Genomic DNA, 144,179 nt, shown 5'->3' with positions numbered 1-144,179 from the left:
AAGCAAAGAATTTGATGATATGTAAAATAAAGAACTGTGGTAATATCTAACATTTGATCTCAAGCTTGGGACATGCCAGTAGCTTTGGGGAGATGTAGCAGACATTTGGGTTTACTCGTTATCCATTGTCTTTTTCTCTTAGCATACTCTAATTCCTTTTGAGTATCCTTTCTTCCCAATATAGCCTGTTTAGTGATGGAGAGCCAATTTATCTCCAACACCAGAGATGTATCCAGACTGGCAAAAATAGTCAGCAAATCCATTCTCAGACATAATGACCAGAGCCCACTGAGGGTCAGTGAAACATGAGGAGATCTTTGCTGAGAGTTCCTGAAAAAAATGTTTGTACCCTCTTCTCTAAGAGCTGCCAGAGGAAATCTTCTCTTACTGCTCAATGTGAATTAAGAAGCATTTGGTTCTTCAAAGCTAAGTCTTTCTTGGATGAAGCAGATACTTTGCAGGCAGAGAGGAGAGTCAGAAGAAAAGTAGAATTTTGATAATATAGTTTAATTTCTTTTAAAAATTTTCATTGGAGTATAAATGACATGTAACATTATATTAGCTTTAAGTGTACAGCATAATAATTCCATATTTGTATATAGTACAAAATGATCACTACAATAAATCTAATGAACATTAGTTACCATACACATTTGCAAAATTTTTTCTCTTGTAATGGGAACTTTTAAGATCTATTATCGTAGCAACTTTCAAATATACTATACAGCCTTACTAGCCATAGTCACCATGCTGCACATTACAACTCCAGGACTAATGTACTTTGTCTTTCTCTGACTTACTTAATTTAGCATAATGCCCTCAATGTCCATTCCTGTTTTTGCAAATAGCAAGATTTCCTTTTTTATGGTTGATTAATATTCCATTGTATAGATATGCCACATTTTCTTTATCTGTTCATCCATGACAGACACTTAGGTGTCTTAGCCAATATCTTGGCTATTGTAAATAATGCTGTGATGAATGTGGGAGGGTATATATTCTTTGAGTTAGTGTTCACATTTTCTTCAGAGAAATATTCAGAAGTAGGATTGCTGGACCATACGGTAGCTCTACTTTAATTTTTTGAGGAACCTCCAAACTCTATCCTTGATTAATTTCTGAATCAAACCTTGCTTGAGCTCTGACCTACCTTTGACTCACCAGCTAGTTAACAAGTTACTATTTGGGTTGTTTTTTTCTGTATCATACAGATGAGGTTGTAACATCTACAAATTTAGAAATACTACTGACAAGGCATATAATTAAACACATCTGCAAGTTTTGTCTCCAAATACTATCACTAATCACTTTTTTAATAATATGGAATGAGAAATATTTTTAAAGGTAATAATGAAATCTCAGAAATTTTTCCTAGATTCAAGAGATGAATGTCATTTATTGAATGATAATAATGAAAGCAATATTAATTGACTATACACTATGTTCACAATAATAAGCAAAAGATATTTTCTTTATGAGGAAACTGAGGCTTAGTTTAAGTAACTTGTCAAGAGTCACCAAATAAGTGGCAGAGCCAGGACCTGAATCTGTGTCTGTCAGACAACAAAGATTCTGCTCTGAACCCACCATGTATTCAAACTTCAACAGACTAAACATAATTATTGCTGAAAAGCAGTTGGCATTCTCATGGAAGTACATGCCTTACTCACAAGAACAATAATCAAAAAGTTAAGTGATACCAAAGCACAACAAAATGATGGACCAATAGAATCTCAGAGAATTTTCACAACCCCATACTCTCAAGTGAGTGGCAGAGTGGTACCAGGAAGAGATGTGGTCTACTTGCAGGAAGTTAAATAATTGAGCTACCTGGGTTTTAGGCTCCTCATCTTGCAAATGGCCTGGTGAACTGAAAAAAATTTAAATTCCTTTCCAGCTCATAGAGTCTTGTAAGATTTGTCAGAGGAAGATTTCAGAGCAAACTCATGTGAAGTTTCAGTTCCAGTTTTTACTTAAAAATTTTTAAAAGTTTACTTCTTTTTGAGAGATAGATAGAGAGAGAGAGAGAGACAGACAGAGTGTGAGTGGGGGAGACACAGAATCTGAAGACACAGAATCTCCAGGTTCTGAGCTGTCAGCACAGCGTTGGGCTCGAACTCACCAACCACGAGATCATGATCCGAGCCGAAGTCGGATGCTTAAGCAACTGAGTCACCCATGTGCCCCTCACTTTAGTCTTTAAATATGGAACTAAATTTGTCTTTTGGGTGATAATAGATATTCCTCATTAAAAGGATTCTGAATCGTGGCTACATAATTTCAACCCCTGGATAAGTTAGTCCGTGAAATAACACAACCAGGAAAAATAAGATTTTTTTTCAAAGAAATATGGCTGATGTTCTTCCAGGCATTTAACACACTTTGGTCTAACTTGGATTTTTCTGATCAATTGTTGGCTGATTCTGTTATATTACATTACATAGATCTTCAAAATATGTTACTTATAACATTGGGAGTTTTCCTGCCAATAACTTCATGGTTTTAAATTTCCAATAGGAAAATTAGAAGGAAGATGAATATTTGTTGTTGAGTCTTGTGATTTTCATCTTAACCCGCTGTTTTACAAATTGGCTCAAGAGCTCTAGGTTGAATTCAGATGTCAAAGGAAAACTCTACCTTGACTGATTGCTTTCCAAGGATCAGAGTTGGATAAATGTGTCATAGTGTTCCTTTGACAATGATATTTTAAATGAAAAGCTAGTATCAAAGTCACTGAATTAAGATCTTATTTCATGTTTTCAATGACCACACTCCATCTTCCTCAGACATCTACCAGTTTGCATATAAACCAGTAAACCTGTCTACACCTTCCATCCCCAGAGGTCTAGCCCACACCCCATCACTTCTTAAAATTACTAATGCAGGTGTATTACATAGAAGCTCTTAAGAGGAACACAGTCTTTCATAAGAGAAAAAATGTCAGAAATATTTTGCAACATTACATAGAATGACCCAGTCTGACAAATTGACATATAGTGCATCAATATAATATTGCCATAGAGCAATAAATAAGCACAGGAAGTCTGTGGATGACTGGAAGCCACATGAACATTTTCAGGTCTCCTGGGTCCTATCTAGTGCACAGAAGAAGTAATTTATTAAATGGAACTCCAGCCATGTAAAATCTTATATGTGGCTTTGAAGGGTAAGTTACATCCTGAGAAAGTTAGGCTAATTGAACTCCTTTATAGCCCCATTCTTGTCAATGAACTTTGTGGAATTTGAAAATAACCCAGGACCTGTGAGTTCACTAGTAATTTATAAATTTAGTATAATTCTTCCCTAAATTTTCCCCAGTGTACCACATAATAGAGACTTATTAAAATGGTTAATAGTGAAAATTGGGTTCACATGAGCAGCATTCAAATATTTATTAAAATAACATCCAAGAGGCCCACAACCCTCAGCACTCATTATTAATACATTAAATGGCAGGTGCACACAGCAAATGATTGATCTTCTAAAGGCCTGAAAGAGTTAATGCAATTGCCTCATTCACACCAACTTAATAGTGGAAACTATGAGAATCTGATTCTTTAGCATTCATTCATTGAAAGAGCCAGTTGTCATTATTTCTAAAAGAACCAGATACAGTAGTCCTTATTTCCTCCCACTTTCCAGGAACATATTTGTCGAATAAAGTGCACATTGAGTAATATTTTTGTGTTGACTTGCACCATTCTCCCATAAAAATATTCTTTCCTAGACAGGTTGTTCCTCTCTGTCTGCCAAACACATTTTACCTTTTTCCCATCACTAACCATATTGCCTAGTATTCCTTCACCTGGAACTATATCTCTTCAACCTTGCTACATTCTACCAAGCCTTCTGATCCAGTTCCAATGTTGCTACCAACCCCACCCTTCCCCCCCACCCCCCGCAACTGAAGTCATCTTTCTATACATGTGGTCCTCTCCACAATGAGTTCCTAGGCAGCTTGGAGATAGAAAACATGCCTTGCCTCTCTTGGCATCCCCCACTGTATATAAGACAATTTCATTCTTATAATCTAGGCTCACAATGTAGATCCCAGAAGGTTGACTTAGAGAGGGAGCATCTTCTTTTTCTTATTAACACTCAATTTGCAATTGGTCCTGGAGCTGCTGGACACACTGCTATATCTTTGTATTAATTCCGCTGTGCTGATTGTGGTTTTTCAAACTATATGCCATCAAGGAGATGGCTCTTTTAAAAAAACCCGGCAATGAAGGAAAGAATAAGCCTAATTCAATTGCATAAAGAGAAGGTCGGATCAGGAAAGGTATTGCTTTATGGACAGGGGCTTGGAGGGAGGCTGAGAATGTCCATAGGTTGCAGCAAAGAGGATGGTGGAACAAGAGAGCCTGAAGTGATGGTCGATGGCATGTCTGCTCAGAAATAGAGAGGATGGGATCAGGTCAAAGAGTTTCATATACTTTTTAAATAATGTTTATTTATTTATTTTTGAGAGAGGAGAGAGAGAAAGAGTGCACAAAGTGGGGGAGGAGCAGAGAGAGAGTGGGTACAGAGGATCTGGAGGATCTCTGTGCCGACAGCAGACAGCCCGAGGTGGGGCTCAAACTCACGAACCATGAGATAATGACCTGAGCTGAAGTAGGAGGCTCAACGCCCTGAGCCACCCAAGCACCCCATACATACTTAAAAAAAATACACATTGATGTGCTGGGAGATAATGGAGAACACATCCAAGTTTTCAAACAAATGGATGCCCATTTGAAACCCAATATGTCATGTGAACATGGTCAACAGCCAGCATCCCTGCTGGCTATTTAGCATGTATTGAGTATTCCTCACCTACCAGACACTGCACCAAAACACTCGCATACACTATTCCATTTAGTTACCACCTTGGCAATTTAGCATGCTAACACCATGAAATTATTAAATGCATTAAAAACTTCTACCAGGAAAGCTTATCAAAAGGGTCATTTTGGTTTTTTAACTGAGTTGTAGCAGAAGGTCTTGGTGCCATTTACAGGAAGTGAAGGAATGTATTTACATACTGAGTGCCTCCAGAATAACTCCCTCCAAGAAAGTTCCCATGAGGCAGTTACAGTGCTGTTCTGGAGTTGTAATAAAGCAAATGATTCAGTAAGTTGAATCCTTCCATTGTGTGATTAACAAAGACACAGAACATTACACGTATCACCAAACTGCAGTGTGCTCACACTGAGCTTCAGTCTGAGAGCCTTGAGGACTGGCCATACACCAGTGTAAACCGTTGTCAGGAGGAAAACCAGCCTTACCCGTAAAAATGTTTAGCTTAGTTAGAGCAGAGTCCAAAAACAGGCTTTTCTTATTGTTTCTGTTTCATTTTGTTCATTTACTATTTTCCTATTGCACAGGTAAACCAGGCATCATTGTAAGACAATTAAAAAAAAAAACCAAGGTGCACATTTTTCAGGCAACCCTTTCATATTTTTCAACAATATTACCGAGAAATACTCGCCACAAAAATATGAACCACCTGGACATCATTCACCGATGAGTCTCAGTCACCAGATTTATGTTTTGAAATCATAGGTTAAAAAAAAAATTCCCCAATCATTGAGATGAGTTAATACGTAGAAATACAGCACAACAGAAAATGTTACTACCACTACTGGTAAAGCTATGGAATATTTCAGAACATACAGAAAGAAGTAGAAACAAATTAAATTAAATTTTAAAAGATAGCCTAAAGCCAAGAAAGCAGGCTTAAGAGGCACAGTGTCTCATCAAGATTGCTTCACTCATGACATCAATGTCCATGCAAACTGCCCTAGATTGCCCTAGATTGCCCTACATTCTCCCAGAGAGCCTGGAATTATAAAGAACTAAACTTAAACTCAAGAGGACAGTCTCACCTCACAGCTCAGACCCCACTTCTCTAATCAGTGCACAGGGATTCTTGAAACATAATCAAAACAGAGAGACTGAGACATTAAAACACAGAGAATGAAATATGAGTCTCAACAATACCTATAGCCTTCCAAAATTCAGAAGAAAAAAAAGATTACATTGTGATGGGACTGACAAAAAAAGAATATATATATTTATTTGCTGCTTTAAGTCATACAGTAGAAAGATTATATTACAGCCAGATTTTATTATTCTATTCAACACTCATAGGTTTTTGAGGTACTCTATCTACCTCATATCAATAAATAACATTAAATGAAGTAGGACTGATTCATGGCTGGCATAAATTTTTTTCTGTATTACTATTTCTGTGGACATTGCTGCTTTAGTGTTTGCTCTCTGATACCAACACACACACACACACACACACACACACACACCGCAATCATAACCATAAACTAAATGACTGCATACTCAGAATAGATGGCCGTTAGAAAATACTCACACTAATTGATAATGACATCATGCTGGTGTGCACATTACAATGTAAATGAGGCTTCCAGACTCATTTATGGCTCTTTTATTCAAAGTTTAGTACTTAGTACTCTTTTTTCATGGTTTAGAAGGTTCTTCTTAAGGCTGTGGGATTACTTATTCCTGCTGATTTTGCCCTTGGAATTGGACCAAGAGTACCAATTTTTAACTGTATTTTAAAACAGATGCTTCCCAGCAATGAAACAGAATTGAAATGTCTAATGGAAACCACATTACTGAAAGAAAACAAGCAAAGAGAAAAACTGATTAACAGATTTATCCAGGCAGCCATTTGACTTTATTAAATATTTGAATTATTCTTTGCATCAAAACATAACGGTTTCCATGCTTCTGAGTGTGTGAAGAAAAAGCACCTAAATGAACACCCTTTCTACTGATATATTTTGAAAGGTGGTTTAGAATCTAGCTCAAACACATCTGTATGCTTAAGTGACTTCTCAGGGTCATATGAAAGATCGAGGAATAAGAGGCAGAACTCTAAACTTGCCGTGAAGTGTTTATAAAACTTCGCCAGATTTAGCAAAACCTGGAAAGAAGACTATGCAGCTATAATGCCCAACTTGCCTCTGGCTCTTATTTGTGGTGATTCAGAGTGAGACCACATGCTTTCCCTACATCGTAACTCCTTTTTCTAAGAAGTCATATTTCTAGAAGCCTCCATCATTCTCCTCAACTCTAAGAAATATAAAGGAATATTGGGGGAATTCAGAGTTGGGGTCCTGATGGAGATGTACAGAATATTTTTCTTTTTCAAGTTGTGGAAGGCGAATGAATCACGTTATTTGGTAGTAAATTCGTGAGTGCAAGTAGGTTTATGTTTAATCCACTTATAAGAACACCCCTCTATGTTTAAAATATTTACACTTAACATGTGTAAATCATAGCATGTAACTCATTGCCTAGATATTGTTTACCTGTTACATCTTCATAACAAAGGTGGGAGAAAACTTCCTGTGTTCAAAGACCTGAATAAGTTTTTAAAAAAACTAATATAAGGTCTACCAAAGTGAGGGGGGATAAAACACTTCATTACGAAAAATAAATTACTGAGATGTAAAATTGGGATCAGAAATGAAGGAAACATTAAGAGAAGTAGACTGTGATGATCTCACCAAGTGATATCACCGGAGTCATTCTTCAGTGCAGTAGTAATTTGGCAGAGGGATGGTCTGACAGTAGCTCTACGTTTTGCTTAGCTGAGAGCTTCCCTTGTAGCATAATACATCATGGAATTGAAAGCATTCAGCTTTGTTTTGCAATTCACAATTCAGCCCAGGTGGGCCACTATTACACAATAACCGTGCAGCTGTTAGTATCATTGCCTAAATTGCCCTTCCTTTTTAAAATTTACAGTATAATCTGCTCAACCAATAGATACTAATGTCCAAAAACTCAGCTCTTATTTACCATTTACTCCCTATAAAGGTCCAAAATAACTAACAAATCATTCTCAAAGGAATTCCAATTATGCTGCTTGTTCCCTCAAAGAGTATAAAGGAGTAAAATGTCAGCATTGTGTGTAAGAAATAAAGTACTCACAACACCTGCTAACAATACATACTGTATAAAGCACTTAGCCTGTAATGCGTTTCTGGAAATCATTTCAGAAATTTACAAACATAATTTTTGGCCTATCTTCCCACCATTGTAAAGACTCGACCATATGCTACAATTTTCATCTGAATTGCCTGGTTCTCTATTCCTGATGTTAGCATGGAGGGAGTGTTTTACAGATACAGAGGTTATGTCAAATACATAGATTTTTGTCAGTTAATGCTCATAAAAATTAATAGCTTTTGCTGAAACTTTCTGATCCCAGGAAAGTTCATTTTTTAACTGATCGTGTTTGTCTTCATCCAAGAGCTGTTGACCACATCCAAAGAGCTTTGTTCAGTCTGACAAAATGATAAGTAGAGCATGTGTTTACTCATTTGTTTTCAAGGCTTTAAAAACATGTGTTTTTTTGATGTTCTAAGGGCCTTCAGAATGGATAATAAATTAAACAAATTAGCAGGCTGAGGACTGAAAAGTCAAGTCCAGGTATAGTCCGTAACTTGTTAATAGACGGTAACTGACATAACACAGTCTCCATATTTTACAGGTGAGATTGACTACAGGCTAACGAAGCTTCTGGCCAATTTTGGCAATCTTTGTGGGATTTGTCAGAAGGGGAACATTTTTTTCATAAAATTTCTGCAACATCGTGTTGCAGAATGAACATGAAATGAGTACATATGCAAACAAATTTATTCAGCCTCTTGCCCCATACCAGCATATTATTTCTTTATTGTTCACACTATCCATGTGGGCTTAGTATCTATTTTCTGAAGTAATGGTTCCCTCTGACCTGGGTATTTCTACTCCAAAGTATTTTACTAGCAAGCATATGAATGAATACACCTGACAGTTTATGACCATAATCTCTGTGAGCAATTTCCGAGTTTGTGCTGTTAAAAAGTTACCGGATCCTTATCTTGTTGTTTTCTGCTCCTCCAAAATAGCTTTAGTCATTAATTATTTATTTTATATGTATGAAAAGTGTTTGCTGCCCAAGGACTTCTGGGCTTGTGCATAAAATTTAAACTAAATCCAGCAGCTAAAATCCCTCTTAAACTATAATGAAATTACCAAGTTAATGGAGCGGTATAATCAAACCAGAGTTAATAAATATGGTATGGCCTTAATAGATGCCATAAGAACAAATGTCAATAGATATTGACAATTTGCCACATGAAAACATGACATTTATTATGTTTACACTCATGTTATGACACATTTATTATTTTTATGGTCCAGTTATACTAAGTGCATTGGAACCACACTATTGGACCTTATGGAAATAAAAGAAACAATTTTCCAATTTCCAAAAGGAAGTTACCCAGAATTTTTAAAAACAGCGCACATTAAAGTTTGCCAAAGGGGTTAGTCCATCAAGATGCACACATTCCCACTAACACACAGTTGAAAATGTGCCTTTAACGCTTGGTACAAAATCAAGAGTCTGGAGGAAAGGTTTTTAGTTGTAAACATACTTGATGGTGATTGTTGTACCTCTTTGTGTCTTTTATTCATTTTTCAGTGGGGAAAATATTTAAACTCGTGACAGTCTGTTTTTAGCATATAAGCACATAATCCTGTGGAGAAAATGTGGCTCTTCACTTCTAGAAAACCTTGTAAACATCTGCTTGCAGACCACGTTCTGCATTTCAGCTTCCGAATTCAAGAATGAAGGCATGCTCAACACTGATTGCAGAGTATCTAGACCCTTTCACTTAAACTTGCTTTACCAAATCTTGCCTCAATTCTAACCTAGACCACACACAATGGGCCATATCACCTTTGGGATCTCATTGTACACAAGCTTCTGGTTTATATCTTCAAAGCAACAATGGTAAACTGCCAGAAAATGGAGATGTGTTTTTTACTTTGTTAAAAAAAAAAAGAAATCACATTATTGATTTACTATTTTCATTAACAACACTGAAATGCTTTTAGCTTTCCTTTACAAAAATGTTGGTGACTAAGCCGATGTTTTGGAAACAGGATTTGGACTGTGGAAACAAATTATTTTTCAGGGGAAGATATGAGAAATTCTTTATGAAGAATCATAATTAATAAGTAGCTCCAGGAAGTTTGAGCACAATGGTTTGTGGGTATAAAGTTAAAAAAAATTTTGTTTTAAAAGAACCTCAGTTGATAGTGTTGAAAAGGAGTGGCTAGATACATGTAGGTTCATTATACTATTCTCTCTACTTTTGTGTGTAAGTTTGAAGTGTTCCACTAAAATATAGAAAATGACATGGCCTATTTATTATAGAAGATTTACAAAGTACAAATAAATAAAAATCACCATAAGACACTAAATATTTTAGTATTTCTCCAGTTCTTTTACTAAATACATATGTACATATATTTATTTATAAATATATATTTATTTATATATAATTTATTTATTATATTTATTTTATATATAAATATAAATTTATATTTATTTATAAATAATTTATTTATTTATAAATATATAATAATATTTATAATAAATAATTATAAATATATATTTATATATGATTATCACCCTGTATTTCTTATTTTGTACTATACTCCTTTTTAATTTATCATGAACAATTTCTCAAACATGACACTTCATGACCATATAAAATTTCATTTTATGAATCTAAACGGATTTATTTTATCTTTCCCCCATTATTAGACATTGCATTATTTCTCTCCCTGATTATAAACAATGTTACATCACAAACTACAGATGATATTTGTAGACATTTATGTTTATGTCCTTAGAATACATTAATAGAGATGTAATATCCAAGTTAGGGAGTAAGCAAACCCTTATGTTTTTATCTGTATTTTCACACAAACTTCCAGAAATTGTATTAATTCACATGTCCATAAGAAATACAGTATTTCACTGCCTTACCCATGGGGGGATACATTCTAAGACCACCAGTGGATGCCTGAGACAGGGAATAGTACTAAACCCTATATATACGATGTTTTTCCTATATAGACATACCTATAATAAAGTTTAACTTATAAATTAGGCACAGTAAGAGATTAATAACTAATAATAAAATAGAACAACTGTAACCATACACTGTAATAAAAGTTATGTGAAGTGATCTTTCAAAAAAAACTTGTACTGTACTCACCCTTCTTGTGATGATGTGAGATGATATAATCCCTGTGTGATAAGACAAAGCAGGTGGATGACGTAGGCATGTGACATAGCATCAGGCTACTAATGACCTTCTGACAGTATGTCAGAAGGAGAATCATCTGCTGTGATGGAGGGTAATTGAAGCCACAGAAAGTGAAACGACAAGTAAGAGAAGACCCCTGTACCTGACTGAGAGTGTTTCCTGCCCCACGCATTTGTGAATCTTGATAAGCAAGGCCTGCTACAATTGCTTTAATTGATATTTCTTTCATCATTAGGGAGGTTGAACCTCTTTCATGTGTTTCTCTTCATTAATATTTCTTCTTTTGAGATGTACCCATGTGTACTTTTATCTAGTTTCCTGCTGGGGGCAGGGGGGTAAAATTTTCTTTTTCTTACTATCTCACATCCATTTCAATAAATCCACTAGTTCAAAACAAAATAAGGTTTTTTTTAAACAACATAAGTTTTGGTTACATATTTTGTGTCTTGATTTTTCCACATTAAGGCATGGTTTCCACATAAATGAAACCATTTTAAACTTATTAATCAACCACTGTAGACAATTCATTCTAGTGACCAAAGTAATAATTATGGAAATGATATTATGAATGCCCACTTCTCATGTTACTGGCAATAACCAACTTATATTCCACCGAGATAAGAAGGTAAACTTTAGATGAAAGTCTGCTAGTGAGTTGAGGTATGATGGGGTAACATTATAGAGGTTTGTTGACATAACAGTGGCCATCTTAAATTCAAATGAATTGTTTCTTTGCCCCCAACATCCCAACAATAATGTTCACTCCAAGTTCACTCACCTAACATCAATGACTGAGTAATGAAATTATGAAAGTTTTTGCACTATTCTACTTCCTTAATGGTATAATTATATAGATTAACATAGGTAAGAGGGGATAAAAACTATTTTGATCACTGGACTATTTATATTCACAAAAGGAGTAATATTTTCTAGTTTCATTTGGGCAGCTATGGGCACAATATAGGTTATGTCCTAATTTCCTAGGTAGTTGCCATCTTTTAATCACTAACATGTTTACATCAATGAATTTCAAACTCTACCCTTCCCCCTGATATTTTTAAAATTAAGGCTCAATATGTAAATAGATGAAAATGTTATACAATTTACATATATATACTGCCTATAGTCTATATTAACATGGCATTATTATAACTATAAACATTTATTTGCTGATTATAGCATATATTCATTTATAAGTATAAAAATTAGCATAATAAGACTGTTCCAGCCATGTCAGTCTCAATATTAAATTTATTCCAATATTCTGGCTTGGTTTCATAGTGTTAAAACAAAAACAAAACCTTGATCTACATAAATAATTGCAAATGGTAGGATAAAAAAGCAAACAAACAAAAAACAGAGCTTCCCCGTAGTCTCAAGATATTCTCCAATTAAGCAATTCAGAACTTACGATAAAATCTAGGTTTAGTCACTAATTATATCTCAGCTTTTCTCAAATATAAGTCAGGCAAAAAGCATCTAAACCTAACAAACAGTAAATTACCTTTCATACCACATTATGTAAACATGTTATGGGTTCTCTTGTTAATGAATTGTCAACAATTCCGTAATGGTGAGAACATGTACCCAGCAGACATTCCTGATCCGACCCTGTGCTACACATGAGCTATTTCATCGTTTTATGTTGAACAGACATGCCAAGACCTGATTTTTTTTTAAATCATGCAAATTTACACATGCCTAACCAATGAAACATTTATACAGTGTTCAAATGTATGCTCAGAGGAAAAAAGTGTGCATGCATGCATGCAAAAAGTTCCTAGCCCAATTTTAAGAAAGAGGTCAAGGTCCTCCAATCGGTAAGCATGTGGATTTTTGTATATGGGAACACATGTTTTTACACATAGTTTTAAAGAGATGGCTAATAATAGGTGCTTTGAAAAATTAACGTCACATCAAATTTCAGTGCAACCTCTAAACCACTGTCCTGAGACACAACACAATATAGTATAATTTAGGCTCTTAATCAGATAGTCCTGAGTTTAACTTCTATCATTTTTACTAAATAGCAGTGTAATCCTGAGTAAATAATTAATTTCTTTAAGCTTCAGTGACCACATCTGTTGTGAGATTTAAATGAGGTAATGTGCAGAAAGCAGTTAGAATGCTAGTTATGATAATGGTGATGATAAACTTTGCTCAGTTAAAACTGCAATGTGCCCAGATTCTCCGAACCCCACCCTTCAGATCCCCTTTCCCTCTGCTGTATTTTTTTCCATAGCACTTACTACTTTCTAACAACCCATGAACTAACAGCCAGTAGGATATGATTTCCAGAGAAAGAAGCATCACATATATCAGACTCTTTAAAGATCTTAACTTCTCAGACTCACATAGACAAAAAGCCTTCCAAAATGCTAATTAATGGGTTCTTATATTTGAAATAGAATCTAGGTTTATTAACTCACTAGAGTGGAATTTCTGATAGGAAATAAGGCTTTCACTAAATGCTTACAATAGTGCCTGCCGCCTAGTCAGTAGTCAATAAAATTTTGTGGAACAAATGGATGAATGAATGATAAGAAAATGCCTCAGGCCACATTATCAACAGTTTTAAACTGTCATAAATTGTAGAGAAAATTTCTTTTACTGCATTTTCAGTTCTTAACACTCAATATAATCATATAATTAAGCACTACTTACTGGAGGTGGAGTTAGAAGCAGGAGTGAGTTCCTCGTAGTGAGTTTGTCTTTCCATGAATGGATACAACTCAAGCCAGTTTCATGGGCACCCCCACCTAGGTTTCAGTAGGGAAGAGAAGCCTCCCTAGGCAAAGAGGAGAGTTAAAGTCTACAGTGGCTTGCCACTCCAAGTAGAGCCTAGTACCTGCTGCTGCTGGAGAAGAGTAGAAAGAATTTTTCCAGGAGTCCATGGAAAAACAGGCCCTTTTCTATCCATCCCAGAGAGAACAGTAATGTACCACCTTATACCCAAGCTATGTCTACTGGGATACTCGTGACTATGAGGTGGTACCATAATGGGCATGTGGTGATACTTTTATCACAGTAACAAGATAGAAGTCAACCATAAGTTTCAAATTGGCTATGGTATAGAGTTTGGGAACTACCACATATCATCTTCTCATACTCTTTACACGACTAGCTTCCCAGCACATATAGACAATCAGCTCTTTCAAAAAAAGCTAATGACTTCTATTATTATAAAATAAAATATAAAATGGCCTAGTAAATTCTGTGATTCTTTAGTGTACTCCTCCAAAAGCTGCATGATGGCATCATGAATGCCTGTAGTGGAAATGTTTAGTCCAGCTTGGAGGCACACAAAAATGTGTTTCATCTGAAAGGACACACTTGAGCCCTTTGGTGAAATAGAAAATTAATGTTTAAAATTATACCATCAGGGCACCTGGGTGGCTCAGTCGGTTAAGTGTCCGACTTCGGCTCAGGTCATGATCTCACGGTTTGTGAGTTCCAGCCCTGCGTCGGGCTCTGTGCTGACAGCTCAGAGCCTGGAGCCTGTTTCAGATTCTGTGCCTCCCTCTCTCTCTCTTACCCTCCCCCATTCATGCTCTGTCTCTCTCTGTCTCAAAAATAAATAAACGTTAAAAAAGTTAAAATTATACCATCTATTGTATTAGAATCAAGCATCACCATAGCTACATTGATTCATTTATTTTTTCATCAACCTGCTCTAACTGTTAATTGAATGCTTACCAGAGCATTGCAGCAGCTGCTGTGGAGTAGAGAAGAAATCACAACATCTTATGACACCAATAAGTGGAATTAAGCTGTCTCTAAGGTGAGGTCTAAGAAGACACCAGAAGAGACCTTCTGTTTCCAAAATATAAACCCCATAATTTGGCAATCCTCTATTAAAACTGCATGCTTTTGAGCTACAAAAGAATTTTCCATCTTTAAGAGTCTCCTAGTATGGGGCGCCTGGGTGGCACAGTCGGTTAAGCGTCCGACTTCAGCCAGGTCACGATCTCGCCCAGGTTCGAGCCCCACGTCAGGCTCTGGGCTGATGGCTCAGAGCCTGGAGCCTGTTTCCGATTCTGTGTCTCCCTGTCTCTCTGCCCCTCCCCCATTCATGCTCTGTCTCTCTCTGTCCCAAAAATAAATAAACGTTGAAAAAAAAATTTTAAAAGAGTCTCCTAGTAAAATACAAAGATACCTTAGTAGATGCTGTCATAACACCTCATACTTTAGTTATCACTATAGATAGGCCTTGGCTGATAACCTACTAAGAGTAAAACACTAAATGAATTAGCAATTATTGTGAAGGCACTGAGGAAGCAGGGTGGGGATGAGAGGAAGACATTGAGGGGAAGGTGGAAAGTTTCCAGTGGAAAACCTCACCAACCTACCCCGGCTCTGGAGTACACAGAACAGCTGAGGTAATGTGATGCAGTGGAGCAGAGCAAGTGAGCTGTGCAGTCACAGCACCTCGCTCATACTTGGGCCTGCCTGCTACATACTTAGCCACAAGACACAGGGTCAGTTGGCTTTCTGAGATTCTGTGTCCGCATCTATAAAACAAAATAATACCACTGTATTAGGGTTCTCCAGAGAAACAGAATTAATGGGATATATACATATACATACAGAGAGAGAGATGTATCATAAGGAATCACCTCACATGGCTATGGACACTGAGATGTCCACAAGCTGCTGGAGGCCTAGGAAAGCCAGAGGTGGAGTCCAAGTCCAAAAGCCTCACAACCAGGGAGGCCAATAGTGTCACTCCTCCTCTGAGTCTGAGGGCAAACAAAGACCGTTTCAGCTCAACAGCCAGGAAGAGAAAGCAAATTCTTTTCTTCCTCCACCTTTTGGTTCTATTCAGGCCCTCTTGGGATTGGATGATGCCACCACATTAGAAAAGACAATCTACCTTTTTCAGTCTACTGATTCAAATGTAATCCCATTCAGAAATACCCTCACAGACACACTCAGAAATAATGTTGAGCCAAATATCTGGGCACTCTGTGGCCTAGTCAAGTAGTCCATAAAATTAGCCATGGTAAGTTCACACCTTGTCAGCTGGCACGTGTATGCATCTCCTTAAACCATACTTAACCTCCAAATAAAGAAAATAACATGGTCATAATTCTGTTTAACATGATACAACTATCCTGCATTGGTGAAGATGCACCAACCCCTTCTCCAGAAAATAAGGTAAAGCCCTGGAGTGATGTTTAGTCTTCTCCTTGATTTCCTGTCACTTCAATGCCCTGAGGTAAAATTAATAATACATAAATACTATGATGTATTAAAGTGAACACATCTTATGTTACATAAGAGAGCAAGAGAGGAAAGAAAACACACATACACAAACACATTCATAACAAAGTAAGGAGAAAATACTCATGACAGTTACAGTCTTTATTTCTGAAACTAACCCTTGGTCATAGTTGGCATTTATAACCACCTTCTTCCACTAACTCAGTATGTATTCCCTTTGCCTTCAGCAAGTAACTTAGCTGGGTCATGGTTCTTTACCTGATGTGGTAACCTGACCCTTCATTCCTGAAGAGACTGAGCCATTAGTAGCCCTGCCTGGGTAGGCTCGTTGTAGTTTTCCATTGACCTTAATCACAGGGCATGATAATACTAAGAGAGGACTTAGGGGTCTCCTGTATACTTGACATACTTTTCTTTACCTCTATGGTACAGAAGAAACCCCATTTCCCATTGGTGTTAAGTATCAGAGACTCCAGCCAACACTGTAACTCCTCTTTTGCCTGTTGATTTAGGGCCATGAGAAGCCCACAGTGGTCAGGTGGCAGTTTGAACTTTCAGTTTAATGGGATCATTGTTTTGTCTCCTGGTAGAAGCATTCCCCCCTCTGGAACTAAGACCCGGGGGGCCAGCAGAGCAGAAGGTCATGGGAACAGGAAGTGAAAATGTTGCCAGTGGGTTATTACGGCAGTAATAGTGAATGTTCTCACTACCATTTCCACTCTTGGATTCCTGTTCACATGAATCCTAGCTATGGAAGGAATAACACAATGTACTGGATGCTCATTCAGAGCGTATATATCCTTCTGGAGGATACCTTAGCCCTGCCAGGTACTGACACCTAGTTGGTATCTTCAAACTCAGTAACTGAGTTCCACTGTTCCATCAAACCCTCTACTTGAGGAGGAGGAGGAACATTGTTAAAACCAATGAGTGTGGGCCCACTGCCATGCTTCTTTTCCTGTGAAATAATTTCCTTTATCAAAAGCAATGCTGTGTAGAATACTGTCATAGTAGATCCTGATGATTAAATGAGATCATGCATGTTATTTTACTGTCTTAAAATCATAAATATGAATATATATCAAAAGTGTTTGATGACAGTAATATTGTCTATTTGCCAAAATGAACATTTTAGACAAAGAATGCTTTAGGAACTTATATTGTAATAGAATTTTCAGAGATGAAGATTCCTTAGAGATTACCTAGTGGCTTTCAAACTTTTTCAGGCCTGCAATCCTTCCTTCAAACAAAATTTATAAGACAGCTATTATGTAAAACAGGTAAAATTAGACTTGCTATATTTAAAAGTAGGATGGGGTGGGAGGTAGTGCAGAGAAGGAGGCAATGCTTGCCTGCCCAGTCAAGGCACTTCCCAGAATCCCCCAGGATAAGTCTTCTCAAAAATGCATTGAACGAGTAATGGAACCCCCTGCCACTAATTAAGTGGCACCCAGTCACCTTTCAGCAGTTTTAGAAGGGAAAAACATCAATGCAACTATTTGGATCATACAGATTTCACAAATGTAAAATAGGGGATGAATCTTGATTTTTAAAAAAATTCTTTATGGCTAACTCAAATCATGTGTTTAGAGATTCTGTTTGTACTTTATGAATTTGGGTCAGGCTGCCTTGGCCAACATTCTGGAAACAGGGTACAGTTTCTGTCAGCTAAAGCATGGGCATTTCGCTTACTATGTCTGTCATTGTCTAGGTTTAACTTGATTTTTTTGCATTAGATTACCAGTCCACCATTACGGATTGATGCTTCAAAAATAGTTCACTGAAGCATAAAAGGAATGATGAAACTACTAACATAAATACTACCATAAAAAAACAATTTGTAAATGAAAATAATTAATAGGATTTGTGTGCAAGTACAGATTATAAGTCTAAATGTGCTGCAATGAGTGAATCTGTGAACCACATGCATTCTCACAAGCACACTCCCCTGCCTGGTGTGCCTCTCCTGGATTCCAGATGAATGCCATAGCACATGGCATGGGAGGTTTTATTGGGAAAGGTCAAACCTCCAATGCCAGGATCAGCATGAAGAGAAGAAGAAGGTACTACTCCTCCCCCACACTTCCTATCATTCGTGGAGAGAGCAGGACACGAGGAGTTTACATGCTGCTGAGACGGACAGCTGCTTAGGACATAGATGACATAGGTCCACGGGTAGTTACAATTCTCCCCTGCTTGTCATCAATCCTGAGGGTAGTTGAACTTGGGTGTAGCTCCTTCAGGCAGAGAATGGGTGAGGGTGGGTTGCAGTCCTACCTAAATAATTGTTTGAGATTTCTTATAGACGACACTGCTCACTTCGAAACAACTAAGTGGTGGACAACAATGGTGTTGAGCAAGCCAGGCTTTAGTCTTCTGTGTTAAATGTTCTGGAGTTAATTTTTGCTGATATCAGTGAAGATACCAGCGGGAAACAGATGGCAAAAGGTGGGAACTGAGGAAAGTTTAGTAAAGGAGCTATTTATAAACATGTGGGCAGAAGACATAAGGGAAGCAAGCAAGGGATGGGGAAGAATCCTGAGGCTGGCAGCAGGATGGAGGCATCACTTCTCCTAGGCCTGAGGGGCAAGGGGAGCTCATTACTAAAACCCAGAGAGAGCTGTAGCTCTGGAGAAGCTAAGGGATGGGCTGTGGTCTTGACGTCCTTTCATGTAGGAACGTACTACCTCCAACCTACAATCCAGCAGGGAAAAAATAGGGGATAATAAATGACCCTCACCTCACTCTTCCCCCCTCTAACCTCCTGCTGGTGTTTCCACTGGCCAAATTGAACCACAAGTCAGAGGACAGAGGATGTAGTAAATCCAGCTATTGCAATCCATAGTAGTCAGACTTCCAGGGCACAAGACCAACTGGGGAAAGAAAAGAGTATATACAAAGGGCAAACAGAATACCCACACACCAAGGAAGACAGAGCCCAATGGTAGCCCTTGAGGGGACAGCTTGAGGAGAGTAAGGGAAGTAAGGGCATGGAGTTGTTTAAAGAGAGGTAAGAGTAAGATCCTACTCTTTCAATAAATTGATCAGGGAGAAAAAGAACAAGTTTTAAAACTATCTTAAAGAGGTCTCTGGATTAGGAAAAGAGAGTATTTTCTGATTTGGAAAAGAGGCTTGGTGTTTTCATTTGAAGAGCATAAGGGTCCACTATGAAGGGAATAATTGAAGAGAGGATAACAGATATACCCAGGCCTGGAGCATAGAGTATATGGAGAGTATAGAGTCTTGAAGACAAGTTGCAGGTAGTGAACAATGTCAAAATTGTACCAACTGTTTATTGGAAACCATTACCCCTCCATAGTTAGTCCTAGAATGCATACTACTATGGTAGGTTTACTATGCCATCTCCTAAACGTGTTTTATTAGGCTTTAAAATGTTCTCACGTATGATTTGAACAGATTAAGGCCCTTGATTGAAATGAGGAGACCAGATTTGAGGATTAGGTAAAGGTTAAGAAAATTAAACATATTTCAAAATTGATTAGCTATTGGAATACTTTCTAGGCTAAAACTAAATATGTAACAGAGAATGAAGGCAATTACAAATTAAAATGCATTTTATACTTTTTCTACATCTAACAATTTTAATGTATTCAAGGCTAAGATACGATGTGTTATCTAAATTCCATCTGCAGAACTTTGTGGTGTCTCAGAACCATTTAAAGGACAAATTGGAATTTTTCCAGCCTGATCTACTTAAGACTATCACAGGTGTTAACAGATTGAAGACCTCAGGAATCACATTGTTTGAACTACTAACATGTCATTAATAACATTAGTGATATTTCATTTCCTATTAAAGAACTTCATTCATACCTAAAATGAGCCAATAACACAGGCACCATGAAAAGCGGAGTAGGCATGTTTCCCCACCGTAAGAAGACAGCAGACATTTCACTGTCAGTGCTTACTGCCATATATTACCACACTAGACCATCAACATCCATCAGAGCATTATTTAGTCCTTTCCTAAATGTTTATCAGGTATTATTTTTTATTTTTTAATTTATTTTATTTTTTTAATGTTTCTTTATTTTTGAGACAGAGAGAGAGCATGAGAGGAGGAAGGGTAAAGAGAGAGGGAGACACAGAATCTGAAGCAGGCTCCAGGCTCTGAGCTGTCAGCACAGAGTCCGATGCAGGGCTCAAACCCACCAGTCATGAGATTATGACCTGAGCCCAAGTCGGATGCTTAACCGACTGAGCCACTCAGGTGCCCCTATTCATTTATTTATTTTGAGAGAGACAGAGAGAGACAGAGAGAGAGAGAGAGAGAGAGAGAGAGAGAGAGAGAGAGAGAGAATCCAAAGCAGGCTCCAGGCTCTGAGCTGTCAGCACAGAGCCTGACATGGGGCTCGAACCCACAAACCATGAGATCATGACCTGAGCTGAAGTTGGAGGCTTAACTGACTGAGCTACCCAGGTGCCCCTGAGCTACCCAGGTGCCCCTGTTTCTCAGGTATTTAAAAGTATGGTGTCTTTTAAACATTCAAAACTTGAATTGGCAAAATTATGAAAATGCCTCTCTTTAAAAAAACTGATTCTATTTGTAACATGTGCTCCACTCAGGTTTACAGGTATATGGATGGTAATACTTTTATGAGAACAGGGGCCGATCCAACTGATCAAAATAACGGTATCAAGCTATCCCACATTTCGCTGTGATGTGGTAAAAGTTAAAGGTCTTTTCAAACAATAATTGTAAACTATAAGACCCATAGGTTTCCTTTTCTCTTCCATCCTATAACAATAAGATAAAAAATGGAATTTTGCAGCCTTTGGTTAGAAGCCTTTATCTTCAAAAGAGACCTGAGAAGGAAGACTTAACTGACCTTTCCATGTAAGAAAACGCATCACCTACTGAGATTTGTCTTCCTTGTGGGCACCTCCCTACAAAAGAAGTAGGAGGCTAAAATCAGCTTCAACTTGTGCAGATTAAAAGTAACCTTCAGGCTAATGGGTTTTCAACACCACTCCTTACCGGGCAAAAAATTTTGTGTCCCATAAAATTAAATTACCTCCTCGGAAATGACTTCTCCAATAAATTACACCATTAAATATAGTAAAAAATGGAATTCCTAGAAAACAATCTTCCCCTCTCTGAGGGAACTCTCCCATCTCTGTGAAAATTGATTCCATCTTTAATGGAGTATCCATCTAGTCCAAAAAAAGGGGCACAGAAAACCTAAAAACTGTCAAAGAAATAGCAAGACAATTAAAGGCCAGAAAAATAAATCAGGTCTTTGAGGAAACTAGAACTGCAGTTTAGAGAAATCAATGCTTTAGCACTCTACCAAATGCTAAATTTAAAGAACATGGAGTGCTCTCACCTAGCAGAAGGTGACTTTTTATTTTCAGTTTCTTTGAAGTAGCTATCATAAGGAAACAATCAGATAATTAAGCATTGTAATGAGTTTGCGAGGTGGTAGTTCTTGTATTAACTCTGGCAATCACTATAAATTGACTATATTTTCACTAATTGCGGAAGTTCTAATGTAGTCCTTTTTAAATGGGGTTGGAAGTCATAAACACATTGTTGAATGACTACTCTGTATTAAGAACTAAACCAGTTTCTTTAGGGATGAAAATATCAAGACACTACAATCCACTTGAAACATTGGCCGAACATACACAAAACAAGAGAATTCATGAACATGGACTGATAGTACAAATTTTGTGCATAATTTGAACTGTGAGGCAATTGGGCACAATGCTCACGAGCCTATGCTCGTGTTCAGTTTGACCTGAAAGGCAATGGGCAAATATAAGAGGCCCATAATGAAATATTATCCTGGCAGCTATGCACAGTGTGGACTAAAGTCAAGAAAAATATAATACAAACTAATGGTAATCCTAATAATATCTAGCAGTTACAGGTGCCAGACATTGTTCTAAACATTCTCGTATATTAACGTGTTAAATCCTCACAGTAAGGCTAGGAGGCAGGCACTGTTATTATCTCATTTTACAGATGGGAAAACCAAAACATTTTTTTTTTTAAATGTCTGATTCTGGGGCGCCTGGGTGGCTCAGTTGGTTGAGCTTCCGACATTAGCTCAGGTCATGATCTTACAGTTAGTGGTTTGGAGCCCCATATCCGGCTCTGTGCTTACAGATCAGAGCCTGGAGCCTGCTTCAGATTTTGTGTCTCCCTCTCTCTCTACCCCTCATGCTCTGTCTCTGTCTCTAAAAAATGAATAAACCTTAAAAAAATTGTTTAAAAATGTCTGATTTTTACAGGAAACTTTCTGCATAGCAATTTCCACGCAGGTAAATACAAGGTAGATTTTCAAAGCAGGTATTGTCATTCAGAGAAGAATACGAATACTACCATTAATATATTATTTTTTAAATACTTTTATCATTGAAAACTTCAAATGTATCCAAAATAGAAAAAGTAGTGTAATGAGCACCCTCCTCCACGTGCCCAGTCTTGATTCATCTACTCTGCTTTCACTCAATGACCCAAACCCCTCCTCCCTCATTATTTTGGAGTAAATGCATACATTCTATCATCCCATCAACACTAAATCTTTCAATATGTATCTCTAATACGACACTTCTTTCTCCTTCTAAACGTGACAATAACACCTTAAAATTACAGTAATTTCTCAATACCAATACAGTAAAATCTCAATACCAATCAATGATCAAGTTCCAATAATATGTCTCATTTCAGTATTTATTGAGAACTGGCTATGTTAGCATTAGATACTGCCATTTAAATTGCCTTCCCCCCCCCCCCCCTTGCTTTCACTCTTACTAAAAGGAAGGAGCCTGTCTCTCTACCCGGTGATTCAAAGCTCTGCTGTGAGGGGACTTCGCAGAGCTGCCCGCAGCAGCCGGACCCGGGTCTCCGGCCGCCCCGGCCCCGCCCCCGCCCCTGCCTTTTCCCAGAGGGGCCCTCTTGCCGACCCGGAAGCCGCTTCGCAGATGAATCTGTTCCCCAGACCTAGACCCCGGCCCCGCCCCGGTTGCCTAGGCGACGAAAGGCCGCAACTCCGCGGCGAGTTATTGACGATGTCTGTGGGGACTACTCCCGGGGGAACGACCCCCGCGGCGACGACCCCGGCGGGAACCACACCGGAGTTAGAGGTACGCCGCTCCTTCCCCGCACCCGCGACCCCCCGAGTGCACGCCCCGGGCCCGCAGGGTCCGCGGCTGAGGTCGGCCCCCAGCGCCCGGGTTGGGAGTGCGGCACGGGATGAGGTCGGGTTGAGAGCGGGCCTAGGGCGGCGTCGGGGTCCCAGAGACAGGCGGGGATCACGGAGGCACCGCCCCGCGCCCCCGAGCCCTGCCGCAGACCGCGCGAAGTGCCCTCGGGTAGAAACTGTAGAAATAACTCCCTTGGACGTTTTCGGGTCCCCGCGACCTCACGACGGCGCGCTTCTCTTCGCTTCTCTGCACTTGAAAGGGGATCTTGGAATCTAAAATGGGCCGGTCCGTTTTTGGAAAGTGCTACTGATTTTTTTGCAGTGATCACTGTTCTTACTGTTCAAAGGTCATGGAATAATAACTCTTCATTGTTGGTAGATTAATATTTGAAGGCCAGGGCTTGGTGTCTCCCTGGCTATTTTATCACTTCTCTAAATAAAGAAACACATGATAGGACAAAGGAGGGGCGCTGGAAACTCGACCTTGTGCTTATGGCTTAGTTGCACAGCATCAGCTTGTCGTTAGGAAAGTTATTTAACTTCCTTGGGTCCCAGTGGTTTCCTGTGTTAAAAGAAAAAAAAAATTAAAAAAAGAAAAGGTTTATCTTTAGACCCCTCCCAACACCAGCTCTCAATAATAAATGGATTTTAGGTAACTTTAATTACTCATAAGCTTAGTATGCTATGATTTTAATTAAGGACATATCTGCTTTGCCAGATATTGCTAAAAAAAAAAAAAGTTTAAATCTTCATGCACTGAGTCCATCATGTTGTTCTATGAAGTTTGTCTTCAGTTGTTTTTTTTTTAAGACTGAAGGTGCATAATAATGTTATAATTAACATTGCTATGCTCAACTCTCTTATTAGTCTAAATAACATTTTTTTGTGTTCAGAAGATAAGTATTAGCTGCTATTTTATAAATGAGGAAACACGGAGTCAATAATTTAGTGCCTGGCTTCAGAGATATATACAAGCTGTTCCCAATCAAGATTCTTCTGAATACTGTATGCAGACCGCTAAAGCATGCTGGCTCTCCTATGAGCCTTTTGAAATTAGCATATATTAAAAACACATTTTAATGTGATAAACTGGTTACTAAGCTAGTTACTCCCTTGTGACCTCTAATGTAAGTAATACAGTTTCAAAAGTGGCAGAGGAAATTTCCCAATTAAATTGTGTTACTTAAATATATACAAAAACTTACTTAAGAAAATGCTCATTTGGCATTGTACACTGCATATACTTGTTTATCCATGTAGATATGTCCTTTCCAAGAAGACTGATAAATTTGGGGCTAATGAATCTGCACTTAAAAAAAAAATCGTTTTTAAAGATGCAAAGAAGTGCAATACTCCATGAAAAAAAAAAAATCACCTTTTTTTTTTTTTTTTTTTTGGTTGGGTCAGATGAATGAGTTAGTTATAGACCTTAGATGATTATCTGCCATGTTAGCACCTGTCAGTGGGCCCATTTGTTAATTTCCTGGAGGAGCAGGTATTCCCTGTAATAAGCAATTCAGAAAATGCTCACTCTTTTAGTTAGTAACAAACTGAAGAAATCTAGATGGAATTTGGACTCACTTAGCTGTACTCACTTAGCCTGTACTGAAAGGAACAGGCATATGATATGCTGCTTGGTAGGAATGCCATTTTCCATTCTAATGAAAGCAGAGTTCCTGTAGGTCACAGAGAAGCCAGCTGATCCATCCAGCTAGCATTCATTAGAGTGACAAGGCCTGCCTGCAGTCCACTGGTGCCCACAATGTGTTTTAGGGGGCAGATGGAAAAGATGGCAAAGACCTCTCTGAGTCTCTTCCCAAGGCTACTGCTTTTCAGTTAGATACTGAAAAGCAGCTCAGCTCAGATTCTTTCCAGAGTTGATCCCCCAAGACCTAGTCCCTTATGGTGTCATTTCTAATATATTCTGTATCCAAATTGACTTAGCCAGTAGACCATCTAAGTCATCTGAGCCAAACAGTAGTGAAATATTTCCTTTTTCGCCAAGTCGATCAAAAATAAAGCATAAGCTTCCAGTAGTTTGAGGTTTCCAGATTTATGTGTTGTCAGTACCTAGAATAAAAACAATCAATTATCCTGATCACATAGTAGGCACTCAGTAAAACATAATAACTAATTAAAATCACAGGTGGTCTCACATACTCCAAGGAAGGTACTTATCATAAACCAAAATCTATTGAGATACTGTGAACAAGCAGGCATGAGATGCAGGTCCAGGATTTTTTTTTTTTTTTCTGTAAACACTGCATAAACTATTTTTGCCAACTTTTTGAATTCGACATTCCAGTTTCTTTAGTAACATGGGGAGTAAATGCCTCCCTCTAGAAGATAAGACTAAATGTTTTGGAAATGCCTGTGTAAATTCATAAGACTAGACAAAAATGACAAAAATCTGAAAATGTTTGCTATGTATAGATCTGAAAATGAAAGGTGTTTATAAATATTTATAAATTAAATCATAAATGAGTTTACAAATGAATACTTAGACTGTAATCATTAGTCTTTTATCAGTAGCTTGTTCATACATAAACTGACTTTCTTAGTATCTTAAAAATAATACTGTTTAGGAAATATAATCATTTAAGTAGTATATACATAAAAGGACTATACTTCAACTCACATTGGAGACCTAAAAGAAAACATAAATGATTATTGCCCAATTGCTTCTTCTGAATTATGTCTCTAAGTGTTACCCCATTCCTAATGTATGACATTTACTCAGTGCCTTCGAGACTTTATCTTACTTACTGAAGTAAGGGCACTTACATAATCTTGGGTGGAAAGGTAGTGTTTCTTGTCTTGGAGATCTTCAACATGTCCAGGAGGAGGCCATAGACAATTCTCTCTGCATTAGGTGATCTCCCTACAGACCTTGAAAGCAGCCTTCACTGCATCATCAACAGGTTAGAGAAAAACTCTTGGGGCTCAACTTGAGCAGCAAGATGATCAGGGTCTTGCAATTTCTGTATCACTCAAGAGATATTTATTGAAACCATTTTTAGCACATACCGTGGGAAAACCTGAGCAGAACCATGGGGAGGATGCCAAAAATATTACTTTTTAAAATATTGTTGAGAAGATAGTACTAATGTTCTTCAAAATGTTAATATGCAGTAGTATTATTTATAAAACATTTAGAACCTCTGGGAATAGTGGCTGTGGGTTTGGAGATATTGACAGACATTTGGGCTTGTCTTTCTTTTTACTAGTGGTCTTTGAGTTTCCTCTCTTATTTTAAAAGTCCTGCTTCTCCTCTCTTCAGCTCTTTAAGGTTATGCAAGTAAACTTTAATATTTTTCTAACATATAAAGTTTTATTTTACGGGGTGCCTGGGTGGCTCAGTCGGTTAAGCGTCCGGCTTCGGCCCAGGTCATGATCTCACGGTCCGTGAGTTCGAGCCGCGCGTCGGGCTCTGTGCTGACAGCTCAGAGCCTGGAGCCCGTTTCAGATTCTGTGTCTCCCTCTCTCTCTGCCCCTCCCCTGTTCATGCTCTGTCTCTCTCTGTCTCAAAAGTAAACAAACGTTAAAAAAATAAATTAAAAAAAAGTTTTATTTTACTACAGTTATGTCTTTAACATCGCTACAATGAATTTTTGATAGATATATTTGGTATATTTGAAATGAGGATCTAATTTTATCTTCTTCTAGACATGAACCATCAGTTATGCCAACTTCATTTACTAAATAAACTGTCCTCTCTTTCCATCGAAAATGGACTGTCACTATCACATGTGTATATACACATGAATAAATGCAAGGATGGCCAGAATAGTAGAACAGAATAGAGAATCCAAACTTATATATGTATACATGTATGTGTATAAATGTATATGTATGTATATATGTGTGTGTGTATATATATATATATATGTATGTATTTTTGAATTTCCGAAAACTTATATATATTGTACATTATTATATTTTTAATATCCTTTCTTTTCCAGTGACCTAATTTGGAAAGGTTTCACTCACTATTTTTCTTCTTGAAGATGTATGTATTCTTGCATAATTTTAAAAAATTATTTTGTAAGTTTCCAGAATGATACAATTGAGATTCAAAATTGTCATCACATTACATTTATGATGTGGGAAGGATTTAATTTTTTAATTTGAAACTTTCCAGTGAATCTCCTTTATTAAGCCTTTTTATTAAACTTTTGATAAAGTTTATAACTTCTTTAGGTCTATATCTTTCTTATTATATTTATAACCAAGTATAGTTTAATCAAGTTTCTACCATTTCCATTTCTGATTAGTTTCTAATATAGAGAAAAGCCATTGGCCTTTATATATTTATGTTATGTAACCATCTTATCAAATTTCTTATTAACTCAAACCATGTTAGTACAATGTCAGGTTTCTTAGGTATGCAACCCTGTAATCTTCAAATAACGATTTTTTATTTCTTCATTTTCAATATTTAAGACACATATTTAGTTTCTTATTATATTAGTTAGGTTCTCTGTAGAGTGTTGAATTACAATAATGTTACTGACCAACATCCCTTTTTAGTTTCTGGTTTCGTAAGAATGACTTCAGTTTTTCACCATTCAATCTGATGTTTTGGCAAACAATTATTTTTGTGTTTAAGTTTTTTTTTTTCTATTTATGTTTTACTAAGAGTTTTGCTGCTGAATTCCAGCAAATGCTTGCTCATTATTTACTTATATAATTATACCATTTTAATCATTTAATTTGACATAAAAAATATGCTGCAGTTGTTAATGATGATCCATCCTTGCATCTCTGAAATTAACCTTATTTGGTCACAGCTTATTTTTCTTTGAGTACACTGTTGGACACAACTTTCTAAGACAATATTTTAATTAAAATATTTGCATCTGAATTCATTAATGATTTTGGTTTATAATTTCCATTTTGCTCTAGTTTAGGTTTTTCTGTGTGGACTATGCTGACTGCTTACAAATAAATTGTCTACAGTCTGTAATTATTAGACTAACAGAATTTATGTCTTCCTGATTGTTAGGTAGAACTTCAAGTGTACAACTGTGCGAGCATGGTGACTTTTTAAAAAGTAGACTTCCAGTTTAATTTGGTCAGTTCCATTGCCTTTTTCACCTCTGCTCAAATTTGACAACTTCTATATTCTAGGAAATCACCCATTGTCTTATAATTTCCAAATGTATTTCCATATAATGTGACATATAGTTATTTTTTCTTTTAATCACATTTGCCAAAGGTTTTTGCCTATTGTATTCATTATTTTAAAGATCTAGTTCTTGTTTTGACTTATCCTTCTTTCATCTATTATTTAAAAAAATATATATTTTTCTTTTTCTTACATTGGCTCCTTAGGATGGCCTGGACTGTAGTGAGGTGAGTGAGGCAGTCTCCTTGGGCACAAAATTTAGGGATGCCAAAATTTAGTAGTCAAGATGAACTTTAGTTGAAGGCATTTTTTAAAAATTGAAAGTTAATACAAAAAGCCCATAATGGATCAAAATTTTACATAGAGACAGCATCAGAACTACTGAGTTTTCCTTTTGCCTTAGGCTCTGACATCATTCAACACAGCGCTGCTTCTTAGTACATTTATTTTCATGCTTGAAGAGAGCCTTTCAGAGTGTGGAAATTGCAGACTAGTCTATGTTCTCTAGGACTGTGAAACCCCTCTTTAGTCATGTTTGATGAATTGTGTTGTCCTTCTTTTAATGAACATTTATTAAGAATCTTTTGAGATACTACCGGTGATGTGTAGAAAGATGCCCCGAAAGCTTAATTCTAGAAGAAAGACATATATACAATGTGGAAATTTTAGGTGAGTTAGAGAAAAAATTCAGAGACAAGATTATCTGGCAAATAATATTAAGCTTACAATTTTATTGCTTCTGGAATAATTGCTAAAATCCACCAGGTGGTGGAGTAAAATGAGTTACAGTGAAGTTTAGCTTACATATTTTTCTAGTCAGAGATGTAATTTTACAGAGAAAACCAAATTATATATCCACATTTTTATTAGGCTATTCATGAATTTTCTATTGTATCTTTAATTTTTGTAAGTCAGAATATATGTGTTGAAAGATTAAAGATTTTTTTACCACCTTATATTCTTTCAAGTGCAAGGCAGCATATAAACAAACAAAAAAAGAGTTATAGTTTAAAATAGGTTCAGGAATTCAATTTAAAACAAAAGAAAACAACAACAAAACCAGCCCTCCTACAAGATGATTATCGTAAGCTGTCGAGTTTTAGCAAAAAGAGAGACACTAATATTGAGCATCTTAGCTAGAGTTATTATTGTAAAAAAGGTTTAAGATTGTTGTAGTCTCTTTCAGACAGCTCTTGTGTGACCTATTTTCTTCTAATGTCTGTGTGAACATTTTCACATCTAATAAAATTTATTGAATGTACAATGTACTTTTCATGCATATTTTTATTTGTTAATAATGACAGCAATCTTTGTTAAAATATCATAATGATATTTAACATGAACTCAAACCTAGGTTCAAATGACTTGCTGTAAGTCACAAAATTAGTCGGTAGTCAAAGCCTCATGAGCCCTCCAGGTCCAAGTCCTACTGTTCATCTTGCTCCTTCACCTATAATGGCATCAGATGATAGAGATGAATTCAGGCAGTTGATTAACAACCTATGTTGACATGACTAGGATCTGCAGAATTCTAAAAAGAAGTAAAAGATTGAATGACTGTCCCTGATAAAATTACAGTCTAATGGAGTTGACAGTACAAGAATAATTATACTTTACTGCCAATAATAAAAAACATAACCAACAAACATTTAACAAATATATAGTCATATGTTACAGACTAAAATGCTGTCCTATCCAAAAACTGAGTGCATATAACTCAATTTACAAGTATCTGAGGGCCTACTAGCTGCAAGATAATATATTAGGTAATAAAAGTATTTTTTTCTTATTGAGTATATAATCTAATAGAATGACCTAGTTTAATTTGCTAACCCTGGGTTACAAAAAGATAGGTAATAAAGTACATTATTGTATGTCTGAATTAGATTTTTAAAAATAAAAATACAATAATTTAATATTAAATTACAAACATTAAGATTATTACCATTCCCAATAAGTGTTAGCTTTGGGATTTCTCTACTCTTGAAAAGAAATAAGGAAAATGTGGGATGTTATCTTGTTAACTATAGCAAAGCATTTTGTTGCTGTTCTTATTTATTGGAACCCATTCACACAGAAGGATAATTAACCATTTGTTGCGTTGAAAACATTTGCTCCCTCCCCCACCCCTCCAAATCTCACATTTCTTGATTTTTGTGGAGCTGCTGCTTCCTATTTCTACTTCTCCATCACCTCTTCCATCCCCCATTCACAGCTCTTGTCCTCATGCTCTGGCTCTAGGCAGTTTGATCCATCCTCACACTTGGAGTGACTCCTAAAGCAACATTTTAAAACTTGACCTTTCTGAGTCTACCATTTCTAATTACCTTCTAAGCATTTCTTCCTTGATATGCATATTCCACTTTAAACTCAACCATTGAAATCAAACTCATCACGTTGCCTTCTTAAAACCAGCATCATCTTCTGATGCTTCCATTTTTATTGGTGTAATGAGAGTGCCACGTATGGTTCTTACAGACATTGTTCAACTCTGAACAACAGGACATGGCTGAGGGTTGAACAGGAGGTAAAACTACTGTATTCACAAGTAGTGCACTTAGAGGCAGGGCTGTATCAGCCTTAAACCTTTTAACACATCCTCTACTCACAGAGGTTGCCTGGTCACACAAAGGTGGCATAGGTGCTATTGGAGGCCCTAAGAATCACCGCCTTTCTCTTTCAGTCATCTATTTCAAAAACTCATATCCTCTATTCATTCTGGCCTCTTGTAGTCCCCCATATATAATATGTTGCATTCACCCCTTTCTTTTCATGCACACTGCTAGGAACCCAGTGCAGTCTGGTGCCTCATTCCTGAAAAGTTCAAAAACATTTTCATCGAACTCTCCTCTAAGTCCTTTCTCTGCTCCTGTCTGTCCTTCACCCTCCTACAAAATGCCTTTCCTTAAAGCACAATTTTATCTTGTCACTTGACTGCTAAAAAATTTCATGGGTTCCTTATTCCCTATATTAGTAAAAACAAACTCTTCAGCCTATCACTCTTTGACCAGCCAAAGTCTAAAATATTTGTGATCTCTTGTGCAGTATCTTGCATGTTGTAATCAGCAAATATTTATTTAATTATTAAATTTGAGGTCTCCCACAATATGTTTCCAATGCCCACTTCCCACTTAGATCCAACTAGTCCCTGACTTGTATCCATGGCACCATTGTGTGAATTAGTTGATATTTATAGAACCAGTCCCCAAGTATCCTGTTGCCGATTCATCCACCTGGGGCATCATTCTTGCCCAATCTCACCAACGTCCATTTCTGGACCTCCTGTCTATAGGCTTTCCTTGGCCTGTCTCTGTTCTTGTTCCTTTATTATGGCTCACTTTTCATTTTATTTTCTTGTCTTAAAGTCACCCTTGGTTTGTTCCTTCCACTAGACGTTAAGATAGTGAGGCTAACAAGTTGTTTCGTTTTGTTTTGTTTTACTTTTCTTTGCCTCCTCTTGAAGCCCAAGCACAATGAGGAAGATGTAGATATTTTTTAAAGTTTGTAAATTGACTCATTCTTGTTTTATCGATTCCTGGATGCCTAAGAAGATACATATTCTAGACCATTGTCCTCCATAAAAAATCCAGAATACTCAAGCAAAGATAGGACTCATGCTCCTTTCCTTTCTGAGTTTTTCAGATCCTCTGTCTGTATCTGTTCTCTCTGTGTCTCTCTGTTTATATGTTCTCTCTATGTCTCTCTGTCTAAACTCTGTTCTTCCTCTTGGTTCATGTTTGATTTCCATCCTGTGGGAAGCCAATGACCCACTTGAATGGTCCACTTCTGGGTTCCTTGGACCTGGGCTGCCTGAATCATCTTGGTGATTATGAGGGGACCCTCAGAGGAACAGTTGTACCCCCAAATTAAGTCTGCACAGCACCGCTTATTTGACCTTTTAGGATCAGTAAGTTCCTCCTCTGGGAAACAGAGTTGGTTTAATGCCAATGTAATTTTTGCCTCTGTGCTTCTCTGAATAACTGGTCTATTCACTGGAGAAAAGAAATCCTGGGAGAACTGATATGGGGACCTGTTCTCACTTCCTATTCTCTTTGTGCTCTAAATTTCTTTAGCTGGCCCTGAACCTAGTCTCATTTTAATCATAAGACTCTGGTTCAGCTCTTGGACAGTTTTTCTTAAGCCTGTTAGCTAGAATAAGAGACTGATTCACTTAGCTCCAAAGACAAAGGACACTTGCTCCTTCCCACCAGAAGGTGTTCTTAGATGACTCAGAACTGAGGGAAGTGTCAGTCCCATAGAGGAGATCTCCCCCATGATAATTCATTTTTGGCTTGTCTGGGATGCACACGTAAAACTGATCATCCAGTGCTCCGAGCCCCACAGTGGTTTTAGACTGTCACTGGGAGAAACCAAGACACATATGAGGGGAAGATCAGCCCTTTGGTGACTCTCTGGGAAGTTCTCGCCATAAGCAGCACATTCGATCCACCAAATGCTTTCCCTACAATAGAGTTCCAGCTTCTAACCCTTTTTCTTTCTTTTCCAGTGCTGGGTAGATGTGTCCTTATGGCAGTTCTGGAATGTTGGTATTGTGTTGAGGATTGGTGTCCAATCCTGTTGACCAAAACTCTTAGAATAAAGAAGTGGCCCTGCTACCCCTGGTTGCACTGGGTTTTCAGCTTATCTGGGTGAGGCATGTGGCAGGCTGGTCACTGCTGGGTGATTATCTCCTTGTTGGATTGCCTAGAAACATGTAACCTGCCATAGGAAAAAATAGAAAATTTGAACAGACCAATTACCAGCAATAAAATTGAATCAGTAATCAGTAAACAGTAGTCCAGGACCAGATAGATGGCTTCACAGGCAAATTTTACCAAACATTTAAAGAAGTGTTAACACCTATTTTTCTCAAACTGTACCAAAAGAATACAAGAGGAAGGAAAACTTCCAAATTCATCCTCTGAGGCCCGAATCACTCTGATACCAAAACCAGATAAAGGCACCACCAAAAAAAAAAAAAAAAAGAGAACTGCAGACCACTATCGCTCATGAATAAAGATGCAAAGATCCTTAACAAAATATTAGCAGACCGAATCCAATAATACATTAAAAAATCATACACCACAATCAAGTGGGATTTATTCCCAGGATGCAAGTGTGGTTCAATATTCATAAAACAATCAACGTGATACATCACATCAATAAGAGAAAGGATAAAAACCATATGATCATTTCAATAGATGCAGAAAAAGTATTTGACAAAGTACAATATCTATTCCTACTTCAACAAAGTAAGTCTAGAGGAAACATACCTCAACATAATAAAGGCCTTATATGAAAAACCCGCAGCCAATATCATAGTCAATGGTGAAAACTGAGAGCTTTTCCCCTAAGGTCAGGAACAAGACAAGGATGTTCACTCACCACTTGTATTCAACATAGTATTGGAAGTCCTAGTCACAGCAATTAGACAACATAAAGAAATAAAACACATCCAAATTAGTAAGGAAGAAGTAAAACCCACTATTTGCAGATGATGTGATACTATATATATAGAAAATCTGAAAGACACCACCAAAAAGTTATAAGAACTGATAAATGAATTCAGTCAAGTCACAGGATACAAAATCAATGTGCAGAAATCTGTTGCATTCCTGTGCATTAATAATAAAGCAGTGGGAAGTGAAATTAAGAAAGCAATCCCATATACAATTTCACCAAAAACAATAAAATATCTAGGAATAAACTTAACCAAAGAGGTGAAAGACCTATACTCCGAATGTTATAACACACTAATGAAAGATGACACAAAAAAATGGAAAGACATTCCATACTCATGGATTGGAAGAATAACAATGTTAAAATGTATGTAATACCCAAAAAATCTACAGATTTAATGCAATCCCTATCAAAATACCAACAGCATTTTTTATAGAACTAGAATAAACTATCTTAAAATTTGTATGGAACCACAAAAGATTTCAAATAAAGCAATCTTGAAAGAGATAAAACTGGAGGTATCACAATTGCAGGTTTCAAGTTATATTACAAAGCAGTAGTACTTAAAAACAGTATAGTACTGGCATACCATAGACACATAGATCAATGGAATAGAACAGAAAACCCAGAAACAAACCCACAATTGTATGGCCAATTAATCTTCAACAAAGGAGGAATGAATGTACAATGGGAAAAAGATGGTCTCTTCAACAAATGGTGTTGGAAAACTGGACAGCCACATGCAAGAGAGTGAAACTGGACCACTTTCACCATACCCAAAAATAAACTGAAAATAGATTAAAGATCTAAATATGACACCTGAAACCATAAGAATCCTTGAAGAGAGCACAGGAAGTCATCTCTCTGACATTGGCCATACCAACATTTTTCTAAATATATGTCCTGAGGCAAGAAAAATAAAAGCAAAAATGAACTATTAGGACTACGTCAAAATAAAGTTTCTGCACAACAAATGAAACAATCAACAAAACTAACTGAAACTAAAAGGCAAAATACTAATGGGAGAAGATGTTTGCAAATGACATCTGATGAAAGGTTAGTATCTAAAATATATAAAGAACTGATACAACTCAATACCCCCAAAGCAAATAATCCCATTAAAAACAGGCAGAAGACATGAACAGACATTTCTCCAAAGAAAACATCCAGATGGCCAACTGACACATGAAAGGATGCTCAACATCACTCATCATCAGGGAAATGCAAATCAAAACTACAATGAGATATCACCTCAAAATGGCTAAAATCAAAAATATAAGAAATAGCAAGTGGTGAGAATGTAGAGAAAAAGGAACCCTCATGCACTATCTGGAGGAATGTAAACTGGTGCAGCCACTGGAACACAGTATGGAGGTCCCTGAAAAAATTAAAAATATATCTACCCTATGATCCAGTAATTGCACTGCAGGGTATTTATCCAAAAAATACAAAAACACTAATTCACAGGGATACGTGCACCCCTATGTTTATTGCAGCATTACTTATGATAGCCATAAATATCATATTTATGATAGCCAAACTATCATAAAGAAGTTTGTTAACTGAAAGCCATCACCCAGTTTTAAATATGTGTAAAAGACAAATTAACTAGAAATTCAACTTTTCAGAAGAGAGGTACCATTACTTGAAAACAGAGGAGAAAAATGATTACCTGGAAGACTGTCATATTTAAATTTTATTTCTTATTGCAACTAGAACACAGAACAAATTTTCATATCATTGGATTAATATGTAGAACATGTGATTGAAATAACTCATTCCACCTTTTTTTGTTGTTGTTGTTGGTAGAGAGATGCTGAATTCCAGGAGCATGAAAAGATTCTGTCTCCAGATTTTCTTTCAGCTGCTCAAATCACTGAAATGCTAACAGAAGACATAAATGGAGTTCAACAGTAAGCACTTCAATATTACAACCAAATCTAGAACAGTTCTAGTTCTGCATCTATAAATGGCCATGAAATGCTATTAGAAATTTTAAACTTTTTAAAAAAGAGTTATTGTATCAGGCAAATATATATACTCTGGAGATTATGTGTATATATAATTATATATATCTCCATCCAGAGTCTGGAACATGAAAATTCTCAAACAACTGACTTTTTACACTGCTCAGCTATCTTCTTTGTGGGAGAAATGTGTTTCAGATCAATGTGTTAATGTTAAGAGAGAGTAAGGATTTATTGTTAAAAGCAGCCTTTAACATATGCTGTCTTCTGCTTCTTTTCTTTTTCATTCATAAAACTTTCAATATGCACAATAACCTTTAGGTCTTCTGTCTCATTGTGACAAGGATAAGTTGTACTTTTTGTAATATTAATAATCAATACATTTTAATATTTTGGAAATCCTGAGTATTAAGCCATCTACCTGGGATTTTTATCAGATATGAAGCTATACTAAATACTCTGATTTCATATATTTTGCCTAAAAATGTGAGTAAAACTGAATTTATGGGCAACAATTCTAGTATATGTACATCTCATTCTTAAGGCCATTGATTTCTACAGCAAATTATTTACTTAGAATTCTAGTTAGATATATCTGACACACAAGTTCCTAAAACGTGTTTTGAATAATCAGTCATTTCAAAAGTTATGTTGCTCTAATAATGGAAACCTCATTGACTATAATGTGTAGAGAGTGGGAATGATGTGATGTTCTGGATTATACTGTCTCATAAGATTTCTGTAGGCCTGTCGTCCGGATGTTAGGGTATTGTGGACCATAATGGACAAACAGAAAATGATCCTGTCAGTGTCTGTCATTTGCAGATCTTACAAATATTGTGAAATAGAGGTGATTTACTACTGAGAAGAAAATATGACAGATGTACTGGCTGGAAGAGAAATCTGAGAAGAGAAGGCATATTAAGAGCAGGCAAATGACACTGACAGGCCTTTTCCCACGATGCTCTTTACCTTCAGGGCCTGCAAATCCTGCTAGAAATCCTGGTGACCTGTGATTTGGCCATACTGCTTACTATCTATATCTTTATAAGTATTACTCAGTCAATTAAAAAATTTCACAGATATTTAAACAAGTATCTCATGATGATTTTACCATTTTTAAAGAAATGAATACCCATTGGGAATTTTGGTTTTTAGTGTGAGAATTGATTAGTAAACTGCATTCATTGTAATGGTATCCCTGATTATTTGTGCTTAGTAAATAAAATATTATTTTCCATTTCTAGGTAATCTCAAATGTTGGTCATTGAAATGCAGAACATAGGTTATTTAATACTGGGCAAAATAATATGATGCAAATGACAGATATTTAATATATTTTACAATTTATTTGTATTAAATATTAAAGATGTTATATTAAATGCAATTAATATTAAATAAAAGGTATTGCAAACAAATTGTTTTTAGACTCATTTCTTACCAAATTTTAAGTTTTACTGCATCCCATACCTTGTGTGACAATCTTTTTCTTTTCCACTTATTGGCTCTGTTTGTTGTTAAATATTTAAATTTTAAAAGTATTTTCAGTCTTTAAGAGGTGACTTCTAGGATAAAAGAAATGATACAGAGGGTGATACAGAAGTTAGCAGTATAGAAGCAACGAGGTTCAATGCAGGTTGACCTTTTAGACTTTCTCATTAATAGAATTCACCTGAAGTAATCTCATATTTTAGGATATCAATTTTGGATAAATGACAGTGTTATGTCAGGAGCCATTTCTTCGCAAAGTAATTTTCTTGAGGTTCTTTATGTGATTTTTAGAACAGTAATCCTGAAATATTTGCAATCAATCATTCATTTCTATTTAAAATAGCATTATTATAAATGGGGATTACATACCTTTCAAAATGACAGAAATATAATTTAGGTATCCTGTCACCAAGTGACAGAAGTATGCCAAAATCATACAGTCTACAAAGCTATAAACCTATTTAAATAAATTACAGGAAATCAGCACATTTCCTTAGCTTTTAAAATTAAAAATTGTGTTTCATGAAAGCAGCCAACCAAATGAAACATTATAGTATCATTAAAACATATTTCTAGAGTACACTTCAAGTGAAGTTAAATGTCTGCATACATTTCTCATGATCTCCTATTATCAATCATTCATGCTTTTAATGTAACCCTGATTTTTTACAGATCCGCCCAAATCCTTTTTGAAAAAAAGGATAAGGACTAAATTGAAAATAACTATTTGAACACAGAAATAACCCTGAAAGATCTTTTAATAACCTTTCCATAACTGGGCCTTCATGCGCTGTGCAGCTCCTGCCTTAAGGCTTATTTCTGCATGTCATCATATTTAAAAAATAAGATGCACTCCAATTTCAAGAGCATGTAGGAATAATGTAATGCTTTCACTGGAATTCTTGGTGAGACAAAGTTGATAGTTACATCACCTATCACTATAGCACAATTTCCTAGATCCCTGTGAAGCATCTTTCTCTTTTCCTGTAGTCTCTAATGCCACAACAATAGCCATCTCTCCCCTCTCCCATGTCCCATCTCTTCTTATCCCCAGAGGAAAAACTTACAAGTTTGCCAGTAAAATGCGTGGAAGCTTTGCATTCAGACTGTGGCAGCATCTTGCTCCAAGTGCTTCCCTGCATAATCTCCTTTGGGGTGAAATGACTGAACAAAGAATAGAAATGGTTAATATTCGGCCCTGCAATTCAAGTTGAAGGTTAAGATTCAAAGGTACTAGGGGAAGTGGTGGCAGGGGGATGAGGGAGAGCAAAGATACAGGGATGCCAAAGAAGTTTCACTAAGATATTCTTAGACAAGTAGTTGCCTTCATTTACATACAGTAAAACACTGAAAAAATGAAAATGAAAGGCAAGGAGCACATGTAACTATTTAGGTCAAATATTTAATATTTAAAAAATGTATGGAGATGGCAGATGAAGAGTGCAGTTAGAAGGAAGACTAACTGTTGGAAACAGAAGACAATGTTATGTATATGTAAAATATACATAACAGCACTTTCAGAGATAGATTGAGTCCAGAGTTGATTGATGCAAGGCCTCAGTGGTATCATCAAGAAATGAGTATAATTTGGGGACTGATTTTTCTTATGATTATAAGATGGGTACCAGTAGTGGTCAAATGTATTTATTTACTTTTTTTGTATTTCTGTTCCACAGAAGAAAGTAAACCTCATCCTTAGTTATGAATTCAAACACTTTTAGGAGAGTGTTCACCATACACCAATAGTTACTATAGGGAATACATATACGGAATGCCATTTTATGGCATGATGGGATGGGGGTGAGAGTATCACAATTGGTTTAGAAGAGTCAGAACTCATTTTTGGCATTGAGGTCTACTTTGATACCACTATAGATGAGATGGATGTTAGAGAGTTAAACACAACACCAGCCTCATTTGTTCCCAAACTTGTTTAATCCTGCTGTATTTATCATTCTGATCATAAAATCTATTTCAATATTATTAATAATAAAGACTTCCTGTTTGTGAAAATGGCAGTATAAAGTTGTCACATACCCACATATGCTCCCTCAGAAATCTATTAAGCAATGAGGAAATACCAATCACTTCTTTGTCCAAACAAGGGGAATGCTGTAAATCCAAACTACAAAATGTGAGGATGATTGCCAGAAGCATTATAGATCAAGCAGGAGTGGAGGAGAAAGAGCAAGAAGGATATACATAGTTAAAGATCTTAGAATGAGCTTAAAAAAAGATAAGTATTCTCCTAGATCAGAAGAAAAACCTGAAGTGCCATTTCAAGAACGCTTGTATGCAACATCAGGATGAGGAGGCACAGGCTTGGAACAGATAATTGCCATATTTACAAGAAATAGATTGTTTATGTGATGGTAATGAATATCTATCCTACTTTTTTCTTTTCTTTTAACCCACTAATTGAAAAAAGAGTAATAACCTGGAATAATTGGAACAAACTTATTTTGTAGCTTGTCACTTGGCCAGGTTTGAGTACAAAACAAAGAATATGCAAACAAAGACATTTAAAAAATAATTGAAGAGGGGCGCCTGGGTGGCTCAGTCGGTTGAGCATCGGACTTCAGCTCAGGTCACGATCTCACAGTCTGTGAGTTCGAGCTCTGCATCACGCTCTGTGCTGACAGCTCAGAGCCTGGAGCCTGCTTCAGATTCTGTGTCTTCCTCTCTCTGCCCCTCCCCCATTCATGCTCTGTGTCTCTCTCTGTCAAACATAAATATTTAAAAAAAATTTTTAAATAATTGAAGAGTAAGGGGTAAAAAACCTGGCAGACAAAGAAAATACAACCAAATGAACATAGCCATGAGTACATAAAATATACTGTCAAATATTTATCACGAACTAAAAAGAAACTTATGAAACAATCACAACAAGAGCATAAAACAGAGATACAAAAACTCAAGGAAGAAATAACAAGAGATAAAAGGTGATAAAACATGTAAAACAGCAAAGAATAGAAAACAAAGTTCTTATAGAGGTGAGATCTATAAGCAGCCCAAGGGTTTGAAACTGCTGAAAACACTAAGGAACTGTATTGAGAAAGATACATAAATGAAAAGGCAATGATTTGAAAAAATTTTTGAAGGTTAACAGAAATTATAGCTATAGGCAAAATGAGTAAAATAGACATAATTGGAATTCTTTAAAAAAGAAAACAGAACAGGGGCGCCTGGGTGGCTAGTCAGTTAAGTGTCTGATTCTTGGTTTCAGCTCAGGTCATGATCTCAAGGTTCCTGAGTTCAAGACCCACTTCAGGCTCCTGCCCTGACAGCTGCGGAGACTGCTTGGGATTCTGTGCCTCCCTCTCTCTTTGCCCTTCCCCCACGTGCTCATGCTCTCTCTCTCCCAAAATGAAGTAAATATTAAAAAAAGAAAGAAAACAGAACAAATATTTCACAATACAGTTCCAGAACATTGTCAGAAATAAATTTGATCAGATAAATGGAAAAGGAATTGAATTTTGGAGAAAAAAAATGCTAGCAAAGGTACTATACTTGGAAGATGGAAGGGGAAGAAGAGGAAGAAGGTGAAGAGAACAATGAGAAGAATAGAAGAAGTGGAGGAAGAAGCCCAAAAAGAGTGCTCATGCTTGTGCTCTTCATCTCTTTCTTTTCTTACCTCTCTTGTTTCCTTTTTTGTTGTTGTTGTTTTTTCTGTTTCCCTTTTGAATGTCATTTTAGACTTAGGATTTTGACGTAACTTAGGGATATTTTTAGATTCAGGGCGTTATATAATTTTAATTCAAGAAAAATATCTGCGTTTTTAAAACGTAGAAGAGGAAATGTTCACTAATCTGATTTTAATGTCTGGATTTTTCTTTTCGTTACAGAAAACTGAAAAAGTTTTTGAATTTCAAAAACCTTCAAACCTGTTTAAAGGAAGCCATTCTACTAGATTATTATGTATCTGGATTTTTGTGGGCTAGAGGAATGGACTTTTCTGTTACTCAATATTCAAAATTTATGACTTTACTAGATATGTTACTTCATAATCTTAGAAGTAAGTACATTGTTTTTTCTTTTAAGAAAACATTTAGTCCACTGTCTAAATGAATGTTCTTACACAAAAGTTCCTAATTTTATTGTAATTCCTTTAATGAAAATTATGTTTTTTTTTTCCCCAGGTAGATCAAAGATCTGGTTCATACCTTCATTAAGTTGTAAAATTTCAAGTAGTGTTAAATAATGCTAAAGTTCTCTTAACTTGCCAAAGATATGTTAACTTCATTTAAAAATCGTGTCAATGCCATCTATCCCCAAAATGTCAAGTAGTTCACATTTATTTAGGTATTTTTTAATTATTTGAGATGTTTCATTTCATCTAACCTACAAGTATTACTAGATATCTCAGAATGATTAATGAGAGGAGGTAACTTTAGTCAATATCTAAACCCCATTAAATGGACATTACTCACATTCACTTAGATTTTGTGACTTTTTTCTTATATAACTTATATATAAGTTTTTTCTTATATATTTCTATATTTTCTATAGAATGAGTTACTATAGGAAATTCGGATCTTCCTTAGAGCCCTTTTAAATGTGATAACTTTTATTTCAGAATAAATAGGATTGCTTCTTGGAAGGAAGAAAAGAAGGAAATCTATCACTGATATATTGCCAACTCTGTGTGCTAGGCACTATGTTTGGTTCTAATCTTTAACATGCATTATTGAATCTCAGAGCAACTCCCACATGGGAGGTATTATAACCACTATCTCAGAGCTGAGCAAGTAGTCCACAGAGCAGGGTTGCAAGCTGTGAAGTGGCAGAACTAGAACTTGAATCTCCCAGTATATAATGAAAAGGCCATGAGCACTATAAACATAAAGGTATTTGTGTCTCAACTGAAAGACGTGCTAATGTCAGTTGATAGCTCCTTCCTTCCTCCCTTCCTTCCTTCTTTCCTTCCTTCCTTCCTTCCTTCCTTCCTTCCTTCCTTCCTTCCTTCCTTTTTTAAAACTTTTCTTTTCTTTTTGGTCGTTTGCTTGTTTTTAGTTCTTTTTTTTTTTAGTTCGGCAGGTAGAAGACCTTGCTCCTCCTAAAGAATTGTCACCATCACTGTGGCAAAATATATAGATGCCTTATTGTGGTCACATTTTGTGTATCAGTTTCTAGGAGGAGAAATTGTTTTTTTTTAATTTTTTTTTCAACGTTTTTTATTTATTTTTGGGACAGAGAGAGACAGAGCATGAACGGGGGAGGGGCAGAGAGAGAGGGAGACACAGAATCGGAAACAGGCTCCAGACTCCGAGCCATCAGCCCAGAGCCTGACGCGGGGCTCGAACTCACGGACCGCGAGATCATGACCTGGCTGATGTCGGACGCTTAACTGACTGCGCCACCCAGGCGCCCCTAGGAGGAGAAATTTTAAGTGAATTAGCAAAACTAATAGAGAAGCCACTCATGCCTTATGCACGCTTCCTGCTTTTAGTCAACCTTACAAGGGAAGAGTTAGTAGTTCTTGTATGTGAGAAAAGGAAAACACTATTTTTCTTCTCTGCAAGTGGGGGAATTTTATCTTTGCTTATACATAAGTATATAGTGCTACATTACAGATAAATAATAGTACCAACAGGAGAAAAAATAATTATACTTGATAATGAAAAAAATTGTATGATATTAACTGATCAGACTAAGGCTGTTTTTTTTTTCCCTCTCATGAACAAAGATCAAATATTTATAGAATCTTTGAGTACTATATATCTCTAAACAATAATTTTTCAATACCATTGCCAGAATCGCTTGGCAAACAAGGAACTGTGTAAATCTCAACTTGCATGGAATATAAGAAATAGGTGCCGACAATAAGATGAAATGGATATTGAGATTATATGTTTAAGACTTCAAAATAGGTATTATAAAAGTGCTTAAGTGAACAATCATGAACATCCTTGAAATAAGTGTTAAAAAGAATCATGAAAGAAATAGAAGGTATAAAGAAGAAACAAATGGAAATTTTAGAATGAAATTATATAATAACCAAAATCAAAATCTCATTAGGTAGAAAGAATATAATGGAGAGAAGACAAAGGAAAAATTAGTGAACTTGAATATGAAGTGATAACAATTATCCAGTCTGAATAATACAGAGGAAAAACGATTGGCAAACAAATGAACAAAACCTCAGAGACTTGTGGGACAACCAAAGTTCTAATATCCATATTGTTAGAGTCCCAAAAGGACCAGAGAAAGAGGATGTTGCTAAACAAACATTTGAAGAAATAATGGCTGAAAACTTCCCAAATTTGGCAAAAGGCATAAGCTCACAAATTCAAGAGACTGACTGGACTACAAACAGGCTAACCCAAAAGAAAAACACCATCAACCAACTGGGTCTAATTGACATTTATAGAACAGTCTACCCCCAAACAGCAGAATAGTCATTGTTTTCAAATGCACATAGAATATTCACCAAGGCAGACCATATCCTGGGCCATACAACAACTTTGCATTTAAAATAATTGAAATTATACAAATATGTTCTCTGATCATAATGGTATTAAACAAGAAATTATTAACAGAAATATATCAGGAAAGCTTCAAACATATCAAACAATGCAATTCTAAATAGTATGCAGGTCATATATCTTGACAGATGTTAGAAAAGACTTTTAAGTAAGTAAAAATAAAATGTATGAAAATTTATGTGGCAGAGCTGAGTCCATGAGAAGAGGGAAGTTTGTATTATATATTTATAATATAATGCTTATATTATAAAACAAGTCTAAAATTAACAATCTAAACTTAGAACTTAAAAGGCAGTTTTAAAAAATAAGCAGAAATCAAGCAGAAAAGAAAGACATAATAAAGAACAGAAATCAATGAAATTGTAAAAAAAAAAAAAAATAGACAAAAATCAATGAAACCAAAATCTGGATATTTGAAAACATCAATAAAATTGCTAAACATGAAGAAAAACTTGTCTCAGAAACAAAAAAAAAGAGATAGAAGGCACAGATCATTACCAGGTATTAAAAAAGGGGGATATCACTACAGACTCTGCCGACATTAACAGGATATTAGGAGAATACTACTTATATACATAAATTAGAAAACAAAGAGGAAATGAACCAAGTCCCCCAAAACCGCAAGCCAGCAAAACTTGTGCAAGATGAAACTTATGACATGATAGTCTTAGAACTATTTAAGAAATTGAATTATTTGTTGCTCAAAACTTCTAGTAAAAAATCTGCAGGCCCAGGTATTTTCACTGGAAAGTTCTATCAAGCATTTAATGAATAAATGCCACCAATTGTACATAATCTCTTCTAGAAATAATAGAGAAAGAGTTCTTCCTAACTCATTTTATGGGGCTAGAGTTATCTTCACACCAAAACCTGACAAAGATAGTATGAAAAAAAAGAGAGGGAAAAAAGGAGGCAACAACAGCAAGAGGAGGAGGAGGAGGAGGAGGAGGAGGAAGGGGAGGAGAAATTACAGACCAATATCCTTCATGAACATGCACAAAACATTTTTTCAACAAAATATCATCAAAATGAATCAAGCAACATATAAAAAAAAATAACACAACCCATTGGGGTTTATCCCAGAAATTCACTGGTGGTTCAATATTTGAAAATTTCATCAATGTAAATGATCAAAAGAGGCCGAGCTACATGGGATGATATAAATAGATACAGAGAAAACATTTGGCTAAACACAACATCCATCCATTATTTTACAAATGTCAGAGAACTAAGACAAGAAATGATACTTTTCAACGTCATAAATGACATCTACAAAATACCTAAACCTATCATTATAGTTAGTGGTAAAAGACCAAGTTCTTTCCCCATAAAATCAGGATCAAGACAAGAATGTCTACTCTTAGCACTCCTATTCAACATAGGACGGAATTCTTAGCAATAAGTGCAATAGAGTAGAAAAATAAAATACATGAAGATTGGGAAGGAAGAAATAAAACAGTCCCTATTCTCAGATGAAAGGATTGTCTATATAAAAAATACACAGAATAAAAAAAAATCCTAGAACTAATAAGTTAAGCAAGTTTGCAGGAATAAGGTCAAAATACAAAAAGTCAATTGTATTTCAGTGTATTAGCCATATACATTGTATATCAAAATTTTAATAAATAGTATTCACAATAGCTCAAAAAATAAAAGAAATACTTAAGTATAAATCTAACAAAAATGTACAAGATCTGTATGCTATAAACTACAAAATGATGATCAAAGAAAAGAAAACCCAAATAAATGGAAAACATTCAGTGTCGTTGGATTAGAAGTTTCTACATGGTAATGATGTCACTTCTTCCCAAATTGATCTGTACATTTAATGCAGTATCAATCCAAATCCCAGCAGGATTTTTTTTCTAGATATACCAAGCTGATTTTTAAATTTACATGGAATGGCTAAGGACTCAGAATAGCTAAAGCACCTTTGAAAAATAAGCATAAAGCTGCATAAATCATACTACCCAATTTTAAGACTTATTGTAAAGTTAAAAAAATAAAGTCAATGTTGAATTAGTGAAGACAACACACAGAAGGAACAGAAGACAGAATGCCGAAATACAGACACAAAAAAGGTCATCTGATTTTTTTGATAAATATGCAAAAGCAATTCAACTGAACAGGGCAATCTTTTCAACAAATATTGGAACACCTATGCTAAAAAAAAAAATACACATCAGCCTAAACCCTTTACTTGATACACTTAGCTCTAATTGGATTTTTTGGAAAAAAATTCGAAGAAAATATTCATGGCCTGGTGTTTTACAGAGTTCTTACCCATGACCCCCAAAACATGACCCATACAGGAAAAAACTGATAAATTAGATTTCACCAAATTTTAAATCTTTTCTTTTATTAAAGTCACTCTTAAAGGAAGGAAAAGCTACAGAGAAAAAAAAAATCTGCAAATCAGGTATTTGACAAAAGACTTGTTTCTATAACATGTAAAGAACTCTCAAAACAACAATAAGAAAACAATCCTATTAAAAATAGGCAAAGCTGTCAAAACCCATAAGTCCTGTCAACCATGAGGAAAACACTAGACAAACCCAAACTGAGGAACATTGTACAAACTATCTGACCAGTACTCCTCAAACTAATAAGGCTATTGAAAAAAAAAAAAAAGATTGAGAAATTATCACTCTAGGGAAACCTCAGGAGACATGACTCCAAAATGTAATGTGGTATCCTAGATGGGCTCTTCAAACAGAAAAAGAACACTAAGTAAAAGTTAAGGAAATCTAATAATAATTTTAAAAATATATACTTATGTATAAAAACAAAGATTTAATGGAAGAAAAAAATATATGCTCTAACAAAAAAGACAAACTTTTTAAGAATAAACTTTAAAAAGAAATGTACAAGTTCTATATGAAAAAAACTTCAGAGAACTTTTAAAGGTCACAAGGAAGATTTCAACATTTGGAAGAACTTGACAATATTCATGGAAATACTCCACATCAAAAAAAAATGCTAAATCTCACTAAGTTAATGTATAATAATAGTATCGCAATAAAATTACCAAGTTTTTTGTTGATGTTTTTGCCTAGAGGTGGCTTACTAGGCAAGGTAATTCTAACAAAAATATAGAAAATAAGCAAATACAAATTGTCCTTAAAAAGTGTAGGGGTTCCTGGGTGGCTCAGTTGGTTAAGTGTCCGACTCTTGATTTTGGCTCAGGTCATGATCTCACATGAGTTCAAGCCCAGCATCGGGCTCTGCACTGGCAGTGTGGAGCCTGCTTGGGTTTCTCTCTCCTCCCTCTCTGCCTCTTTCTCTTCTCTCCCCTCCTCTTCTTGTGCACATGCACTATCTCTTTCTCTCAAAATAAATAAACTTAAAAAAATAAAAAGTATAATAAACTATAGCCTATCTTGGGATTAGAATAGTAGTGTAGTGTTATAATATCTCAAATATTTGAACACAGTGGTTAATGACTAAAGAGACAGACCAATAGAACACAATGGAAAGTTTAGAAATAGACCCAAGCATTGAAATTCAGTATTTTATAAAATGACATCTGAAATATCCATGGTGAAAAGATGTACTATTTAGTAAATAATACTGTGTCCATCTAGAAAAAATAGAATTGGATCCAACCCTCTGTATTTCCATAAACCATGGTATATTACAAGTGGATCACTTTTTTTACTTAATGTAAATGTAAAATAAATGGAACTGTAAAAATGTTGGAGGAAAACATGGATAAATTCCTTATAACCTTGGATGGGGAAGACCTTTAAAACTATGCCTCAAAATTCCAAAGCCATAAAGACAAAGATAATTAAAGTTGATATATAAAAACCAAAAGTCTACAAAGAAAAAATACCAAGAGAAAAATCAAAAAAAGAATAAGAAACTGGGGAGATTATTGTATCTCAGACACCAGCAAACAATTAAGTTCTATAATATAAAAAAAAAAAAAGCATGAAAAAACAAGGAGAAAAAGACCAATACTTCAATAGAAGAGTAAGCCAAGGATATGACTAAATAAGTACAAGTGATTCTTAAATGAAAAGTTTAGCATTAAAGATAATAAGGAAAATGCTAATTAAAACTACACAGAAATGTCATATGTCAGATTGACAAAACTTTAAAATTTTGGTAGCATTTTCAGCTGTCAAAGCTATAAGAAAATAGGTACTATCCTATATTGCTAATGGAAATATGTATTTAAAACCCTCCTGAGGAGTTTAGGTTAGCAGCTGTCTATCAAATTCACTAATGTATTGTCCCCTTTGACCTAGCAATTCCACTTTTGTGAATTTATCCTACATATTTACTTACATACATGTAAGTAAAGTCGTTAGTTTCAGTCATGTTTGTAAAAGCAAAAAATGAGAAATATCACCTGGAGATAAATCAGCATGAACTCACTTAACTTAATGTAGATACACATATATTTGTAGAGTTAAGTGTATGTACATATACTTCTTAGCTCTGTCTGCAGAGAAGGCCTAGAAGCGACAGCATCCCAGTAGTAATGAGTATACCCAGGAACCAGGTCTTGGTTTATAATTTAATTCTCCAAGAAAAGGAGAGAAGGCTTACTGTAGACCTGGAGCAGAGAACATAAAAGATGAGCCTGGGGGCATATTGTAGTGGCCAAGAGTAAATGCTCAAAAATCAAAATGATGATTGGTGTGTCAATGAAATAGAGAAGCCAACTGAAAAGTTTCCAATGTCCAAAGTTGGAACAATATGAACAAAATAGCATGATAGTATTGAATTATAATCCAAAGTACAAAATTAACATCCACCAATCTATACTGATAGAAATTAATGATTTATATAAATAATCAGCAGTATGAAGTTTCCTCAAAACATTAAAAATAGAACAACTATATGATCTGGCAACCCCACTTCCGGGAATATATCCAAGTGAAACAAAAACATTAACTCAAGAAGATATCTGCACCCCCATGTTCATAGCAGTATTATTTACAATCGCTAAGATATGGAAACAACCTAAGTGTCCATCTATGGGCGAATGGATAAAGAAGTTGTAGTATATATACATAACCATGGAACATTGTTATTCACCCTAAAGAAACAAATCTCACCATTTGTGACAACATGGATGAAACTTGAAGGCGTTATGCTAAATGAAATAAATCAGACAGAGAAAGACTAATACTGTACAATTGCACTTACATGTGGAATTTAAAACAAAAACAAAGAAACAAAACACCAAACCCATAGAAATTGTGGATACCAGAATGTGGAAGGTGGTCAAGCTACAGACTTCCACGTACAAGATAAATAAGTACTAGGGATGTAATGAACAACATGATGACAGTTACCAGGTGTGATATACAAGAAAGTTGTTAAGAGAGTAAATCCTAAGAGTTCTCATCACAAGAATTTTTTTCCTTTGTCTTCTTTTCTCTCTATTGTGTCTATATGAGAAGATGGATGTTACCTAAATCTATTGCAGTAACCACTGGACAATAAATCAAACCATCTTGCTGTGTGCCCTAAACTTACACAGTGATATATGTCAATTATTTCTCAATAGCACTGGGGAATTTTTTCTGTAGGGAAGGATGTGGGAAGTGGACGTGTGGGCAACAAAGGTGAGGAAGCCTTTTCACAATATACATTCACCTGTTTTTTGAACCATGTGAATATGTCACCTATGCAAAAATTGAAATAAGTCAGACAGACTTATGGTAAAAAAAAAAAAGAATATATGACGTGAACGGTCCTATGGTTTGCAACCTCTTAGCTTAAAGTTCACAATCTAGAAACAGAATAAAGGAAAGTAAAACATTTTCACGACGAAAGAAAAAAAAAACATTTTCACGAATCTTCACATTCCAAATTTGACAAGATATTTCCATTTTATTTTTTTCTGTAACTTACAAATGACTCAAAAATATTTCTTTTATGTGAAATTTTATATTGTTGATATCAGTTCAAAAATGAGTTTTAAAAACTTGAGCAAGACCCATGCAACTACTCATAAAGTAGGAGAGCGTGAAAGTACATATGTAAAATCTAACCAGAAAAAAAGCAAGGGATCTAGTTTTCCCTTTGGGCAGGAAAAAAAAATTCCCTCAAACCTTTAAATTTTTTTTTCAACATTTTTTATTTATTTTTGGGACAGAGAGAGACAGAGCATGAACGGGGGAGGGGCAGAGAGAGAGGGAGACGCAGAATCGGAAACAGGCTCCAGGCTCCGAGCCATCAGCCCAGAGCCTGACGCGGGGCTCGAACTCACAGACCGCGAGATCGTGACCTGGCTGAAGTCGGACACTTAACCGACTGCACCACCCAGGCACCCCTCCCTCAAACCTTTAAACGTAAGGTTATAGTTATCATATGAAAGAATATAATCATAGGTAAGTGTGTCAGAGAAAGAGGTAGTCTGTTTATACTTGGACTCAGAGGAGGCAGAGTCCTGAGCACACAGTGAACATTTGCATCCAGCAACATCTTAACAGAAAAAGCACCGTAGAACATGTCTAGGCTGTTGGCTGCAGCGTGGTTGACCGTTAATAAAATTCTAGCGTAGGAACTTCATTTTCTACTGACTCAGTTTCTGATCTGTTCCTTGTCTCAAGTTTGTGCTGCATTATCCACAAGGCATTCTGCAGACAACTCACCTGGAATCACATTGGATCAAAACTAAAAGATAATGCAACATAGGATTGTCTTAACAATATACATTTTGGGCTCTAGTTTTTCCAGGGTCTGACCAAGGGACAAGCTGTTGAGTATTAGACTGGATATTTGACCCCTGTCCAGGTTGATGGGCCTAGATTGATTCTCCTCTATATAACATGAATATTAGCAAATAGCCACAGAATACTTTTTTTGTTCCATGAAGTTTAATTATTTCCCCCTAAATAGGAATGATAATAATAGGTAACATTTGTGTAGGATTATCTTGTGCCAGTCAGTGCATTTGCTTTCCAAATACTGTCTAATTAATTCACACACAACCTTGAAATAGTTCTATTATTCTCCCCATTTTAAAAATGAGAAAAATAAATGAGATTTAGAAAGATTAAATAACTCCTTAAGGTCACAAGCATCAACCCCAGTGACTGAGAATTCATCCTTCCTACTGCTACATCAAATGTGCCAGCTTTGAGCTGACTCTAGAAAGCTCTATATACATGTAATATAGTAGTGTACATATTTCAGTTTACCAAGAGTTTAACATGCATGCCTTATTTGAGCCTCACAACAGCACCATCATTTTGAAAGTTAGTCTTATGTTCGTTTACAGATTTAGGAAATGAAACTTAGATCACCTAGCTAGTAAGTGGCAGTTATAAGGTACCATCTTACGTCTTCCAACAAATTATTCTAGCATGTTCGTTCATTATCCTAAATTTTCAAAGAATAACTTTGATTTCTAATAGCCCTTACTATTTAAATGGTTTAAACTTTCATATTTTAATCATATCACTAAATATGATTTTTAAAAGCAAATATTTCAGTTAGATAAGTGAAGTGATAACTTTCCTAATTTTTAAAGCCATTATCTATAGAAAGACATTAGACATAGAAAACAGTTTTAAAGTGTCAATTATATTTCAACATAAGAAAATAGTCATATAAATGCATTTTTGTGCTTGATACACGTAATTACATCTAGAATTATAATCATCTAAGAATTACTTTTTCCTCCAGCATCTCTAATTAATACCATTTTAGTAATTAAATGATTCAGATTTTTAATCCATTCATTTTTGAATTGCTTTTATCCAACAAATTTTTCATTTCTGAAGTTATCCCCAAACAGTTTCAAGTTTATCATAGGAAAAGAAATGTACAATAATAACTGAGCTTCCCTTAGAATGATACAGTAAAGCCCAGTTATCCAGCAATAACTTGTGTGTCTAACATATATAAAAGAAAATCTGGAGGGGCGCTATGAGAAATGGACCAATTGTCATTCATCAAACCAGATTTTAATTGTTACACAGTTTTTTGCTTCATTCTCATTCCCACAGATATAAAAGAGTCTAGACTAAACAAATTGCAAGTTAGTGTTCATCATGTCTTCCTAAGATTTTTAATCATTTTACTGTTATTTGATCAGTAATTTGAGGGCATAACACATCCCACAGTGAAAGAGTAGCTGTGTTACCAGAAGTGGCTGGGTCCAACAATCTGCTTATGTTCTCATAAATCCTCTGCATTACCCACTCCGACCTCCCTGAAAGATGCACTCCATTAGCAAGAAGTAGAAAGTTTACTGCTGGTTTCCTAAGAGAGATAGAGGTTGGGTCCGGGAGGGTGGGGGCTCACATTGAGCAGCACAGTGCTCCCCAGAGCCTTCATCCAGGCCCCCAGCTAACACCTCCCCCAACCCAAGCAGCTGCTCCAATCTCATCTTTGCCAGAGATTTTCAACTCTCCACCTCAGTCTCTTCAGTCTCATGTCCATACACTCATCACTTGTCAGTGTGTGTGTGTGTGTGTGTGTGTGTGTGTGTGTGAGATGGAAATAATATTTTGCCTGCCACAAATAAAAATGAGCATAATTAAACAGGAAAAGAAGATGGAAGTTCATATTTGTGTTACAGACACTGTAAATGTTGAGTCTAAGGCTTTTGACATTTATCTACTTCTTTTTCAACTTGACACATGCCATAAAAGATACTATTCCTTTCTTGTTTGTTTTTAGTTGCAGGAGAATAGACCATAACCATTGACTTGTTTATTTTTGGTGATGGTGGCAAAGTGGTGTCAGCCTCGCTCTGTGCTGTCATCTGGCTCTCACCACCACCACCAGGCATGCATTTGAGAAACAGCTTACATAAGTTATAAGTCTGTATCTTGGAGAAGAAAAAAAATATCTTGATGTTTTCCGTAAAAATACATATTTCTGGCATCTAATGAAAATCTTCAGTCCCAAATTGCCACGTGGTAACAATCAGCCAAAGCCAAGTGTCGGTTGACTCTGTTAATCTACATTTTCAGCTCTGAGTTCAGCTCTCCTGTCTACAGTAACTGAATCCACCACGTAGGTGTTCCTTAGCAGCTAATTCAAACCACCATTGTGTCATTTCCATATTTTCCTTTATTCTAAGATCATTTAAAAAGTATATTTTCCATTGTAAAGTTATCTTTAGGTAGATTTTAAATTATTTGTGCATCTTAAAATGGAAACAAAATCTTTAGACAATTGTGTAGCATGACAGTAATTTATTATTGTTGGATGTGTCAGTTGCTGTTCTTTTACAAAAATGTAATTACTAACATATCATTAAAAAACAACATTGCTATTAGTATTGGCCTTACCAATATTGGAAAAGTAAATATTTGGACGTTAAGGACATCTTGAATTATTTTGTTCCCAAAACATCTATCAAAATAATGCTTAAGATTCTCTGGGTTTTATTTCAGCCCTGCATATGTCCTTAGAAGACAGCATAAAATGGCTTGGAGAAGTTATGGCTGAAATAGGACCACCCCATTCACAGAAAAATGAAGAATGGAGTTGTTTTAATATAAAACAAGCCAATGCTATCATTGATTACTTAAAAATCAGGTATGGATTTTCTTTCAGTAGCATTTATTTTTCATTTCATTTTATTTTATAAAATGTCTACTAAATAGAAACCAATTCAATTTTTAGACATTCACAGTATTTATGCTATAATAAGCCCAGCCAATAATGAGATAATATTAAAATCTTTAATCCAATAAATAAAATTCAGAACATTGAATTTTTGGCTAATCTTGCATTCTTAAAAAAAGGTTTGTGTTTAAAAGGTATAAGTTCATGTAGAATTATTTTTTTTCATGTAGAATTATAATAAATGATACAAAAATTTATTTTTTCTCTTAATCTCTAATTAATAACATTTTATTAATAAATTTATTCTTTCACATTAATCCAACTTGATTACAATGGACTTTATATTTTAGGTAGTGGGCCTTGACATCAAAATTTCACATTTTAGAACAACATTAATTTCCATTTAAACATTTATTTGAAATTCTTTGTGCTAGAAGTTAGAGAGGTATATATCCATGCTTCCTCAAATTTATTATGTGCCTTGAAATACTTTGTAGTATTAACCAATTAAACTCATTAAGTTTTTCTCTGTGCTTAGGAAATTATGGTGAATTGAGGGGAAATATTTTTATTACAGTGATTCTTCAGTGGTGAACTAAGAAATTGGCCTTTTATACAATCTGTCACAAGGTCTGCATTAGAGGCATGCATCTTTCCCAAAGGACATTTTGAGAGTTTGCAAATATTTAAACAAGAGTTGGTAAAAAATCTGTCTTTTGCCTAACTAAAAGCTTCTGCAGAATATCTTTTTTCCTCCAACACTATACACTGCAGTGTTTTCCAATTTTAAATTTTAAAATTCCAAAATAAAGGGTGCTGCATGATGTCCTAGACATGCTCATGATTTGCTTGGCAAGGATCCTGGCTGTAGTCTGGAAGCTTTTTAAATATTAATGTGTTTAATATGATAACGTTTATATGATGGTTTCTGGCATGAATTAATAATAGAATATGATATAAAATGTTTTTATATAATAGCATTGGATATAATTTGATTTCTTAATGTAAAATATATACCTCCTAATGTGTGCCTCTCGCTGAGAGCTGCAGTACCCTTCATATCAATTAGAGTAAAGCAAGGTCCCTGTGTTGGAGGCAGGAAGGGAATGGAAATCCAGAACTGGAAACCTTGCTCCCCAAGGTCTTTTTGCCCATCAGAGTTTGGTAATCCCTAGGTGAGGGGAATTTTCTGCACATTTGTATAGCAACCTTCTTTCTCTTCTCTATTTGAAACTGCCAGGTTTCTCTTTGAAGAACACATTTTTACATCTGAGCTCTAAGCCCAGGGGGTTTATGATGGGCACCAGGACTGATAGCTAACCATAGCAGCACAACTCTATGCAGGTGCCCTACTGACATCTTCTAGATGGTGCAAGATTGCACCTCTTTTCTCTTTAATCGAAGGATGCTCATGAGTCTATTACTTGACATTTCATTTCAGAAAATTAAGTTAGGAAGGGATGTCAGTGTTAGTCATCATTAAATGCTAACCAGAGTAACTTTACTTACCAAAAATTTCTATTCTTATTTCTAAAAACAACAACAACAACCATAAAATGTTTGAGAGATTGGTCACATGAAGCAAATCAGAACTATTTTTGATGACATTAAATCTTCATATTGTGATTTCAAATAAATTATACACTTTTAAATTTTTTATTCAAATTTTGGTTAACATACAGTGCAATATTGGTTTCAGGAGTGATTCCAGTAATTCATCACTTACATACAATACCCAGTGCTCATTCCAGTAAATGCCCTCCTTAATACCCATCACCCATTTAGCTCATCTTCCACCCACTTTCCTCCATCAACCCTCAGTTTGTTCTCAGTGTTTAAGAGTTTCTTGTGGTTTGTTTTCCTCCCTCCTCTTTTTCCCCTCTATCCATATGTTCATCTGTTTTGTTTCTTAAATTCCACATATGAGTGAAATCGTATGGTATCTGTCTTCTCTGACTGACTTATTTTGCTTACATAATACACTTAGGTCCATCCGTATCACTGCAAATGGCAAGATTTCATTCTTTTTGATGGCTGGGTAATATTCCATTGTACATATATACATCTTCTTTATCCAATCAGCAGTTGATGGACATTTGGGCTCTCTCAATAGTTTGGTTCTTGTTGTTAAAGCTGCTATAAACACTGGGGTACACTACCTCTTCAAATCTTTATTTTTGTATCCTTTGAGTAAATGCCTAGTGGTGCAACTCCTGGATTGTAGAGTAGTTCTATTTTTAGTTTTTTGGGGAACCTCCATACTGTTCTCCAGAGTGGCTATACCAATTTGCATTTCCACCAACAGTACAAGAGGGTTCCCCTTTCTCTGCATCCTCGCCAACACCTGTTGTTTCTTGTGTTGTTAATTTTAGCCATTCTGACAGGTGTGAGGTGGTATCTCATCATGGTTTTGATTTGTATTTCCCTGATGACAAGTGATGTTGAGCATCTTTTTTGTATCTATTAGCCATCTGCGTGTCTTCTTTGGAAAAGTGTCTATTCATGTCTTCTGCCCAAGGAACTTATACATTTTAAATGCTCCTTTTCCAGAAAATAAAATATCAGTTAGTAGGATATCTAGAATTGGTACTGAAGTTGTATAAAAAGAAATGTGCTTTTCTACAATACCTATTTAGAATGCCTCATAGGTCCACATATATACATTTAATGGCAATTAAACCATATAATATTTTTCATTTTAATGACTACAAAGAAGTTTTATAAATATGAAGCTAACTCATATTATAAGTTTTATATAGTGTAAGCATGTTTCAATTTAATCTGATATTAAATTTACTCAACCAATGTAAGCCCTCGTCAATTCAGGAAGAGTAGTTTTTAGAACATGACCCATACCACGTGAAACTTAACTAGCAATAAAATTGGAATTTTGTTTGATACTGTTAATAGAATATAAATTGTATATTCCATCATATACATATGATATACATATACATATGCATATGCATGTACATATACATATAAATGCTACTGCAACTTTTTAATATAAGACATCACTTAGATATATCTGGTCCCACTACACTTCTGTCGTTGTGTATTCTACCTATTCCTTGGAAATTAGGTGAAGGTAATGTGCATAGGCATTTACTCAATATAAGAAAATCAACACTGCCCCTCTGTGCACAACAGGGTATACTTCCTGGCAGTGAGCCCAGATGTCTTGACCCATTTTATTTCTTAGGATTCTCCCTTTGATTTAGAACTATGACAAGGTATTTGACAAAATAGTCTAGGGGCTTGAGTCAGCTGGAAGTCTTCCTTCCAAAGGAAGAGGGAGGAAATGTATTCCCATAACAGAGGTGTCACTTCACTCCCAGAGGAAGTTACCTAATAGTTCCCTGGTAAAGTTACAGACCCCAACCAAGATGGAGACCAGAGCGAAGCAATGGAGGCAACTTGACCCACCCCTGAAAAGTGCCTCGTTAGGTGCCTTCCTCCTCTCATCTATCTTACCCTAGTCCTGGTCTTGCCCCAGCTCGCTTCTTTGACCACTGCATCCAAGTCATGCATTTTATTTTCATTGTGAGAAGTGAATTTCCCCTTTGGCATGAGACAATCTAATTCCTATATGCAATGAGGAGAGTGAGGCTGAAAGATTATAAAATTGCAGGAAGGAAGATTTATGAATTAACTTCTTTGTGTAACATAAGATGGAAGAAAAATTTTACACTAATTCACAGAGAAGAAGCCAAGTTGTTTCCAAATACTCTACAGTCTTTATTTTTTCTACTCAATCAGTTATTGCCAGTGTAATATTTTTAACCTTAAAGCTTTCTCTAGGTAAGCAATGTAAGGAAAGGAGAATTTGAATTTATTTTGCTTCATTGAATCATCAAACTTCACTAATCTTGATGTATTTTCTAGCCAACAAATCAAACTAATGTCAAAAGCTAAGTTAGTTTTCTGAGTGTTGAGGAATAATTTGAATGTACGAGGTCCCCCCACCCCGCCTCAAAAAAAAAAAAGAATAATAATACCATGACTGAGTCTGCATACCCATCACTTTTTAATGGATTGTGTTAGTAGTGAAATCAACTGCTGATATAACTCAGAGAGACCCAGCTGCCTGAGGATTTCTTCATTGATTTCAAATGAATTGAAACTTTGATCCATTACAGCATTCAGGAGAAGCCATTATTATACATGCTCTGTAGCTACATTTTGCAAATGTTAATTTCTAAGTTATATTAAAATCAATTTTCTTGAATAGCAAAAGGCACCAGACTGAAAGAGAAACCAGTAAGACAATTTTTTTGTTCTTGGGCATTTTGCTGTATTATGAGTCTATTAATTTTCCCAACCAGCAGGAAAAGAATTAGAAAAATTCAAATATTATCACAAACAGGATATTAGAAATCAGCCCGTCAGTAAATTTTTAACTCTCAATAACACATTGCTGAGATCTTTAAACTTACCAGAAATACTTGTTTTAAGAGGCTCCTATTCTTTAGCTCTTCATGGTTTTTAGACACTGACCACCTGCTCTTTAGGGTAAAAATTGAAGAAATTACCTTTCTTATATTAATTCCTCTCTTTGACGTGTGAACAAATATTCTACAGGAAAATCAGACAACTCCTAAATGGATTTCAGTACATGCTGCATCATTTTCAGGTGTTATCAGAGATTAATTTAATCTTGAATCATTTGAGAATGTGAGAAGTAAATAATACAGATGTAGATTATAGATTTCAGTCCGTTCATTCCAGAGGAAACTGACTCCAGTTTAAAGCAAAACATGAAAAATAATGTGAAGTTTGGTGTTATTTAGGGACACTGCATTATTTGATTGACAGCCAAGAAAAGCCCAGATGCAATCTAATTGCTCCCTTATTCCAAACCTATCCATTCATCACAGATTAATTGACTGATCTTATATTCGGTACTGTGTTATACTGTCAACGTCTCAAAAAAGTAAATCTTTAGTTTTTTACCATTTCTGGACAATTCATTTGGAATAAAACAGGTAGCTCACTCCATGTTAGTATTTAATGTCTTGCTCAATATGAACAATTTCCCTTTCATAAATACTCTTACATATTTGCTTTCTTTCCTAAAATAAATTTATCAGAGTTGCACATTTATTTTGTATTTCAGCTTATTTCAACACTACAAGCTATATGAGTTTCTATTCTACTCTACCAGGGAAGAAATTGTGATAGGAACTGAGGTAAGTAATTTATCTAGATGGAACCAATTAAGCTGAATCACTTAATGCATGCTGATCGGCATCTGGATCTTTAACTGCTTAAAGCAACTTCTTGTCAAGATTACTCGAGTGTTAATATAACCAACTAGTAGTTTGCAAAAAGAATAATTACATAAAGCGAGCATTGGATTAAGAAAATAAGCTGTCTTTTCGCATTAAAGGCATTGTTAATCACATATACTTTATGTATTTATGGATTATTTGACAAAGAAAAGCTGAACGGGTTATGTATGTCTTCATACAAAGAAAATTGGGAAAAGTGAGATAAATTAATTCAGTTAAATCTCTTCTAATATCGCATTTTTTCAATCTAATCATTTTTAAGGTCTAATTCAAATCCCACTTCCTCAATGAAGCAAACCTTCCTTAATTGCATCACATCTCAAAGGAAAGGTTTAGACAAACTCTTTAATCACATTCTATTATTTTATTCTGGTTGATCTCTTTCTGCTGAATATTGGCTACTCTTTTTACACGTATAAGCACATAAATATGCACTGTGCTATATGGTTTTCTAATTATTTTTTGTGGATTGATATAGTCAGCACAACTCAACTGTAATTTCCTTGAAGGCAAGGATGAGGTGATGCCTTTCTACCAAAGCATAGTGTAGAATGAACCATAGTGGCCCCTCAATTAATACTACATAAGTGATTCAGTGACATTGAATACAATAGCATTTCTACAATAAATGGTCTACCTTAAGATATTTTGGAACAGCTTTATGTATAATTACATGTTCATAATTGCTACAAATTAATCCGAGGTAAGAAAACATCTTAAGGAGGCTAAAGATGCCATAAAAAGTGCTCCTTAGGTTCCCAACTACTTGAGAAGTCTATGTTGCCTAGAAGTATCAGACATAGGAGTGGCCATGGTCACAAATAAACAATGAATAGGGGTTCCTGGGTGGCTCAGTAGGTTGGGCGTTGGATTTGGGCTCAGGTCATGATCTCGTGGTCCATGGGTTCGAGCCCCTCCTTGGACTCAGTGCTGACAGCTCAGAGCCTGGAGCCTGCTTTGGATTCTGTGTCCCTCTCTCCCTGTCCCTCCCCCACTCACGCTCTGCCTCCCTCTCTCTTTCTCTTAAAAAATAATAAGTATTAAAAAAAATTAAATCACATAAATGGTGAATAAAGGGATATTTATGTTATCTTTTTAATTTCTTGATACTAAGCACCAGGTGGAATGTGCCAACTATTATATCTGCCAGGGTGCTGTTGTTCTGGATTTAATAAAATGCCTACTTCATAAACACCTCAGTCACTGTTACTCATCTTCCATTTGGGTACTTGTTCTCATGTGGGCCTTTTAAGTTAATTGAAGGAAAACAAGGAGCCCTTTGTGCCTTTGACTTCTCTAAAATTTCTTCTTTGTGGTCTCCTCATACGAGCTTAAATTAGGTGTCACTTGACAAAGTTTCACTGACAACATTTCCATGAGAGAATTACATCATATAGTGCAACAGGTGCAAAAATTATCAGTTTAGAATACAATGCTATATCATTTATTCAGCAAAACTTTGGGAAAATGATAATGGCTTTGCCAGTAGCATAAGCAGATACTTAGAATCATCAAGAAAAAGTTTCATAAAGGAATTTGAACTCCCTTTTCTCTTTGTTAGTTGCACAATCGTGCCTTTCTTCTTTGTTGTAAGGATATATTTAGGTGACATTTATGCTTATGGAAAGATAAAATGGAGAAAGTAGACTGGGATTGGCGCTTTTATTTTCCTTTGTCATTTACGTTTTCTCCAAGCTGACCAGAGTTATAAAAAATAATCTTTAATGAAGGGATTTTGGGTCTTCAGGAATTAGGCCACTCTTGGAATTTTAAAGGATTAACCAAAGCAGGTATTATACTATAATATTTAATGACATTGTTGAAGTGTCTGATAACCCTTGGTGCTAATATCTGTTTTTTAATTAACAACCTTTCATACAGGATGCAGAGGCCTGCCCTGTTAATGTGATTATTCATGCTGACCTCAGTGCTCTGAGAGCAAACAAGGTCCGCACAACAACTGCATAAATGTTCCAAGTTTAACTCTCAGGCTGGTGTTCAAGTTAAAGAACACTGACAAAATTTAGTTTCTCTCTTAATTGTGGATAGGCAATTATAACAAAACATATAAATCCCCTCTATGAATAATTGTTAAATATTAATTTTAGTTGTTAATAGGACATAAATAAGTCATACTCATACGTTTCTTGGGTTTTAGTTTAAAGGAATTGGTTTTTGCATTTAGCAATTGTTTCTGGCTAATCTCTACTCACCTTTTTCAAAAAATTTCATGTTGTGCTTAGATCATAGAGGCACATTTTCAGTAAATTATTATTCTTGACCTGAGATGCTGCATAATGTAGGAATATTTCTGATAGATAGAGTTCTATAAATGACATGTTTTGTAGTTCATTCAGTGGTTCACAGATCATATACGTTGAAAAGGTAGTAAGCAACCAGAACGAACCAGGATAATGACAGAATGGAGGCAGCAAATACCTGTGGCTGTAGCCACCTGAGAGGATGAAGTGTATGAGTTTCACTCACTTTAAAGAGATGAGGACTGCCTTTCAGTCGTTTAAGCCAGCTCACCAAGACTTTTTTTTTTTTTTTTTTTTTTTCAACGTTTATTTATTTTTGGGACAGAGAGAGACAGAGCATGAACGGGGGAGGGGCAGAGAGAGAGGGAGACACAGAATCGGAAACAGGCTCCAGGCTCTGAGCCATCAGCCCAGAGCCTGACGCGGGGCTCGAACTCCCGGACCGCGAGATCGTGACCTGGCTGAAGTCGGACGCTTAACCGACTGCGCCACCCAGGCGCCCCACCAAGACTTTTTTGACAATGCAATTAGCTCACAGATCCTCTGACATAAGAATTGTAAGGGAAACAGATTCTCCTTAGGGGATATGATCTATATCCTTCCTTGGCCTAAGGCCCCATCCAGAGAGAAATCTGGAAATTGCTATGTTCTTTCTTTTGTTACCTGAAAACCACAAATAACATTTAATAATTGCACACAAAAAGAATACTTTCAGGTATTAGCAATGGTGATGATCAAAAACTCATAGCAGATACCCAAAGTCATGGTTCTACTCAGGTATTTAGCACAAGGCATCTACTAAATGATACAACTATAAGTTATTTATTTATTCATTCAACATGTGACCCAGTTCCTATGACATTGTGGGTTTTGTGCCAACTTCCAGAGATACACAGTGATAAGCAACAATTCTTGTCCTCAAGGGGTTGACTGTCTAATGAGAGGAGAGAGGTGATTAAATAATTCATTATAGTATAGGGCCCCAAATATTATGATCCTCTGGGAACAAATAGAAGACAAAGAGGAACACCTAACTTGTATATTTAAGTTTATAGGGCTTTCTAGGAACAAGTGAAATCTAAGAGGAAATCTGAAGGTTGTGAATGAGATAGTCAGTGTACTGTAAGTTTTTTGGTGCAGTGAAAGAAATTCCACTCAAAATAGTTCAACCAGGGGCGCCTGGGTGGCGCAGTCGGTTAAGCGTCCGACTTCAGCCAGGTCACGATCTCGCGGTCTGTGAGTTCGAGCCCCGCGTCAGGCTCTGGGCTGATGGCTCAGAGCCTGGAGCCTGTTTCCGATTCTGTGTCTCCCTCTCTCTCTGCCCCTCCCCCGTTCATGCTCTGTCTCTCTCTGTCTTAAAAATAAAAATAAACGTTGGAAAAAAAATAGTTCAACCAATTAAAAAAAGGAAAGGTGTATTACGTGATCACTAACTGGTAAATACAGGGGTGAGCTGGACAGAGGTTAACTGTAGTCAAACAATGTAGTTAAGAGTGTATGTGTATACACGCATATATCTCAATCTTTCATCTCTCTTAGATGTTTTTCATCTCTTTTCTCTGATTCTTTTTGCTTTGGTCTCATTCCCCTCTACTGCAGACAGTCTTCCTCCCAACTGGTGGGAGACCTGATAGAAAGAAGCAGCTCTGGTTTAGCACATCTAGGAAAAAGGGGAAATATTCCTCACAGTGTTAATATTATTGGCTATGTTTATGCCACGTGTCCACCCTTGATTAACTACTGTGGCCAGAGGAGTGGAGTAATGCTACCCGAAGACTAAAGTAGAACTTATTGAGTGGATGACAGAGGATAAAGGAATCCCCAAAAGAAACAGAGAGAGTCTTTGCAAGAGGGATGAGTGATTTTATTAAAAGAGTGAATTAAGCCGACATGTACAACTCTTCCATCCAAAATCCCATGCGAGGCCAAAAATTTCAAAATCCACAATGCTATGGATAAAAGATTTTATGACATGTAAAATTATAGATTTCTGGTTAGATGAAACCACAGCCCTGTATGCACAAAGAAGATGCTACAGAGTTAGTGAAGTTTCCTTAGGCATGCTCAATTGATACAGAAATAGGAAAAGCTTTAGAGGGAAAAAAGCCAAAAGCATGTAGGGAACTGCTTTCAGAGCAACTGCGCCATTCAGCTCCTTCACTTCTGCTGCCTGTGCAGAGCACAGGGACTCCATAGCATTTTCCCCAAAACTGAAGAAACCACTGTGGACATTGACACCGAAGAGGAGAGCAGTTCTGAGGTTTCCAGGAGAGATCATGAATATACCCTAAATATAACCTACTGGTGCATCTAGCTACCATTATTATTTGCCCCTCTCCTACAGTCTCTAGTGGCAAGCTATGACACACAAACATCGCCAGGCAAGTGAACAAGGATTATCTAATGTAAAGATTTTAAATGGCAGCCCCAAATCATCAAGCAGTTGAGGAAAGCAAAATCATAGATAGACATGAAACTCTATGAACAAATCAAAGAATAGCTAAGGAACAGAGTTGATAGAGCAAGTGGTAGAAGACTTGAAGTCCGATTAATAGTCTTAAGAGAGTTTTAAAGGTTGCTGTATTCTTGAAAAATTAACTAATAGAGATCTTGGAGATTTAAAATAAGATTTGAAAACTCTTATTAAGATATCAGGTACAATTTCATGTTGATAGGTTTGAAAATCTACAAAAAAACAATACTCAGAACTATACCAATATTTACTTAAAAGAATATTGATGATCTTAGTAGAATGATAATTATGTAACATATTGAAAAATCCAAATGTAAAAGTGGCATCAGACCTAGACAATTTTACAGGCTAGTTTCACCAAAATTTCTAAAGTAGATCATTCCCTTTTATGTAAATTGTGATAGAGGATAGAAGGAGATGGAGAACTTTCAACTCATTCTTTGAAGTTAGTATAATTCTGAGAATGTTTCAACTTATTCCATGAATTGGTAATGAATTATAACCAAAAGTAAAAAAGAATAAAAGTTATGGGCAATCTCAGGTATGAAAATAAATGCAACAATCTTAAATAAAATATTAGGAAGTGAAATATAGCAGAGGATTGGGTCTTCAAATAGGATATATTCCACATATTTAAGGATTATTTAACACTGAGATATCTGTTAATGTAATTCTGTACATTATCAGATTAAGGGAAGAAAAACCAAGTGACCATCTCCATAGATATGGTAAAGTATTTGATAAAATTAGACACTCATTTTTCACTTTAACTAGACTTCAATTAATCAGTAATATAGAATTACACTCTTTGAAAAAAAATAATTACACTCTTAACTCAGAATATACCAACACAAAAAACTGTCTACAAATATCTTAATGAAAACGTTAAAATACCCATCAGGAACAAGACAAGGCTAATTATTATTACCAACATTGCTTTTTAGTTCCTAGCCAATGTAGTAAAACAAAAAAGAAGTCAGAAATAGAAGAAAAGATAAGTATTGACAACAAGACACAAAGCTTTCATTGTTTGCAGATGGTATGATATAAAACCATCATTAAGAAAATATTTTCTTATTATATTAGTAATAACCCAATAGAAAAGGATCACATTGATAAAAATAAAAACCATAACATTTTTATAAATGAACCTAACAAAAATTTTAAAGAATTATACAAAAAAAAATTGAGTAGTTTTAGTAAAGATAGTTTTTTTTTTCATTCTGAGTAAATGGAACGTAAAACATGTTTCCAGTTTAGAAGACTCAGTTTTATGAAGATATCATGTCATTTCAAATTAACCTATAAACTCAGAGTAATCACAGTCATAGTGCTATGATTATGGTGGCTCTTTACCAAGTAATTCTTTAAATTTTTTTTTTGTTGTTGTGGAACATTTCAATCATATATAAAATAGAAGGAATTAGATATTAACTCTCATACGTGAGCTTATGCCCATAATAGTTAAGTATTTTAATATGTGACTCTAAAATATAATGAATTTAAAGTAACTCTTCAATATCATCGGTTGTGCAGCCAATGTTCAAAAGCCCCTGATTATCTTATAACTGGTGTGTATTTGTGTTTTATTTATGTATCACTTTGTTTGTTTGTATGTTTGTTTGTTTGAAATAGCACCCAAATAAAATACCTATGTTGCAATTAGATTCTTAAGTCATTTTAAGTTTATAGCCTCACTATTTGCATTTTTTAATTTCTTTGTAATTTGTTTGTTGAAGTATCCACATCTTCTATCCTATAGAATTTTCCACAGCTACTTTCACAATTGCATTCCTGTGGTATTCTTAACATTTCTCTACCTTCCATGTTTCTAGCAAATGGGTAGTTAAATGTCAGAAGACTGGCTAGACTTCAGTTCAGATGTTTAGCAAGAAGAATTTATAGGTGGTTTTGTATATTTATATTAGGAAGCAAATAATGTCTGGTTTTCTCTTTTTTTGTGATGTTAGCAACCACTGACCATTATTACCTAGATCTATTATTTCATTAAGGGTTAAAAAATGGTGATATTCTATGTCATCATGCTTTTTTTCATTTATGGGCTGGATATTTCCATGAATAGAAACTTCCACTCTTCAATTATTTGATTCAACTGAGATACAGTTCATATAGAAAAGACAGGATGAGTGCTAGATTCTTCTCCTTTCTTTAATAGTTTTCAGAATAATAAATTGGATTTTTAATATCCTCTAAAAGTACTTGTTGTAGACTGACTGATGCCCCCACCACCTCAAGATGCTTGCATGCTAATTCAATAAATTCAGGACCTCTGAATTTATAACCTTACATGGCAAAAGGGACATTGCAGATTGACTAAATTAAAGGATTTGAGAGGGGGAGATGATCCTGGATTATCTAAGTGGGCTCAGTGTAATCATAAACTTTCTTATAAGAGAGAAAGGGAAAAAGGGAAGTCAGAGTCAGAGACAAAGGAGAGAAGTTTAAAGGTGCTACTGATGGCCTTAAAAATGGAAGAAAAGACCAGGAACCAAGGAATTAAGGTGGCCTCTAGGGGATGGATAAGGCAAGGAAACATTCTCCTCTAGAGCCTCTAGAATGAATGCAGCCCTGTCAATATGCTAAGTTGAGAACTTCTCATATCCATAACTGTAAAATAAATAAATCTGCATTGTTTTAAGCCATCAAGTTTGTGGTAATTTGCTATAGCAGGAATAGGAAACTAATATAGACTTTGACTTAATAGCACACATTTTTATTTGCATTTTGATCCATTTTAATTACTATTCTTATTAATCCTCAAGTTGTCTCATCTTTGACCAGTGTTCTCATTGTTCTGTTTGCCAGTCCCTGTCTTAATACCATATTATTTTAACTACCATAACTTTATAGACTGTTTTAGAATATGATACGGCAATGCCTTCTCCTTTTCCTCCTTCTCCTTCTTGTCCTTTCTTCCTCCTTTTTCTTCTCCTCCTCCCCATCCTTCACCTCCTCCTTCATTATCATCATCATCACCATTAGCATTTGGTTGATTATATAGTTTATATATGATAGTTTAGTTTTCCTTCAATGTGAAATTTATCATTAAACCCATGCATATGTGTATTTCTAGTATACAACATATACAAGTATTTAGAAAGGTGGCATTTAAAACCAGTCAGGATAATTGACTATGTGTTTCATTTAAAAAGCTAGATTTCTACCTCACCCCAAACTGGAAAATGAGTCTAACCTATTAACAAATCTATTTCCTATAACAGTAGACATATCCTATAATGACAAATTATAATTTGCCCCAATACTTCCACTGAGAACAACTAGAAAAGCTGGACAAGTTTTTTTTTAAGACTTAAAATGTTTGAAGGTATTGGAGCTAGCAAAACTCAAAACAATTGGAGCTCAACAAGTGAGCCAGAAATGGTTTGGTGTGAGAACAAAAACTGGAGGAGAAGGGAAATATAGCAAATCCCACAAGTTGCATGTTGGGACTCCAAAGGACCATACTTTAAAAAATCAGCCTTCACATAAACTGAACCTCAGCTTCAAGTTATCTCAGTTTTTGGTAAATTTAAGATTATCCATGTATAGTGCTGTTAACCTCATCTGTAAGTAAAACAAACTCATGCTACACTTCAAATAATACCAACTGTTTTTGTAACCAGTGTCTATCACTCAGTAAAAGTATGAGGCACACAAAAATAGAAACAGACCCATAAGTGTTTCAGATAATGGAGTTATTAGCCATATACTGTAAAATAATTATGCTTAAGAAATAAGAAATATTCTGGAAAATAAAATACAAGACAGTGAATTTCAGCAGAATATTAGAAAATATTAAGTATACTAAATGGGGGCACCTGGGTGGCTCAGTCAGTTAAGCATCTGATTTCCACTCAAGTCATGATCAGGTTTGTGAGTTCGAGCCCGACGCCCCCCACCGCCCACCCCCCCCATCAGGCTCTGTGCTGACAGCTCAGAGCCTGGAGCCTGCTTCGGATTCTGTGTCTCCCTGTCTGCCCCTCATGTTCATGCTCTGTCTCTCTCTGTCTCTTTCTGTCTCTCAATAATAAATACAAGTTTAAAAAAATTTTTTTAAGAAAACTAAATGGAAATTCTGGAATTAGAAGATATAATAATTGAAATTAATAACCAAATAGATGTGTTTAACAACAGGTTAGTCATGAATGAAGAGAAAATTGGTAAATTGGAAGATAAGTCAAAATAAAATACTAAGATGAAGCATGGGTATGCAAAAGCTATCATGATAAACACAGTAAAAGGTGTAGAAGAATATTGATAGAGTGAAAAAGGTCTGACATAGAGATAAACAAGTCAATTCCAGAATGAGGAGATAGACACAACATTCAAAGAGTTCATTTTCTGGAAATAACAAACTTTAAACCACTTTAGATTTGATTCACTGTGAACTCCAAATACAAATGTCCACATCTAAACATTCCATAGTAAAATTTCTAAAAACCATAGGTGGGAGTACTGGTTTCCACATCTGCATGTAAGGAGTTTGAATTCTCCACTCTATCCTAATGACAAGTAAAAAACTGAACAGACTGAAAGTCAACAACTCTTGGATCCATATGAGAAGGAAGGACACAGAGCAAATGGTTACCCCCAAGATTAGAGAGATAGGCAAATACAGACCATTGTGGCTTATTGTAACAGACTTATGAGTGGAAACTGCCACAGGACCCAGTGCCAAGTTAGGAAAACCTGAACTATAATTGATGAACTACTCAGTGGAGGCTCAGTGCCAATAACTCTGAGAGTTAAAAACTCCAAATGGACCCAGTCCTGAGGGGCCCCACTCTATTGTGAGATTTACCTCACAGAGCCTGATCAGAAGTCCATAGTAAATATTAATCCTTCCCATTGTGCTTCTGGCAGGGTGAGAGGAAAAAGAACCATATCAAAATATGCCAGATCACTTATTTATTCTTAACAAGTCCTGTACTTAAGGGAATGGGGTTAACCAGAGTCTAACCTGCTGAGGTGTTATCATAGTCTGACCAACCCGGGCAAATGCAAACACCCAACTTCAACCCACTCTAGCCATCCTGTCCCATCTAAAGAGGAAGAAAAAAGCAAAAACTCTTGTGAAATTTGCAGTCCAGAGGCACAGGCTTCCTAAAAGACTGAGATGTAATCATAGAACTATAGAACATGTTCGATGTAATCATAGAACCATAGAACATGTTCTCTAACCTCATACCTCACCACCACATTACTAAAGGCCTATCTTCAGTAGTTCTTTTTGCCACTTTACCATTTACATTAGGTCCAAAAAAATAAAATACTTAGGTATAAATTTAGAAAAAATAAGTACAAGGTCTATATGAGTGGAACTGCAAAACTCTGATAAATGAAATAAAGAACTAAATAAATGGAGAAGGATGGTCTATGATCATGGATAGGAAGACTCATTACTGTTATGATGTCCGTCCTTCCCAATTTGATGTATAGATTAAATGCAATCACAATAAAAGTCTCAAAAAGTTATTTTATGAATATCAAACAACTCATTTTAAAGTTTATATGGAGATGCAAAAGGCTCAGAATAGCCAATACAATGTTGAAGAAGAAGAAAGTTGGAGAACTGACACTATCCAACATCAAGACTTACAATAAAGCTAAAGTAATCAAGACAGTGTGGCAATGGTAAAGAATGGGCAAATAGATTAATAGAACAGAATACAGAATCCAGAAATAGACCCTTTTAAATATGCTCAATTGATCTTTGACAAAGGAGAAAAGTAACGCAATGGAACAAAGTAGCATTTTTAACAAATGGTGCTGGAACAAGAAACGAATCTAGACACAAAACTTACACTGCATAAAAAATTAGCTTGAAGTGGACCATGGATCTAAATGTAAAACACAAAACTATAAAACTCCTAGATCATGACAGGGAAAAACCTAGATGATCTTGGGTATGGCAATGACTTTAAGATACAACATTAAGGCACAGTTCATGAAAGAAACAGTTGATTAGCTGGACTTCATTAAAATCAAAAATTTCTGTTCTGGGAAAGTTAATATCATGAGAAAGTAAAGATAAGCCACAGGCTGGGAGTAAATATTTGCAAGAAATACACTTGATCCAGAATATACAAAGAACTCTTAGAACTCAACAGTAAGACAACAGTCTGATTACAAAATGGTCCAAAGACCTTAACACACACCACTCCCAAGAAGATATACAGATGGCAAATAAGCATATGAAAAGATGTTCCACATCATATTTCATCAGGGAAATGCAAATTAAAACAATAGGATAGCACTACACACCTATTAGAATGGCCAGCTGGAGCACTGACAACACCAAATGCTAATAAGGAGGTAGAGCTCCCTAGAACATTCCCAAGAAGTATTGGGCACATTTTGTAAATTAAGTGCAGGCATATATAAACATGTTCCCATACTAATAAATTGACAGAGAGAGATCATCTGGGTGTTGACAAACTAAAAGACTGAATAGAAAAAATAGGTGAACTCTCAATCCATAAAATTAAATACTTTGCAAGTGTGTTGCTGCCACATTTTAAGTATAAACTAGGTTTAGCTGAAAAGTCATTTATAGAGTAAAAATCTGGCGTTGTGCTATAGCATCCCAAATTTTTCCTAAGAAAATAAAATTGATATCATGAATTATGTATACATAGTACATTTTAAAAATATTTATTCATTTTAATTTTACCAAAGTGACAACACATCAAATCTTGGATCATTTGTACTTTCAAAGGTTATATATATATATATATATATATATATATATATATATATCCCCCACACGAACATATTTGTGTTTGAATATAAAAACCTCATAAGACTGCTTTGATAGTTCCCTAATTTACAAAATATAATAGAGAGATATAGTTTGATTTTTTTGCCGTTTAAGCCAGCATACTTAATATGTTTCAGGATTTTGCTTTATCATGCAGACATCTTCACACAAGCCCCCTTTGCACTACTCCAGGAGGCACCATTCACACTCTAGTCTGTGTGATCAGTGGGGTTGTGCATTGTGCCGACAGTGCAGCTGCTGGTGGAGGCCCTGTTTGCACAAGGGGTACTCCAGCAGAATCATAGTATTATAAATATGGTATACTTAGAAAGATATTTAAAGAGAATGATAAATATACCTAAGTGGTTACCTTGCCTGGAGCCATGTTTTGGCAGCGTTTCATAACCCAAAATAATACAACTTAACGTCAGCAACTGTAGAAAATTCAGACCTCCCTAAAATCAGTGAATGTCAGTTGTATATAATTTCATGTTCTGAGCACTTATTCCTAAAGAAAAACAAAATAAAGAAAACACTTTTTTCTTCCTTATTTCAAAACCCACACAGATTATGGGTGTTAATGACACTATACTTAAAAACTGTTAGCTTTGTGTGGGGAGTGGTGGCAATAACCAGATAGGAACAGAAATTTTATTTTTTTAAACTCCAAAGTTACGGTGTCCTAAATAAACAAAATATGAGACTTATGTAAACACTCACCCCTTTAAGGGAAAAAAAGGGAGCAAAAACAACATTGCATGTCTGATCATATTTTGAAAAGGAGAAAGGCAGCTGAAGCATAGCTATAAAGATATCTTTTTTCTATTCAGTTTACCCTTGAGATGTACCTATCAAAATAATCTAAATTTATCCAGATGATATTTTTAATCTTGAGAAAGGCTTTTTTTTTTTCTTGTTGGATGATCCTATTAGCAAACTGCTGGAAGGGAAAATCATACAGGACATAATTTGTAGTTTGACCTACTCACATTGGGTGTTGCTAAAGAAAATCAATCAGAAATCGTTGTGTTAAAATAACTCTATCTGCTCTACCTGGCATGTGTGACTGACTTTAGAATCTATCATTTAAAGAAAATGGTTGATGCTTGGGTATACAATTTATCAAACTTCACTCTAGTCCTTTTTCTCCAAAGCACAGAAAAATAATCATCCCTCCCTAAATATAAATCTTTTAAGAGAAATTCAGGGCTCTGTCTCCAGTAAAATAATTGATAAATGGCAGAGCATAATTTAAAGATGGTTTCCATCACAGATCACATGGCACCTAAACTCTTGAACCTGTCACTCAAGTCTCTTCATCAGTTTGCCCACTGGCATTAATTGCAGCTCCTCTGTGACCAGTTCTCTGATTGGCCTTTTCGTAATTGCAGGTTTCCTACTTATTGCTGCCTTGAAGTAAGCTCTTCCTACTGCCTGAAATGCTCCCCAACCTCTTTTCTGCCAATCGAAACCTATTATTCCCTTACAGCTCTGCCTGAGGGACACTTCTCTGAAGGAATCAAAGATAGAAAAAGAAAGGAAGAAAAGAAGAAAAGAGAAAGGGAGGGGGGAGGGTAGACTGGACAGAAAGGAAGGGAGGGAAGGAAGAATACTTTCTTTGACATTACTTTTTACGTTTTATTTCATCAGTATTAAATGCCTTCTAAATATAGAGCTACATCTTGGGAACTAATTACATAGTTCTGTGAGATCAGGGTAACTGGCATTATTTTTTTCTATTGTTTTTCTCCAGTGTTTGATAATTGTTTACCGAATCAGTTAATGTGAAAGAAGAAAAATCTTATTTCATTAACTAAATCCAAAACATTATTTGGAAAATGTTATTTTGGTGTGTGAAGTAAAAAATCTGAATCAACCTTTTTAAATCTCAGTCATTAAACCCATTACTAGGAAATTAAAACCTGATATAGAAGAAATATGCTTACATTAGTCATTTTTAATTATGAAGAATCTGCTTTATATGCACCACCTTGGGAATGTTTATTGTATAATGGGAATGGTCATTATAAATTGAGACTCTAAGACAAAATTTTGTCTTAGACAATATCAAAATTTATAACTTCTATTTTAGGGGAGGGGAACACTACAAACAAAAATCAAACAAATTCTAAAAAAAAATTTGCAGTACAAATGACAGAAAGTCAAAACTAGTGTTAATATTCTATGTAATTTCTTATAAATCAATGAGAAAAAGGTGACCATGCTAATGGAAAAACTCACAAAGCATTTTTAGAAGAGAAATATGTAAAAAGCCAATAAATTTATATGAAGACATTCACACTAGTACTCAAAGAAATGCAAATTGAACTAAAATTATCAGATTCTCAAAAATCACAATGATAACACATTGTGTTGTCAGAGGGTGGTGAACTGACACTCTCATATACTGATGGGAAGAGTGTAAATTGGTAAACTTTTCAGAGAGCAGTTTGGCAAGATATATCAAATTTTGAAATGTGTTCACCTTTTGAGCCAACAATTGTACTTTGAGTCTATCCTAAGGAGGTAATCAGACAATAAGCAGAAAGAACTATGGCTGCATATATTTGTTTACAGTGGGAAAAAAAAAATAGAACCCAAACTGTGAAATACCTAAATGTCTATCATTAGAAAGAAGTTTTTAAAAATTTGCGGTACCTCTAATATAATTCTGTCATTTTATTAAGAGTACTCATATAACGGGGCACTTGGGTGGCTCAGCCCATTAAGCCTCTGACTCTTGGTTTTGGCTCAGTGATCTCACAGATTGATCCCTGCATCATCAGACTCTGTGCAGGTAGTGCAGAGCCTGCTTGGGATTCTCTCTCTCTCTCTCTCTCTCTCTCTCTCTCAAAATAAATAAATAAACTTTAAAAAAGAATCTCGTTTCTAAAAAACAAAGTACTCATATAGCATTGTGCTTATGATGGAAAATTATTCATACTATTTAAAGTGAAAAAAACAGACTCCTAAATGTGTTTATTGTGGTTGCAGTTTAAAACTTTATATCCATATCTATCTATCTATCTATCTATCTATCTATCTATCTATCATCATCATCTGTCTACACATAGAGAATAGGCTCTGAAGGACATACACCAAATTGTTAGCTATAGTCATTTGATGTTCATAATGTACCAGGTAATCTCTGCTTTCCCTTTACACTTGTCTGTATGTCCTGATTTTTTTTTTTGCAATTATCATGTATTTATAGCATATAGCTTTTTTTTCAGAGTAAAGACTTAAACTATCTTTTATCTTATTTCTTTTTATTTTCCTTATTCAGCATTATTTCTCTTTTCTTTCTTATTTAACTTTAAAAGATTGCATAACATTATGAAAATGTCTGTTTTATTTTGAAGAGCTGCATTTCATGTTTATGTGATTAGGCAGTGTTCTTTTTCTTTAAAGCAAAAGGTTCTATTGCAAATGAAAATTTAATTATTACTCAAGGATGAGCATCTTATTATTCATGAGTTATATAATCACCAAAATATCCACAGTGATCACAGCAAGACCTAGAAAACAAGGACTCTAGCTACAGGGATTTACTCTGTTAAGATACTATCTGGCCAGTAGATAGTCAGAAGTGGCAGGATGAACAGAGTCTAAGAAAAATCAATATGTCTCTGTACTGTGATTACATACTCAGCAGAATCCATTAATAACCCAAGCTCCTGGTTTAAAGAAAAAGTGATCTTTTCGTTCTTTTCTAAGATGTCCAGACATGTCTAAAATAGATTATGTAATGTTCAGCAGCCCACATTTGAAAAGGAGCATATTCAAATCACACTGTGTTCAGAGAAAAATAACCTGGATTTTCCAGGACCAGAGGACTGATTCTGAAGAAGAAAAAGTTCAGAGAAGATATAATAACTGTCTCCAGATCTAAAGTTCTGGCAAGATAAAAAAGAGATTTGTCTTGTCTGTATAACTCCCAGATGGTACACCAAAGACCAGTAACTGGCTATTTTGGGGGAAGATTTTGACTTAGGTATATGCAATCACTTTTGAAATGATAGATTATCCAGAAATGGAGAGGATAAGATGTGCAAAGGCAGGAGCTTATGCCTTCCACACTTTGATACTAGTGATTCTTAGCACAGGTCCTTGCAAACAAAAAGCAAATATTAAATTTTATTGAATAAATTGAGAGGTAATAAATTATGTCTTCATTGAGTATATTCTGATTCAGCTGCATGATTTTTGTGGAAAGATTTTTTTTAATTGTTTAAAGCATTAGATGGGTGATTGAGTCAGTTATCTATAAGTGTGTGGCCATCTATCCTAGATTTTTCTAGGATTTTCTAGTATAATTCCAATTTAAGCTATTTTGTCTTATTCTTGCCTTGAGTATATTTCTAAATGTTGTTCTTGTTAGAAAAGTCCAAAATTTATGATGAGCTGGTCTTACTCTAAGCAGCATAACTAATAAAATGACAAAGTAGATTCTTTTCTACAGCCTCAAAATTACGTTGGACTGCTACAGTTGGTGCAGATAGAAAATTACAGTTGTTTAGGAAGTCATTTGCTATATATGTATAGCTAGCTCTATCTTGGTAAATGTAGGCTTAAATGTTATAAATTTCTGTAATCAAACGAAATCAACCAAGATTGTATGTAGAGTAACATTTTTTATTGATTACTTTCTTTAAGAAGAAGATTTTGGTCACAGCTCTATACTATTGGGCCATACATTTACCAATGTTTCCATAGCATTCAAGTTTGATTACGAGGCCAGACTTAAATCTTGGTAAGTGTTTGACAGATGGCTGAGAATATGCAAGTAAGTGTGCATTGTGCAAAAAAGCATGCAAGTGAAGAGTCAATCAAGAGAGAATAAACATGCTTAGAAAGAGGCCACCTTATTGGTATTCTGACTACAGAATCAAGCAACTTTCTATGCAAATTATGCAGCTGCATCAGCACCATTGACACTATAGGAGTAAAGAGGATAAAAACCCCAAAGTTTTCTGTGGCAAACTAGCTCTGTGCTAGATCAAGGAAATAATATAAGGGTAGGTGAGGTAAAGTTTTGTTTGTTTGTTTGTTGGTTAGTTGGGTGTTTTTTAATTGCTTATTTCTTTTGTTTTCTTGAAGCACTAATGACCATAGCAAACGTGGCAAGTTTAACTGATGAATATAGAGTTTCATAGCTCCCAGAGCATGGCTTTTGGACTAATAAGAATTTAGATGGGAACAGCAACCTACTTTCCCTTATTTCAGGATTTGCATGCCTGCTGGTACACACAGAATCATGCCAATGATTATGGGTGGAGACTCTCTCTCTCTCTCTGTCTCTCTCTCTCTCTCTCTCTCTTTCTCTCTCTCTCTCAAGAAGAACCAAATAGGTGCAACTATCCATTATTCAGAGAATGTTTTTCAGTCCTTATTCAGCACTCAGTAATTTAAAGAATTAGGGCCTTTTAACTAAAGAGATACAAAATTTTAGACAGGAAAAGACACATACAACTAACAAATGAACACAGATATTTTTGCTCCGTTTAAACACCAAAAATCTAACATGAATTATCTTTTCTTCATAAAAAGCAAAATATATTAACATATATCACATATTAATATTTACAATTTGAAGCAACTTGTGTGTCTTCTATGAAGCAATTCCTGACTTCCATAAACCATGCTGAATCCTCCCTTCCTACTGACCACTGTTGGGATTTGACATTAAAACGTTGTGCCTTACAGTGTTAATTTGTGTGTTATCTGACTATAGGAGGGTTCCCTTCAGTCTTTCCCTGCCTTTTGAAACATACACACACACACACACACACACACACACACACACACACACAGTTGATTCCTAGGAACTGGAGGGAAATAGTTAATCTTACTTTGTATTGTAAGCTTTCATTAAAAAGTCAGCACAGACATTAGGCATAAGGTACCACACAGAGATCTGGATATTTCCCTCTCCCTTCATGTTTCCTCTATCACTCTTAAATGTATGTGCACAAGTTCCTTAACACTTCTCCATTTGAGAGGTGGACCTTAATTTCCCTTTCCTTGAATGCAGGATGCATTTAATGACTCTTTTTTAGAGAATAGAATATGGCAGAACTGATGGGATGTCACTTCTAAAATTAGGCTATACAAACTATGGAAAGAGCCTAAATGTCCATCAACTGATGAATGGATAAAGAAATTGTGGTTTATATACACAATGGAATACTACTTGGCAATGAGAAAGAATGAAATATGGCCTTTTGTAGCAACGTGGATGTGGATGGAACTGGAGAGTGTTTTGCTAAGTGAGATAAGTCATACAGAGAAAGAGAGATACCATATGTTTTCACTCTTATGTGGATCCTGAGAAACTTAACAGAAGACTGTGGGGGAGGGGAAGGAAAAAAGAAAAAGAAAAAAAAGAGGTTAGAGTGGGAGAGAGAGCCAAAGCATAAGAGAGTCTTAAAAACTGAGAATAAACTGAGAGTTGATGGGGAGTGGAAGGGAAGGGAGGGTGAGTGATGGGCATTGAGGAGGGCACCTGTTGGGATGAGCACTGGGTGTTGTACAGAAACCAATTTGACAATAAATTTCATAATAAAAAAATAATAAAATAAAATAAAATAAAATAAAATAAAATAAGGCTATAAAAAACAATGGCTTCCATCTTGTGATTACCATGAGGCTTGCTTTCACTCTCTTGCTATCTGTCTCTTGAATCATTTGCACTGGAGTAAGCAAACTTAACTGCTGTTTCATAAGGATGCTCAGGAAGCTTCTGGAGAGGTTAACTTGGCAAGGACCTGAAACCTGTCAACAGCCACATGAATAATGTAGGAAGAGGATTCTCCCCAAGGTGAAATGGTTAAGGTGAGATGATTACAGCCTTGACCAACAGCCTAACTGGTGATAACCCCTGAGCCAGAACTACCCAGCCTAGGCAGCCCCAGATCCTGACCCAGAGAATGGCTGATTCTAAATGTTTGTGGTTTTTAGCTGCCAATTTGGGATAATTTACATAGCAACAGATAAGTCATATATTTTCCATCTACAGCAATTGCTGATATCTCCCTCTCTTACCTCATGTTTCAGTCCCCCTCCAATGATCATTTCTTCTTCATCTTTCATTTTTCTCCTCCCTTGTGTCAAGCTGCTGTTACACAGCCCACTCAGCCTGTTCTGATGGCTCTTCACTCTGAGGAAGCCTGCTGTAATTGTAGTAAAAACAACCAAATTCTCCACCATGAAAGGCTTATATAGCAATCTGGATTGTTCATAATAGGTGCTTAATAAATATCTCTTCATAATATAACCAATTTCAATTTCTTCTGCCTTATGAAAACAAAAATCATTCATTTGAAAAAAGTATTTTTTTATTAGTTCAGACTGGAGTTATAGAGAGAAGCATTTTAAGTGTTTGAAGCTAAGCCTTTTGTAAGCAAGGCTTACTACTGGTAACTGTACAACTTTACCTGGTACCTGTGCCAAGCAGATATTGGACTCAGTGCACTCTTTGGCTTCAGGAACCAAGGTTAGGTATGCATTTAAGTTACACATGGGCAATGCTCAACAAGCACTTTATCCTGAGGAACAATTACAGGTTCAAGATCACTGTCTTATAAATGTATTTCCAATTTTAGGTCTTGTCAGTAATTTTCAGATTGGTGTCTATTGCCACCTTTCGTAAGACCATTATTAAACAATTGGGATGTTGCACTCAGTTCTCCAAGTCAGTTTGTTTACAAATATTTTTTCTGCTATCATTTTGTGACATGGGTTAGCAAAACAAACACAGTTACTCATAATGCTAAATAGGCAAGAGAAATGGACAGTGATTTAATCAACCCACAGGCATGTAATTACAAGCCAAGTACTGTACAGGAAAAATACAGATTACGGTAAAGACCTGTATTAGAAAGCTTTCTCTAATCTGAGGAATAGTGAATCACAGAAAGCTCTGAGCTAATTATCTTTGGGTGGAGATCTAGGATAATAAGAGGTAACTAGGCAAGAGTTTAGGGGGAAGGGGAGCTAAATTATTTGAGCATTTACAATATGCCAGGAACTATCCAAGCACTTTAGGTATCAACATATGTAATATTCACCATAGGAGGTAGGCCCCAATGTAACCACATTTTAAGATAAACCTGAGGAATATTGTCCACATGCTTACTGCTGTCCCAGAATTCCTCTGTGGAGACTTTGATTTCATCTCTACAGTCACCAAAGACAACTCTGAATGCAAGACATTATTTAGACCACTTTTAAGCTAAGTAGCATGCCATGATATTGGTTACCCACATAAGTTTCAATAATTAAAACACAAATAGAACATAGTTTAATTTTATGACCTTCCAAATATGTAGTCTAAAAAAATAAGATGATATAAATGTTATTATAAAAAATTTAAGTTATTAATTACTTTTACATTTTTTTAAAAATTTCTTTATGCTTTCTACACAAAACCCCATGTTATTTTTTTTTACAATAAATACTGCTAACCAAATATATATACTCTGCTTACACATGGTTTCTGAAAATGGTCACTGTTACTACATATTAAATTACTGCCAAAACTGAGAAAACAGAAAGGAAAGTACTTTATTATTCTTTGTCAAGTAATGAATGTTTGGAGTCATGTGATAATTAAATGCACATAAGCATAACTCTGATACAAATATAAATTTTTTAAAACTTAAAATGTACCTTAAGATAAACTCTTTGACTGAAATTCTGAATATTTAATTGCTCCATTTTCACAAATGAATGCAGTCACCTATTCAATGTAATTAGCTATCTAGGTAAAAGCTATTATAATTGAACATAGCTGTTTCCTAAATACATTTGTAATACCGTAGACAATGCTACATTAAATATTTGGCCTAATTATTTGGATAGCTTTTGTTTGCCCCCTAAGATCCATTCTACCCTTTTCTATCCTACTTGTGCCTTAGAAGGCCAACATTTCTGGAAATTATCAGTAGACTCCTTTATGGTTTGACTTCTGGCTGGGACAGTGGAGGGGCATGAGTGGGAGGGGAGAGGCTGAACTGGCTTTCCTCCAGCTCCCTCTCTGTTGGGTCAACGCATGTTGGGTATGTCCTCCACAGAACGATAGGATTCCTATCCTATCTGCGCAGCCATTCTGTCTAAATTCTGGAAACTGCTCCAACCTCTTCCCTCATTAGGTGCAGGGACAAGAACGGATAGGGTGCTGAACCATCCTTGTAACTTCTTCCCAAAACAGCTGGCATCTTTGTAAATAGCCCCTTTCTTAAGCCATCATCAATTACCCAGGGCTAGTGACCTATTTTCTTAAAGAACCTGACTATAGAGTAATTGATAATAGGAATGGCCTCAGAAACTAGCCTTCGTGGAATTCTGAACTGGGTTGATCAGATACATATGTGGTGTCCAGATAACTTATTGGGCAAGAGTAGAGGGAAGCGAGGATGCAATACTGAGGAACATGATATTAGACAGGAAGATAAAGCAAAAGATGAGACAATAGAACTTGAGGAGGATGAATGTATTGATGTAGGTGCACTTACTCAGGATTCAGGGCTTGACAATGTGGCTTGAGTACCCAGAAGTGGCTTTATTAGTCTGCTAGACTGGCTAACTATAAGGTTAACTATAAGGTGAACTCAATGGTGGCCTACAGTCAATTAGAACAATGTGTCAGAATTTCCCTCCTATAATGCAAAGAAAGGATTCAGATGTTCCAGAGGAGGAAATGATGTATAACCTATTTAACCACTTTCTAACCATTACTCCTGAGTGTGTCCTTTGGATTGTTGGCATTAAGGCATTAAGAAATATATTGGTGAGGGAATCAGTACCATCGCTGGTGATGACTGGTGATGATAGTCACTGTGGTGACTGTTCTCTGTGGGCTAACTCTGAGCTGGAGAGTGAGGCTGAGAACTGTGTTTGGGATGTGGATCACATTTGCCTTTCCTATGACACGTTTATACTTTTTTAACCATTAAATGAATTTTTAATAATATCAGTTAGAAAAGAGCGCTGCAATGAAATCCTCTTTTAAAAATATCTCCAATAGAATCTACACTGGTCACTAATGCCTTAATGAATGTACTCTGGATAACCAATACAAAAAATTACTGAGTCCTATTTCAAGTTTGGCTCAAAGTGAAAACAGAAGCTAATACATGAGCTTGGTCCAAAAGTCAGCCACTTACTATTTGGGCTATCATTTGCAATTCTCTTAATCTCTATGAAGCTCAATTTCTTCATCCACAAAATGAGAAGAATAATATATGCCTCTCATAGTTGTGAGGATAAAAAAAAGAGGACAGCCACTCAACTCACAAGCTAATTAAGTTTGCCATCTTCTGAACTCCAGCACCTTGGGCATTTCTCTCTCATAGCACTTGCAATCTAGTACAACATACCATACTGCAAACCCCTTGAGTTTAGGATCCCCAGTGTCAACACATATCAAAGGCCAGCTGTGTGAGCAATTGAATGAATGAGTATATGTCTTATTCTGATAATGAAATGGAAGTGGTCAGCTTATGATTTACCTTTCTTTCCATCCTTCTGTGGTTTAAATTCCATCTCCATCTGCTGCCTTTATAATCATGAGCAAATTATTTAATCTTACTGAGCTGTTGTTTCCTCATCTTTGAAATTGAGATAACACTTTGTATACTCATAGAAGTGCTATAAAAAATAAATTATATAACAGTTATGAGATCTGGAAAATATGGAATACTCCATAAATTTTATTTCCTTTTCTATTCCTCCTTTGTATCTCAAGTGCCTGGCACATTATATGCACTGAAATAATGTTGTCTGTGATGGATCACACATGAAGTTCTAATTTTGAAAGCCTGTACACCATTCATTTAAAAAAAATTCCTGTATGTCAGATTACTGCCTATGGGATTGAAAAATATTTTTAAGCCTTTTATGGTTCAAATTCTCTAAGAATTTGGAAGAGGCCCCACTTCTGAAACATTTCAATAAATCCAAAATGTATAGATGTGGAAAATATTTAACATTCAACAGTTGATTTTGACAAACAAAGGATAACAAAGGATATATAGTTAATTTTTCCCTTTTATTTACACAAATCATAAGAAGAGACAGTTTAGATAGAGTACTCAAAAGAAGTTCCCCAAATCATTTGTAATGGGATATTCCCTTCAAACAGAAAATAAAACATATAATTGACAAAACTCAGTGTTTCTTCACTCATTTTTTGTAGGGCTCTAGCACTGCCTCACTATCTAAAATATAAGTAATTTAAACTGATTTAGAAAAGGAAGCTTTACTTAGAGCTTATTTGTGTTGAGTGGCTTTTCAGAAATCACATTTTTCAGATTAAAGGAAATGTTTGTGGTAACATAAGCTCCACTTGCCATTTCAAAATTATAAAATGAGTTAAAGGATGAAGGACATGAATTAAAGCATGAGTGACTTCATAAAATAAGCATTTTACATAACTTATAAATTTAAATTTTTAACTTGAAAACAGAATGATTTAAAAGTGTAATGCATTAATTTGCCAAAAAAGGAGAAACTTACCTACTTACTATTTTAAATAAAATTTCCAATGAGCTTTTTTTGTGTATGTAGTCAATGGAAGCCTTTTGTTCTATGCCAGAGACTTCCAGTTCCTAATACAGCATTGTGACTGGAGGCTTTAGATACTGAATGTGTGTGTGTGTGTGTGTGTGTGTGTGTGTACAGACATGGATAGAGACAGAGATAATAATAAAGGTTTCATTATAATAGCTTCTTTAATGAGCTCGTAGACTTAACTAGAGAAACTCTAAGTTTCTGTTGAACAGTTTGGATCCTAAAAGCAGTTGTGATGCTTCTGACATTCCCTGAATATATAGTTAGCTGAGATTCTCCCCTTAGGAACAGTGACAGGTCTTGGCACATCTTCAACTACTGGGAACTATTAAAAACATAATAGGTTGCTTGGACAAGCACAAAGGTTTGAGAGACAACAAAGAGCAGAGGCAGGGCTGAGTGACAAGGATCATCTCTTACATAAGGGCACTCCTTCAAGACTGGGAAAGGCATTTATCTCATACAGAAGCCAATACAGAGAATCAAACAAAGGAAGAAACAGAGGAGTAGATTTCCAATGAAAGAATAACATAAAACCTTAGAAAAAAAGCTTAATGAAATGGAGATAAGAAATGTACCTGATAGAGAGTTCAAAATAATCATCATAAAGATGCTTACTGAACTGGTGAAAAGAATGGATAAGCACTTCAACAAAGAGATGGAGAATATAAGAAAGAAAAAAAAAATGAAAGAAAAAAAACTGTCAACCAAGAATATTCCAGAATTGAAGGAGAGATAAAGAATATTCCAGACAAGCAAAAGCTAATAGACTTCATCACCACTAAACTGATGTTTAAAGGAAATGTTAAAGGGACTTCTATGAGCTTAGAGGAAAGGACGCTAATTAGTAATAAGAAACCATAGTACAGAATGCAGTTCACTAGAAAGGTAAATGTATAGCAAAAGTAAGCATGACATTATATATAGAATACCCTAAGTAGTCCATCAACAAACAGTAAGAAAAATTCAACAAATTTGCAGAATTTAAAGCCAAATACACAAAAATCTGTTGTTTCAGTACACTATCAAACTATTAGATAACAAACAGAAAGAGAAATTAATGAAACAATCCTATTTACAATTACATGAAAAAGAATAAAATGCCTAGGAATAAATTTAACCAAGAAGGTAAAAGACCTGTATGTTGAAAACTATAGGACATTAATGAAAAAAATAAATAAAGACACAGACAAATGGAAAGATAGTCTGTGTTCATGGATTGAAATTATTAATTTCTTTTAAAATGTCCATACTAGGGGCGCCTGGGTGGCGCAGTCGGGTTAAGCGTCCGACTTCAGCCAGGTCACGATCTCGCGGTCTGTGAGTTCGAGCCCCGCGTCAGGCTCTGGGCTGATGGCTCAGAGCCTGGAGCCTGTTTCCGATTCTGTGTCTCCCTCTCTCTCTGCCCCTCCCCCGTTCATGCTCTGTCTCTCTCTGTCCCAAAAATAAATAAACGTTGAAAAAAAAAATTTAAAATGTCCATACTACCCAAAGTATTCTTAGAGATTCAGTGCAATCCTGATCAAATTCAAATGTCATTTTTCAAAGAAATAGAATAATCCTAAAATTTGTATGGCATCACAAGAGACCCCAAATAGCCAAAGTAATATTGAGAAAGAACAAAGCTAGAAGCATCATGATCCCTGATTTCAAAATATATTACATAACTATAATTTTAAAACATTTTGATATTGGCATAAAAACAGACATATAGATCAATGGAACAGTGTGGAGAGCTCAGAAGTACACTCTTCACATATATGGTCAATTACTTTAAGACAAAGCCAAGAATATACAATAGGGAACATTCTCTTCAATAAATGGTGTTGGGAAAACTGAACAGCCACATACAAAAGAATGAAACTCAATGACTATCTTATAACATAAACAAAGATAAACCCAAAATGGATAAAGAGTTGAATATAAGACCTGAAACAATAAAACTCCCTAGAAAAAAACATAGGCAGTAAGTACCTTGACATAGGTCTTGATGATGATTTTTTGAATCTGACACCTAAAGTGAAAGAAAGCAACACAGGCAAAAATAAGCAAGTGAGACTACATCAAACTAAAAAGCTTCTGCATAGCAAAGGCAACCATACACAAAATAAAAAGGCAAGCTGCTGAATGAGAGAAAATATTTGCAAAGCATGTATCTGATATGGGACTAATTAATATCTAAAGTCTATAAAGAACTCATACAATTAAATAGCAAATAAAAAAATCACAAACATTCCAATAGAAAAATGGGCAGATGATCAGAATAGACATTTTTCCGAAGAAGGCCAAAAGGTACATGAAAATATGGTGAACACCATTAATCATCAGAGAAATGCAACTCAAAACCACAATGAAATAGTAGTTCATACCTGTTAGAATGGCTGTTATCAAAAAGAAAAGAGATAACAAGTGTTGGCAAGGATGTGGAGAAAAGGGAACCCTTGTACACTGTTGATGGGAATGTAAATTGGTACAGCCACTATGGAAAATAGCATGGAAGTTTCTCAAAAATGTAAAGATAGAACTACCACATGATCCTGCAATTCAACCTCTGGATATTTACCCAAACAAAAAAACACTACTAACTCAAATAGATATTTGCATCTCCATATTTATTGCAGCATTATTTACAATAGCCAATATAAAAAAACAACCTGAGTTTCTATCAATGGATGAATGGATAAAGAAGATGTGGTATGTATGTACATATGTATGTATGTGTGTATGAATATTATTCAGCCATAAGAAAGAACAAAATCAAGATTTTGCATCAATATGAATGGACTTCAAAGGTGTTATGCAAAGTGAAATAAGGCAGACAAAGAAAGACAAATACTGTATGATGTCTCTTATATGTGGGATCTTAAAAAAAAAAGCCAAAAAACCTAAAACCCAAAAACACAACCAAGTTCACAGATAGAACAAATTGGTGGTTTGCCAGAGGGGTTGTGTGAGCAGGAGGGGAGGAGAAAATGGATGAAGAGAGTCAAAAGGTAAAAGGAAAAAATACATTCCCACTTTTCAGAACAGTAGAAATATGTTCTTTGGGGGCATTAAACAATGAAGCATAAATTTTAGAGATAATTATAGATCTCTCCAATGTGAAAAGTACTTCAAAAAATAATTATTTTGGCACATCTTCTTCCAGCTCTGATGGATTGATTATCTTGTAATAGACCATGCGCTTATCAAGAAAAAATAGAAAAGTAGATAATTTTTTAGATATTCATTTGAAGGCTTTGGATATCTTGCGAGGCAGTCAGGGCTTAGGAGACCACAATCCCAGAAGAAGTGAGCCCAGTATTTATATGCTGCTTTTCCTCTTGAGACATTTGCTTTGGGAAGTACAAGGCAAGAAATTGAGAAACGGGCAGAGGACAGCCTTTAAGAAGCAGAAAAGCCGGTAGAACTTTTGGCAACTTTGTAAGACTAGGAAAACAAAAATTAGAGTGTTAGTATGCCAAGGCTGTCAGGATTGAGATAAAAATCACAAGTAGAAGGTAGGTGTAAATCACTGAGCCTGATACTTTATGACAGCAATGCACTCCAGGCATGTGCTGATTCTTAAGCTTTGACGGGCAGATGACTCACATGCTATGCAGATAGCTTCTGTATAGCCAAGCAGAGCTTTTAGCAGTCTTATTGTATGAGGGGCATTAAAAAAATAAAGTTTAAATAACTGGTTATTTGGGATCCTGGAGTGATATATCCTAAGAGTAGAGGTGAATTAAAGGCATGGCTTGCCTTAATAATGTTTGAAAACCAGCTCCATTATTTTCTAGCCCATAAATGGATTGAAATCATCTACTTCTAATTTGTGTTTGTCTAGAGGAAGATAAAACAAGTCAGTGAGTTTCAACTGGCCAAAAATATGTGTAATGGACTCCTAGAAAGAGAGAGGGAGAAGGAGAAAAAATATTCAAAGAAATAGTGGCAAATCTTTAACCAAATTTCTTGAAAACTATAAATTAACAGATCCAAGCAGCTCAAGAAACCCCAAAATTAGACACATAAACCTAAACTATGATATATCATAATAACCAAATTGCTATAAAAACAGTGTTAAAGAGAAATCTTAAAAGCAACCAGAGAATAAAAATACATCATCTTTTTTTTTTTTTACATGGAGGAACAAAGATAAGAGTGACCACAGTTCTTATTGGATGAGAGCAAAGTTCTCCTGGGCAACAATGCAAGCCAGAAGATGGTGAAGCACTAAAAGAAAATAAACTATCAACATAGAATTCTATATCCAGTGAAGATATCTTTCAAAACTGCATGTGAAATAAATACTTTTCCAGAAATACCAAAAACTTAAAAGATATCAACAGCAGACTGCATTACAAGAAATGTAAGAGAGTCTTTCAGGCGAGAAGAAAATGGTACCTAGTGGGATATCTGGATCTATACAAAGGCATGAAAACAGTGGAAATAGTAACATGTGAACAAACATAAAATAATGAAAAAAGTATAAACATTTGACTATTGAAAGCAAAATAAAACATTATTGGATTATAACATCTAAAAAACTTAAATGTGCTACAATGGTAGTTTAAGGCCAAGAGGAGGGCAATGGAAGTATATTGCTGTAAGTTTCTGTACATGGAGTGATACAGGATATCACTTAGGATAGACTGGATTAAAGGGTATATACTATAACTCCTAAGTAACCACTAAAATATACCAAAAATATAACTAATAAGAAAGCAGAGTTGAAATGAAATAAAAATATGCTCCATAGTCCAAAAGAGGAAAAAGAAGAAAAAGAACAAAGGACATACAGGATAATAGAAACAAATGGCAAGAGGTAGATTTAAACTCAACTGTATCAATTATCACATTAAGTAGAAATGTAAACCTAACCATATCACTTATCACATTAAATGTAACAACTCAAATAAAAGATCATCAAATTGCCAACTGTATGACCCAGCTATGTGATACCTACATAACAACAGTTTGAATATAAGGACACAAATCAGTTAAAATTAAAAAAGATGTACAATATATTCCAGGCTAATAGTCATGAAAACAAGGGAGGAATAACTTTTAAATATCAGAGAAAGTATTATCAGAGTAAAGAATTGGCCAGTGGAAAAGTTCATTTCAAAATGATAAAGGGTCAATTCAAGAGGACAATTCTAAACATTCAGGTACCAAATAACAGATTCAAAATCTATGAAACAAAAACTGATAGAATTACAAAGAAGAAATAGATAAATCCATAATTACAGTGGGAGATTTCAAGCTCTTTCTCTCAATAATTAACAGAATAAGAAAACTAAATAAAATGTAGAAGACTTGAACAATACTATCGAATAACTTGACTAGTTGACAATTAGAGAACAAAAACAGAAAACATTTCATAGGGTGCCTGGATGACTCAGTCAAGAAGTGTTCAACTCTTGATTTCAGCTCACGTCATTATCTCATCATTTTTGAGCTTGAGCTTGGCCTTCATGCGGAAACCACAGAACGTGCTTGGGATTCTCTATCTCCCTCTCTTTCTGCCCCTCCCCTGCTGGAGGTCTGTCCCTCTCTCTCAAAATAAATAAGTAAACTTTAAAAAAGGAAGAAAGAAAGAAAACATTTATTTAAAGTAAACAAAAAAATATTTACAAGCAGTCCATATTTGGACCATAAAACAAGTCTGAATAATTTCAAAGAATTCAAATCCTACAAAATATGTTTTCTGATTGAAATTGAATTAAATTAGAAGTCAGTAACAGAAAATTCCATATTTGTAATTAACACAGTTCTCATCAAAGAAGAAATCAAAAAGGAATTTTAAAAGTATTTTGAATGGGGTTGAAAATTAAAACCAAAAATATCAAATTTGTGGAATAAATGCCGAAGCAGTATTTACTGGGAAATTTCTACTATTAAAGAAACATCTCATATCTCTGACCTCAGCTTCTACCTTAAGAATTAGCAAAGAGAAGATTAAACACAAAATAAATAGAAGAAAAGCAGTAATTAACAACAGAAACCAATAAAACAAGAAAAAAAAGCAGAGCTATTAGAATATTGATAAAATTTATGTCTCTGTGGAGACTGAGTGGAGAAAAAAAGAGAGAAGACATCACTACCAGTAACAGCAACAAGAAAGGTGGTATTACTAAAATTTCCACAAATGTTGGAAAGATAATAAGGGAATATTATTGTCAAGAACTGTGAAGGGCCTGAGATTTTACACACTTAATAAGTTAGCTTTCATATTTTCATTAATGCTGGCAGAAGAACCCAGACTCCTGAGCCAGGGACAAGTCAGAAAAATAAATGTAAAAAATACCAAATTACATTCAAAGAAAGAATAAGGAAGGAAATTAAAAAGCTAAGAGCAGAAATTAACAAAATGAAAAATTTGCAATCAGTAGAGAAAATTAACTAACCTATGAGGTTATTTTAGAAAGACTAATACAATCAGTAATGTCCTAGCAAGACTATTTAAGGAAAAAGATAGAGATGGCACTAAATACAATGTTAGTAATAAATTGGAGATCTTTAAAAATCATACAGACATTAAAAAGATAATAAGATATTATAAGCAACATTTTATCTAAATTTCATACAATATAAAAATTATAATATTGTAAAATTCAAATAACTCTATATCAAAGAAATTGAATTAAATTAAAATATTTTTAAAATTAACTTAAAATATTTTCCATAGGAAATTTCCAAGGCCAGATATCTTCATATTTAAGAAAGAAGTAAAACTAATCTTTTTTTAATGTTTATTTATCTTTGAGAGAGAGAGAGACAGAACATGAATGGGGGGGGGACAGAGAGAGAGAGGGAGACACAGAATCTGAAGCAGGATCCAGGCTCTGAGCTGTCAGCACAGAGCCTGATGTAGGGCTCAACCCCACAACTGCAAGATCGTGACCTGAGCTGAAGTTGGACGCTTAACCGACTGAGCCACCAATGGGCCCCCCAAAATAAAATTAATCTTTACACTGTTTACTAATTTTTGAGAGAGAGATAGAGAGCGAGCTGGGGAGGGGCAGACAGACAGGGAGACAGAATCTGAAGCAGGCTCTAGGCTCTGAACTGTCAGTGTAGATAGAGCCTGATGCAGGGCTGGAACCCGTGAACCATGAGATTATGACCTGAGCCAAAGTCAGATGCTTAATTGACTGAGCCAGCCAGGTGCCCCTGCATTAAAACTAATATATATAAACTTTTCAAGTTTAGAAAATGATCAACCTTAATATCCTTAATATCAAAACCATAACCTTAACAACCATAACCTTAATATCAAAACCTGGTAAGGACATTACAACAAAGACAAATTCTTGACACATCTCGTATGAACATACAATGAACCAGACATTAACAAATCAAATGCAATGGTATATGAAAAGATACTCCACCATGAACAAGTTTTTTTATTTCAGGAATGCAAGTTTTTTTTTTAATATTTGAGAATGAATCAATGCAGTTTAACACCTTAGAATAAAGAATGGCAATCATATGATCTTCTCATCAGGAGCAGAACAATAATTTCATAAATCTGACACCCAGCCATTATAAAATCTGCTAGAAAATGTGGAATAAGTCTCATAATTAATGGTCAAATATGGAAAACTTCCCCTGAAAATGGGAAAAAGGATGTCCGCTCTCATTACTTCTATTCAATATACACTGGCAATCTTAGACAGTGCAATAAGGCAGGAAAAAATTAGGGGTATAGAAATGGGAAAATAAGATGTAAAACTACAATTTTCACATTTGACTTGATTGTATATTTGGAATGCAAAAGAATCTACAGAAAAATTATTGGAACTTAAAAAAGAATTTTGTAAATTTATAGGCAAATAAGCAATATACAAAAATATTTTTTCCTATATACAGCAAGAAACAATAAGGAATAAAGTTTAATAAAATGACCAGCATTTATAATAACATCAAGAAGCATAAGATCTAACTGGAAGTTATATACATAGAAGACTACAAAATGTTAATGAATGAAATTAAAGAACATCTAAACAAATGAAGGAATACCAGTGGCTATGTATTGGAGGGCTCAATATAATAAAGATAGCCAATTCTCTCTAAATTGATCTACATAGTCAACATAACCTCATTAAAAATCCAGCAGGGGATGCCTGGGTGGGCTCAGTCAGTTAAGCTTCCAACTCTTGGTTTAAGCTCAGGTCATGATCTCCCAGTTTTGTGAGTTTGAGCCCTGCATCAGGCTCTGTGCTGGCAGCATGCAGCCTGCTTGGGGTCTTTTTCTCCTTTTTCTCTACCCCTCCCCACTCATGCTGAGTCTGTCTCTCTCAAAATAAATAAATAAACTTAAAAAAAAATCCCAGCAGGTTTTGTGCATGAATTGACGATCTAATTCTAAAATGTGTGAAGAATAGTGAAAGGCAAAAAAAGGCTAAAACATCTTGAAGAAAAAAAATTGGTTTATACTACCGTATTTCAAGATTGTAAGTCTGTAGTGATTAAAAAAACATGCTTAATTTTGGACAACAAAGACTACTGGAAGAGAATAAAAGAGAGCAGGAAGAGACCACACAAGTACATGGTCCTTTTAATGACAAAGGTGACAATGTAATGCAGATAGGAAAACGTAGTCTCTTCAATAAGTGATGCTGGATCAAGTGTGTAACTCCATAAATAAAAGAATGAATCTGGACTCTTAGCTCACAATATAAGCAAAGATAAGTTCCAAATGAGGTATAGATCTAAATATCAAGGTTAAACATTTAGGCTTATAGAAGAAAACAGAAAAAATATCATAATGGCCTTAAAAAATACTAACCATAAAAGAAAAACTTGGTAAACTGTACTATATTAACATTACAGACTTCTTTCCAACAAAAGACACAATTAAAACTTCAACTGGTTTGGGAGAAAAAATTTGCCATAAAATGTATGAGAAAAAAAAAGGACATATCTGCAATAGATAATCAGCTACAAAGCAATAAGCTAGAAGGCAGATAAACCAATAAGAAAAAAATGGGCAAAAACTTGAACATACACTTCACAAAAGATATCCAAATGAAAAAGTGTGTCCAGCTTTGTGAGTCATCAAGAAAATGCAAACTTTTGGAAGCTGACCTCCCTGTGTATGCTTTCTCCACATAGTCTCTCTATGTGGGGCTGGGCTCATTACATGGTGTTCATTACATGAATCCCACTAGTGAAATTCGCAAGAAGGAAGGGGAAGCTGCCAGTCCTCTTTGAGGTTAGGCTTAGAGCTAGTACGGTGTCACTTTGACCAAGTTGCATTGGTAAAAGCAGTCACAGAACCAGGTTGGCTTCCAGGGGAGGGGAAATGAATTCAACCTCTCAGTTCGGGAAGTGCCAGGATTTGCAGCCATCCATAATCCATCACATCTTCCCACCTCCCTCAAATTTATGCTTGTCCAAAACTATCTCTATTTCAAATCCTCTCTTTTATGAATTATTAACCCCCTAAACTGAAAATAGCTCTTCCATTTCCCCCTGTGAACTCTCATTTTATCTGTACTTTTCTTGGGGCACTTTTAACTCTCAACCTGAATTATTTATATAAGTCTTATCTCCTCTACATTTCAAATAACATTATTTCTAGTTGCTGAAATAAGAATTCATATTGTATAAATTATCAGGATATATTTCTGAATTATATGTGCCTCCCCAACACTGCTTTACAAATATGAGATGATTAATAAACACTTATTGAGGAAAATTGGAATAAAATCCAAACTTTCTAATAAGCCAATACTAGGTACTTCTGAGAATATTTGACTTGCTACTTTCTTCCTTAGACTTAATCATATTTTTAGATACAAATAAGCAAAATGATACTAAATAATGCTTGTATATATTTCACTAGGCTCACATGGAGGGAGTGTCATAATAAAGAAACAATGAAAATAACACAATGGGTAACACTACTGAGCTCTTAGTCATGTGCCAGGCACAGCTCTGAAACTTCTTCCTAACAGCCCCACAAAGCTTTCAAAGAAAAGGAAGAAATAACCAAGGAATGAAGAACAAAGGAAACAAAAAAAGTCGGAGGAAAATAGAACCCATAGAACCCTGAACAGTTCCAAGACTTCTGAAATTCTGACATAAGTTGGCTTACTTGATGAGGGAAACCAGACTCAAAAAAAAAACTTTTTTTTTTTTTTTCAGGAAATGACCCTGGAGGAAAAAAAAGGCATCTTTCCTCTGAATTAGAATCTACCTTTCTCATATATATATGAAATACAGTCTATCCCATGAATTCTTATTTTTGAAAACAAAATCATCCATTTTCTACCTTAATAGAATTTTAAAGGCTTCACATTACCTTAGTGTAGTGTTTAATATAATATCAAATTCTTTACTCATCCATACAGGAAAAGCAAAACTTAACAGTGACTTAGTTTAAAAAATTGTGCTGTACCTAGAGTCAATAGTCCAGCACTACAATTAGAGAAAATTAAATATATTTCTCATAGTTCTGTTTAACAATAAAAAGTATTACATGTTCAGTTGCTATCCTTTATAACTGTTGAAAAATTTTAAGAGTGTAATCTTGTACCTGATGTCAGAGTATATGCAGTCTATTTGACAAGATAAATATTTAGGGAAATCTTTAATTAAAAAACAAAAGATAAAGGATCAGGAAGGGAGGAACCACTGTGGAATATAACACAAAATAAAATTTGGTGGAAGAGTTGGGAAGTGAGATGGCCCTACAAAGTAGAGCAGGATTTGAAAAGGTTAGCAATAAATTTTCCAGATTCGAGAAGATAGAAATTAGTAACAATATGAGCAAAGTCATGGAGGCTAGTATGCTACATTTTAACCAGATAAGCAGGAAGAGCCTACTCATCTTGAGCAGCGCTGTGTATTGGAGAGTATTGGAAAATATAATTTAATGGGTAAGGCAGGCTAGATTATGAGAAGCTTTAAATGGATGCTAGTCAGTGCGGTTCTGGCTTGGTACAATAAACAACTAGAACCATTTTCATACTTGACTGTGAGACTATTTAATGAAGTAGGGAACTTACTGAGTTTTAACATAGGAAAATCCTTCCTGAAGTACAGTTGAAATGAAAGCTTTCTACTTGTTTGCCATAAATTCAGCATGATTTTCCATAAAGAGATTATTATTTTTGACATGAAGCAAAGGTCAGAGTTTGGGTGTGTATTTGTGTCCCTGAACATGATGATGTGTGTAGGTGTTTTAATTTACAAAGTCAGGGTCAGGAGGCAGGTTAGGGCTACACAGTGTCATGGCAAACTTTCATTTCAGTCCAGAAAGTAGTCAGTTTACTGGAAAACACTCAATCAACTAAGTTTAAATTAAAATAGTTACAAATTATTGTGAAAAGCAATCCCAGCTTGTTTAAAGAAAGGTATAAAAATAAGCATGTTTTTCCATAAGGAGAATATTATTTAAACATGAAGCAAAGGTCAGAATTTGGGTGCGTATGTGTGTGTATAAGTTTTAATTTCCAAAGTGTGGGTCAGAAGACAGATTAGTACTACACTGAGTCAATACAACCAATTAAGTTAGTTATCTCAGGTCACAAAGTAGACAATTTTTTGGAAAAGTTCAAAAAACTAAGTTTAAAACAATATATTTACCAACTCACTGTGAAAAGCCACTGTAAGTTTATCTAATTAAAATATTAATAATTATTTCTTGAGATCTAACAGCGTGTCATTCTGCCATAGAAATAAATTTGATTAATCTGATGGGATACATTTCTCACCAAAAAATTGGTTATTTCTACCCAATGCCCCAATCTTCTGGGTGCTTAGAAATTGATATCCAAATTCATTATAAAAAGTCCAGCAATATTGCTAAATAAGAAACTTTCATCAGTTACTTTTCATTTCATAAATATGCTTTGAAAACACTGTTAATTTTACAGAAAGTCATTAGGTTAAATAAATTACCACTTGAATACACTTACTAATGGAGTATAATAATTCCAATATATAATTTACTTCTAAATGGCTCAGAGTTTCAGAAAGTATTAATAAAGCCCTGACATCCTATATCTTACACCAAACATTAAGTCTGATCATTGCTTTCCTGGGTCTTACTAAAACAAATTATGAAAATTGTAATGGGCTTCTTAGAAAGGTAATGACATGGGCATGTTTACAAAACTCTTTTCTTTGATTTCCAGATGAAACTAAGGAAAGTTAGGTCTCTACTATAAATTCCACAGAACAGCTATTTGGTACAATACTCTTCTTACCACATTGAGAGAGGATTCAGAGAGCCAAGCTTAAACTCTCTAGTTTATAACACAGTACAGAGTTGCTATAAAAGATTCCTACTTTTTTGTTATTGTTAGCTTTAAAAAGCCAGAAAATACTCAGCATAGGGCCTACTCTTCTGCAGATGAGCAAGATCGCCAAACAGATGGGAAGTGGTTTCTCCAAACAGTATGCTGTTATCTCTGAGGGGTTCTTTTAATCAAAAGTGGTGCCATCTTGGGGCAAATATTACATGGTAGGGCATGAAAGCCTTCCTTTTGTGTTTTTTCTCTAGATTTTTTGAAATTTCTAGACTGGAAGAAGCTTCTCTCTGTTAAGAGTTTGTTCTATCTTGTGGTTTGCTTCCTTACCTTCCAATTACTGACTTGGGATGACATTAATGTGTACCAGAAAAAGAGTCCCTTGATCAAAAATAAATAAGCATTTTAAAAAAAATGAATCTATAATTAACAACAACAAAAATCAGAAAGAAGGAAAAGAAGGAGGAAGAGGAGGGAAGAAAGAGAAAAAGAAAAGAAAGAGGAGGAGAGAAAGGGGAAGGGAGGGAGGGAAAATGAATGAAACATATAAATAGGCCTAGTAAAACTAGATGAAAATGACTAACTTTAGAGAAAAGACTTAAACTATAAATGCTTTATATTTCCAAAGAAATTAAGGAAACATGTATGACATATAAAGATATGAAACAAAATAAATGAAAAAAGAACTGACATTCTAAAGATGAGAGAAAAATGATGACATGGAAGAACTTAAATATTCAGAAATAATAAAGAGTGGAAATGACACAGTAGAAAACCAACCCGTGACACAGAGAACCAGCTTTAGAAAATCACACAAGAAACGTGAGGGAAAGAACAGAGACAACGATTGCAACAGGTCCAATGGAAACCCAATATATGTAGGACTGCCACCTCTGAAGAAAACAGAATTAATGGAATAAAAAACATCACTCAAAGATATAATGAAATAACATTTCTGAAGTGAAGGAAGATAGGATGGATATAAAGAACAAAAAGAGTCACTGTTCTAGAAGAAAAAGGTGAAGAATGACAAACTCTGAGCTAGCCAGGTGAAGTTATTGAACTTCATGGCTAAAAACACTCAAGCAATAAAAAGTAAGTCACCAACAAGGAGGAAGTAAAAACAAACAAAAAACAAAAACAAAAATACAGACTTAAGAATTCTCTTTTGCAGTTTTAGATGCAAGGATATTGTGGAACAATGTCAATGGAGTTTGGAGGGAAAGAGATTTGACTCTAAAATTGCATATTCAGTCAAATTAGTATTCAGATGTCCCAGACAATTAGAAATAATTTAAGATGTACAAAGTTTGAGGGTAGCATATCTCCTAGATATCCAGATAACATATTTGAAAAATCCATTAGTCTACACAATCCAGTCAATATAGAGAGATTTAGCCAAATAAAAACTACGGAAATGGCAAAGTCACAGGATGAGAGATGGTTGGTGAGTACTGAATTTGGCTAAGCATAAAATTAAGGCCCAATTCCTAACTAACAAAGCATAAAACAATGTAATTATAATTTCTAAAAAAAAAAAAAAACTACATAATGTTGAAAGGAAATGATAAAATTCTCAGTGAATACCATAGTATCAATGAAACTGACAGTATCATCAAAAAACTTTTAAAAACCTTATTTTACATAGGGGCAAGAATCCCCATAAGCTGGTGAGTACCTATATGTACCAGCAACAGCAGGAAAGACATTAAGAGCTCTGGCAGATTGTATTACTTTCATCTATTTCTGCTTCATGGGGAGGCTTATACTTCTCTGCTCCCCTGAAGTTAGCCTTGCCCATTACCTGTCTGGGCCAATAAAATGTGAGCTGAAATGTCATGAAACAGATGGACAGAAATTTTTAAAGCTAGTTTGTGCTTCTTCCATCCCCTGGATCCCAGATCAGACATCAGGAAGTAGCACCATGACCAATGAACAATAAATAACTTTCATAGTTATAAGTCACTGAGATTTGGGAGTAATTTTTCACAGCAGCAAATCTAGTTTTTTTTTTTTTTAACGAGTATACTATCCCTAAGCCTGAATGGAAAAGGAAAGGGCAAGTTGTCACTAGAGTCTCAAAAGTTATGGAATCGTGGAAAAGGAGTCACAAAGCTGGAACCGAAGTCAAAAAGAAACACAGGGTAGGCCAAAACTATCCCAAAGCAGCAGGAAATAGGGTAATAAATGCTCTGACTTCAATTTCTCTCTGCTCTTTCTCTCACATTCTCCTTGTGGCTCCATTTGGCCAAATCCAACTGGAAGCAGAGGTCTAAGTAATAAGGCATTCCATAGAATTCAGTGTCACAAGTTGGGTTTCCTTTAATCAGATGCTAAGATGGGGTTTGGATGCAAAATCTGTACTAGGCATAAACACATGTGAAGAAAAGGGGGATGAAACAGGATTGAACTAAGATATTGAACAATACAGCCAATGAGCTACAAAACATCAGCTACCCCATTGGAAAGCTCTGGAGTGAGAATTACTTATCAGAGCATCCCACACAGGGCCAAAACAGCCAGTCATGTGTGCACATCTTGCCAGCAATGGGAAGCCTAGTAGCAAAAGCTAGTTGACGTCACCTGGCTGAGTCATTTTGTCTACTTGGTTGTTTAGTTCTTCCATGGTGGATGGCCTCTGTAGGCATTAACATGTGATACATATACACACACAAACTATATTTATATTTTATTATTGTCAACAGAGAAGACATTATTTTTTATTTTTTAATTTATTTTTAATTTACATCCAAATTACTTAGCATATAGTGCAATAATGATTTCAGGAATAAAATCCAGTGATTCATCCCTTATGTATAACACCCAGTGCTCATCCCAACAAGTGTCTTCCTTAATGCCCCTTACCCATTTAGCCTATCCCCCACCCACAACCCCTCCAACATCCCTCAACTTATTCTCTATATTTCTTATATTTCTCTGTATTTCTTATTTCTATCTATATTCTTATGTTCTATCCCCCTCCCTGGTTTTATATTATTTTTGCTTCCCTTTCCTTATGTTCATCTGTTTTGTGTCTTAAATTCCACATTTGAGTGAAGTCCTATGATGTTTGTCTTCCTCTGACTAATTTCACTTAGCATAATACCCTCTAGTTCCATCAATATTGCAAATGGCAATATTCCATTCTTTTTGATTGCTGAGTAATACTCCGGGGTGTGTGTGTGTGTGTGTGTGTGTGTGTGTGTATACATACACATATGTATTTATATATATTATATCTTTTCATACTTTGGATAAATACCTAGTAGTGCAATTGCTGGGTCATAGGGTAGTTCTATTTTTAATTTTTTGAGGAACCTCCATACTGTTTTCCAGAGTGGTTGCACCACTTTGCACTCCTACCAACAGTGCAAAAGAGATCTTGTTTCTCTGCATCCTCGCCAACATCTGTTGTTGCCTGAGTTGTTAATATTATCCATTCTGGCTGGTATGAGGTGGTATCTCATTGTGGTTTTGATTTGTAATTCCCTGATGATGAGTGATGTTGGAGCATTTTTTCATGTGTCTGTTAGCCATCTGTATGTCTTCTTTAGAAAAGTGTCTATTCATGTCTTCTGCCCATTTCTTCACTGCATTATTTATTTTTTGGCTGTTGAGTTTGGTAAGTTCCTTATAGGTTTTGGTTACTAACTCTTTATCAGATATGTTCTTGCAAATATCTTCTCCCATTCCATTGGTTGCCTTTCAGTTTTTCTGATTGTTTCCTCCACTATGCAGACGCTTTTTATCTTGATGAGGTCCCAATAGTTCATTTTTGCTTTTGTTTCCCTTTCCTCCAGAGACTTGTTGAGTAAGAAGTTGCTGCAGCTGAGGTCAAAGAGGTTTTTGCCTGTTTTCTCCTCTAGGATTTTGATGGCTTCCTGTGTTACATATAGGTCTTTCATCCATTTTGAGTTTATTTTTGTGTATGGTGTAACAAAGTGGTCCAGGTTCATTCTTCTGCATGTCACTGTCCAGTTTTCCGAACACCATTTGGTAAAGTGATCATCTCTATTCCGTTGGATATTCTTTCCTGCTTTGTCCAAAATTAGTTGGCCAAACGTTTGTAGGTACATTTCTGGGTTCTCTATTCTGTTCCACTGATATATGTTTTTGTGCCAGTACCATACTGTCTTGATGATTACAGCTTTGTAACACAGCTTGAAGTCCGGGATTGTAATGCTTCCAGCTTTGGTTTTCTTTTTCAAGAATGACCTTTGGCTATTTGGGATCTTTTCTGATTCCATACAAATTTTAGGATTGTTTGTTCTAGCTCTGTGAAGAATGCTGGTGTTATTTTGATAGGGATTGCATTGAATGTGTAGAATGCTTTGAGTAGTATCAACATTTTAACGACATTTGTTCTTCAACTCCATGAACATGGAATATTTTTCCATTTTTTGTGTGTCTTCTTCAATTTCTTTCATAAGCTCTCTATAGTTTTCAATGTATAGATTTTTCACCTCTTTGGTTAGATTTACTTTTAGGTATTTTATGGTTTTTGGTGCACTTGTACATGGGATTTATTCCTTGGTTTCTCTTTCTGTTGCTTCATTATTGGTATATAGAAATGCAACCAATTTCTGTGCATTGGTTTTATATCCTACAACTTTGCTGAATTCATGGATCAGTTCTCACAGTTTTTTGGTGGAATCTTTTGGGTTTTCCCACATAGAGTATCATGTCGTCTGTGTAGAGTGAAAGTTTGACTTCCTCCTTGCCCATTTGGATGGTTTTTATTCCTTTGTGTTGTCTGATTGCTGAGGCTAGGATTTCCAATACTATGTTGAATAACAGTGGCAAGAGTGGACATCCCTGTCAGAGAAGGCATCATTTCAAGCGGTCACCAAAATTTTTAAAAAATATAATATTTTAGTCCCTCCAAAAAGCCTCCACAAATTCCTGTATTAAAAATAGTACATAATACACTGACAGTAATTCATTAAAATTATGAAAGAAAAACAAAGTATAAAGAAACAACACAACAATAGCTACTTGCAAATGTTAAAATTCTCCAAAATGACTATAGCCAAAGAATAAATCCAAACCGAAATTGCTAGAAAAAAAACAATTCAACCACCAATTGCCAAACCTACTGGATACAGCAAAACTCTACACAGGACCTTAAGGTTGTCTACTATTAAGCAATAAAAAGAAAATAATAAAGCATTTTACTCAAGAATTTAGGGAATAAACAACAGTAATAGCAAAGAAATCAGAAGAAAATCATTAAGATAAAACCAGAAATCAATGAATTTTAAAAAAGAAAAGCAGCAGAGTTAATAAATTTAATAATTGCTTCTTCAAAGAGAAAGTATCTTAGGTAAAATATTAGCTAGCCTAAAATTTAAAAACATAAAGAAAAAAAGAAAAACATAAAGGATAAACACTGATACAAAATTAAATATGAATTAAAAAGTAAAAATAGCCATAGATTCCTGCATAGAAATGTGGTTGGAAGGAAAGCACAAACTATCCAAACAGTCACAAGATGATTTTGAAAGCCTACACCAATAGATAGCTGTAGCATGGAAACTAAAAACAAGGAAGTCTTCAGAGGTGAATTTTTTAACCTTCGAATGATAGATAGTTAACATGTATTTAAACTCTTCCAAGGGCCACAGAAAGAAAGGCTGCTCATATTGTTTATGAAGCCAAGATAAAAATTCTAAATCTTGTCAAAAGTAATCTGAAAGAGAAAATTACAAAGCAATTTACTAGTGAATATTGGCACAAATAACCCAAATACAATTTTAGCAAGTATAACTCAGTGATATTTAAGAATAACATGCCGGGATCGAGTAGGGTTATATTAGTTTTGTTAGTAGAGTTATCAAGATAAGTCATTTCTTAATAGACAAGAAGAAAAATTATGTTATCCCACTGACAAATATTTAAAAAGCATTTGATAAAATCTAACAGTCATGCACATTGCTGATAGGAACTCTTATTAAAATAGTAATAGAAGGATGCTTAACATTTCTTTCTAAAGTATGCATTTCCCAAACCTAAAGGTGAAGTATAAATACCACAAGCAATCCCATTAAAAATAGGATTCCTGCTGTTATTTAATATTTTTAATGACTTCGAGCTTGTGTAGTAAGAGAACAAAATAAGAAGTACATTAGTCTGCTTTCGCTGCCATAACAAAATACCACAGACTGGATGGCTTAAGCAGTAGAAATTTATTTTATCCCAGTTCTGGAGGCTAGAAGTCTGAAATCAGGGCCAGCATGATCAGTTTCTGATGACAGCTCTTCCTGGCTTCGAGATGGCCACCTTCTCTCTGTGTCCTCACGTGGCAGGGAAGGACAGGGAGCTCTCTGGTCACTCTTCTTATAAAGACACTAATCCTACTGGAACAGGGCTCTACTGTTATGAACCTTAATTACTATCTTATTCTAAGCACAGTCATGTTGAGGTTTAGGTCTTCAACATATTAATTTGGGGTGGGAGGACACAATTCAGTTCAAGAAATATTAGTACTGGAAAAGGAAAGGCAACATTATGATTAGCTTCAAATTGTGTAACTATTTATCTGAAAAAGCCAAGAGAATCAATTGAAAACTTGTATAAAAAAGTAGCATTCAGTATGGTAGCTATTAATAATTAAAATTATAATATAAAAGTCAATAGCATTTCTATGTTTAAACAGTATAATTAGAAAGTACATATTGGAGTAAAAACTCCATTTGCAAAATTAAGAAAATGTTTAAATTTTTTAACCATTTACTTATTTTTGAGAGAGAGACAGGGTATGAGTGGGTGAGGGGCAGAGACCGAGGGAACCAGAGCATCTGAAGCAGGATCCAGGCTCTGGGCCATCAGCACAGAGCCTGATGTGGGGCTCGAATCCACGAACTGTGAGATCATGACCTGAACCGAAGTCAGTTGCTTAACCAACTGAGCCCCACCCAGGTGCCCCAAGAAAATTTTTAGATAGCAATGAAAAAGTGACCAGAAAAGCAAAAGAAACATCTCTTTTTCTTTGATAGAAATGCTCAATATTGTGAAAATTTAAGCTCTTAATGTTTAAATCCAATGCAATGCCATTCAAAATTCTATTAAAATTTGTGGCTGAGGTACCCTCATTGTAGGGTATGTAGATTCACAAGAGAGACTATAACAAAATTATTCTTCCAGCTGGAAGAATAAAATTACATAATGAAGAGAAACTTATCCTATTAGATACAATGACACAGGATCTGGAAAAGACCCACAGATCATTGTGGCACAATAAAGAATTTAGAAATAGCTGTGAGCATTTGTGGGATCTTAATATATGATAAAGATGGCATTCAAATCAATGATTGAAATATGGAAAATGGAGAAATGCCCATTACCAGCATACTCCTTACATCAAAGAAAATAACAGATAAGTAAAATATATGAAGTTAAAAAATTAAACCATATTAGAACTAGATGCAAATATGAGTGAATTAATTTCTAATTTCTTTATAATTCTGGATGGGCCTATCTGAGCATGTAGGAAAAGACTGTAAGCATAAAACATCATAATTACATTTTTAATAGGAAGAGACACCAAAAGTAACTTTGAAAAAAATTTTAAAAGAGAAATCTTATTTGTAACACATGTTAAACAAAGAATTAACATCCCCAGCATCTTATAAATTAATAGGAGAAAGAAAACATCCCAACAGCAAAATAAACAAACAACATAAACAGCACTTCACAAAAGAAGAAACAAACTGGCCATTAGATATACGAAAAAGACATTCAGGCTCAAAGAAATACAAACAAGATAATGTGATATCACTTCCTTTATTAGAGTGGCAATCCTGAGTGTTAGCCCATGTGTGAACAACTCTCCAGCAGTGTTTGTGGAAATTTAAACTGGTGCTCTGCTAGAGTACAGTTTGTTAAAATATATCAAAATTTTAAAAAGTCATATCCTCTGGCCTGGCAATTCCAATTTCAGGGCTTTATTCCAAGAAGATAAGTCAACATGTACCAGGATAAGTCTATGAGGATTTTTATCCTAGTTTTGCTTTTTACAATTATTAAAATTTGGAAAATAATGTTCCTCAATAGGAAATTGCTTAAGCACATATTCATACATCCATCCAATATAAGACTACATAATACCCATTAAAAATAATGAGCTCATGTATTTTCCCACAAGATAAACAATGAAAGATTATCAAACACCTATATCATATCAATCTAATTTCTTAAAATAAAATATACACATGTGCAATATTAAACCTAGCAATATAAAAGATGGATTTATTTTTACATCATATTTGATTACATAGAATAACATCTGGGAAATGTTTACATGTTAAAGGTTTATGGAATTTGGATGATTGTTAGTTATTTTTCTTTTATATTTTACTATTTTGTATTGCTTGACCTCTTTCAGAATGATTCTGTTCATTTTTATGATTAAAGTGCAATAAACTTATTTTCATTGGTGGGAAAAAGTACTGTGATAGGGGATATGTTACTTATTCTAATAGGAAATATTTTTCTCCGTGGAATCATGTATGGTTGCCCAGAATTGGATGACTTCCTTTGAACTCCCACATCACTTCATTTACTACACTTGTATAAATTGCAATAATGAAAGACAAAATGTAATTTTTAAGCTATCACCTTCCATTAGATTATAAATTCTTGAAGTTAGGACTCTTTCTTATTTAATTGCATCTCCTACAGACTTTAACATAAGGATGTACTCAGTAAATGTTTATTGAGTTGAACCAATTAAACTTACGCAACCATTTAACCAAAATCATGATCTTTATACCTATACTAATCAAACTGGAATTTTCAAATAATTCTGAAATCAAAAACCAAACTCTGAATACTGAATAAAAGAAAGTGGAAAGATGAGATTATCACAAAGCTTTTGACCTCCAAGCCCAGAAATTGGAGGCTACAGGAACAGAGTTCTGAGTTGTTCACACTAAGAGATTTTTTAGGGATAAATGTGGAAGTTATTTGGCTTTTTCAGCTGATTTGTTGCCTACTGCTCTTGTTTCTGATTTGGATCAGGGTAGCTGAGGCAAGGGAACCAGGAAGTGCAGGTATGGCATGAACAGTACTGGTGCTTGGATATTGGCAGGTGTCCTCTGCTGATTTCTGGAAAGAGCTGTAAATTCCTGAAAGGTTAGGTTAAGTTTCCTTTATGTGCCTGCACTGACTGTCTCCATTTTGTCCTTGACATAAGTGACTTCATTTTAGTTTGATTCTATACTGGTTACAAATGGAAATACTTAAGACTTGGCCATTGCATAAATCTCAAGAATAATTTTTATAAGAGTAAGATTTTCACTAGTCTTCTCAGAATATTGAAGAAAGAGATGTAAACTGTTTCAAGTTAATTAAAATTCATCTAAAAGAGCTCTGGAGTTCAAAGAATGTACAATCAAGCCCCTTACACACAACATTTCTCTCCAGTAAAAAAATAACTACAAATATCTGTTTTCATCCATAACTCTGCAAATAGCACAAGCTCAGTCTTAAAAAGTGATTTTTGAATGTATCGAGGATAAAAGAAAAGCAGAAATGTTTTTCTGATAATTGTCTGTCATTCTGTTCCATTTCTGTATTTTCTGTAATGTGCATCTATAATGATCAAGAACATTTTCTAATTTTGTAAATGATCAGCATGACTCAATAAAAAATAAACCAAAATAATTCTGAACACCTAACTGGTAATATTTTTAAATATTCCTTGAGCTGGAACAATTAGATGTTTGAATTACTTACTCCAAATGCTAATGTATGACTACTTTTCTCCTGTTCCACATTCATCTCTCTATATATAAACTATTTAAATCACAGTATAATTATGGAATATGTTAGTAGAGGGAAGGCAAAGTGTTTTATCAATGCCTGTAAGCATCATTTACATTAACATCTGTTACAGAATTTGTTTTAAATTTATTTCTAGAGCCTTAAAATCTGTGGGTCATACACATTCAATGTTTTTAGACTATAATGTCATAGGACTACAACCATTTTTTCAACCTTCCTTTGTTTTAACCTGTTTTGAATGCACATGAAGATATGGGTATTATATCTCTCTATCTAATTTCTTTAGATCCTTTTACCTCTGTAAGTCTTCTTATGTGTTGTTGAGTTTTCTATTTGTGTTGTTGTTTGTTTTTCTTTTTAAATATACAAAATAGTTCTCACTCATGTTTATATCAAGGCCTTTAACACTTGGCATATCAATTTTCAGATATTTTTCAATAAAAATATCTTTCTCAAAATATGGAAGTATGAGACATATCTGCCAGCACTGCAGTTGGCCTGTGGGTATTTACAAAGCAGCACCAATGTCACAGGTGATTGTGAATCTCTGGGCAAAAACATATCATTGGGGAACTAGCCTCATAAGTAAATTCATTAGATATCCCATTGTCAATTAAAAAGAAAGAATAACATGTAATATTTATATGCATTTTATATCTTCCTTAAAAGATGATAAACATATTTAACCCTTGAGATTATAAGGGAAAGAGAATATAACAATATTAATCCCTTTTATATGCTTATATAGATAACCTGATTGTTTCAATTAATATTGAATAGACTCCAAAAGATTATGTCAGAATTTGGAGTTTCAAAAATTTTGACTGAGCCAAGCTTCTGCCAGCACACTAGGCAAGAGGCTGGAGAAATGAAGTATATCCATCCAGAGTCCAGCGTTCAGTCACTACAGCTAGCGGCAGGATGGGAGACTGATGTGGCCAGAGCCAAGATTCTTAAGCCTTTCCTCCTTCCTTTCTTCATCCATTTCCCTTTCCCATCTTGGAATCTGACTGGGGGGGAACAGGGAGAGAGAGAGGGAGGCATATGTTGAGGGTTGAACTTTTGATTGGCACAACTTTGAAAATTGGCTGCATATAGTAGGGGGAGGCATTGAACAAATAAGTATGTCAAGAAAAAAGAGCTTTGCACTCTAGGGGAAGGGAGTTACATATGTGGTTAGAGGGAAGACTACGATAAACCACAGGGTATTGGAGTTATCAGTGTGAACTAATGGATTTTAAGATGGATAGATAGGTAACATAATGATAATCTTTTTCTAATATTATCTTCTGAGAGAACCTAACACAATGATACCTCAGTAACAGTGAGCACGCTAAGTGCCCAGCTCTTGGTTTCTAAATACCATTATCCAATAAAAGAAATGGCTGAATTTGGGTTTGGGGAAAAACAAGTTAGATGGATCTGGAATATGTTAACGTGCTAGAAAGCAAAGAAATATAAAAAGAGTGATGGAATCTTGTTCAAAGGGCACAGGATTCAGCTTGAAGTGACTCCTACTAGCCAATTTGAACATCCAAATAAATTACAATAGTAACAAACTGTAACCATTTGAATAAAATACATATCCATGAAGCATTACTGTCAAAAATACATGAATTAAAAAAATAGATATGGGGGGAAATAGTAGAATAACAACTAATATCAACAATCTAAAAATACTAAATCTAAATCTAGAAAATACTAAAATCAATAGAATAACAACTAATATATCCAAAAAGAAGAATGAAATTAGAATATTACCATTCGGTAACTATCACAACAATAATTGATTGCAGCATGATTTATCAAAGAATGCTGAAGCTAAAGGTGTAAGTTTGATAAGGAAATGAATATTTTCATAGTCTCAATATCTTCCCATATTCCCATATTCAATAAACATATCTTACTGTTTATTGAATAATAAGTATAATATGCTGAATAATCAACTTTGCAGCAGAGAAACTTAACCAATACCATCTTATTCAAGAAATACACATTAATATCAATTCACATTGTTGCTTCCTCATAAGCTGCAATGAGAAGAATATAACACCACTTCTGGGGTACTCCTGTCAAAAATGCATAAATCATGAGGAACATGAAATAAACCTTAAAAGAACAATATCTTAAAACATAACTGTTTTAGGCTCTTCAAAAATGTCAAGGTCAAGGAAAATAAGGAAAGAAGTGAAGAACTCTTATAAATTGAAAGAGACTGAAGAAATATTTAAATACCAAACATGCCTCTTCTGGATTGGATCCTAGACCTATAAAAGACATTATTAGGATAATTGGCAAAACTCTATTGGAGTCTGGAGATTATATGGCAATATTAGATCAAACTTAATTTTAATAGCTGTTCTGTGATTATATAGGAAAGAGCCATCCTACTTAAATGTACTCTAAAGTCTAATGAGAAATGCAGCATTACTCTGCAATTTAATATGAATGGTTATTCAGGAATTCTTCATTATTTCTATAACTTATGTGAAAATTAGAAATTATTTCAAAGGAAAAAATGTAAAACAGACAAAAAACAATTTTGACCAAATATTTTTTTTAAATCTTAAAGTCTGAATTATGGGAGCACTGAAAATGTTTATGTGGGCCCTTCAGAGAAGTTACTTCCACATGTCCTGGCTCCTGTTTATATTGGATTTTATTACATAATCCTGCCCAAGGAAGCACAGTGTACCATTTCATTCACCCAAAGATGAAGCCCATATAAAATCCAGGATTGTAAACTTCCATTATCTTCTTCTTTTTAACTATTGTATTGTGATGGTTTCTAGTACTCAATGTCATATTTCACCTTCTGGTTGTTCTTGTTTCTAAAATAGGAACAACAATCACTCCTCAAAATACTGATTCTTTTTCTTTTTGTTTTTTTAGTGGAGTCAAACTTGTAAATTAAATAAATTTTTGCAGCAAAATTTTGCTTATACTTAAGCAATGGAGCATTTTCATTAACTAAAACTTGCTTTTATTTTGACATGTTAGATCTTGTGAAAAATCTACTGGTATCACCTACCGACTTTGGTAAAAATAATAAAAGAAAGGATGGAGAGAGTGGGAGAAAGAAAGAGAGAAGGGAAGAGAGAAAGATGGAAAAGGAAAGAAAAGTTTCCTTAATAAAACTTTTGTTTTTTAAGGAAGACATTTTAGTATCCAAGAGTGATATAAAATTCAATGGAAACTTGGCCTATCCCTAATATAGATCCCAGAAGTTGCATTTTTTGAATTACTAACATTAAGTCTTTTGACTACAACTGAAATAATCTTCGACAAGGGTGCCAGGAGTACACAATGGGGAAAGGATAGTCTCTTCAACAAGTGGTGTTGGGAAAACTGGACACCCACATTCAAAGGATGAAATTGGACTTCTATCTTACACCATACACAAAAATAAACTCAAAATGGATTAAAGATTTAAACATAATACCTGAAACTGTAAATCTAGAAAAAAGCATAGGGGGAAAGCTTCATGACATTGGTCTTGACAATGATTTCATGGCTATGACACCAAAGCATAGACAACAAAAACAAAAAATAAACAAGTGTTACCACATCAGACTAAAAAGGCTTTTGCACAGCAAAAGGAAACAAAACAGTGAAAAGGTAACCTACAGTATGGGAGAAAATACTTTCAAATTATATATATGACAAAGGGTTAATTTTAAAATATATAAGGAACTCCTACATTTCAATAGCAACAAAACAAAACAAAAACAAAAACAAAAACAAAAATCAAACTGCTTTTAAAATGGGCAAAGGGCTTGAACAGACATTTCTCCAAAGAAGACATACAAATCAACAACAGGTATGATAAAGATACCTAATCATCAGAAAACTGCAAATCAAAACCACAATGAGATATTACCTCACAACAGTTAGGATGGTTATTCTTTATTTTTTTTAATATTTATTTATTTGAGAGAGAGAGAGAGAGAGAGAGAGAGAATGTGCACATGCACACACAAGCAGGGAAGCGGCTGAGAGAAGAGTACAGGGAATCTGAAGAAGGCTCTGCACTGACAGCAGAGAGCCCAGTTTGGGGCTCAAACTCACGAACCGTAAAATCATGATCTGACCTGAAGTCCGAGACTTAACCAACTGAGCCACTGAGGTGCCACTAGGATGGTTATTATTTAAAAGAAAAAATATGGTAGACATTGGTAAGGATATGGAAAATTAGAACTCTTGTACTGTAGGTGGGAATGTTAAAAGGTACAGCCACTGTGGAAAATAGTAAAGAGGTTCCTCCAAAAAACATTTTTTAATAGAACTACCATATGATCCAGCAAACCCACTTCTGCATAGGTAGCCAAAAGAATTGAAATCAGGGCTTTGAAAAGATACTAGCACCCCATATTAATTGCAGCACTACTCAAAATAATGAGATGTGGAAACAACATAAATGTCCATCAATGGATGAATGGATAAAGAAAATATGGTACATATGTAATGGAATATTATTGAGTATTTAAAAAGAAGGAAATTCTACTATTTGCAGCAACATATGGATGGATCTGGAAGACATTATGCTAAGTGAAATAAGCTAGTCACAGAAGGACAAATACCGAATGGTTCCACCTATACAGCAGATGTAAAATAGTCAAACTCAGAAGCAGAGAATAGAATGGTAGTCATCAGGGGATAAAGGGAGCATTGATGGGGAGTTATTCAATGCATATGAAGTTTAAGATATACAAGATGGATAAGTTCTAGAGAACTGCTATGCAACATAGTGCCTATAGTTAACAATCCAGTATTGCGAATTTAAAAACTCCTTAAGGGGCGCCTGGGTGGCGCAGTCGGTTGCAGTCGGTTAAGCGTCCGACTTCAGCCAGGTCACGATCTCGCGGTGCGTGAGTTCGAGCCCCGCGTCAGGCTCTGGGCTGATGGCTCCGAGCCTGGAGCCTGTTTCCGATTCTGTGTCTCCCTCTCTCTCTGCCCCTCCCCCGTTCATGCTCTGTCTCTCTCTGTCCCAAAAATAAATAAACGTTGAAAAAAAAAATTAAAAAAAAAAAAAAAAAACAACTCCTTAAGAGGATAAATCTCATGCTAAGCGATAAAACCACAAAAATAAACAAATGAAAGAAGAAAAGGGATATGTTCTTTTGAAATCTTTTGGAGATAATGTTTATAATCTTGATTGCAGTGATGGTATCATGGGTGTATGCATATGTCCAAACTCATCAAAATGTGTCCATTAAATGTGAAATAAAAAAAAAATAAATAACAGTACACCTCGGTAAAGCTGGGAAAAAAATTTTTTTAAACAGACGTTCTAAAAAACAAAAAATCAAGTAAATGGAATATTCTGGTTAGCTAGATTCCACATTAAAAAGCAAAGAAAACCTTGATGATATATGACTCTATTATTTATGATAAGTATCTGATTATGTAATTTGCCAATTTTACATAAGATAATATTTAAAAGTAATTTTTATTATATGCAGATTATCCAAGTCTTACTTTCTTATTTTTTTATTACTTTTCAATTTACTTTTTCAATTCTTTATTAGCTAAAGAATCTGTAACTATGAGCTAAAAGAAAAGATATGTAAATTAAAACAGGCTGTCTTGAATCCCCAGGGGAGTGATGAAATAGCATTTTAACTACCAACAAATTTAATTATTCAACCAACATTTGATGGTGTGAAGCATCAAAAGTTTTAGTTTTAGTTTTCTTCTAATATAGAATGTAGATTCAGAAAACTGTCAGATTTGTATTCCAGTTATGTTATTTTGCTTCAACTGTGAATTCCCAGAACATTAAAGTTATCAGTATTTGATCATAAAGAAGGATATGTACCACCAAAAAGTTAAGCCTGGTTGATATAGGAATTTTCACCCCTTTAACTTTCGGCCAGTCTTTTCCTTCATCATTAGGATTTACCCAAATGCCTGACATTTTTAGGTAAAACTATAATGAAATGACTAATTTCCTTAATGGAAACAGGTTTGTTATGTACAGTCATAGAACTGTGTAACTTTATCTATAACCACTGCTCTTTTTACTCTTCAAATGTTATGCAACTGTCTATTCAGTATAGCTTTTTTGGACTTGTATGGCATTCTGTTAGTCCTCAAAATAACAAGGCAAGGCCCACGAAGACTTACATGGTAGCTGCCAAGATTACAATTACTTTCATGTTGATTTGACTCTGGTTCAGTATCAAAATATTTTATCTCCTGAAGAACAACTTGAAAATACAGTAGTGAAATTGAAAGTTATGACCAGGAACATTTTAAAAATCTTAATTTTTATCATTACAGTGAATGTTTTTAAAGCCTTATTGGGAGAAGGTAAACCAGTTTGGAAATGCTTTGCTACTTGGATTTTGATTCTCTTTCTACATTCACTGAGATTGATTTACCTGTCTACTGTCTAGTTAGCTAGTCATACCATTATAATACATATTATTTGTAATAACATTTACATATATTATTTATATACACTACTTGTAACAATGTACCACTTATAAGTAATAATGCATTTATCTGTTGAATGTCTTTTAGTTTTGATTGCTTAGCTTCATAGTTCTAAACTATTCCTACTATTTGTTAAAATATTCATCCAGACCACACATCATACCAATTTTACTGTATCTTGAGATAAGATTTTATGTTGAATATATGCCATAAAAAGATCAAATTACCTATATTCCTTTTTATCAAGGAAAAAATATTTGACACATATGCAATCTGCTTATCTTGAGTTTTGAAAACTAGAATTTTCTAATTAAGGAGAAAGACTCACTATTTTAGATGTTTAATCAAGGACCAGATAACGATAGAATGGGTTGCTGTAGTTGCAATTTATACGAGAATCACACTACAGTGCCCTCCTGTGGAGGTTTGGTTAAAACTTCATTTTTATGCCCATGAGGATGATTTTCAAACTAAGTGACAAAACCATTACATTCAAATTACTGAAGTTTGATGTAATTTGGTCATTTTTTTTCATTTGTAACTAGATGTTAAACTACTTTTAAAATATAGAAATATTCAAAGTTCAGAAGATTTGCAGTTCAAAATACAAATTAAAGCATGTCAGCTTGTTATCTATATTTCTTAATTATTTTATTGAAATAGATTTCTTTCCTTGGTTTTTCCTTAAATAATTAAATAATAAAGAATAAAGAGCACAGTCAAATCCTTAACTAGAAAGACAAATTCTTCATCTAAGACATTTTTAGATTTATGTAATGAAAATGGAGTTTTACTGTGAGAAGCATAAAGACTATAATATTTTTAAACTACAAAAGAAAAAATGACATAAAAGTTTAGTCTAGAATATATACTTATTTATATTTGCCAAAAATATGCAAAAGGCAACTTTCTTCAAACTCAAGTGTTTTTATTTTTACTTTTCCAATTCAAGATTTAATTTTTTTTTCTGAGGATAAGTTAATGTTACATATTAGTTATTTCAAAATAAGTTGATTTGTTTGTTTTACCTCTAAGTTCTAAACCTCCTTTTACTCTTAGTTTCTGGGATTTGGAACTGTTGTTAATTACCATGTGAGGCAAGCACACACACGCACATGTGCACTCATACGTATATGTATCCCAAGCCCTTTTTTACTCTGGGTGCATGTTAACAATCAAGTTCAATGTGTGCAAAATCCTCATATGTGTGGGTTTAGGTGTCTGATTATTCCTTTCGTGTTTAGTCTTTTCCTCCAGTAGCCTACTGCTTTACTGCCCAAGCTTTTCCATTTGCTAATGCAAAGATGCCTGCTAACTACTCAAAGCCTAAAGCCCACCTTCCTTCTTAAATGGGAAATTAAACAGGTGTTAAGAACCACTAGAACCTAATTAAGACTTTCTTGAAGAAGTAGGGTGTGGGGGGGAAACATTAACAAGAGTTGAGACAAAAACCAGAAAGCTATCTGCAGCGCTTTATGTCAACAACAAATACAATGGATTTTTGTCTCTTCACATAAATCTCTTTAAATCTGTCTCCTGCAAATGAGAAGGGAAAAACACTGGTTTTTCAAAGTTTAAATGTCTATAATTATAGACCATTAGTTAGCTGGCAACATTCATGACTAGAGAAATAAGTGGAGCTCTTTCTGAAGCAATAGCCATGATCAAAGAGATTATAAGTAAGCTCATCCAAACTAGAAGTGTTGGATAAAATCTTAAAATAAAAATAGGATGAGATAATGTGGAACAGAGTGGAGGATGGCGTTAGTTTTCTTTAGTGAAATGAGATTAGAACCATAGTTGAGACACTCAACCTAACTTAAAGTGACCTAACTCTCCTGCTCACACTCTGTCTCTCTCTGTCCCTCAAATAAATAAAACATTCAAAAAAATTTTTTTAAATGGGGCACCTGGGTGGCTCAGTCAGTTAAACGTCCGACTTCGGCTCAGGTCATGATCTCACAGTTTGTGGGTTCAAGCCCCAGATCAGTCTCTGTGCTGACAGCTCAGAACCTGGAGCCAGCTTCAAATTCTGTGTCTCCCTGTGTCTCTCTGCCCCTCCTCCACTCATGGTTTCTCTCTCTCTCTCTGTCTCAAAAAAATTTTTTTTAAAAAGTAACTTAAAATTTTAGATGAAGCATGCTTAACACTGCATATCCTTGTTCTTCTATGTTCTAAAGAGAACCTAGGAGAAAAATGGGATTTTCCAAGTCCAGGAATATAGGAAGCTCCATTGACAAGGAATTATATAATCTAAAGTATCTTTGTAAAATCAGTGGAGTAAGATGGGGGCCCAAGCAGAAAGTTTCCCTCAGAGGGATCTAGGATAAACCCCCAGAACTGTGTACCGCACAAGCACCACGTGGTCCACAGTCAGAAAGGAACATGTGGGGCTCAGAAGACCACCTCAGAAAGCTAAGTCAGCACAGAAGAAGCTTTCTGTCTCTTTCTAGACTCCAGGCAGGTCTGACAGCAGTTCTCTGTCAATAAAATCATATAACGTCAGCCAAATGAAACCATCTAAGACTAGGTGACGGTAACTCTTAAATGTTGAGTCTCAGTTTCCCACCAAAAGCCCCTGGAACAGCTACACCAGCCAGACCAGTCTGGTACCAATACAGCTTAGTATTCCCTCACACTGACAGTTTTTGATCTCTTCCAGGCCATCGTCCCTGGAGGTCCTCTTGATAAAGATGAAGCCCTTACCTTCAAGTACTTCACTTTATAGCTGTCAATGTCATTTATCTATCACTTAAGTTGCTTGCAGAAAACTTTTTTTTAATCCTCAATTCCTTTTTTTCCCTCTACCTCCTTTGTCATGTGAGCTATGGGCAAATTGCTCTGAGGGCTTGATGACTGGTGGCGAAGAGAAGAATAGGTAACCAGGTCAGACAAATGAGGGAAGAAAGGAACACTGAAGGAGATGCTAACAATTCTAATCCAATTATTCCTATACTTTCTTCCCTTATCAGTTCAGAAATAAAGTGGTTCAGATGTCCCATCAAGGGATCATGCTGCCATCTAAACCTCACCATGTACCTGAATCATCTGTAACTTTTAAAAAATAAACTCTTGACCTCCCCCACCATAATCCTAGTTCAATACATGTAGGTTAGGGCTTGGCATCTCTACTTTTTAACAGTCATGGTGACTTTGATGTTCCAGCATCAGTGAAACCTGGCAAATTAAACTTTGCCTGCTACAACTAGGTGTAATTTGCTGGCATAGCTCTTACCATCTCCTTAGCACATAAGGTTTATGATCAGACAGTGGAGACTGTCAATGAGGACAATATGATCTGTGGCAGAATTGCTGAATTATCTCCCCAAATTCACTCTTTCATTTTGCCCTTAATAGAAGATTTTCAGCTGGGCAAATAGTTGATTGGAATAGACTTCATTTTCCAGACTTTTTTTCAGTAAATAAATAAGTAAACTTAGCCATAACAATTCTGGCTGATAGGATGTTAGCAGAAGTAAAATTTGGAACTTAATGGAAGTGCCCTAAAGGGGAAGGACAAGATCTTTCTGCCTTTCTCATATTTTTCTGGCTAGAATATAAAAGGGATGGCTTCTGATGGAGCACTTATTTTGGACCATGAGGTAATCTTGGGAATGGAGGCCAACATGGAGGAGCAGCAAGATAGAAGGAACTAGACCCCAAAATAATAGTCTTCTGTTGCTTACCTCTGGATTTTTATGTGAAGGCAAGGTATCTTGTTAAAGCTGAATTTTTGGATTTACTGCCGCTTTAACAGCTAACTGCCATCCAAATACACCAACATTACTACCTTTTATTATTAACAAACAAATGTTAGCCACTTTTAATTTAATTTAAAAACTAAATTTAGGGGCGTCTGGGTGGCGCAGTCGGTTGGGCGTCCGACTTCAGCCAGGTCACGATCTCGCGGTCCGTGGGTTCGAGCCCCGCATTGGGCTCTGGGCTGATGGCTCAGGGCCTGGAGCCTGTTTCCGATTCTGTGTCTCCCTCTCTCTCTGCCCCTCCCCCATTCGTGCTCTGTCTCTCTCTGTCCCAAAAATAAATAAACGTTGAAAAAAAAAAATTTAAAAAAACTAAATTTAAAACTTTTTTTTTTTTTTTTTTTGAGAGAGAGAGAGAGTGTATCCGGGAAGGGCAGAGGGAGAGGGAGAGAGACTCTTAAGCAGGCTCCACACCCAGCGTGGAGCCCAGTGTGGGGCTCAGTCTCACAACCATGAGATCATGACCTGAGCCGAAAACAAGAGTCAGAAGCTTAACCAACAGGAGTCACCAAGGTGCCCCGGAAACATTTTTAATGATAGCCCCAGAGTCAAAATATTGTATCATATTTTATCCTTTCAAATATTTGAGAATCCTCTCAAAATATTTGTATGTTTATATAATTCTAACATAAACATGATAGTATACATTATATGTTAACAATTATGTTGGACAATATACATTGTAGCAGTTAGAGTGTTTTTGCAAATTATAAGCAGTAAAAACTTCACTAATTCAAACGTAAATAACTTAGAATTTCAGAATGTCAACCTAGTCTGTGCCAATAGTAAAATTTTAGTCTCTAAAGAATAGAGACACATAATTTAGACAATATTACATGGAGACCGTCTATAAACAGCCTATTGCTTTCTTAAGTAGGACAGGATTTGAATTTGGCAGTATTCACTGTTTATATACAAATGGACATTGTTATTATAAATGAAGTGGGTTTTTTTAAGTCGTTTAAGGTAGACGCAGAATCTCTACTTACAGTATTTTATTAGCAGTTTATTTCAGTTACTTTAACAGGGGTTCTACAAGAGAACTAAGTCCTACAGAAAGTTGTTTAGGTGACTATTTTCTTGATTTTCTTCAAGAATGATACATAGTAAGATTCTATATGCATAGGAGAGAAGTTAATTTGTGATAAATAGTGGATGTCTTAGGCACAAGGGCTAACTCCTCCTGGCTGAAAGGCTGAGCATGCTATCACTTAAAAGTAAAGTTCTACTTAGAAAATATTCTATAATGTGACTGCTGTCAAATTGAGACTGGCTTTTCACTCAAGTCATCCAAATTAATAATATTAATTTGAATTCCTCAGAAATTTGAACTTAATTTTTTATTCCATCTTTGATAAGAGCCCATACCTAAATGTTAAAAAAAAGCAATTCTAGATTACAGTTTTGAAGCATGAGATTGGCATGATAAAAGCAGTATTTTGATCAAAGTAACTTGGCAATGTTACACACAACATTTGAAATGAAAAGGGATTAGAGACAAAAAGATAAATGAGGACATTATAAAATTGAGAAATGATAAAAAAAAATAGGCCTAGGATATAGCAATGGAAATGGAAAGGGATGAGCATATGTAAGAAATATTATAAAGACAAGTAGCACAGAAGTTGATGTCCGTTTAGGTATGAAAGACTAAGAAGTAAAGGTGAATCAAAACTTGTACCGATTTGAGGAAGAAAATCTGAAAGTAATTGTGCCATCGACATAATTAGAAAAGACATTTTCATAACGATAGTAAGGATTGTGATGATAATTGTAGTGTTAAATACATTATATGTAATGTGATAATGGAATGACAAAGTGTAAACTTCCTACAGACAGTTGGAGGTATATAGCTAGATATATTAGAGAAGTCATTGTTTGAGTCGGGAGAGGGAACTCTCATATAATGATCTATATCTAGCCATCTTTAGGCAGGTATGGCTTCTACCACCCACTGTGACATATTGACACAAAGGTCCAAGGTTCAAGGTCATATTGTAACGTGAGTGTGTCCTTTAGGACCAGGCTCCAAACACGTGTAAGTAGTGAAAGAGAAACCAGGTTTGAAATGTATTGAGCTACAAGCGAGTCAATGGAAAATTCTAATAATTATCAGCAGTGTATAAAGCTATTCAAGTCTTGCAATAAGAGTTAAATGACATTTTAAGAATTCTAAAATATATTTTTGAAGACTTGGAAGAAAAATCCAAGTGCAAATGAAATGCAAACATTTTATTCAATAAATTTTGAATATACCATTTTAACTGCAATTTGGGCAGACTTTTGGAATGTTTTAGTTCAACAAGTGAGAATTACAGCTTGTGATTTGGACTTATATTCAGAGTACCTTCTTTTGTCATCTTTAAATTGATTTATTAAAGAACTGAGAAAAATTCAAAGTTTGGTAGAATATGAAACCAGGGCAATACAGAAGAGCAATAAAATCAATAGAAATTACTCTGACATCCATGAGTAACTGTAAGCCCCCAAAACTCAGATCATAACCAAAGTAGTAATCAAATAAGGGGAAGAAGTGCATTTTAAATTGAAACAATGAATAGCCTTCTGGATTGCTTGATAGTCCAATTAGTGAAGAGGAGTGAATCATATGAACACATTGTAAAAAGATTTAAATTTCTTGCATTTTTATAAAAAATACTAACATCAATGAAGATAACATCAAACCTATAATATGGCTCTACAATGAAGACATTGACACAAATTGGTTAATGAGTGCCATCCATTCGAGTAGTAAAGATTATTTTATATTGTTCACTGAAGAAGAGAACCTAAAGAGAATTTTAAACTTTGCAATTCATTTAGGAAAGGAAACTTGATACAGGTTTTCTGAAATTTGACATCAATCCTGACATGTACATGATACAACCAATAATGAATTGTGAGGCTGAAATTCCATTAACAAGCTAGAGGAAAGACTAATCTTTCCTTTCTTTCTATGGAAAATAATATTACAAAATCGTTGTCATGTGAAGAGCTGATTAGAGTAGAGTAAAATGTATTACAGGTGTAAGGTCAAGCAGTTAATGATCTCTAACTTGTTTTTTTTGTTTTGTGGTATTTGTAGAATTTGTCAGCTCTCTGATATATGTGATTTCTCGTTACTACTTTTATCACTCTATACATTCACTTTTGTATGTAATTTTGTATCATAACTTAGTTCCAGGCTCCCCAAAACCTACTCTGGCTGCTCCTTGTCCATGGTCCTTACTGTGTACGGGAGCAGCGAGCCTTACTTTCCACAGCTAGAAGGTGATGGCTATGGTCCAGGGTGCTTGGAAAGGGTGGTGGCAGGGAGGATAGACAGAAGTAGATATCAGATAGATTTCTGAGCAGATATGACAGGACTTGCTGAAAGTGTTGGACACAAAGGGAGAGGAAGGAATCAAGGATGGCCCCAGGATTCTGACTTGAACAGCCAGGTGGGTATTAACACCATTACCTGAAAGATTGGGGAAGGAGCAGGTTTAAGGGAAGGAACAAAGTTCCTTAGGACATGGTGAGTTTGTGATGATTTCCCCCACAATGCCACTCCACCTTCCTTGCTGCTTATTATATTATGCTTCATATTATAGTCACATCCACACTAGACTGTAAACTCGAGGAGGGTAAGAACTAACTTCTCTTTGTCCTCCATGAGCGTAAAATTTCTATTCAATTGAATTTAACATGTAACACACCAAACATACAAGATGCTCTACCAGAACTCAATTTAAATAACTTGAATCAAACTCATCCTACAAAAAGAAAAAAAAATGCAAATGGATAAGAACCCAGGTTTAGAATGAAGTAGACCAGAGTTAGCACCTTAGCAGTCTCTTGCTAATTGTGGCATCTTGGAAAAATACCACATCTGCTCAGAGCCTCTTGTTTCTCATCTAGAAATGAGAATGACTATCCTTACCTCATAGAATTATCACAAGTAAAACAGTGTATGTAAAATGCTTATCACAGTGCCTAGCACACATGAGCACTCAATAAATGGTAGGATGTGCTTGCATTTGGTTTTCTTGATAATACAAATAATGTCTGTAGCACAGACATCACAAAATCACTAGAAGTCACTAGAAAATGTTGAGAGAGAAAAGTTACACTTTCAGCATAAGAACCTATCTTAAATTATTTCAGGAAAAGATAATAGGCTTCTGCACTCTTTCAGTCCCAAAAAGGGGGAGGGGGGACTAAAAGGCACTATGAACAAAAATAGAATAAATTTACCCAATTCTTTACTGCACTATTTAACCTCTGCTTTCTTAATCATATGCACAGCAGGGGAAAGGATGTGCTAAAACAATTCATGTGTCATGAACAAAGCAGGCACAGATTTTAGCTCAAAAATCACACTAGGAAAACCACCAGTTGGAAGTAAAGTAATAAGGCCAAATTTATTTTTTTAATTGAGTCTTGAGTTACAAGCAAGCCGTTAATTACATTAATCAAGCAGGCTTCCTTTCAGCAAAGGATGAGGGAACTGCATTGTTCTAACTTTTGCTAAAAAACTTGTTTTAAAAATTGCTAGATATTATTTGGACATATGGAAAATAAATCCTTTGATTTCTTTTTTATTTTTTCCCATCGTTTCAATGTAGCTATAGCAAAAGACAAACATACACTTACTTCATGGACATGACATACTCTAAATGACTATAAATCACATTTAAAAAATTTTAATGTTTATTTATTTTTGAGAGAGAGAGACACAGAGCATGAGCAGGGGAGAGGCAGAGAGACAGGGAGACACAGCATCTGAAGCAGGCTCCAGGCTCTGAGCTGTCAGCACAGAGCCCCACGTGGGACGCCAACTCACAAGGTGTGAGATCAAGATCATGATCTGAGCCGAAGTCAGAGGCTTAATTGACTGAGCCTCCCCCGCGCCCCCCCATCCCCCTATAAATCACATTTTAAATTTAAAATATCCAAATATTGAAAACATTAGTATTCAACAAACAGAATTTCATTTTGTTGTTAGACTTTCACATGATAATGTTTATTACCATTGCTCTGAGCTTTGAATTTTTGATATATGTTCCCCCCAAATCCCTAAGAAAATGGGTTCTACTGATTAAATGTCAGTCAGTAGGTTACTTGCCCCACGTGACAGGTGAAAAACCTAGGCATATAAGAAATTAAATGACTTGCCCAAAGGTCATGTAGTTAATAATAAACACCAGAGCTGGGACTAAACCCAGACCTGTGTGACCCCAGCTCGTCACCAACACTGTGTCATCTCTTATCCTAGAATGCTCTTCTTACATACTATGTTTTTGTAAATGCCATTGTGTCTGTCTTTCTGTGTGAGATTTTCTCTATCTGACCCCATCTGCTTGCTAACCCTATTTATTCTTCAAGATTTAATTCAGGCACTATCTCCCCTTCACTTTCCCCTAACTCTTTCCCTCTTCCCTTCCACTCCAATGAAGTGGCTGTCTTCCCTCTACACTTCTAGGATACCCTACATATACTTCTAATAATTATTTCATTCTACAAATTACTTTGTATGTCATCCCCACCAAGCCCCCAACCCATGCTCTAGGTTGTGACCTCTGTGAAAGTCAAGGAACATGCGTTGGTCGTGTCTGAATGCCCAGGGCCTAGACAGTGCTTGGCTTTTAGTGCATGCTCAGTGAAGCTATGCTAAAAATGACTGTATATGTAAGAGTTTTAGAAACAGAGTGCCTTGTTTTCTGAAAAAAATTATGAAAGCTTTAAGGAGGAGCTGGGACTTGAGCTGAACTTTTGAAGACATATTGGATTTATATTAATATCTTTACAGGAAATATAAAGAAACAAATTATATTTCTGTCACTGCCAGTCATACTTTGAGGATGCAATAAAATAATTAATATTTTACAGTAAGAGCCCTAAGAGTATACATTAAACGTTTTATGTTCTCTTGTCTTTAAAAATGATTATTGCCATGTAATTTACACTTTGTTTAAGTAAGTATGAAAAACATGGCATATTTTTAATCAGTGTCATGAAGCGGCCCAGCAACAATTCATTTCATCTAATATTTCATAAATGAAACCTGTTTGAGCCAGGCGGATTCTTGCAGATAACTAAGGATAATCTTGGTTCTTAACCAAACGAAACTAGCCCTTCATTAGGAGGTACTCCTGTGTTACACTGGCATATCAGCCCTCCACATGCTAGGAGGCGCTACAGAGCCAGAGCTGAGGTCCTCAGAGACAAGATGCCATCAGCCCTGGTAGGTACTCACTGTCATGCAACAATCCTAAACTAGCTCAATCTCCATCTAAGAAAAAAATACAAACACCATCTGTGTCTTAGTAAGAGAATGGAGTTAAATAAAACCACTAATTCAATTAAGTTGAAATAGAATATGACAAATGCTTGGGGAGGGAGGTACTGTGGTGTGAGTTTTCATTTCCAAATGCACACCTATATTCTGCAGACCTATATTTAAGTAGATCAACCATTTGCTACTTTTCTCTTGAATCTACATCTTATCCTTTGAAAGAGTAGCAACATTTCAGTGCTATTCCTGTATGTATCTTCAGTAATGTTTGTCAAGCGCTTGGGAAAAAAAGACTACATAAATGTCAGTAGATATTAATATTTGGATTTTTAAAATATATTTAGCTATCGATGTGTTTTCCATAATCTATGACCAGAGGCCTATTTGTATCCCTCCAACTATAAACATTTTAAGTAAAAGTAACCATTAACCAACAATGGTATTTCTTCTGTTCTTCTTTATAATCAAATAATACACTCAATTCCTTATAATCAATTATATGCTTCCTTATAATCAAATAATATGCTCAAATTAATAATTATGCTCAACTTCTTCAAGAATCAAATTTGTTTTAAGATATTTTTATATTCAAGTGGTTTAATGCCACTTATTCCTCTGGGTTTGGATCATTATATGAAGAGTAGATAGCTGACAGTGGTATCCACCCGCATACTCCACCATGCCCTTCCCTTCCTTGCTAGTGTCTTTGTCTGACTGATCTCCTACCTAGTACATCATTCAGTCATTCGCTAAAGTATGACTAATCTTGTAGTCCCCTATTCTAGCCCAGTTGTAGCCATGTTCACATATTGTTATAATTGATTTTGTATCCCCTGCCTTCTAACTTCACCTCCAGTTATAATTTGTAACCCTGTGAGTGCAGAAGTCCTACCTGGATGGAATGCACCCAGATCAACTGAATTGAACTGAAATCAAAACCTTACTCAAGAGGCAAAACTCTTTTTTTTTAATTTTTTTTAACGTTTATTTATTTTTGAGACAGAGAGAGACAGAGCATGAACGGGGAGGGGCAGAGAGAGAGGGAGACACAGAATCAGAAGCAGGCTCCAGGCTCTGAGCCATCAGCCCAGAGCCCGACGTGGGGCTGCAACTCACGGACCGGAGATCGTGACCTAAGTTGAAGTCGGACGCTTAACCGACTGAGATACCCAGGCGCCCCGAGGCAAAACTCTTTTAAATATGTGATCTGATACAGCATACAGTTTACTAGCAGAAGGTCATAGCAAAGCCAGCAAAATGGTGTTTTAGCTTTTCTCTTAAATGGTATGTCTAGATCCAGTGTATTAAAAGAGGGGACAGAGGATAATGAAACATTTGAGGTGACCTATAGCTGGTTCTCAAGTTCTCTTGAGAGAACTATGTTAAAATTCTATTTTAACTTAAAAAACAAAATTGATTTGAGGACCTCTTACCACATGCCTCATCCACTAATGCATTTTTAAGAATTAAACAAATTCCCATGTTTGGCAATGACTCATAAGGACAAGAATAGGTCAAAATGTAATGACAGTGCTACGAAACCAGTCTACAAATACAGGCCTATCCTCTTTCTGGCTCAAGCTAGCAACATTAGCCCTTCACTTTTATGTGCACTAAATTTCACTCTAGTTTTAATAATAATAACAATAAATATAATAATAAAACCTTGTTTATATAAGAGGTTCATCTAGTTAAAAATGCAGTGAGACTCATGGTACTTTATAGGACCCAATTTATACTCCCTTTGATGACTTGAAAGTGATAACTTCATGTGATTCATTGCCACCTAGTTCTGAATTTTAATAACATAATGACTCATCATGATTTTTACATTTCTTAGAGAACCAGCTTGGCTAAAACCATTGTAGTTGTTTTTACTGGGGTCATCTGAACTACGGTTCCCAGAATGCTCATGAAAGGGATGTGCTTATGTGTTCTGAACAGCCATAATCTATCATGGCTGGTGCCAGGTCGACACATTATATGAGTTTATAGTGTCAGCCCAGTGAATTAAGGCTTTGTTGTAGACCAGCTTGCTATGCAATTATTTCCAGTTCATATCATATAAATCATCACTCTTCACATGACAATCAGCAACTTCCATATAATATTCTAAACATCCATGTTTTGCCTTAATTGTGCTGTCTGATTCTGCACCTAGAACAATGTGATAAGACTGGTACCAATAGCTTAAAAAATAAATTTCACTATCACTAGAACCTATTTAAGGAATACTCTATGTTCTCACATTTTTTGTCGAGCTATTTGGTATTTATGTTAAAATAATAGGAAATGAATTTAAATAGAAGCACTTCTGTGTCTTATCTCTGCAAACAAAAAAACATAATTTACAATAAATTAGCACAGCAGTTGTTAGTGTAGCTCAGCTTTATTTTGCAATTCTCACACCTAAGCTCACAAGTTGACACTTTTTCTGATAAGGTAATCTTTATAAGGTAGTTCTGTAGGTGATTAAATCTGACAGATGCTAGTGAGATGGTGAAGTTCAGAGATGTAGCAGCAAACGCTTTAAAAAATTCTTGCTAAAATAATAAAATGCCTTATGATATACCAGCAGAAAAATCGATCTAATAAAAGAATAAATCAGTTATAATGCTGTGCTTCTGTGTCTACAACCAAAAATAAAATTACTTTCCAATAAGCAAGTAAACAAACTGATTACAACAAATAAACTGTAAGGAAAATGGTATCCTTTAGAATAACGAATTACTGTAAAATATCATCTTCCCAGTTGTTTCTTAGTATTTGCAATCATTGCTGAGATGAACAGAAATAAAATGTTTCAAATACAACTAGAAGCTGAGGAAATAGAATGTGCCTTTTCATAACATTTTGATACTCTATCTGTTCTTCAAAACATGCCTTGAACACCAGATCCTTCAAAGGTAAAAGCTTCATCTTAGGGCAATGATGATAATCAGATGGCTGAAACTTGCAATGATACTCCAATCCAAAATCTGTTAAGGCTTAGTTGCAGACTGTATAATTAGATTAACCCAATTGGTATTATGGCTTAGTTTTGCAATTTACCTGTAATATTTGAATGGTTTCAGTCCTGGTTTCTTATTTCTAGCAGGATTTCAAAACAGTAGCTCATTGTCCTTGCTTGTTTTTGATTACTTAAATGATGGTAGCTTTGCTGGAATCAATCGATATTACAATCTGTTAAAGCACTATATTACAGCATGTGCTGTTTTCTGATTTTCTTATCTAAATATCAGTTGCCTAATGTATGAAGTTCATTTATAAATACCAGGAAGTTCCCTGAATCAAGTAAATTAACATGCTGGGCCACATTCTCTGGCTTCATTAGCAACCCCTCATGCCAGGGCTGTGTTCATACAAGTGTGAAAACCAGAACGATCCTTCAAGGGCTTTCCTGTCCTGAATAATTTCTTCATCAGGGAACCGGCTACACTCATGCTTATATTCCAGTCTTACCACTACAGTGTATTCATTTGGCAGGACTCCATTTAACACGAGCACCTTTTGGAAGAATCTAACCATTAATGGGGAGGAAAATGTCAAGTCAAGGAACAAGGCTGGACGCGCAGATGAGGGGAAGTCTTACTTATAGGTCACAGTAGAGGATCGAGGTTTGGGGCATGGGCTGGTAGCAGGGAAGAGAAACAGAAAAAAATCTTAAAATTTGGCACCCTGTATGTTAATAGCAGGGGGGAAAATGGTGATAGAATGGTCTATTGACCACAAAGATTTTCTACATTTAATTATTCAGTAAATATTTATTACTTTCTCAATATTTACCAGCCACCTGCCAGGTAATGAAGTGGAGAACAAAACAGACCAAGTCCCTACCCTACCCTTTGTTTATTGTTGTAGACATAAATATGTGACATGAAAATATACATTTTAAAAAATCAAGCTTCACGCTTTTAAGCTGTTTCCACATGCCTGGCACTGTGTAAGTGCTTTACACATGTTGATTTAATCTTTACAAAACCCTTGCAGTGGGGAACTACTGTTATCCCCATTCTCTAGACAAGGACAGTGGCCTTTGTTGTAGGACCAGGTATGAATAACCATCCTCTGAGAGCTGCACTTATGCCTTTTACTTGTGACAATGACTGTGTTTCAAAATAGCAGATCGTATTTTGGGGGCAAAGAATTTTAAAATAATGTTTGTTCAGTCTGTTTTTCACTCAAAAGAAATGAATTTGGAGTGCCTGGGTGGCTTAGTCAGTGAGGCATCTGACTCTTGGCCGGGTCATGATCTCATGGTTCATGGGTCTGGGTCCCACATTGGGCTCTGTGCTGACAAGGTGGCCTGCTTGGGCTTCTCTCTCTCCCTCTCTCTCTCTCTGCCCCTTTCTCTCTCTCTCCTTCTCAAAATAAATAAATAGACATTTAAAAAATAATGATTCAAACTGAAAACAGGTGTCTAAAATCTATAAGACAGCACAAACACTATAGTCCCTATAGGACAGCTGTTGAGATAAAGCCAATGCACCACTTGGGCTCTGCTAGAAGAGTAACTTGGTACAGTTGTCTAATTCCTTTTATGAAATGGATGGGACTGATCAGGAATTAGAGCCACAGGATGGACAATGAAACTCATCCACAAGAGAACTAATATCTCATTCACCCAGGTTTGACTTTAAAATTATATCAGCCATGAAAATTATTTCACTGCCTTCTGTTGTGAGTAATCGGACTATATTTAATTTTAATCATTAAAATGTAAAAATAATAAAAGCCACCAAAATAGTCTATAGTCAATTTTCTGATAAAGCAAATTTGTTTTTTCCTCCATTTGTGATTTAAATGGCCTCCAGAAAGTTTTTTGGAATTAAGTGTTAATTAAAAATATGGAAATGGATTTAAAGCACATTACAGCACACAGTGGAAGAATAATCACAAGAGATTTGTTCACATAACCATACTCATTTCTCAATGTGTTTTTAACTGTCTATGTTATTGGTTGCTTTTCTGCATATGCCTGTTCCTAGAAAAAACTGTGATTCCAAAGAAAACAGTAATTACAATTACAACAAATGAGACAAAATGCTATTTGAGCAGGAACATGCAGTTTTCGTCACCAAAAGCAAACCGATGCTCGTATACTTTCCTGCTTACAGAAATGAATTAAGCATGTTCTCAAATTTCTTTATAAGCCAAATGCCTTTTATAAAAAAAGGCATCTTAAAAAAAATAAATCCTCCATATCTTTTGTTGAGTATTTTGGAACTGTGCACAGTAGGACTGTGAGGAACCAGAGAACAAACTCTTTCTGAAATTCCCTGAGAACTTATACTTTCAGATCCCTAGTGTGTATATATCATTTTACTTGTCTGAACCATTTTTCACCTGTAAACCAGAGAGAATCATTTTTGGGACAATACACACACACACACACACACACACACACAAATGGGATTCCACTTGCCACCAAGGGTTGGGTGCATGGGCTTTGGAGCCAAAGAGATGTGGGTTCAAGTTCTGACGAATTTGTCATTCTCTAGTTGTGTGACCTTGACTGAGTTACTTAACCCTGTGAGCTTTACATTCTTCATCCAAAATATAAGTTCAATAAAACCTCTCCTCACAATGTAGTATGAATTGAAGTACCTAATATTTATAGTGTGCTTTCTAACTAGTCCCATTCCAAACTCAGAGTAGATTCCCAATAAACAAGAGCTTCTTTTCTTCATCATCAATGTTCATTTTACTGCTTGGTGACCAGTGCTGCCACAACTCCACTGGGTTCAATTCACAGTACTTGGGGGATTGGGGATGCTGGTGGGTGGCCTATGAAAAGCAATGTGAGCTCATGGGAGCTCATGGGAGCCTGGAGTTGGGCAACTCAGAAAACTTAAGGATTTTCTGATGGTACATCCATCAGGAGCTATGTGGGGGAAGTGGTATCTCTGATGAATGATTTAGAATTTTAAACTATGCTGTGTAAAACAACCATTAGTCAGTTTAAGCAATGCAATCCAGTCAGTGAGAGCTTGTTTTGTCGTTTGGCATTATGATAATCAAACAAATACCCAGGACTCCGTTCATAACTGAGAAATACAGGTATTGCACAGATGCAACAACAAACCATTAGATTTCCTTCTCCAAGTGGCATAATTTTTCATGACAAACTTTTAAACTGAATCATAGCACATCAAACAAATTCGCAACCCTGAAAATTTTTTTTATTTTTTTATTACATGTCTTTATTTTTGAGAGGCAGAGAAAGACGCAAGTGGGGGAGAGGCAGAGAGAAAAGGAGACACAGAATCCGAAGCAGGCTTCAGGTTCTGAGTTGTCAGCACAGACCCTGATGAGGGGCTGGAACTCACGAACCATGAGATCATAACCTGAGCTGAAGTCCGATGCTCAACTGAGCCACTCAGGCACCCCAGCCCTGAAAACTCTTAAATGAAATGTTACCCTAATGTAGTACCTAACACCTAACGAATGCCATCTTTGTACAAAGACCTGAGCTACTGTCTCAAGATGAATGACATGGTCTATACCCTCAAGTTGTTTCCACAAAGTGGTGGGAGATATCTCATGCATGGCTATAACTCAAAGTACAAGGTAACAAGTACTGTACAAGGGGAACAAACAAAAAACTCTGAAGCACAAGGGGATCAAGAAAAACTCCACTGAGGTGAATGAGCTAACCTGGAAGGGCAAATGGAATATTGACTAGCTTGGATGAGGAAGAAATGCCCTCCCAGTAAAGAGGGCAGCACAAGCAAGACTCACTTCTGGGAAAGGACCCCCACCCATGATGTCTGGCTAGCTGGCTCACTCTTTTCATACAGCGAATATTTATTGAGTACCCACTATGTTGTAGCAGCATGCTTAGTGGGAAAGTAGGGAGTAATCCAGTATGGCTGGAGCTCAGGATCTCTAAAGGCAAGATCTTGGATCTGGAGGCTACATGGTAGGAATGCTAAGAAGAAGAAGGAAGAAGGTGTGACAGAAAGGTGCCCCCAACACCTGATTGAATGGTAGGGCTAAGGGAGAGGGAACAACTGAAGACAATCTCAAAATTTTGAGTCCTGAGACCAAGAAAATGGTGATGTCATTGAGAGATAAAGAAAATGAAGGAGAAACAGGTTTGCAGGAGATAATTAAGTAGAAATAAATGGACAAGCTGCAACCTGTATAAGATTCCATTAAGTATGAAGACTGTAATCCAAATAGTCTCCAACTTTGTGACAGAAAAATACTGAATCTGAGGATCTGCACAGGCTGGCAACTTTGAGTCTTGTGTAAATAGAGAAAAGGCCACTTGAAGTTTAGTAACATAGGATACAGCATCTGTGACTGAACTAGAGATGACCTAGTCTAACCCCCTAATTTTACAAATAAAGAAAACATGTTCCCGAGATACTCTCTACTGAGGGACAGATCCAGTCCAAGACTCTGACTGTGCATGTAAAGGGAAAAAAATCCAGATTGCTAAAACACTCAAATCTGGAATACAAACACCACCTAAGATTTTCAGAGTTGCTATTATTTCAGTTTGTTTTTAACAGAGTATAGGTGAAAGGGCCTTTTTGAAAAAAATCGATTGCTGTATGTGCCATTGTCCACAAAATCAGTCTTGTAGTTAATTTCCAAGAATTTAGATTCCGTGAAAAGCCTCGGAAACTTAGAGGGCCTAGAGCTCTTCCTGGGAAGGAAAGACAAGACTCTTGTTCAGTTACTGAAATAATGACACCCCCATGTATATAACAATGGACTGCCCTGAATGGAAGGAAGGGCCGGGGTGCTCCCTGAGAGAGCTTTGTTTCTAAATGCCAGGCCCACAAGAGTAATCAGCAGCACTTCCCTCCTAAGCAAGAAAAGCCTGACCCGCTGATCACAGAGGAATGACTATAGTAGTTAAAGAATCAGTTAATGGAGATTTAGAAAAGGGGGGTGGGGTGGGTGAAGGGAGCTAAGCTGAGGGGGAAATATTTATAACTGTGACAACATGTTTCCTTGTAATAATTTATGAGCCCACTGGAGAAAAAGGAAACACACAAACTATGAATAAAATATCCAAAATGTAAACATCATGCCTTCTGTGAATTTTCTTTAGTTAAAAATTAAGGTTGAGGTTGACTAAAGTAAATGACTACATTTTCATGGTCTCTTATTTCCTTGATGCTAAGGGTTACCAACTGATTTACAACTTCCTGTGTTGTTTTTTAATCTATATTTGTCAGCACATTTTTAATGTCAGATTACTTAAAATAGACATCTTGAGTCCAAGAGGTCAGAAATAATAATATTATGTTGACTTCTCTAAAGATTTCAGAGTACTTTACAGATATTCTCATTTAGCCTAAAAAAGCTTTATATTTCTAAATGAAATTAATTTCAGTATAGTGTTAAGAAGGGTTTTTTGTTTGTTTTGGTTTGTTTTTGGAGGTTTTGTTTTGTTTTGTTGTTTTGCTTACAACCCTTGATGACTTCAGGACTGAAGTGCAAGTCAATCGGTATGCTTTGAAGTTAAATAAATTACATGGATAGCTTTATCCAAATAGTTTCAGCCTCCTCTTACTCAGGTAGTTTAAACTGTGAAAATAACAGGAAGTCCATGAAAAGAAAAAGACTAGCACCAAGGACTTAGGGTTCCTTCATTTATTGTAGTTTCCCTTCTAACCATTATAATTTATTATCTCCTATAATTTCTGTAAATTACAGGTACTTGTTCAAAAAGAATATTCTCAAATATAAAAGCCATGCAATAGTTTTGTCTTCACAGAAGTTATCATACGATGTAATTAAAATGCAACATATATAAAATCAATTTTTAAAATTTATATTTGAAAATTCAAAACAAGCTTTCCACAAATAAAATTGCATAATCATTTTTATTATGCTAATTTACAGATACTGATACTTAATTTCAAATTCTTAGAATAGGAGATAATTTAGAGTATTTCCTCAATTTTAAATAATAAAAACCATCAAACTTTACATGGAACACCAAGATAAAACCAAAACAAATTTATCCATGATCAGAACTTTTTGAAATACTTTATACTGAATTCAAGGATATGCGTTTTAACGTATAAGCTAAGCAAATATACTCTGAGTGGCTTTTAAAAAATACTTTTGAAAAGCATTAGTTATTTTCCAACTATATCTAATAGAACCAGCCAGACTTTCGCTCTCTGACCCTTAGGAAGTCACAAGATAAGGTCAATCTAAGAATCAGAAGTACAGTGTTGAACTTAGCAGGTTCAAGAGCTCCAGTGTTTCAATTTTCACAAGAAGGACATGCTAAAAATGTGTCCTATGTGCCCTAACTCTTTACTTTTGATGAAATCTGTTAAAGGAAATCTTTCTGAAATGAACTCAGTCTGGACAACCACAGACCACTTCGGTTGCTGAGAAACAAAAGGTGAAAAGAATGATAAATGGGGTCGGGGGTTGAGGGGAGGGGGGGTGGGCAGGTCGGGGGAGAAGCAGATTTTCTACTTTTGAAAGTTAGATGTAAACATTCTCCTTTTCTAAATAGGTGTCTTGCTGTAGTCCTGAGCGTGCCACACAGCAAAGAAGTATGTCATGCTATCTAGGTCTCCAGAGAGAAGTTATTTGGGTCCAAGGAATTCTTCAAATAAGATGGCATTGGATATGTGTTTGGTAATTTAAAGGCTGTGACTATTTAGAAATAGGGTGATGGCATGTACTTATTAACAAATTCTTCTGAGTTAGCTGGACTCTTTGGGCAATGTGAACAATTACATATAGACATAGCATGGACCAGTATTCTTAATATGGTTACTCTACTCTTTCAGTTCTGGCTTTAGAAAAATGATCCTTTCAATAATAACAGTAATTATAAATAATAATAATACACCTTTGGGTTTAATAATACTTTCCCTTTGAAGAACTCCCAGAATTTTCATCCACATTACCTAATTTGTGTTTGAAACAATTCAACGAAGTAGCCAGGTAGCAATTATCATTATCCTACTTTTACAGATAAACAAACTGAGGCCTAGGGATTTTCTTAGCATCACACAATTAGGAATAGAGCCAAGTCTAAAGCCTGTAATTCAGTGGTCTATCTTCCAGATTATTGCCATCTTTAGAAAATATCTGGGTATCTGAAGAATTGTTCTATCCCTCAGGAAATGTTTATGCTACAGCCAGATCAAAACATCTTTTTCTTTTAAATTGCATTTACATTATGAGAAGGTACTTTTTTTCCAAATTCATTAGAGAGGATTTTGCTGTCGGAGGTCATTAAGATAGGAGTACTCAGATTTCTTTTCAAATTGTAATGTTGGCCTTAAGCAGAACTATGGCTTGGAAATGCTAAAGATGTCTAAAATATTCTGGAATCAGTTCCTTTAGTTATTTAACTTTAAAAAAAAATTTCAAGCCCAAGTTAAACAAGATCAAATCAGGGGATATAAATAAAAATGGGCACAAGGTGTTAACTCAAGTGTCCTAGCCAGACTGCAATTTGGTTTACTGCAGCCTGCCAACTTAAATTCCTCCTTGCAGCTTCAGCTGGAATGGGTAGTCTTCATTTCCTGTCCTAACTTGTCCTGTGTCACCCATCACCGTTCAGGTGATTAGCGTGTGGATCTGGTAGTCTCAAAGCTCTATTAAGTTATAGATGTTCAAACTGCCAGTATGTTGTGGATAAAAATAGAAGTTGCTATTAGATGTCTATTCATACCCTGCAGAAGCCTGGCAACATTTTGAACCTTTTCAAAATGTAAATACTGCATATTAAGCACAGGAAAGAAAATTAATGTGTTGCATTTGCAAATTTATTTCCAAGTCAAAAATGCAAAGGGGAGGAGGGCTCTTGTAGCAGAATTGATATTCTACATTTACAGGGTATATTAAGAAGTTTGTAATGGCCTGAACACAAAAGAAAACACTTTAGAAATGGATTAATTGAAGTTTCTCTGATAATCTTAGCTTGTGAATTTCCTCTCTTTTGATTTCAAATTTATGGCCTCAGTATGACATTACCAGAATTTATTGCATTTTACAGGTGGCATTCATATGTTGTTACTTTTTGTGTAGTATATTGTGGGCAATGGGTTACGATTTTTGTTAAAAATTTCCAGAACCACACATGTACCACTTCATTAGACTTGCAAATGAGTAATGTCTTTTTTCAAGGGGAGAAAATAGTTAAAACATTACAGGAATTTTTGTGCCTTTTCTCCTTAGTTAGTATTGGGAAATGTGTGCAATAAAGTTTGCTTTTTGAAACTTTGACATTTTGTAGTAAGTTTTGATTTACATATGAAGTCATCATCTGACAATTTGAAACAAATGTCTTTTTAAAGCATACCAGTTTTTTGTATGTATTTCTATTGCTCAGAAAAGGCTTAACAGATTTATCTTGCTTCCTGCCATTCAAAACAGTGGAAAGTTTTCATTTCAATGACGTTTTTTAATATCTTGAATAATTTAATAATTGTATTTAATAATTTAATAATTGCCACCTTGATCATAGATTTCATCAGTACAAACACTACCCACAAATCATCTACCTTTTTTTGCCAATGGAAAACAATAAAAGAGTAAAATAAGTAACAATAAAAACAATAAAAAACAAAACAATAACAAAAACAAATAAATAGCAAAAACAATTAACCAGAGTTGATACTATCAATGATGTTAACACACAAAGTAGAAAAAGAAAGCAGGAAGTAATGCAGTTTTCAGATAAAATTTTTATACTTTTTCTCAGACATAGTAAAGATCTGAAGCAGATTCTAATTCCTGTCAGCATTTTGTAAACCTAAACTGTCCCTGTACTTAGTCCAGGGGGGTTCAAAATTCCTATCATTTATTCCCATGATGGATGTCCATTTCATACTGAATATGTAAAGTCTTAAAAGTATTCTAGTGATTTCATTTGGCTTGTAAAGTAAAGATCTTGGATTTTTTAAAACCTACATAATGTTCAGCGATGAAATTTTGTACTTACGGGTATTAAATTATGCCAAAAAACCATTTACTTGATATTCTTTAAATACCATAGTACAATTCCACTAAAGCTCAGATTGTAAACCATCTTAAATAATGCTAATGCAGTATGCACATAATGAACAATATAACTAACTTAAGTTAATTTTCATGTAACAGATAACATCTGGGGGAAATGTATAGTGGTAAGTTATGCAAAACTAATTTTCTAGCGACCACATCTGTAGATGTTATTTATTGTATGTTCACTTAACAGTCCATTATTCTGTTTAGAAATCTATTCTCTTCTTTATTAGAGCTTTTAATGTACTCACCTTGGTTCAAATGGTCTGCTCATTATCAGAAAAAATATAAATGGCATTCACATGGAACAACATGATTGTTTTTATTATATCCATTTGTGTGCAAGCATTCAAAAATGGCAAGAGAAACACATTTATTGCTTTACATTCAAAGTAATATTTAGGGGGTATTTGAAAGTCAAGCAAAACCAATCATTTGGCCAAATGGATGTATGTGTATAATCAGAAACTCCTGATTTTTAATCTCAGCATTAGGCCTCAGGCAAGTCACTTAAAGTCTTTTCCTTTGTTTCTTGATCTGAAGATTATGGGTGCTATTCTCTTATAGAAGAAGAAAGGGTGTTGCTAACACAGGGTACCAAAGAGGAGTGTTTTTTTAATAAACACACTTGATCTTTCTTCTGTTTTTATTTTTTGAGGTTTAAGAGGTAACGTATTAGACTTTTGAGGAAAAAAAATATGAGACAATTACAATGCTACAGGAATGTATAAAAATAGTTATAAAACTAGCTTTATTTAATTTGCTTCAACTATTCATAGACTTGAGGAAATTATAACGTTCTTTCAGAAAATCTAACTTAATAAAGCTGACCATGTCTTTCTGTTTTAAATAGATTTTATTACAGAACCAGTGATGTTGTAAAACATGAGGTTTTGTTAAAAAAAAAATACAAAGGCCTAATTGTATTTTTTTAAGAAAGTATTGCATCAGACGGTTTCATTTAAACATATTTGCTGGCTCTGTGCTCTCACCACAATTATTGATTCTAATTTTCCTTAAACTTGTTTTTGAAAAAGACTACTTAGTGGGGGGAAAATCACTATGATGCTTCTGGTATTATGTTTATTTCAAACTATATATTTGACGGTACATTTCTTATTATTAATGAAATGACTTTATATTTACTCCCATCTGAAACCGGACTTTTCTTTCCTTTACAGTGTTTTTACTAACACAGCCAAATGTAACTCTTTGTGAAAGAGAAAAATGTAGCTGTGATTTGATTCGTTGATAGTATGCAAGACACTCTGAAGAAGAGAAATTCTCACCCCCAGTTTTTGTGCAGGAATTAAATCAAATGAATTCCCGTATGAGCTATATTCATAAAAATCAAGCAAAAGAGGTTCTTGAGATAAACAGGAGCTTCACTCCACCAAAAAAATAATAATGTAGAGCTGGGAGTGACCCAAGTTCCCAAGTGTGTGCCCAGTGCGCGCGCGCACACACACACACACACACAACCAGTGCCAGAGACCAGGAAGACTGGTAGTTGGCAGGTATTTTGGATGAGCCATATAAAGAAATGCAGACCAAGGGGATGTGAGGGATGGAGTGAAAAAACTGAGCACCCGTATCTGCTTGCAGTTATGTGTATGATCCGATGGAAGGAAGGGCACAGGGGGGCAGGGGGAAGAATTTGCTACCACCAGGATGCAGGGGTGACCTACTGAGAACTTCCACCAAGGGGTGAGAGAAAATTAGCAGAAAGCCCTACCTGTGTGTAGAAAAGCAGAGCTGTAAGACATATTTAGCAAGAGCAACAAAATAAAATTCTGTTTCATGAAAAGAAATGTTTTACTTTGCAGATTACCTCATGCTTTCTTTCTCAGTGCTTACAGTAAACTCAGGAAACCCCATTCAGTTCCTTTCTCTCCTCTTTCCAATGTCTAACTCAACTCCACTTCCCCCAAATTCCTATTCCTCATCTTCTGTTAGAGTCTATACTACTAAATAAATACCTCATCATCTGCCCTTGTCTCTGGATTCCCATGTGCAACTTATTTATTTTACCTGTAATGTTGCAAAGGACACTAAAATATATTTAGCTGTTTCATTTTCCTAGCTTGGGCAAATAAAGAGCAATGTAAGGTTTGGGAGGATGAAAAACAAGCATGGTGAAAAAAGGTACAAATAATTTTGTGGGAAGATGAAAATGCTTGTACATCCCATTTGGGGAAAAAAATCACGTATAAACATGATGAGAGAAAAGAATTACTCTGATATTTTTTTTGTATTCTATATTGATTAACCTTTAGTCAATTTGAGACGCAAATCTGGTGAACAACAATATAAGATGTCACCTAACAGAAGAGATTAAGCAATTGATAATATCAATAATTTCCAAGTATGGTGGCATGATGACGTGCATACTGAAAACCACAAGGGCCAAGAAGTTGGCACAGTGGGTCTAAATCCCCATCCTGTCACTAGTAATGAGTTGACCATAAGACAATCATTTAATTGCTTGGTTTCTAAATTGCCTTGACTATAAAGTTTTAACACTTCTGTCCTTCTATATATCTATACAAACTAGCAACTTCCTATAAAATTGAATTAAAATTAATAATATGAATTCAATGCAAACATATGGGGATGGCTAGATAATAGCTTAGCTTCCGAGACCTTCCCAAACCTATCGTAATAAATAATAGTATTAATATTCAAATGATGAAATATTATAACACGTAAGTTATACATTATTACATTATTACATATTTAACAGGTAAGTTAACATGAACTATTGTGGAGAAGTCAGAAATTAATGTATGATGACTCCAGATTTTCCAGGTCCCATAGGATGGTGAATATTTGGTGATATTCTGCATTTCTAGAGTTTTGTCTTTAAACTTGTATGCTCAGGGTCTGAGTTTGTCAGCAGACAGTGGGTGACTTCACCTCAGGGCTTCAAAAATGAGCTCGTGAGAGCTTACTATACAAACTAGAACATCAATGTACTGATTTACAGTGAAGAATGTAATAGGCATGAAAATCAAAGCACTCAACTGAGCATGTCTTTACAGATCAATTGAGATGGGAAGTCAAATTGTGATCAAAACGTTGCTTGTCAAACATGGAATCAGAACAAAAGGAACTAATTAAATGATTCAGATGTTTGATCCCATCAGTACCTCATCTCTTTCTAACCTCCAAGTCAGGGTGGAATGGACACTGCCTAAGTTGACTTCTTTGACTCCTGTTTTTCATTTCTGCTGTTGACCACCCATCACCCTCCCTGAAATTTGCACATTTGCTACAGAATTATTCAATGCTCACGGTGAAGTCTTGTCTTGTCCCCAGTGTTTTTGGTTGATTTTGCAAATCCCCCCTGATTTACAGTGTGCTGGCTTTTATACATTAACCTTTAGAGACTTTATTGTCCTCATCACGAAGTTCTTGGTGGCCACTTTGTTATTGCCCCCAAGAACAGCTGCACTCTGCTGAGTAACATCAATCACCATTAGGCTGTCATTGGGTGTTTCAAGAACCCAACCTCTGCCAGAACTGGATAAGGCATGCAGAAGATCTAAAACATGGTTTCCTACAGAGAGCTTGTAGGCAGCAGGAAGGACACACTGACACATAAAACAGTTAAAGATCAAGGCAGTATAAAATAAAGTTCTAACCACATAGTATAGAAAGAGAATAAGACAGTGGGAAGAATAAAATGCTAATTATAAGATACAGAGATACAGAGACCAAAAAGCAATAGAGAACTAACAGGGCAGTGGTGTCAAGAATTCAGAGGAGATAGCACTTAAAATACAATAGAATTGGAACTATATAAATATATATTTAATATATAAATATTATATATTTATAAATATAAATATAAATATTATATATTATATGTGTAGTTATATTAATTATATATAATTATATATTAAATCTCATATACTTTTAATTAATTTGATTACCTATTATATATGTTATATAATATATGCTATGTATTATATATTATATATTCATTATAATATATAGAGAGAAATTAATGGATTGGCCGAAACTGTGGTTACTCACCAAAGGCTTTGTCATGATACAGTTCTTTTCTTCCCCTCCAGCAAATGATAGAGGTTGTCAAGCCTTCAGGTGGTCTCCTCCCAGATCCTCTAGAAGAAGGAATCTCATTTGACATTTATTCAACATTCATAGAACCACCCCCAACATTGGATGCAGAAGTGAAGGTATGTTTCCTTTTGTCTCCTAATTCACCTTATCTCAGTGTTATATTCTCTAAGGGCAGGAGGAAAGAAAGCAAATGCTCTTCCATTTTCTTTCCCCTCTGATTTTTCCTAGCTCAATACAAATACTTCTTTTAGGGTTGCTTCACAGATGGGCCAGATGAGAACGGTTTAGCAATTTTAATCTCTCCTTCTCCAGCCTCTCCAGTCTCCACCTCCACTTTCCTAAGAGTAAGCACTGATTGCCACCGTGACTTGATCTGTCAAGATGCTCATGAATAATGAAAATGCAGGATAATAGCAAATCAAATTCTCCTTCAAGACTGGCATCATTCCTTGTAGAAAAGTACCCAAGAGAACTTGAGGTTACATATAGATCACTGAATGCTCCTGAAATCACTTGAGTGTTGTTCTCTTTTGATATTCCAGGGGTTGGATCAAGAACAAGTCCCTGAGGAATTCCAGTCAGAAGCCAACATTTCCGATGCGGATCCTTTAGTGGGTTTCACCACTGAAGATATAAAATCAGTGCTGGGTCAAGTCACAGATGATATTTTAATCGGCATTCAGGTACTCAGCCTTGATAGCGTGCTCACTTACTTTATTATTATTGGTTAATTAGGCAACCTCCACCTTAGGTCTGTAAATATTATCCACACTCTGCTAACAAGAGCGATGCTTAATGATGGAGGACCTCAGTTCAACATCTCCACATAATTCTCAGTTGAGTCATCGGAGATTCCAGAAGATCACAAAACAGATTCACTAACAGCACCTAGTGTGCTGTGTGTTGCCAGTTTACAAAATCATCTGGCACTGAAACCGAAAAAATAACATGGTAAAGACTTAGTGCCTGTCATACTGTAAACATTGCTCCTGCAAGGGTAAATGGAGTACATTGCTAACAGTAAACACTGATTCTTCAGGAAGTCTTCTCACCAAATTTCTAACGAGAGGTTTTCAAATCTTTCTCTCAGATACTCTCAGATACTCTCAGAGGTTACTCTCTGAGAGAGGTTTTCTCTCAGATATTTTGTTCCATTTTACATATCACTAATAAGCAATTTACACCAAAGGCTGCATGGAAATAGTGATGGAACAGCCGTCCTGGTAACAACTGTCAATGATGTATCCGTCAGTTCAACTCTGTGCGTGGATATTTTTCCTGTCCAAGAAAACAAAGCAAACCAAGACAAAAACCACTTCTACCTCAACACAAAGGCTTGCATCATATTCCAGGCAAAATGATTAACCAAGTGAATTGCAAATTTGAAGAAGATTTATAATTTCTTATAGAAATGACTATGAATCAATAGAACAACATACTGCATGTTTCAAACATTAATGCATCTCAGGGAAAGATTTAATTGTTATCTGAACATGAGACTATATATAAAAAGCATACTGTATTAACAACTAATTTAGAAAGAGCAAAAGATTAGGTAGCTTGGCATAAGCATACCTTGTTACTTGTTAATCATCAAATGTTAATGCACTATTTATGTGAACGTTTAATGATTTGATACGAACAGAATCAGCCAAAGTCCTCGGCTTAATAAGGGGTGTTTAGTGTTTACCAGAAATAGTGGTAGAACACGTTTCACACAAAGCTTTATTGTTAACAACCCCATGAATGTAATAGCTGGTTACTGTGTGGAAGGGCAGAGTGCAGTTGAAATAAACTGAGTTCAGAACATATCTCCTTTATAGATTTGATAATGTTTCATCTAAATATAGTTTATGTATAATCATGGCCCTGGGCTCCTTTGCCATCCTACAGCTCTGAAATTATTGCTGAGGAACTACTAGACAGTAATAGAATTGTTTGCAGGCCCCCAAATTGAAAACATCTTTACCGAGGCCATGTTCCATGGAGTGAGCAGTGTATTTTTAACTATTCATTGACTTTTTTTTTTTTTTTTACTGTTAGTGTTTGTAGCATTTATATCACTCCTCTGTAACAGAGAGAGTATGATTGCTATATGTGTGTGTTATTGTCCCTTTGGCCTGAAGCCAACCTTGCCAGGCCTGGATGTTCATTAGCTGGTTCATCCCAGTGTGATTAGACATAGAAAGAACGTGGACGAGGGGTGGGAGGTGCAGATCCTTTAGGTGCCACAACCATTTCCATTTTCAGTGTATTCACGGACGTTAGCCTGGGCCAATTACTGCCAATTTTTCAATAAAATGGCTTGGTGATGTGGATTTACACAATGTCTCAAGATAACAAACCCCTTTATGTATTTTCACTCAATAATCCTCATAAACTACATGAGAATTAGCCAGGCACTTCCCTGATAAATAAATTGAAAAATGATAGACACAGGAAGACTAAATCATTTATCCAGCGTTTCCAGGGTCAGAAACTGATGAAAGGCCCTAAGTGGAAGCTATGACCTGGATTCTAGTTCTAATTCCAGTGTTACCCACAAAAACCACATAACCCCTAATATCATGACCAAGCTACTTTGGATACTTTAATACTACCGTGGTGTGGCACTATTTCAGTGTTTACCCTTGTGTCTTGGTCAGGTTCCAAGTTTAATTATTTCTCTGCCTACCTAAATGTCTTCCCCTGTTTTAGATGGGTAAGTTATTCTCGCCTTCTAAACCCTGCCTTCCAGCGTCAATGGCCCTTAAAACTGAAGCATGCCTGTTCAAAGGTAGCCCCCTGTCAGTGGTTAGGGTATGAATACACTGAATTGCTGTGGGAACATTTAATGAATGAGTATTTGTAAGATGTTTTAAATTTTCCAATATTTTTCCCTCCTTTATTTAAGAGCCATACTGTTATTATGATTTTTAGAGGAAAAGGCAGTTAGAACATTCATGTTTTGGGTTCAGTTTTTTTAGAGCTCCTTCTCCAGTGTGGTTTCAGGCATTTTCCACTTTATATAGCTCAGAAATTTCAGAGAATGTAGTGTGAATCTTTACATTTTGTATATTAATCCACTTACTTTCCCATCGACTCACTTTATAGTTCTAGAGATTTATTAAGAATGAAGTTATCTTGGCCCTGAGATGTTAATTAAAATTATTACTGAAGAGAGCAAACATTTTAAGCTTATATAGTTTAGGTATTTTAATTTTAAAGATACATTCAAGATGAAATTATTTTGGCCCTGAGTTGTATAATAAAAATTATACCCAATGGAGCAAACTTTAATATATTTAAAGAATTACATTTCAGAGAAATATGAATACTAACACTAAATTCTTACATTAAATGTTGGCTCTTGGCCCTGTCTAAGCAATAGGGTAAAATAATGTGAAAACCTTGAAGGAAGTTTGCCATCTTGGGACATTAAGTATTTTTAGGTAAATTTGAATTTCCAGGTTAGAAAAGCTGAATTTGACATCACCTCAAGGTAGTGGTCATTGAGAGGCTGTTGAGCCCAGATCATGGATTTTCCATTCTTCCCTTAAAATAAATAGAAACTTTCACTCGCTAGTGGTCTTAGGACAACTTATCTGTTCAGCAGTGTTCTGAGGAATAACAAGGAGGCATGGTAGACTGACAATCTCATTCTTGACCAGACAGGGAGTCTTTTCATCCAGGCTCTGCTGGTTGTGCCTGAACTGAAGTACTGATCACCGTAGTCCAGAGCTGTGAAACGTAGCTCCCCTCTGTCAGTGCACTGTGCTGCTGGGTACACATCTTACCCACATGAACCTTCTCCCCAAAGCCCACACCTGTGTCCGTGAATTTTGTTTCAGTGAAATACCAGAAAGATCTCCAGGTTAATGTGAAAACACTGGTGACACAGGGAAACTGAGGCTGATCAATGCTAGTACATATCCGTAGTCAAAAGAAATGAAATTATTAGTGGACATAGAACACATGAATTGAAAGTGGAAAGAATTAACTGTTTAGTTAGAGTAGTGTTTCCCAATCCTCTGGAGTTGAGACAACATTATTTCTTCAAACCTATATGGTCTAATATGTTGCATGCCAGAAAGAAACAAGAGTAACACATTTTAAAAATATTTCTCAAGGGGTCCCTGGGTAAGTCAGTTGAGCGTTAGACTCTTGATTTCGGCTCAGGTCATAATCCCAAGGTTGAGGAATTGAGCCCCGCATCGGGCTCCTGCTTAGGATTCTTTCTCTTTCCCTCTGCCCCTCTCCCCCAGTTGTATTCGATCGCTCTCTCTAAAGAAATTTTTAAAAATTCACAAAGTCATACTAATGAAATATAACACTGGTGAATATATCACAAAATCAAGAGTTGGAATTAAGAACTTAAAAATTAGCATGTAATGTTAACATACTTAATTATCAATCACTTAATTTTTCAGGTAAAAACTAATACCCAAGGTAGCCAAGTGACTTGTCCAAGATTATGTAACTAAATTAATCCCTTGGTCTCCAGCTCCTAGACCAGTGCTCTTTCCAGATCTACCAAAATCATGCCCAAGGGGATCAGTGACTCCTAAACAATGACAGAGTTCCTTTGTAACCCTGAGGACCAAGTTCATTCTTCCTTGCCTCCTCCACCCAAACACCAGGAAACAAAAAAGGAATACAATGGGAAACCAGAGGCAGAGTTTGATAAAACTTGTAGGGTTTGATAAAACTTGAACCAAAGAAGAAGGATACTTTCATGAGGATCCAGAATTGTTGACACCAATGCCATCTTCTCAGAAATACTGATTCTTACCAGTGAAGGTGAAACAAAATCTCATCAGGTAAGGTAACCAGGGTATACATTTCGAAACTACCTGTTATGGTTACACTTATAAATAAATAAGAATGAAAATTTATATGTGGACCAAAACAGTATTTGATTTTTTAAATTTATTCTGTATAAATTGAAATAATAGATGTTTTCTCAAAATACAGTTACCCTGAGGACATCAAATTACATTGCAGATGTTCACATTCTAAACTTCGAATTGCTTATTAGTACTTATGTGTATAAACTACTCCTCATACACGCGTAAACTTTTTTAAAATCCCCTAAACAAAACACTAGATTTACCACATTGCTTACCACTGGTTTCTCTATACCTAATTTTATTATCTATCATGAAAAAGGGAAGACATTTCCGGGACTACTAATGTTCAGATAATGTAAAAGGATTTCTGGAATTCTGCAGGTAGCAATGTCAGCCCACAGAATATCACTGCCAGAGGCTAAATGCTATCACAGCTGCAGCAAACACTAAAACCTGTCAGCAATCGTTTTACTTTTTTATACCAAAACTATACCACAAAGTGGCATAATTCCAAGAGTTATAATGTATGATGAATATTCTTAATTATCAGAATTGTTCTAATTGTGAGATTATTTGTGTTGTTATACCACAACAGAGGCTTTCCGGGATCCCATTTAGAATGTATTACACAGGAGACAAAAACATCATTGAACAGGGGTGGGGGTACCAACAAGAGCGCATTAACTGAGCCCAGAGCAGTTATTCTGATTCGGTGCTTATTGGTAAAGTCTGTCTGAAAATACAGATAAATTAGCCTATCTGCCAACACGAGGCTGTGTGAAAAATGGCTGTCCAAATACCACTTCCTGTTCGCAGCAGCCACGCTATACATGGGGAGTGTGCGGAGAAATATGATAGAGTGTTATCACATCACTACAGGCCGAAACACGGCTCTGTCTGCAAAACAGGAAGGTGTGTGAGGGATAATGTCTGTCTTTAGGCACTATAGTATGTCAAAACCGCAAAGACAATGTGCAGCAAAAGATAGCTTCATCATAACCACTTTTTTATGATTGTCTTCACAGACCGAGATAAACGAAAAGCTGCAAATACAGGAAGAGGCCTTCAGTGCACGAATAGAAAAACTGAAAAAGGCCTGAGGACTTAGTGCAAGGAGAGTGATGCTAAACTTCAGAGAAACAAATAAAACCAGCCAGAATAATAGACTCTCCAGAGCAGCAGATATCCTTCCTTTTGTTGGGAGAGGGAAACCAAGCCCCACTTTTTATTATCCTAAGTAATTAGAAAAGTATTGGCCCCCATTTTGCTATCTCCTGTCCCATAACAGCCTCTGAATTTATTGCACTAAGTGTAATAAGAACATTCTGTATACAAGAGTTTGGAGAATTATATATAAAAATACAATTACTTTTACGATACTCCTTTGACATTTTGACTAATAAATGCTATTCATCTTCAGGGAGAATGAAGCCCACTTTTTTTAAATAAGGAAAAATAATAATAATTTTATCCATATTGACCCAATGAACTGCCACATTACTGGAGCCCTGTGAACAGATAACCACATGGCCAAGGATAAAACTTGCTAAACAATAGCAATTAAAATGCATATACTATGGGTTTTTTTCCCCTTAAATCGCTTGGTTTTCTTATTTAAACGTTTCAGTGTGAAACCAATTTTCTGAAATTATATAATGCAGTTTGAAACACTTTAATTTATTCTGTACAGTATTTGTTATTTCTAATCTTGTTACTCTCCCAGGAGAATACATGACCTATATAAAAAGAAGCAATGTATAAATGGTTATTAAAGACCAACCTATATATAGATTGTAAAAATCTTAAATACAAATCAAACTCACAGAGCTCTTAAAATTAACCATTATATTGCAGTAGAATGATTGAAAACATCTCAAGCCTTTAAATACCTTTATGAAAATATAATTTAAGAAGAAAAATATCCATTTGCCAATTGATTGTTTCAGGTTGGATAAATTAAATTAATTATGAGCTATATCCTTTCCAAATGTCTTAGACTTCAGAGTATCCTCGAATGGAGAACATTACTAGGAAGGGGAGAGTTCCTTTAAGAAATTCCCAGTTTAGGGGCGCCTGGGTGGCGCAGTCGGTTAAGCGTCCGACTTCAGCCAGGTCACGATCTCGCGGTCCGTGAGTTCGAGCCCCGCGTCGGGCTCTGTGCTGACTGCTCAGAGCCTGGAGCCTGTTTCCGATTCTGTGTCTCCCTCTCTCTCTGCCCCTCCCCCGTTCATGCTCTGTCTCTCTCTGTCCTAAAAATAAATAAACGTTGAAAAAAAAAAAAAAAAAAAAGAAATTCCCAGTTTATACCGGAACCAGAGGTACTTGGTTGAATATGTTCTATCTACATCCTAACTTTGGGCCAGACCTTACCTTCTCTATCAGTATCAGAGGGATTGCCCAAAATGTATTCATCTGAGGTAGAGACAGACCTGACAGCATTTGATAGTTTTCTAACTGTGCTGATCAGTAAAGCCAAGAGTGGTCCTTAAGATAAAGCCATGTTTATTGTGCATCGGTTCCTAGTCTGGAAGGCCTGGAGATACGCTGTGCTTCTTCCTTGAGCTGTCCTTCCCAGCTGAAAACATTGATGGCCACAGGAGATCAGTAGGAGGGCTTGTGAGGCTTGATTTTGCCAAGCAGTCTTTTCTCCAGGGAAAACAGAGGTGAAACTAGAGAAACCACAAATGGAATAAAGGAGCTCCTGGAAATCACCAAGCACAGCTTCAAATGCAATCATTGGCACAGAGTGGACCCGCATTTCTAATAAAGTGCT

At 35.4% G+C, this 144,179-nt stretch overlaps 1 protein-coding gene across 1 annotated transcript; it reads left to right on the top strand.

The window, feature by feature from the left end:
- The first annotated feature begins 23,165 nt into the window (after nt 1–23,165).
- CABCOCO1 (ciliary associated calcium binding coiled-coil 1) lies at nt 23,166–142,825 on the top strand. The gene is made up of 8 exons (XM_030334054.1): nt 23,166–23,471; nt 35,928–36,031; nt 41,422–41,591; nt 53,433–53,577; nt 58,724–58,796; nt 136,571–136,693; nt 137,120–137,260; nt 142,432–142,825. The coding sequence occupies exons 1-8, from the start codon at nt 23,310–23,312 to the stop codon at nt 142,504–142,506; spliced, it is 993 nt and encodes a 330-aa protein (XP_030189914.1). The 5' UTR covers nt 23,166–23,309; the 3' UTR covers nt 142,507–142,825.
- Nucleotides 142,826–144,179: the final 1,354 nt, after the last annotated feature.

Source organism: Lynx canadensis, chromosome D2, assembly GCF_007474595.2.
Source record: "Lynx canadensis isolate LIC74 chromosome D2, mLynCan4.pri.v2, whole genome shotgun sequence".
NCBI lineage: Eukaryota > Metazoa > Chordata > Mammalia > Carnivora > Felidae > Lynx > Lynx canadensis.
The sequence above is the reverse complement of the archived record's forward strand: the minus strand, read 5'-3'. Positions and strand labels throughout refer to the sequence as shown.

Coding starts and splice junctions, on each gene's coding strand:
- CABCOCO1 (XM_030334054.1), top strand. CDS start 23,310: ATGAATCTGTTCCCCAGACCTAGACCCCGGCCCCGCCCCGGTTGCCTA. Junction 58,797..136,570: donor AAATTGTGATAGGAACTGAG/GTAAGTAATTTA, acceptor CTTCCCCTCCAG/CAAATGATAGAGGTTGTCAA. Junction 137,261..142,431: donor ATATTTTAATCGGCATTCAG/GTACTCAGCCTT, acceptor TTGTCTTCACAG/ACCGAGATAAACGAAAAGCT.